This window comes from Peromyscus californicus, unplaced genomic scaffold, assembly GCF_007827085.1.
Source record: "Peromyscus californicus insignis strain IS unplaced genomic scaffold, ASM782708v3 Scaffold_10__1_contigs__length_136768540, whole genome shotgun sequence".
NCBI classification, from domain to species: domain Eukaryota; kingdom Metazoa; phylum Chordata; class Mammalia; order Rodentia; family Cricetidae; genus Peromyscus; species Peromyscus californicus.
The window spans coordinates 88,443,424-88,587,602 of record NW_026294391.1 but is presented as its reverse complement, the minus strand read 5'-3'; the positions used below and the strand labels follow the sequence as shown (position 1 = coordinate 88,587,602).

The 144,179-nt window shown below is 36.3% G+C and overlaps 1 protein-coding gene and 1 pseudogene across 1 annotated transcript; one reads left to right on the top strand and one right to left on the bottom strand.

Annotated features, from left to right (window-relative positions):
* Nucleotides 1-17,120: 17,120 nt before the first annotated feature.
* LOC128117199 (galactose-1-phosphate uridylyltransferase-like) lies at nt 17,121-18,031 on the top strand (annotated as a pseudogene).
* A 7,684-nt stretch (nt 18,032-25,715) lies between these two features.
* On the bottom strand, nt 25,716-130,049 carry Nrk (Nik related kinase). Its single transcript, XM_052749190.1, has 28 exons — nt 129,993-130,049; nt 122,869-122,934; nt 82,416-82,472; nt 81,100-81,171; nt 77,293-77,418; nt 75,637-75,747; nt 74,096-74,186; nt 71,732-71,862; nt 68,892-68,946; nt 67,305-67,383; nt 66,119-66,294; nt 64,287-64,350; nt 62,714-63,866; nt 60,133-60,231; nt 56,697-56,764; nt 54,150-54,244; nt 51,747-51,844; nt 50,130-50,491; nt 48,674-48,974; nt 46,654-46,834; nt 45,778-45,849; nt 43,717-43,860; nt 39,948-40,106; nt 37,079-37,179; nt 35,053-35,202; nt 31,962-32,097; nt 28,857-28,996; nt 25,716-25,811 (listed from the first exon to the last, which is right to left on the bottom strand). The coding sequence occupies exons 1-28, from the start codon at nt 130,047-130,049 to the stop codon at nt 25,716-25,718; spliced, it is 4,440 nt and encodes a 1,479-aa protein (XP_052605150.1).
* Between the last annotated feature and the right edge of the window lie 14,130 nt (nt 130,050-144,179).

Below are 144,179 nucleotides of genomic sequence, written 5' to 3'. Positions count from 1 at the left end.
ATCCCATTGGCTTCAACCTCCTCCAGTCTCTTTCCCCCTCCTTCTCTCTCTCTCTCTCTCTCTCTCTCTCTCTCTCTCTCTCTCTCTCTCTCTCTCTCTCCCTCCCTCTCTCTCTCTCTCTCTCTCTCTCTCTCTCTCTCTCTCTCTCTCTCTCTCCCTCTCTCCCTTCCCTCCTTCCATCCTTCCCACCCCCTCTCTTTTTGAGGGTGTCCTAGCCAACTTTTTGATTTTTTACTTTTATTTAAAATTTTATGTGGTACATTTTAATCATATTCTTTATCCTCCCCCAACTTATTCCACATCCTCCCTGACTCTCTACCCACCCAACTTTATATTCATTCTCTTAAAAAAATCCCACAAAATAGGAACAACAACAATAACCTCCCCCCCAAAAAATCAAAACAGACAAATGAAAGAAAGGGAAAAACCAATAAAACAAAACAAGAAAGAAAAAGAAAATGCATCAAAAACTTCTGAAGTCTCTTTTGTGTTGGCCAACTACTCCTGGGGATGGGGCCTGCCTGGGAGTGTGGCTGACATTCCCACTACCACTGCTTTGGAGAAAACTGATTCCCCCCCTTTTCCAGTAGGTATCAACTGCAAATAGCTTCTTGGTTAGGCATGGGACTTGGTGTCTGCTGGGATTTTGACTGGTTTGAGCCTGTACAGGTCTTGCATGTGCTGTCGTCACAGGCTTTGGAAGTTCCCATGTGTATCAGTCCAGTTGTGTCTGGAAGATGCTGTTTTCTTGGGACCGTCCACTACCTCTAGCTCTTCAAATCTTTCCACCTCCCCTTCTGCATTCTGTTCTGTAGTCTGCCACTTGACTGGAATGACAGTGTACTTTGCTGTTTAAAAAATAATAGTCCATATATGTAAGCAGAGAGAAGTGGAAGATATTTAAATTGGTGGAAAAAAAGAACAACAAAGGACTTAAAATTGTGTAACCATAAAATGAAATTCAAGAAAAGCTCAGCCTGTTGGTACAGGTCTATATTCCTAGTTACTTAGAGGCTGAGGCAGGAAGGTTGCAAATTCAAAGCCTGTTGAGGCTACAGAGTGAAATCACTGTTGCCTGGGAACCTTAATGAAATCCTGTCTTAAATAAGCTAAAAGAAGCTATGGCTTAGCTCAGGTATGGTGCTTGTCTATCATGGGCTAAGGCTTCAGTCAATCTCAAATATCACAAAATAAAGTAAAATACAAAGACAAAACAAAAAACGGAAGAATTCCTTTTCAGGCATTTTTTACTCAAAGACAGTGGTTCTCAACCTGTAAGTCGCAACCCCTTTGTGGGTCAAATGACTCTTTCACAGGGGTCACCTAAGATCATCAGAAAATATAGCTATTTACATTGCAATTCACAACAGTAACACAATTACAGTTATGAAGTAGCAAGGAAAGCAATTTTATGGTTGGGGGTCACCACAACATGAGGAACTGTATTAAAGGGTCGCAGCATTAGGAAGGTTGAGAACCACTGCTCAAAGAACATAAAGATTTTTTTTTAGGGAGAAGGGACTCTATAAGTAAAAAAAAAAATATGGTTTCATATAGAAACAGAAGAATTCCAGAAGAAAAGATACAGATGAAGGCAAAAGAAAACCCTGTATTTTCCTTAATTGCTCTAAAAGGCACAAGACTGATTAAAGTAATAAAGACAGCACTGTATTACAGATTTGGAGCATATGGGGATGGGAAATGAATGGTACAAGTGCCAGGAAGGCCAGGCCTGAAGAATTTGATACCTCTTTTCAAAGTTATGTGTGATGCATAAGAAGTGGGAAAGTGTTATTTGAAGGCAGGTTTAGGCTAATTAAGATGCCTATTGAAACTTAAGGTTATTTAAGGTAACTTAAGAAGTTTAAAAATGAATGAAATGTAAGCTCAAGTAAAACCAGAAAAGGCTAAAAAGAGCAAGTGCAATGAATGGAAGATAAACATGGAAGTTACTATTACTAATCGAAATGTACTAATTGTGATAAAGGACATAGCCTGAATACATCAATTAAAACACATGAAGTCAATGTAAAACAGGTCCTGTGTACCATATTGTCTATACAAACTTAGTTTATTGAGCAGGTTTTCACTATGTTGCTTGGACTGGTCACAAACTTCTAGACTCCAGTGATCCTCTGATCTCAGCACCCTGAGTAGCTGAGACTATGGGGCTCATTATCACCCCTAGCTAACAAACCAAACTTAAATAAGAAGACAGCTAAATTGAAAGATAAGGGATGACAAAGATATATGTGAATAAAAAGAAAACTGGACTTTTTTTTATTAATTTCAGTAATGCAAATTTCAGAATCAGGATGATTACAGACAAAAACAGGCATTACAGATAATAAATGTGACAGGTATCCAGACATAATAATCCTTAAATTGCATTCACTTAGCAATAAAACATCAAAGTAGGAGACACAAAACTGCTAACCCTACAAATAGCAATAGATAAATCCACCTCTATATTGGGAGATGTCATAAAACTGTCAGTAGTCAATAGATTAAGCGTCCAGAAGCTTGGTAAGGATTCAGTAAATCGGAAAAGCACTAGTAAAATCAACTTGAAGGAATTGACATTAATGAAATATTGAAGTATCTCACATTATAGGCCACAAAGTGCACCTTGAACTAGTCCTCGGCAAACAAAAGACGGCTGGGAAATTGTCGAATCTAAGGAGATTGAACAGTATACTTATAAATGAAACATGGATCAAAGAGCTCCCAAGGGAAATCTAAAAACAGCTTGAATTACATCAACATGAAAATAAAGCTAGACATTTTGTTCAGCTTCCAGACCAATGTTTGAGTAGCATTATATAGAAACATATTGTATGAACTGATATCTAAGGATGGCAGGTTGGGGAGAGCCAGCCTAAATGAAAAGGTGTATAAAAATGCACTATGTTGTAAGCTAATTTTAAAACACAATTTTGTTGGGTATTGTAGTACATGTCTTGCATGTCAGTACTTGGAAGTTAGAAGCAGGCAGAATCTGGGAGTTCGAGGCCAACCTGGTCTCCATAGCAATTTCCAGGACAGCCAGGGCTACACAGTGAGGCCCTGTCGTAAAACAAAAAAACAAACAAATGAAAAACCAAAACCCCAAATAACAACAACAAAAATAAAACAACCAGCAAAAATAAAACTAATTATGTTTGTATAGACAACATGGTACTCAGGACCTGTTTTACATTGACTTTATGTGTTTTAATTGATGTATTCAAAATAAAAATAAAATTTTTAAATGGAGCTTCAATGGAGGTACTCTGCATAGGTGTGTAATGTCAACCCCAGAAGCCATCACAGACTCACTAGGCTTTCTGCATAGCTACAACCCCATCTAAGAATACTGACTTGGCTGATTGCAACTAAGGGTTGGTGCTATGTTTTGGATATTCATGTTGAAACTTAATGTTCAGTATTAAGAAGCCAATATCAGACTCCAGACGGATAGAGCAGCTTCTAACCTAACTTTTCTCAATTAAGCTACTTCTCAGTTACATATGTGTGTAAGCAGTTAGTCGTTTTCTGTCTCTCCCTCCCGCCTTCCTTTCCTCTCTAGATACGGTAACTTTTATGGGAAAGAGAATATGAACTAAGATGGCAGTTAAAAGCACAGACATGATTCCATCTGATTTCGTTATTACTTTAAAACTGTTCTATACAGTATAATAGTATAATCTAGTAATATTCGAGGAAAAAGCAATTAAAGGTCTGGGATGTAGCTCAAGGTTCCTTGTAAGTCCGTGAATGTAATGGTCAGCACCACAAAAAGGAAAACAGCCCCTGAAATTGAATAGGGGTAGTGGCCCAAGCTTTTATTCCTAGCTCTTGGGAGGCAGAGGCAAGTGGATCTCTGAGTTCGAGGCCAGTCTGGTTTACAAAGTGAGTTCTAGGACAGCCAGGGATACACAGAGAAATCCTGTCTCACAAACAAAAACAAAAACAAAATAGACTTCAGAATTAAATTTGATGCTTCTGATCAAGTTATTTTACTTTCCCAAACTTTATTTTGCTCTGTATGAAGCTGGAGTAACCAAATAAACTACAGAGATTAGTTTGCTGTAATTTGGTCACAGCAATGTATATAAATTAGCACATTTAACTAATTTCAATAAACAAAAAATTCTCTATTATATGTATGCACAGTTATTCACATATACATGTGCTCATATGCAGTGCTTTAGAGGGAAGAGATTCAACATTTCTGTAGCATAGTGCATAATTTTTCAGAACATTTGGGTTTCTAGAGAGGCATTAATATCAGGAAAATTGATTTAAAATTAATTGCCTTTGGACATTTCTATTAATATCTTTTCTTCACCTTGAACATATTTTGGAGCAAGATCTATGCTGTCCAGCCTGGCTTTCAATTCTTACCATGTCTGTATACTGTAATTTAATAATTACAGCAGTTATGAAATAGACAAATCTTATTAACTTTCTGAGTAGCTGGGATGATACATGTATGTGATTCACTGGCTGAAAACAAAATCAAGCTTGTTTGTAATCACAGATCCTGTGTCAAGAAGCACCATCCTCACCCCAAAGCTTCTTTTTATTCTCTGTACTTTTCATTTTTATCAGTCAGGTATATATCCTATAATGATCATTGTATAATATTGTATAATGTCTTCCTGCCACATCCTCCCATCCTCCTTCTTTTCTTACCCCTCCTCATCCTACTTTTCTCATGCCTCGCCATTCCATTTGTGCTCATTTTCCCCCACGATAATTTCATTTCTATTTTTGCTTAATATATTCATACATGATTTTAGATTACTATATGAAATCTACAAATGATGTATGAGAGAAAATATGATGGTTGTCTTTCTGAGATTGGCTTAATTCACTTATTCTCTTTTCATTCTTCCCCATTTCCATTGTATACATACATACATACATACATAAGTACATATGTACATACGTACATATGTGTGTATGTTTGTGTGTGTGTGTGTATGCATGTGGATGTGTACTTGTGTCTGTGTGTGTCTATGTGTATGAGTCAGAACTTTACATTGGAGAGGCCAGAGATAGATGTCCCTATGTCTTCCTCAATAACTCTTCCATTTCTTTTTTGAGACAAAGACTCTCACTGGACCTGGAACTCATTGGTCCAGCTAGAGTGGGTGGCCAGCAAGCTCTAGAGATTGTCCTGTTTGCCTTCCCTGATGCTGTGATGAATTTAGGAATTGAGGCTTCTGCAGAAAGCAAGAAATTTGCCAACTGCACCATCTCCCCAGCCCTCTTCTACTCTTATTTACTTCCCTTCCAAGTATCCTTCTCTCCGTTGGTTCTACCCCTTGAATGACAATGCACCACCTTCACCCACTTGTGGCAACCATATGGTCTTTGGATTATGCCAGTTGTCCCAAGAGCAAAATGCCTGTGAGACAATGCCTCTCTTTATCATCACTAACTACTCTAGATAATAAGATATTGAGAAATTAGATAAAAAGTAGAGCTTTCAATTATACATTTGAGATAGTTAACAAAGATTTGGTAAATATAGTATACATTCCAGGCATTTATCTTTTCAAGTCTTCTAGTACATCAAGTTTTTACATATGTTTTCAATACTCATAGAGCATAGGAAAATTAAATGCAGGGAGAATGGAATTTTGAATAAAAAGATGATATTCTCTGGTGTTGCAATTGTATTACAATCTTGTAGTTGTTATAAATAATGTGGTATGCAATGGGATAATGAAATGAAATGCTCCTTGTGTCTTTCACCCCTAGTCCTTCTGCATGGTCATACCTACCACTCTCAAGCCTCAGCTTCTGAGTGCTCATTTCAAACAAGATGGTGAAACTTTGGGTGGATAAAATAGCCTATAGATTTTTGCTATACTTAAAGAATCCTGAGTATCATTATATGTAACAAAATAACTGAACTCAGGCTGGATGGTTCTCAAACATGTGCTTATAGCACCACTTAGTGGTTTACATAGTTCATAGACACAGGTCTAAGAATTATTTGAAGAGGTTCAAGTGGTCCTAATACTAAAGGCTGCTTCTACCTTCTACATTTGATCTAACACTTACTTAAAACAGGCTACAGTAGAACCATGAAATCCAAATAATAAATAGCTGTCCCAAGAGAGCTCAGGTAAGTGCCATGTTTGCCCTTTTCTGCTCTAGGTTAGGCAACTCCTCTGTATCACCCTATACTATTCCATTCCAAGAACTGGACTTAAATCAGTAGGGGAGTTAGAGAAAGGAGCAGTGAATATTCAGATGAAGAAGCTTTGAGTAAAGAGACAATATTCAACCATGCCATGTAGAATACAGAAGCAGGACTTTCTCAGGAGAGAGGACTTTCCCAGTATTTTATAGTTAAAATAATATCTAGGTTTTGAAAATAATTTGGAAAATTAAAAAATAAGCAAAATGGTTTTATCCCATGTGTATAGGTATTCTAAAAGTACAAAGGGGCTGGACAATGAAAAGTAGGTATTTTACTCACCCAGGTAGCATTTCTCACCTTAGAGGAACATTATTAATGTTCAAAGAGTCTATGCAATATAATCCACTATATATTTTTTGCACCTTGCATTAACACTGCTTGTGCTGAGTGGTCATGTGCAGTTGCCCAACTAGAGAGGGCATGATCCTGATATCCTTTGGCTCTTGTTAGCCCAAGTAGTAGAAACCAACCCTATTGTGTTTGTGTGTGTGTCCATGTCTGTGTGTGTGTGTGTGTGTGTGTGTGTGTGTGTGTGTGTGTGTGTGTGTGTGTGTGAATATATGGTAGCTCCTCTGGTAGGGCCCTAGTTTTAACATCTAGATACCACTGAGGGGCCTTGATCAGGTTTGTTTTCTCTGCCAGTTAAAAACTTAAAAGACAGGACAACTTGTGGTGATGTTGTGTTCCCCCAAAACATTGTGTACCCTAATAAACTTATCTGGGGTCAGAGAACAGAACAGCCACTAGATACAGAGGCTAGAAAATGGTGGCACTCACATCTTTAATCCTAGCCTTCTGGAGGCATGGATCTCTGTGAGTTCAAGGCCACACTGGAAACAGCCAGGCATGGTGAGTCATGTCTTTAATCCCAGGAAGTGATGTCAGAAAGCAGAAAGGTATATAAGGTGTGAAGACTAGAAACTAGAAGCTTTTGGACTGGTTAAGCTTTTAGGCTTCTGAGCAACAGTTCAGCTGAGAGGCATCCAGTCTGAGGAAACAGGATCAGCTGCGGAATCGACAAGGTGAGGTAGCTGTGGCTTGTTCTGCTTCTCTGATCTTCCAGCATTCACCCCAATACCTGGCCATGGGTTTGATTTTGTTAATAAGACTCTTTAGCCGGGCGGTGGTGGCGCACGCCTTTAATCCCAGCACTCGGGAGGCAGAGCCAGGCGGATCTCTGTGAGTTCTAGGCCAGCCTGGGCTACCAAGTGAGTCCCAGGAAAGGCTCAAAGCTACACAGAGAAACCCTGTCTCGAAAAACCAAAAAAAAAAAAAATAAGACTCTTTAAGATTGATGCTACAACAACTCTTAAGCACAACAGGTAGCAGCAGGGAAAAATCTCAGGTAGCAGACAGAAACAGTTGATGAAGAAAGATAATTCATTAAAGGTGAGGAAACAACACATACACACACACAGATACTCAGAGGGGAAAGGGAGGAGGCAGGAAGGGAAGAAGTAGAGGGAGAGACAGAGGTGGAGACACAGAAACAGACAGAAACCAAAACAGAGACAGAGAGATACACACAGAGAGAAAGATCCTCAGCAAAGAAGAATGGAGACTTTAGAAGCTGAAATCAGGCTTTTACTCCAGGGATGGGGGATTAACCATCTCTGAGGCACCTTTTCTCCCTAATTTAGAGTTGATTACTTTGAACAAAGACAGGGAGGCTGATAAGCCCACAACTTTCATGTGAACATGTTCTGATGTGGTCCTTTTAAGACTGGCCTGTAAACAGACGGTTCTCTCCCACCTGCCAGTTCCCAAATAACCACTTAGAGGCTTAACATTACTTATAAATGCTTGGCTGGTAGCTCAGGCTTATTATTAACTTCCTTTACACTTAAATTAACCCATAATTCTTATCTATGTTTAGCCAAATGGCTTGGTACCTCTTCTCAGTATGGCATTCTTATCTTGCTTACTCTTTGTCTGGCTGTCGACTCCTGACTTTGCTCTTCCTTTTCCCAGCATTCTTAGTTTGGTTGCCCCACCAATACTTCCTGCCTGGCTACTGGTTTTATGAAACCAACTTGAGTGACAAATCTTCACAGTGGATATGAGGATTATTCCACAGCATTGGCCCACCTAAGGACAAAAAGCCTTCCGGTAACTTTAGACCTTTGTTTCAGGAGTGTGAATAAATCAGAAGTTTGTCATCTTTGTTATCTTTTTATGTTCTCTCTCCCTGTATAGCCCATCAGTGATCTTTCTCTCACAAACAACACGACAATGAAGAAGCAGGATGGATGGCTTACAGACCATTATAGTGAACTACAGAATTAGGTAAAATAGTGTTCCTCATCCATGTTGCTGGACCCCACATTGCTCTTTTGAGGAAACAATAAAAGGAAGCAGTGAAAACATTTTTGGACCTTGATCACATGTTTTAAATGCCCTTAGCTAATAAAGTCTAAGACCAATTGACACTTGCTGGAATATATAGTTGTTGGCCTTTTCAGATTCTGCCCACTTTCTATAACGGTGCTTCATTATATAAAGCTAAGCTCTGGGTGTTCCACATGTTTAGAAAAGCATATGAAATGTGTGCAAGCACACCTAAGCAAGTGATGATGGGCAATCAATTCTTGCAAAGTGGAATGGCAGGTACAGATTTTAAATTCTTGGGAATGTTATGGTTGGGTGAGGTACAGATGATAAGTAACAAAATACCTGAGGAAAAATCCTAGAAAAGGTTTTGCCTATAAACATTATGATAATTGTTAGAATTTTGAAAGAAGGTGCTTTGAGTAGATGGCTAAAGCTTCCCTCTGAAACCATAAGGTTAGCACATGAAAATCTCAGTGCCAATGGTAGACTACTTCTGTGGGAGTTCCCAGGTAGGAAAGCCTCTAAAACCATATCCTAATAGTCTGTTGTTGGTTGTATGACAGAACTAGATGGTAAATCATATTGTTGTAGACATGAAGATGGGATCTCTGGTTGAAAGACATAAAGAAATCTAATTTGGACTGAAGAGGAAGTTTGCTTTCAGCTGGTTAGCATTCTCACTATTGGAGGTACTATGTATGCTACTAGGGAAGAATTGCCACAAACTACAGACACAGAATGTTAAATCCATCAGCATGTCAAAATGTGCTCAGTGTTTCAATGATGGTAAAGATGTTATGGATATAGCCAATTTTTTCAAGTTGAATTTATGGCACACTCCAGAGGAGGGGCTCTGTATTTGGTATTGCAAGTCAAACAACCTCTGGCTTAGAAGATCATATACCCCAGAGAAGCTACTACTCATCTTTTGTTAAATGTTATAATGTGCCTGTCAAATTGCATTTTGAACATGTCTGTATATAATCATCAATTATTGCTGCCGTTTCTTGTTCAGTTAAGCTTTTTGTAGTGGACAGTAGTTATTGTAGAGACTGATAACCAATCATACTTCTGATTAGAATAATTGAGTATTGCTCTGTCATGCTAGCCCAATGACCAACCCTAAATGTGAGAAAACAATCAAGCATCTGTATCATCCCCATCAAGGCTGAGAGATCATTTGTGAAGGAGGAGTGAGAAAAAGTGTAAGAGCTGAAAGAATGGGTGAAATGTGGAATATTTTTCCAGATGACACATGGGTGTTTTACCACCATGAAGTGAGATCAGCTGTGAGTACTCACAGGAAACTCCTCACAAGATTGGACCCATTAGTGCTTCCTTTTTTTATTTTTTATTTTTGATTAGGCTAGTTTCATTCCAGAGATGCTGATTTGGTACAATATGTACAAGTCTATAAATACAAAATAGCACAAACTTTATCCTCTTAATAAAAGCAGAAAGGGTGTTTGAAAAAGTGCAGCATCTATTCACTACAAAAGTTTTGAAGAAACTGGAATAGAAAGATCATACATCAACATTATTAAAATTACAAATGACAGACCTTTATCCATCCAACATTATAAATGATGGGAGAAAACTGAAAACATTTTCCGAAAATCAGTAATGCCTTTTGAGCAATCAATGGTGAATATTGGATATCTATATGCAGAAGGCTGGACCTATGTCCTTATCTCTTAGTCATCATAATAGCCAACCAAAATAGACTTAAAGGCATCAAAGTAAAACCCAAATCTTCAAATCTATGAGAAGAAGCATGAAGAAAACACCCTATGACCTAGGGATAATCAAAAATTGTCTGAATAAGAACTATGGTTATAAAATCTACAGTTTTAATGGAATTTTATCATATAAGTTTTCCTTTGTAGATAATATTTTCACATGCATGTAAATAAGCTTATAATCAATGAAGGTATACAAAGCCACAAATTACATTATGTCATAAATACTCATATTCAATCTATAACAAATGCTACAAAAGTCTAGAGCTGTTTCTGTCATAGTGCAAGTTTTTAAATGAAGGCAGTTCGTTCCTGGTTTGTGATACAAGACTTATACAGTATGTTCCCAGAATTGTTACTAGATGACAAACCAGGGATTCACTTATAGTCCTTGGGTCTTGAGAACTCTAAATGTAGGTTGAGCACCCTTCCTATGAAAACATAAAGTATTAAATAATCTCTCTGCACAGATTTGTCCATGTGAGCTCTATGCATACACACCAGTGAGTGGTTCCCTGTATTCCCCTCACTGTGTTTTTGCCTATTTTCTGTTCTGTGTTATACAGATATTGCTTGTAATGGCAAAATGCTTGTAAATACACGTAGATGTACCATTGATAAGAGTAAAGAAAACATTTATGTTTATAACACAGAAGTTACTAGTGTGATTTGACTGTGGTTTACAATATGTCTTGCAGAAAAATATGGTGTTATAATTACCTCCACATATGCCAAACAGAAACAGACAAATACATTGTTGTATGCTGAAAGTAAGAAGGTATAATTAATAGAACATTCAAAAGTCCTTGCATATACATAAACACATTTTCATGTTGTGCTGATAGAATGAGTCCCACATAACAATGATCCCTGAGGCCACAATGAAGAAGACAAAAAACAAACAAACAAACAAACAAAAAACCCAGAAAATTGACACACTGAATGAAAATTGAAATCTTACTCAACAGACAGACTTTTAGCTACTTAAGATAGTGGATTCATGTTTAAGATTTCTGTACTATAAAACATCTATCGATTACAAAGTATCTCAGTTATTGGCAAATTCTGGGTCATCATTTAAGATAGCCTTTGATACCAGAACAATGGTTCTGGGGTTATTGCCAGAAAGAAGTTGACAAGAGTTTAGGGATAACTCTTATAAGAATTAAGGGTAAGGGCAGACTAATGGTGCTGGTATGTGCCAATGTGGCAGGCATAAATAAATCTAAACGTGGCAAAATCAAACATTTGCATCATTACTCTTTTAAAACAGTAAACATATCCATAGATCATGCAGGACTTCCTTCCCCTTGAGTTTCACAAACATTTGTGGTAGGGAAGGTGCACTGAAAGATTCCTATACTATTCTCTTCTTTTTTGATGCGCTTGGGTTCATCCTCCTGAATTCTCACCAACATATTGTTTCTCCAGTGTCTTTTCTCCTTAGTGTTACTTCACTAACTCAGCAAAGTGATCAAGGTTTCCTTAGGTCAAGTACAGTAAACACTAAGTCTCTTTTGAGTTCCTACCATGTATTTTAAATTCCTGTAAGACTTCACACACACACCTTTTCTAATTTTCTCTCCAACATATAGCACAGGAGATGTCATAAACTAAATGGTACATCATCCTTAGCTGTCCAAAGCTACTATCGTACCTACATGTTTATATCGCAAAAGTGGGCATTTAATTCCAAGACCATAGGAAGGTTGAAGAATACAGTGATACTAGATATCAATATTTTGGTTATTTCTAATATTTATGGGAAACTACATTATTGTCCATCTACTGTTTCATATTGCCCAAACAGAACAGCAAAGACTGCTGGATAATTCTATTGATTAGGAAGATGAGTGGAGTTGAGCATGTTTGAGTAAATTTGGAAAGACAGAGAACAATCTGCAAGAAAAGGGAGAGGATAGTCAGAGAATGAGTGTCCTGCTAATTATGGACAGTGCAAATTTCCAACTGTGTTAGCCATTCAGATCTCAGTTTTTTCTATATATTTTTAGAGCTTTATGTTGGAACAGATTTAGTGTATGTCATATTATTTTCTCCCTGGAAAAATAAATTAAGTGGATACAGCAACATTGAAAGTGATTGCAATAAAGTAAATAAAACCCGTAATGAAGATTAGTCCAATAGAACATTCAGTAAATGAAAACAAAGGGACCAAGTCATTACATGAGAGGTGTTAAGGTCAACCATAGTGCCCTAGTGAGGGCAGCAAGAATGCACAATTAGAAATAAAATTATGATCTATAATACATTATGCTTTATGATTTTTTGAAGAAAAACAAATTCCAAGGAATACTGAATTTTCACATTTAGAATGAAGTTAAAAAATATCAAGAGGGGCAGAGGATAAGGCTTCGCTGGTAAAGTGTTTACCTTGGATGCAGGAAGCCCTGGGTTCAATCCCTATTACTGCATAAAAGCCAGGTGTACTGGGACAATCCTGCAATTCTAACACTTAGCAGGTGAAGGAAGGAGAATCACATGTTCAAGATCAACACAGTCCACATTGTAAGTTTGAGGCCAGCCTGGGATACATGCCATCCTGTCTCAAAACAAAAACCAGAAAAGAATTGAGGATTCAATTTTGACTCTTCTGACACAGTGTTTATGTTAGTTCTAGACAGAAGCTTTGCTTATCCTCCAGCTGTTGTATAAAAGAGGTCATCATTGTTAATTTAAAGTGCTTTTTCCATTTTTCTTTAGTAAGAAATTTTCTACTCACTCTACATACAATCCACAGATCCCACCTCTTCCCTCCTCCCACCCCCCAGGCCACTCTCCCAAACCACCCCACATCCCCACATCTCCCAAATCAAGGTCTCCCATGGGGAGTCAGCAGAGTCCAGCACACTGAGCCTAGGCAGGTCCAAGCCCCTTCCCAATGCACCAAGGCTGCACAAGGCATCACACCACAGGCACCAGATTCCCAAAAGTCTGCCCATGCATCAGGGATGGATCTGGATCCCCCTGCCTGGGTGCCCCGAAACAGTTCGAGCCAAACAATCATGTTCCATATCCAGAGGGCCTAGTCCAGTCCCATGGGGGCTCCACAGCCACTAGTCTACAGTTCATGGGCTTCCTCTACTGTGGCCGGTCATCTCTGCACGTCTTCCCATCATGATCTCGACGTCCACCGCCTCCTCTCTCTCATTGATTGGATTCCTGGAGCTCAGTCTGGTGCCTGGCCATGTATCTCTGCATCTGCCTCCATCTGTCACTGGACAAAGGCTCTATGATGACAGCTAGGTTATTTGCTAGACTGGTCACCAGAGTAGACCAGTCCTGGCACCCTCTGGACCACTGCCAGCAGTCCAAGGTGGGGTCATCCTTGTGGATTCCTGAGAGCCTCCCCAGCACCCTGCTTCTTCCTATTCCCATGATGTCTTCATCTATTCTGGTATCTCCCTCCCTGCCCTCCCACTCTGTCCCTGTTTCAGCTCGACCCTCCCATTTCCCTGTGTTCTCATCCCCCACTCCTCGCCCTCTGCCACTCCCCCACACCCAGTCTGCTCATGTAGATCTTACCCACTTCTCCTTCGCTGGGTTATCCATGTGTCCCTCCTAGGGTCTTTCCCTGTTAGCTAGCCTCTCTGGAGTTGTGGGTTGTAGTCTGGCCATCCTTTCCCTTACATCTAGTATCCACTTATGAGTGAGTACATACTATGTTTGTCCTTCTGAGTCTGGGTTACCTCACTCAGGATGATATTTTCTAGTTCCATCCACTTGCCTGCAAATTTCATGATATCATTTTTTTTTTTACTGCTGAGTAGTACTCCATTGTGTAGATGTGCCATATTTTCTTTATCCATTCTTCAGTTGAAAGGCATCTAGGTTGTTTCCAGGCTCTGGCTATTATAAATAATGCTACTATGAACTTAGTTGAGCAATCATACCTTGTGGTAGGATTGAGCATTCCTTGGGTATATGTCCAAGAGTGGTATAACTGGGACTTGAGGAAGACTTATTCCCTATTTTCTGAGAAACCGCCATACTGATTTCCAGAGTGGCTGTACAAGTTTGCATTCCCACCAACAGTGGAAGAGTGTTACCCTTTCTCCACATCCTCTCCAACATAAGCTGTCTTCAGTGTTATTGATCTTAGCCATTCTGACAGGTGTAAGATGATATCTCAGAGTTGTTTTGATTTGCATTTCCCTGATGACTAAGGATGTTGAGCAATTCCTTAAATGCCTTTCAGCCATTTGAGATTCTTCTTTTGAGAATTCTCTGTTAAGCTCTGTAGACCATTTTTTATTGGATTGTTCAGCATTTTGATGTCTAGCTTTTTGAGTTCTTTATATATTTTGGAGATCAGCCCTCTGTCAAACTTGGGGTTGGTGAAGATCTTTTCCCATTCTGTAGGCTGTCGTTTGGTCTTATTGACCATGTCCTTTGCTCTACAAATCCTAAGTTTCAGGAGGTCCCATTTATTAATTGTTGCTCTCAGTGTCTGTGCTACTGGTGTTCTATTTAGGAAGTGGTCTCCTGTGCCAATTCATTCCAGACTACTTCCTCCTTTCTCTTCTATTAAGTTCAGTGTAACTGGATTTATGTTGAGGTCTTTGATCTACTCGGACTTGAGTTTTGTGCATGGTGACAGATATGGATCTATTTGCAATCTTCTGCATGTTGACCTCCAGTTATGCCAGCACCATTTGTTGAAGATGCTTTCTTTTCTCCAATGTACAGTTTTGGCTTCTTTGTCAAAAATCATATGTTCATAGGTGTGTGAATTAATGTCAGGGTCTTCAATTCGATTCCATTGGTCCACATGTCAGTTTTTATGCCAGTACCAAGCTGTTTTCATTACTATAGCTCTATAGTAGAGCTTGAGATCAGGGATCATGATGCCTCCAAAGGTTGCTTTATTATACAGGATTCTTTTAGCTAACCTAGGTTTTTTGTCTTTCCATGTAAAGTTAAGGATTGTTCTTTCCAAGTCTGTGAAGAATTGTGTTGGTATTTTGATGGATATTGCATTGAACCTGTATATTGCTTTTGTAAGATTGCCATTTTTACTATGTTGATTCTACCTATCCATGAGCATGATAGATCTTTCCATTTTCTGATATCTTCTTCGATTTCCTTCTTCAGAAACTTAAAGTTCTTATCATACAGGTCTTTCACTTGCTTAATTAGAGTTACCCCAAGGTATTTTATATTATTTGTCACTATTGTAAAGGGTGATGTTTCTCTGATTTCTTTCTCAGCCCCTTTTTCATTTGTATATAGGAGGGCTACTGATTTTTTTGAGTTAATCTTGTATCCTGACACCTTACTGAAGGAGTTTATCAGCTGTAGGAGTTCCCTGGTAGAATTTTTGGGGTCACTTATGTATCCTATCATATCGTCTGCAAATTATGAAAGTTTGACTTCTTCCTTTCCAATTTGTATCCCCTTGATCTCCTTTTGTTGTCTTATTGCTTTAGCTAGAACTTCAAGTACTATATTTGAATAAGTATGGGGAGAGTGGACAGCCTTGTCTTGTTCCTGATTTTAGTGGAATCGCTTTGAGTTTCTCTCCATTTAATTTGATGTTGGCTGTTGGCTTGCTGTAAATTGCCTTTATTATGTTTAGGTATGTTCCTTGTATTCCTGATCTCTCTAGAACTTTTATCATGAAGGGGTATTGGATTTTGTCAAAGGCTTTTTCAGCATCCAAGGAGATGATCATGGGGTTTTTTTTCTTTCAGTTTGTTTACATTGACAGATTTTCGTATGTTGAACCATCCTTGCATCCCTGGTATGAAGCCTACTTGGTCATGGTGAATAATTTTTTGGATGTGTTCCTGCATTTGGTTAGCCAGAATTTTATTGAGTATTTTTGCATCAATGTTCATGAGGGAGACTGGTCTGTAATTCTCTTTCTTTGTTGCATCTTTGTGTGGTTTGGGTATCAGGGTAACTGTAGCCACATAAAAATAATTTGGTAATGTTCCTTCTGTTTCAATAGTGTAGAACAATTTGAAGAGTATTGGTATTAGCTCTTCTTTGAAAATCTGGTAGAATTCTGTGCTGAAACCATCTGGTCCTGGACTATTTTTGGTTGGGAGATTTTTAATGACTGTTTCCATTTCCTTAGGGGTTATTGGTATATTTAAATAGTTTATCTGGTCTTGATTTAACTTAGGTATGGGGTACCTATCTAGAAAATCGTCCATTTCTTTCAGATTTTCCAATTTTGTGGAGGACAGGTTTTTGAAGTATGACCTAATGATTCTCTGGATTTCCTCATTGTTTGTTGTTATGTCCCCTTTTCACTTCTGATTTTGTTAATTTGATGCTCTCTCTCTGCTTTTTGGTTAATTTGGATAAGGGCTTATCTCTCTTGTTGATTTTCTTCAAGAACCAACTCTTTGTTTCATTGGTTCTTTGTATTTTTCTCTTTGTTTCTATTTTATTGATTTCAGCCCTCAATTTGATTATTTCCTGGTGTCTGTTTCTCCTGGGTGAGTTTGCGTCTTCTTGTTCTAGATCTTTCAGTTGTGCTGTTAAGTCAGTAGTTTGAGATTTCTCCAACTTCTTTATGTGGGCATTTAGAGATATGAATTTTCCTCTTAACACTGCTTTCATGGTATCCCATAAGTTTGGGTATGTTGTACATTCGTTTTCATTGAATTCTAGGAAATCTTTTACTTCTTTCTTTATTTCTTCCTTGACCCATTGGTGATTCAATTAGGCATTATTCACTTTCCATGAGATTGTAGGCTTTCTGTTATTTTTGTTGTTGTTGAAGTCTAACTTTAATCCATGGTGGTCCAATAAGATACAGGAGGTTGGGGCCTGGCCCAGAGGACATTGCTGACTGAACTCAGATCAATTCGCGGGGCCTCATGTCGCAAAACGGAGCTGATCCTGAGCAGCACCAACAGGCGTCGGAGGCAGACGCCATGGCAGTGACCTTCCGGGCGAGTGAACACCAGCATATTCGCTACAATCCGCTCCAGGATGAGTGGGTGTTAGTGTCGGCCCATCGCATGAAGCGACCCTGGCAAGGACAAGTAGAGCCCCAGCTTCTGAAGACAGTGCCCCGCCATGACCCACTCAACCCTCTGTGTCCTGGGGCCACACGAGCCAATGGGGAGTAGGTGAATCCGTACTATGAAGGCACCTTCCTGTTTGACAATGACTTCCCAGCTCTGCAGCCAGATGCTCCGGATCCAGGACCCAGTGATCATCCTCTTTTCCAAGCAGAGGCCGCCAGAGGAGTTTGTAAGGTCATGTGCTTCCACCCCTGGTCGGATGTGATGCTGCCACTCATGTCAGTCCCTGAGATCCGAGCTGTCATTGATGCCTGGGCCTCAGTCACAGAGGAGCTGGGTGCCCAGTACCCTTGGATGCAGATCTTTGAAAACAAAGGAGCCATGATGGGCTGTTCTAGCCCCCACCCCCACTGCCAGGTTTGGGCCAGCAGTTTCCTGCCTGATATTGTCCATCGTGAAGAACGGTCTCAGCAGAGCTATCACAGCCAGCATGAAGAGCCTCTATTATTGGAATATGGCCGCCAAGAGCTCCTCAGGAAGGAATGTCTGGTCCTATCCAGTGAGCACTGGCTAGTCCTGGTCCCCTTCTGGGCAATGTGGCCTTTCCAGACACTACTGCTGCCCCGGCGGGCGACATGTGCGGCAGCTACCTGAGCTGACCCCTGCTGAACGTGATGATCTAGGTAGGCTCCATCATGAAGAAGCTCTTGACCAAGTATGACAACCTAATTGAGACATCTTTCCCATACTCCATGGTATAGCTAGAGTTTTCCTGCCTGGCCCACAGTCAGGACAAATCTTTGTCACCTGCCAGTCCCACAGTCACTCAGACCCGACCAAGTAAACACAGAGACTTATATTGGTTACAAACTGTATGGCCATGGCAGGCTTCTTGCTAACTGTTCTTACAGCTTAAATTAATCCATTTCCATTAATCTATACCTTGCCTAGCCAATGGCCAATCAGTGTTTTATTTATTGACTAATTAGCAACACATTTGACATACAGAACATCCCACAGCACTTCCCCCCCCCCTTTTTTTTCAAAAAGGAAGGTTTTAACCTTAACAAAGTAAAATTACATATAATTTGGGAATTTGGGCATGGCTTCTCTTACTACTTCCTGCTGGAGGGGGGCGCTGTATCTTATGGGGACACAAGGAAAATTTTAGGATTATGGAATAGTCCATGAGGCTGTATTGTCTGAGCCAGTTGCCTTGAAACCATTCTGGATGTTGGATCATCTGGGTCATGGTGTCATCGGAGACCTTTCAGGTGGTCTTGGCTGGTCAAACCTGATGTATCTTAATCTGGAACAAATCCATAGCCTCTGGCTTTCTGTAGGAACAAAAGCAGAGTCTCCTTTCCAAAGCAACATATCTTTATATCCAAAGTTTGAAGTCAAGGTACCTTTAAAATATACATTTTGGCATAACTCAACAGCTTTTACAATCAAATGTTTTTCTGCAGTTAAAAATCCCAAAGACAACACAATCCAGATTCTCTGTGTAATATTCATCTTCACGTGGCTTATTTTTTATATTAACTTTACTGTCTCTTTAAAGACTTTATTTTTTAAAAGTATGTATTTGTTTCTATAACTGTATATATCACCTTTTTTGTCTCTTTCAAGCCTATGTATATTTTACAGACATTGTAAACTATTACATCTGAATCTGTCTTATTGTGAATCTATTGCTTTAAACTGCAGCAGCTGTGGCTGCTGGCTGCGCCCACCTCAGCTTCCCAACATGGCGGTGGTATGCTTACCGCCAGCTCTGGGAGCCATCGTGGGTCTATGCTTTTATCCAAGCAGCGTGTAGCCCAGAAACCTCTCTTTTTGTTTTGTACTAGCAAAAGCTAAATCCACCATGCAGCTTTATGTGCCACTTGCAGAGGCCTCATTCCCGCCATACTGTAGGTCGAGTGCGCATGCTAGGAACCCACCAGTAGCTCAAACCGGCAGCTGCCGCTCATTTGAGAGACACAATTAGGAACTGTTTTTAGCTCCGTTTTAGAATCTTTTCTCAGGATTTTAGGTGGAAACTCTTGCCACCACGTTGGGCGCCATTTGTAGCTAGAGTTTTCATACCTGGCCCACAGTCAGGGCAAATCTCTCTCACCTGCCAGTCCCACAGCAGCTTAAACCCGACCAAGTAAACACAGAGACTTGTATTGGTTACAAACTGTATGGCCGTGGCAGGCTTCTTGCTAACTGTTCTTACAGCTTAAATTAATCCATTTCCATTAATCTATACCTTGCCACATGGCTCGTGGCTTACTGGCATCTTCCATGCTGTTTGTCATCATGGCGGCTGGCAGTGTCTCTCTTACTCAGCCTTCCACTTGCCAGCTTTATTCTCCTCCTTGTCCCGCCTACACTTCCTGCCTAGCCAATGGCCAATCAGTGTTTTATTTATTGACTAATCAGCAACACATTTGCCATACAGAACATCACACAGCAGTTGATAAATAAAGCTGCATTGGCCTATGGCAGCTTAGAGGCAGATGGGAAATCCAAGCAGGTATATGGAGAGAAGAAAGGAGAGGAGAGAGAAAGACACCAGCCCGGCACTCAGGGAGCAACATGCCAGCAGACTGGCAATGCTACAGCCATGTGGCAAAACATAGATTAGTAGAAATGGGTTAATTTAAGATGATAGAGCTAGCTAGCAAGAATCTCAAGCCATTTACCATACAGTTTGTAATTAATATAAGCCTCTGAGTGATTATTTTATAAGCATTTGCAGGACCGTGAGGCTGGGTGGGACTGCAGAAACCTTCTGGCTACAGCCAATGATTCACCAAGCTGTACTTGGGTGTAATCATTCCCATGATCTGTCACTGAGGTCCTATATGGAATGGATATATGTTTATTCATTTTTCCCTAGGCTAAGTAACACAACACAGCTCATGGAGAGTTACCTAAAAATCTTAAAGGGGTTATTAGTGGAACATGAATGAAACTAATTTTAAAAGTCTAAGTTTGTTGGCATGTCTATATTAGGTCATTCTTAAAAGTGAATGGAAAGAGGTAATTGATTATACATGGGAGGGGATGGGGTACAGACAGAATTAAAGGGTTTATTGGAGAAAGCTTCATTGGGAGTGGGATAGGATAAGAGGAACCACAGTTTGCAAAGCAGCAGTAATCCATATGTTCACACTACCCAGGGAGGAGGTAGGCCATTTTAATGTTATCCAAGGTGTTTGGGCACCTAGCCCAAAGACTCTCATGGATCCTCATGCCCAGGAAATCCCAAAGCCACTTCAAGGAATCAAGTATTTATTTGAATGAGTGTAGACAACAGACTAGTGGAGCAGTATCAAATGTAGCCCATGTTTTCCCAGCTTGTCATATAATTTTAACTTTACCTATGGAAAAGAACTTTACATTTTGGTAATTCAATCAGTTTTGAACTCCAATATGTTGATTGCTATTTCAACTTGAGAGACTCATCTTTCTGGTATGGAATGCTTGTTTTGTTGGCTTCCTCCCTAAAAAAATTTACCTTCAATGAATACATGGATTTTATTTGTTTATAGTAACATAACATTTGTGGATGAAGACATATTCAAAATCATATTGAAAACTTTTCAAGACATTTAAACACATCTCAGGATGATACAATAAAATTTATAAAAAAAAGAACCACACACAAATGTTTGCATAAAACCAGAAAGTAAATGTCTTATTTTTGTGATGTTTGATGTAACTAAGAAAACTTTGTCATTGCCTACGAACCTTGAACTATATAAAGGTCACAATGGCCTTCTTTGTGTTTCTTTTCAAGGTAAATAATTACAAAGATTATTTTGTTGACTTATCTTTAAATTGCAAGTTTGTGAGATCTTTTGAAATGAACCAAAATGAGCCATATTCATGCAACCACCAGATCAGATTATACTTGGAATAAACAGCAAATGAATTTCTGAATTTCAAGTGGTTGCAAATAAAATAGCATGCAGAATAAGCTCAGCCTCCCACTGCCGAAGCCCCTAATTTTCCTTTATTTCATGCATTTATTGAACATTTCCCCTGTGACCAAATGAGGAACTTTAGCATATGGGTGGTAAAGCCATAAGACAGCTCCAAATCTGGTTTTTCATTTATCTACAGTATTGACCAGCTTCTGAAAACATAAATCAAGAATTCATTTTATTTCTTTTGGAACTATTATTTTGAATCAGGTTGATATGTTTCTGACTATAAATAACATGTGACAATGCCATGTTTATGCTCTCTTCTATTTTCTGTTATCAGCTTCTACAACCCCCTTTTTCATTGCTAATAATCTATAAATATGTACTCTCCTCTTTGGATAAGGTTCCTACTTTTTATTCTCCACCAGACATGAAGATACTGGGGTAGGATATGAAGGAAGGTAGTATTGACATTTGCTTGGGTTTACCCATACTGAATGACTCGGAGATACCTATGTATCCACCACAGTGTTCCATGTGTACCCAAAATGTGTCATACTCTATCTTATTTGATTCTATGTCTATATGTTCTGCATATCTAGAGGAAACATTATTAGCTTCTATTTTCACAGGTATAGCCTCAGAGCAATTTTGCTAGATACTGTGTGTGCATGTGTATGTTTCCTATATATGTTCATGTACACTTGGAGGGCATAGATAATCATTGGACATCTTCCTCAGTTGCTTGCCACCTTATTTTTTGTCTTATTGAATCGGAAGCTCTGATTTGGCTACAGTGGCTGGCCAGCAAGCTCCAGGAACCCACTTGTCACCCCCTCCCCCAGTGCTGAGTTTACAACAGTTTTACCATTGCTTCAGGACTCCACATTGACACTTCCGTGTTTCAATGACAAAGTCTTTACTGGCTCATATCCCCAGTCTATAGAAAGAGCTCTTAGTAGATAAATACAGCTTTCCTTGACCAGAACCATACAACAGAGAGACCATCGAATATCCTCTAATAGGTAGATTCTTATCTATTTTAAAGATATTATTCCTTTAATGAGCCCAAATTCCAAGACACCATGCTTGTGTATTTCAATAATGATACAAATCAATAACTGCAAATTTTTATTTAAGAAGCCAAACAATGATACATCACAGAGTTTTTGATCAAACAATTAGTTTCAAAGATTAACTCCATACAAGTTGAATGTAAGTGATTCAAACAGGCACATAACTTGAAACAAATCAAAAAGTACTTAAAAGATCCCACTGAGAATGTGTGGCATTATTCCTTATCTTAAGGAGACTGTCTCAGATGAATGAATTGTGTTTTGTGTGTGTTTGTACATGTGTGTGCCTGTGTATGTATGTGTATGTGTGTGCTTGTGTATATGTGTGTGATGGAAAGGGAGACAGAGAGAAGTAAGGAGGGAGGGGAGGAGGGAGGGAAGGGGAGGAGGAAAGGAGGGAGGGAGAAGAAAAGAGGAGAGGGAGGAGGGGAGGGAGGGAGGAAGGAAGGGAGGGAGGGAGAAAGAGAGGGAGGGAGGGAGGGAGAGAGAGAGAGAGAGAGAGAGAGAGAGAGAGAGAGAGAGAGAGAGAGAGAGAGAGAGAGAGAGAGAACGAGAACAGAGGATAACATCCAGTGTCATCCTCAGGAATGCCATCCACCTGTTTGGAGACAGGGTCTCTCATTGGCCAGTTAGTTTTGACTAGCTGGCAAGCAAGCTCCAGAGGTCTACTTGTCTACCCTTCTTCAGCACGGGGACTGGAATTTTTATGTGATTTCTGGGGACTGAATTTAGAGCCAGAGGGCATGGGCTTTACTGACCTAGCTATCTGTCCAGCCCTCCAATAAATGAATCATGGCAGAAAACATGACTTAGGTCTTGGTTTATCTCAGAAACAATTTAATCTTCTGCATTCTGTTTGGGTGAAGGGATGGTGGTGTATGGGAAATAGTGCTTTGCTTATTGTAGTTCTTTGATGATTTTTACCTCTTGCTCTTTGCATCTTTCTTTGTTTAAACTAATTCATTTATTGAGAAGTTTTGTTATCAGCCCTATCCTTTTTAGCGTTTTTCTAGTTTTCAAACATTTCACATTATATCTTTTATTGGTAATAAAAAAAACCCTAAATCACCATGAAATCAAACCATAATTTCACCAGTGCTGCTCATAACCTGCCAAAACGTTTATGCTTCAAACCATACTTCTAGTTTCACTGGCGTTCAGGGGTGCCTCTCCACACATCTGTGATGTGCTGGGCCTTCTAGGTACTGTTACAAGGTGTAGTACATATGTCATTTCTCCTATTACAAAGTATAATGACTATGAAATGACATTGTTCCACTTTTCCTGATTCACCTGCCAAAGGCTATATTATAGATCCCACACAGATTTATGCCTAAGTTGGAAATATTCATTGGTGACATTTATTACCAATGAACTACTTCAAATATTTCATTCTTTCATACTTGGCCACCCAATGCTTGAAGCTTCTTTTTCCTTGCTAGGTGCCAAATGTCTTTTCTTCATTACCACACTAGCCTTCAAAGCACAGCAACGCATTGGTAATCTTTCCTGTGTGCTTGCTTTGGGGTAACTTTGTAGACTCTGTTTGCTATTTTCCTAAGCTTGCTGCAATAACTGCCACAGAGAATAATGGGAGTTGAGCTGCTCAAACAGATTTTTTAAATGTATTACTGCCTTAAACATATGATTTTAAGATAAAACTTATTAGAAGCTTAATTTTGAGTAAATATTAAGAAAAAAATCTTAAAAGGCTTTTCCTACATACTACTTTAAATGAGAAAAATTTCTGAAATTCAAACATAGCAAGCTCCATTTGCTCAGCGATGAGGTACTTGCACCAATTTCCCCATGGCCTTTGGTGTACAAATTTTTTTTTAAAGAAAACTACTTCTAACGTATTGATTTGACATTAAAGTTTGTTTATTTAAAGTAACTACTGAGCTTTAAAAAAGTAATTTGAATTGTAAACACTCAAGGATAAGCCAGTTTTAGGATCACATTATTGTGTCACAGTAACAGAAATGTGAATCACATTTAACTTGTGGATTCAGGTTCTCCTGTAAGCTGAACACTGAGCTCCTACACTCTTGAGAGAAGTCACAAGGAAAATTCAAATCTTCATTTCTGGCACAAAGGTTCCAGGAAATGATATACTGTCAGGAAATCACACACAGTCAGCTGCTTTCTGTTTTGGTTAACCAGGTAGTTTAAAAATTATTATCCCACTAGCAAAGTCTTCAGATTTTAGAAGCAGAACTAGAGGACTTATTGAGGTATACTTTGTGGTAGGTTCTGGAGTTTTTTCTCTTGCCCCAGAACTAACCATGGCATTGAGGATGGATAGGTATAAATCACGTTTTCTTACCAGGTAGCAGTTACCATAGGTGAGAAAATATCACCTATTTTTGGCGTCTATAAAATATTTGGGTATGGACTGGCATGAATTTCACTACATTTTGCAGACTTTAGTATACAATGAATGTTATTTTTTTTAAAGTCTACAACAAATGACTAAATTTGAGATTATCACTTAATTAATTTCTCAGTTTGCAGTGATAAAAATGTGAAAATGTAAGTATTAGCTATCAATGTTCTTTTCATTTTGTAACACTGCTTTGTATAATAACTGGAAGGGCATTTTATATAGTTTAATGTAGGACTGGCAAAATATTCAATGCTCTCTGATGGTCACAGTATTGGCTAGATAATAGAATTCAGAACTCACCCAATCATGGGGACAGAATTTGACGCCGACTTTGAAGTATATAAAAAAAAACTCTCTACAGTACATGTGTATTGGAGTTCAGTCCTGTATTCAAACTAGTAAATGTATTGTTTGGTTGATTAGATTGTCGAGATTGTAAAAACAGCTATTGCATATATTTGGAGCTTCAGGAAGGGGGAACCAAACATCTGAGGCTTTCTTTTCTTCTTATACAGAGAAAACCAGTTTAACAAGGGGCAGAAAAATCACAATTGCTCTCCAACTGTGGATTCATTGTGAAAAAGAATCAGGCAGCATATCCCCCTTGATCACTGGAATTTTCCTTGTGCATGCAGGTTGTTCAACCTTAGTCTGGGCTATAAAACTCATTGTTTTTGTTTCTTAATCTAACCTTCACTTTTTTTCTTTTGAAGAAGCTTATTTAGGGCCAATTCATTTGAAAGTAAATTGTAGTTTATAACAGGTTTCTTTACTCCACGCTGTAAATCTGAATACAGATACTGTCCAAACTGTCCTAAGAGTGATGTTTGAATTCACAGTAACAAAAGTTACAAAGTTCGTGCAAAAGATATTGTACACCATTGGAGTACATAGAGCTTGCTATAGTTAATTTTATTTATAAAGCTGCATTTCTCATTGAAACTATTATGTGCTACGTTAAAAGCCTGATTAAAGTGTTTCTAATGGTAAAACTGAAATGTTAAGATGCAATGGCATGTATGTGATGGATGTAAATGTTGTAGTAAATCACTGGAACCGTTTAAGCAGCATAGTGTTTGTGGAGCTCTTCAAGTTTTCCAAGGGTCATAAAGTAAACCCGGCTGTGGTGATTGCTCAGTGTAGAAGTGAAGAACAGCTTTAAAAAAAATAAGAGAAAAACATCATCAGTGAGTTTCTAATCCATTTTAGCTAGATAATTAATAAACAAACAGTTATGTACCAGTTTATAACTACAATTTGATGTAATTAAAATATTAAACCATCTTATTTTGAATAACTTTTCCTTATTTTAAGGAACATAAATTTGATTAGTTTGGAATTTAAATTATGTATTTCAAAGTAACCTTTTCACCATAGTCTATAGAATTATAATTCATATAGTTTATTATTTGGCTTTGTTTTCACTTTTAAAATTTATTCTTTGAGACTTGCATACACTGCACAATCAATTATGATCACGTGATCACTTTTTCAGCCCCCCCAACCCTTTCAACATGTTTCCTCCCATATTCTCTTTTTAAAATTTATAACCCACTGGGTTCAATCAGTGCTGACCATATGTGCAAAGGAATGAGGCCATCCACAGATCATGGGAACTTACCAGTGCCCTCCCCAAAGAATAATGATTCTCCTTTCCTTAGCAGCTACCAACTGCCATATAATATTTACTATAGGTGGTCTTCATGGGCTGAAGTTCCTTATTAGTTTTAGTTAACAACACTTTCCTTTAGCTGAGCAAGGATGACACCAATGGACATGCCAAATTGGACTGGGGAAATCCCACAAGACCTCCACTCTACATAAAGAACTACAGGCAACTGAGGGAAGCTGGGAGCTGGGAAGTGGGAGAGGTGTTTTTCTCCAGGGAAGAGGACACCAATCAGTTGTCCAGTGCCAAAAGATCAACCCTCAATACATACACACAAGTAACATTATGTGAACTGAATAGGTTATATTTTGGAATACATATGCATATACATATATGCACGCAATAAAAATTAGTGAAAAAAGGGACTATGAATTTGAATGATAGGGAGGAGTATACCGGAGAGTTTGAAGGGAAGAAAGAGAATTGAATCCTCCACTCATTTCAGTTCATTTCACTGAAATAGAAAATCATAAAAAAGTAGAAAATTTCTATAACTTCTTAAATATAAGCAGAAGTGGTAAGTGACAGAAAAAACAATTTTTCCCTTGTATTAAAAGGGAAGACAATTTGAATTAGAATGAATTTGTTTTTATTTTTTGAGATTATAATTGAATTGCAACATTTTTCCTTTCCCTAGTATAATGAGTTAAACCCAGTGGGACAGAGAGGAACATGTTGTGTAAACGTGGTTTCTTCCATAATAAAGAAAATTGAAACAGAACACAGACATAAGTGTCAAATGGAAGACAAAGCTTTCTTATATCATGAAAAGTTAAACTTAGCAGGGCATGATGATGATGATGATGAACGTAATATAAACCAGTTACCTTTAACACATTTCATGTGCCAAATACTCTGTAAGATGCTTACTATATACCTATTATGTAAGAGTTTCACCTTTGTTCCCCAAACAGTTATTAGTAGTTTCATCTTAGAGATAAAGGAATTAAGTTTTTAAAAGGTAAAACAACGGTTGGTGAAATGGCCCAATGGTACAGAGTTTGTGTAGCATGTGTGAGGTCCTGGGTTCTATGCCCAGCATTCTCCCACCCCCTGAAAAAAGACACCTAGGAAAGATCAATTCAGATTCTCTGGTTATCACATCTTGTTAGGTGACAGGGCCAGAACTGCAACCCCAAACTCTCTGATCTCAAACCCTGGTTCTTAGCATTACATTCCAAACTGGGCACCTTTCCTTGACATGCAGGGATTTTGCCCTGCTTTCTCTTCTATTAATTTGAAGTCTGTGTAATCCTTGGTAATGATTCTTAATCCTTTTAAAATTATTTTTTCAAAGTATTACTTTTTAAAATATTAACTTAGGTGATGAACTTTCTCATCTAGCTATTTTTAGTAGTTAACATGGATCAAATTTCACAGACAATTTCCAAGTCTCAATTTTAGTTTTCTTTCCTGTAAAACAGTCATCATTATACCTACTTGTGAAGATAAATTCAGACAGCTTTTAAAATAGCAAGCATAAAGCCTAACATATAATTATATATTCAACAAACGTAAGTTCTTTTTCCTTCTTTTATTCTTGGAATATGCTGAAAGCTAGAAATAAAAGATTTTCAAAAAGCAAAGAAATGCTGGTCATGAGATGGCAAAAGAGGATTTCATACACACTGTTGGTAGGAGTGCACTATTATAGCCATCGCGGAAAATAGTATGAAAGATCCACAAAAACCAACCAACCAAACAAACAAACAAAAAAGACAACAACAAAAAACCAACCCTAATAAACTTGCCATGTTCTCTGGCTCTCATATCTTGGTATGTATCCACAGGATTTGGGTACCAACCTACCAGAGATATTTATATCCATGGTGATTGGAGCACAATCCACAATAACTTTTGAGTAAATCTAGGTACCCATCAACCAATGAATAGACAAAAACCAAGAAAACAAAAACCCCCAAAGACGAAATCATCCATTTGCAGCAAAATACATAGAACTAGAGAACTTATGCTAATTGAAATAAGCTAAAAACAAAATATTAATGTTTTCTTTCATCTATCAAAGCTAAATCTATCTATCTAGAGATTAGGAATGATGCTGGGACTAAGGTAGATAAAGGGAGATCTGATTAGTGCACATGAAGGGTATGTACTGAAATAGCACAATGAATGTCAGTGATATGTGCAATTAAATTATGGTAATTAAAACCAAAATATTTAAATCATCCTATGAAGGCAGATTCACTCTCATATTTTTCTGAAATTTCTTTGTATGAAAATGAAAATGACTATGGATCAAAACTAATGAAAGTTCATGCCAAATAAAATATCAAAGTTTAATTAGGAGATTACTAGAGATTTTTACTTCAAAAATAGGGTTCTTTTGAAACAAAAATTACATTATTTGTCAAATCTATTTCTTCTGCAAAAGAGAATTGTTTTTATTAATAAAAAATTAAAGTTTTAAATTGCCAATTGAAAAAATATATATTCCTAAATATTATGAGCACAAAGTCTAATTACTGTCAATGCCTGGTTTCGTTTTGCTTTACTGAAGGCTGTAAACTATACCTTGTCACCACGGGTACACAGGAATCGCAGTTTCTTGATTGACCTGCGCTTCAGCTCATTCTCGAGAATAGTGGACTGCAGGGACCGCGCTTCAATAGCCTTTTGGTCCCACCCGGTGATTCTCTGTGTACACTCAAAAGCTACAACACAAATGGAAAAAGAACTTTTCATTTTTGTAGCAGTGAGATAAAAATCTTAACTACAGTTAACTATTAAGAAGTTAACAGTTACAGGTAAGGTTAAACCCATCTGGTTTTGACCTTATTCTGAAGTCTGCCATTTTGGATGTTTTGCTGCTTAGGGCTGGTACTCAGAGTAGTTATCTATAGATTCCCACAGCGATCAACATTGACTTGCTAGATCTTTGTTCATCTTTGTATTCATATACTGTAAGACCACAGTCTAATACAAGGGTTAACGACGTTGTAAACATTCAAATCAACCCACGGCTTAAAAAAGCATTAACAGTGTAGGTAAAGTACAGTGGACCCAATAAAGAACTGTATTGTAACACATATGGAAAACTGATTCATAAACAAACTAAAACAAGGGGTACAGATTTAGTTCAGTGGTAGAGTGCAAGGCTCTTGGTTCAGTTCTCAGCCCTGAAAAGATTTAAAACTAATAATTATTACTAAATAAAATCTTATTCAAATAATGACTTTAATAACTAATTTAATTGAATAAAAATTCCTGCTATAAGCAGAACTGAGGGTAATTTTATACATCTAAGGCTTTTTCTTGTAGAGGAAAATTATATTACATTTTAAACTTTTTAGGCCTATTTTATAATCCTTTTTTCATCATTTATGAAAATACTATCTGAAAGAATGCTTATTATGAAAAATCCACATACTTCATTGATTCTGTGAAGTATTTTATGGCTGAAGAAGTAATGTTAGTAAATATCTGACTTTCAAGTTACTATTCTTTATGAAATTTATGGGGAAGAAAATTTCCACACATCAATTACATTGTAACATTTAAAATGACACAAAATTTAACTGCAGTTAAAACACAAAATGTAGCACTTGGATGACTGAAAGCAAAATTCTTAATCTGACTGTTTTCCTTTATTTTGAAGGGAGAAACTGGCATTAGTATAGCTATGTCTTTTCATAAGAAAAATTTCCCATTTTCATCAAATGCTCTCGGGTACTCCTGTTTAAACCGAAATTTACCTGCTGTATTCAACATTAAAGTTACATCAAATAACTTATGGCAGACTAGGTAAACTATGAAAGTAACTAGCAAATGCGTACTGTGAGGAATGTAGCTTCTCTCAAAGAAAAGTGCCAAGCATATATTATCCCAGGTTTATTATAATGCAAACTACTTACCTGTGTGATTTTGATATCAAAATTGTCACTAAATTACTATCATATTTTGACTATGAAAATTAGCTGTCTTGAAATAACTTTATTAGTGTAATTTCAAGCCCTAACTAAATTTGTCACAGAAGGTATAAAGAACCAATGGCCTGGCTTACAGTAACTAGTAACTTATTTAGCATATATGAATTTTAATTTTTTACTCACATGACTACTATATTAAAATAGTATTGCTCTAAACAGCCACACAGAGAAAAACTGTCTAATTTAACATAGCCTGTCTACTGAGTCCACCACCCAGTTTTAGATCATCACAGATCCACTTAACCTAGATACTTACTGAACTAGCTTGGTTTCTGAATCTGGAAGTAGAGATTTGGTAAAACTTTCTACAATTCTTAAACTTCTGTACAATTATTTGGGAATAAAGAACATTGTCCTTGTTATTGAAAACATCATAGTTTCAAGAACTGTAAAATGTAGTTTAGGAAACTCTGGATTTAAGCTAGTTGTAAACAGCAAGTTGTTTTCAGTTAGAAAACAGATTGAATAATTTCCTTGACATCAGTGTTATATTGTAATATATTCTCATTATGCACCAAACAAACACTAATATCATGTATTTGTAGTGCTATAATTTGTTTTATATATACGTGTCTTTCAATTTTTACCATAACTTTTTGATCTAGGTTAGAAATTTTCTTGCCCGGGGACAAAGATATTGTAGACATTGAAAATCCCTTTTACTATTACGATCATCTAGTGGCTTGAATATCAGGGTTATTCTCAGGTTCCTATTTTGACTTGGCTACCTGATTTTCATTTCTGGTTCATATACTTTTTGAGGTTCTGGGGATGCATTCTTTCCCTAGGCTGCATCACTAGTTTCTACTTGACATATTATTCCTGAAAGTATCACTATAAAAGATATAACATGACTCATCGCTTTTACTTTCTTTTGCCCTAGATCCATCAATTTGTACCATAAGCATTTAGTGTCTGTCATTTATAACGGTTTTAAACCCTTTGTGAATTCTTACCTGTTTGAAGAAATTAGAGCAGGTTTCCAGGAGAATCCTTAACATTGACTATGTATAAAAAAATTAAGATTCTGCAGATGCAATGCAAAAAACTATCTCCCCATAGAAAATTGTCCAAAAATGAGTTCTTTCAAATTGGTCATTAAAATACTGTGGGTGTCACTTTTCTACCCACTGTAGACATTTTGGGGGATTCTGGCCTCTGGATAGACAGCTTTTCCTTCTCTTTCCAACTGTCTCTTCAAACACACAAAGACACAGACACAGACACAGACACACAGACACATAGTCACACAGACAGGATAGGAGGAGAGAGCTGTCGTTCATCTTATCATTCTACCCTTTACCCTTTCTAACATTTTAACTGTGTGTATTTTGTTCTCTGGTCACTAAACATTGGAAACGGACAAAAGAATCTCAAATTATTTTAATTTCCCAAACCAGCAGCCCTAGGCAGAAAAAATGGAATTCTCTATGTTGTCACATGGGTGGCAACAAATAGGTATCCCAGAAAGTTCTGTCTTTTTATATAAGTGATTTCATACAAACACCACTCTATAAACAGAACATTGATGACTAGACAAAATAGAAGTACTTTTGTATATGTAATCATTTAAATTACCCTTCAGTGCTTTAAGAAAAAAAAGCAGTTCTGGAAACCTTATTTAGTACACATTTTCATTCTCTGAAAGCTTCTCCGGATCATCTGAGAGAAAAAGGAATTTGGTACATACCTACAGAAGATGGTATGTCTTTCCAGACTTCAAGGATCTTCTTGAAGAGTTGTTCATTGGCTTCCTCAGAGACACCTTCAGCGTTGAAGGTGAGCATCACGCCAATTCCCAAGCAATTAGGTAAAATGATGATATTCTGCGATATAATGATTTCCAGGTACCGGGATTATGTTTTATAAAGATTTTTGTGTCCAGAATTTTATCACTATTATGTTAATTGAAGTAACAATTACTTTAACTGAAGACCAAAAGATGCTCAGCATGCAGGGAGGAAGGTAACCTCTGTTTCTCAATTCAATAGAATGAATTTGAAAAGAGCTAAACATTTGAGAAGAGCTGGTTTCCATTAAGTCATCAGTTTTAATATTCTCTATTTTTTTGTTTAGGATAATAATTTGGAAAAAAAGTAGAGCTATATTTCCAACATAGAGAAATTTCTTGAAATGCCATAAAAGTATTGTACATTGTAATAGGAAAAATAACACAGTCCTGAATTTAAGATTCATTTCCGAAATTAAGCAATATTTTCATAATGAATGTGTGAGCTAAGTATCAAATCATATATATAATTCTTGGTCATCAGCAAATTCATGGAAAAAAGGAAAATAAACCTTAAAGAGCTTAAGCTTAAAATGTTTTAAGGGACAACTTTTAATACTGTTCCTGGCTTGTTTTATTATATTTGTCCCATATTCAAGAAAATGCAGAATATCTCATTCAAGTCACATAATGTTAATATAGGTTCTATATGCAAATTCAGAAGTATTGGTTGGCAGAATAAGGAAATACTAAGAGATAACTAAGCATTTGTAAATTCTCAGATTCATAAATGGGACAGAAATCTGTTTAGAGCACAGATATTATGCCACTGACAGTATTTCTCTGATAAATTTTTTAAAAATTGTGTTTTGCTATTTTTCCAAATTAGCAAGTTACAGGGGTGGGGAAGGTCAGAAACTATACTTGCCAAAGCCAGCGTACTCAGGCCAAGTGCTTGAGGCCATGTCTCAGCAACAACAATCCTCAAAACTAAAATAGGAATCCAGAGGCAAAACGCAATTTTAATACGTTCCCTGGGTACTTGCATGAGCAGTTGAATCAGAAAAAAGATAAGAAAGAATGAAAGAAAATGCAAGAAATAAGGTTGTTTCAAGAAAAATCTATTTGTAATAAAATGGGACTGCTGCAAATCCAGACAGCCTCCAAGGTAATTTCCTTGCTTCTAAGGTGCTTGCTGAAGCAACCGGATATTCTTAGCATGTGTGGCTCCCCGCACCATTAGAGTCTCTGTAATCTAGCACTTGGGAGAAAATATTATTTTTAGGACATTCTCTTTCAGAAGACACCTCCTTTCATATTAGAGTCCTTTCTATTTTAGTGGGTCAAGACACTAGGGAATTTGTCTAAAAATATGTTTGCATATATATGAGGTATCCTAATTAGGTCAGAAAATGATTTGTAAAATCCCTACATTTTCATTCTCATTTCTATAGTTAATTAACTGATTTTCTAGAGCAAATAATTTCCCTGCTTATTATTTAGATTTAAACTTTTTCAGTAATTTTAGTTTTCAAGCCAGTAACTAGTGTATCCCAGGCTGGCCTCAAATTTGCTAAATAGCCAATGCTGGGCATAATATTCCCAAACTTCCCGCCTATACTTCCAAAGTTATGGGATTATATGTGTGTATTAATATGCCTGGTTGGGCTTTTCAATAAATGTAGACTTAAACCAACACTCAAATATTCCTTATTGCACTGGCTTCTGAATAAAGGCTATCTATTATGATGAGAAATATAAGATGCAGGAAGCTACAGAGATATGTTAAATGAAGAATAACATAGTTATATCAAAATCACTTTGTGGTTTGGGCTGAGATTGTGTTTAATATTTTCACAGTACAAATGGTAAATTGTCTATGTAGGCAACTACTAGGTTACTAACTAATGATTGTTAGTTTCACCAAAATACCTTTAAAAATGTCTTCATCAATGTTCTGCTGATTGTTTTTATGTAATTGTTTTAATTGCATTATTAGAGACATAGGCTGTATTCTTAAAAATGTTCAAAATAGCACACAAATTGAGTGGTTTAAAGTATATAAATGTCTTGTCCAAGGATTTTATGTAATGATAAGCTGCTGAAATTTTAATATTCAACAAACTGAATATTGATAAAGGATGAAGAGAAAAACAATTGCTGGTAAAGACAGCAGTTTTAAATATAACTCTCAACAAGGAAAAATCAATTCTACCATCAATATTTTGTATGATGAATTTGGTGTGGTATGATGTTATTGTCAAGCTCTTTCTATTAATAATGAGTGTTTGTACAGCCATTCACAGTTTAGATCTTGGGCTTTATTTACATGTTGAAAATTGTGGTGTATTTACTTTAAAAATACTGAATCTTGTCATCAGAAATTTCCAAATATAATGAATATCATAAATGAATTTTGAAGTAATTTGCTATAGTCTACAGATAATTCAATAAAGAAGGGAGTGCACATAATTATGTAATTGTGCTATTGATTTCTTAACAAAGTATATTAGTATATTACAGGGTATAGAAATACTAAAGCCAACTGCAAAGCATCCTAGGGCTAATTAGTATAAATGCACAAAGATGAATGGATAGTGAATGTAGAACACAAAGCCATTAAAAGGAGGCAGCCCTCAATTAGTTCCACTTGATAATGGCCAGATGGTGGTGTGGGCTTGAGATTATCAGTTCTGGTTAATCAATGTAACTCTGGATTTTAAAGGTTACATGTATTCATTATTAACAAAATCATTATGTTCAAACAAAATCTGTCTGCAGACTGCACTTAAATATCTGAAATATGAAACCATTAGTGATTTTTATTTATGTAGCAACACTTTCTGGCATGCTAAACTTACCTGTTAGATCTCTATACCCTCAGACATACATGTACATGCAGGCAAAACATACATGAAGTAAAAATAAATATCACTTTTAGAAAGTAAAAGAAATAAAGGAAAATTATACTTTAAACCTTTGAGAATCTTGATAACTGGAAAAATTCAAAGTGTTTACAATAAGTTCTATGGAACTGAAGGTATTATCTTACGTTATTTGGCAAGGTCACATCAGACATAACTTCAGATTCTGCATCAATGATGTGATATCCATTAGCTGAGCTGAAGAAAATCTTCAGTGTTTTCTCGGAACCAATAGCCAGATCAACTGTCACTGGCTTAAGATCAAGAGTTGGAAACACCTGAAAATATAAAAGCAAATATGGCCCAAAGGCCAAAATGACTTTCTGACTATGCAAAAATTTCCCTATTCTTTTGCCATATTTATGAGTTTATAAAACTCAGGTGGCTGTTTATGATTGGTTGATTGACTGATTTATGATCCTGGGGATTGAATCTAGGGCTTCCTACAACCTACAATGACCAAGTGGTTAAGACCTTCAGAACCGCATATGGCCTTGTTCTCTCATTAGCTGTCCTTAAATTCCTTGCCTTGAGCTTCAGCAAATGAAGGAGCTCATCTGGTCTCTTAAACCGGTTCGCTGGATCAGCTGCCTGTATTTTTGCCAATATTCGTATATAGGCTTCATAGGACATGTAGTCTCCTTCGGAGTCTGCTGACTGATCAATGCATACTTGGTAAGGAATGAAAAAGGCCATACACATTAACCTATGGTAGACAGATTATCCTCTAAGACTCCTATGGTGTACAGTCCAAGGAAACTAAAGGACAAACAGGATTCATTGCTAAGATTAGATTATGTAAAGGACTGAGCATCACAGGATTCACAATAATGTAGTCATGAGGTGGGCATCAAGAATGGAAATGAGGACTCGGACAGGAACCAGCTAGACATATTGTTAGTACTTATCTCTTTGTTTTCCAGTTCCATACCAGGTAGCGCTGACAAGTCAGCAGACACCCAAGAATTAACTCATATCCAAATGTTGACAGCTGAGCCAAGACCCAATTTAGGCAGATCAGATCAGGGATGCTCTATCTGTCATGGTAGACCAATTGTCTATATAGTAGCCTATTCTATCTAGAAAAGAGATACTCTGCAAACAGTGAAAATAGTTCTTGAGGAGTATTCATATGTGTTTTACAATGATCAATGTATATATGTGATGTGTTGTCCTAAAAATTAGAACATATAAATAGATCCTGACCTAAGATACAAATGCATTTCAAGAATACCTTGAAGACTATCAAGATGTGCTCCTATCAGTCCTTTTTGAAACCTGTACGTGGCCAAGTAGTTCAGTATCATTGAGAACATTTGTTAAAATCAGATTCTCAGGCCCCACTGCAGACTCATTAATTCAGCCTGGGGTTGGGTCTGAGATCTAAATATTTAACAAATGCTCCCACTGATTCTGATGCCTATAATAAGCAAGACAAAATAGCTACTTGGCTTTTCTAAAAAAAAAATCTATCCTACTTAAATAGAACTCAATTTATGGGAAAGGAAAAAAAATCAGCAGCAGTTTGTTTGGGCCATTAGATGGCTAGTTTCCATAGCTGATCCATACAAGTTCAGTTAAATAGTAAGATGTAACGCATACCGTGCCTACTCACTATGTCCCAGAACACTACTACAGAGAAGTGTGTTTCAGACCAGAAGAAATACAGACGCCCCTTCCTTCCCCCACCCATGTATTGTTGTAAGGATAGTTGGAGCAAAGCCTTTCTCTCCCCACTTCCAATGTGGCTTCCTTAGCATCTCCACATCTTATCTTACCTTCCCTCTGCTCTCCACCCCCCACTAAGAGACAACAGGGACTTTCCCAGCTTCAAGTCATTGGGGTGGCACCTGAAGCCTGTGTTTGGGCTTCTAGAAGAGAAGATCTTCATGTTGACTACAGGAAATGGGAGTGAGGAGCTGGTGGGGATGTCCTGTAAGGGGAGGGGTTGGGGACTTCCCTCAAACTCTCCCTTGCTGTGGCGCCTGTGGATTGTCTAAAAAAGGGTTAAATAATAATTATTGACATGATATATTCAAATTGCAATAACTGTAGCCGAATGGTATATATTTCCACATCTACATTCCAAACTATTTTGTTTATAATTTCTTCTTTAGAGAAAAACAGTATGATGCAAATGAAATGGTCACTCACTTTAATAGCAGTGCTTTCATCAAAGGATTTTGGTGCCCATGCAAAAAGGTGAATTGATGATTTCAAAGCAACTGCGATATATGTTGTTTCTTCATGTTGAACTATAATGGCAACATACAAAAAAGTCATACCTCAGAATTAACAAGAACACTCAGGAATTTATATTTATTATCACAAATGAAATAACCACAGTGTTAAAAGCAAAACTGCATATTTTTAGAATAGCTACTTTGCTGGAGTTGTATTCTCTTCATTCAATATTAATATCACCGAATAATTCCATGGATTGTATTTATCAGCATTCAAGTGCATTTTATTCTTATTATACACTATAGCAAAATAAGAGAATAAAAATAAAGAAAGTAGTAAGGTTGGGTGACATAACTGTTATTTTATCACTTTGGGAGGCTCAGGAAGGAAGATTCTGTGTTTGAGGCCATCCTGGGGCTACATACCAAGCGCCTATCTCAAAAATCCAAGGGTTGTGAGTGTAGATTAGTAATAAAGTGTTCTGGTAGTATGTGCAAAGCTCAGAGTTTCATTCTTAACAGAGAATAAGATATTACAGAAAGTCAAAATAAATGGAAAAACTTTCCATATTCATGGATAGGTAGATTTTCTTAAAATGTAATTATCTAAAATAATCTTTACAGATTAAATTCAATCCATGTTGAAATCTCAATGATCTATTCTGTAGAAATAAAGAGGCCATTCCTAAATGTCACACATAATCTTATAAATGTTCTGACTCTTCAGAAAAGTCTTCCCAAAAGCCCAAAGTTGAAGTACACCCATTTTCTGATTTCAATATTTACTATAAATTATATTAGTAGCACTTAATTCAGTCATAAGAAAGAATGAGATTATATCATTTTCGGAAGTAGATATATCTAGAGATTATTATATTAAGTTAAACAAACCAGACTCAAGGAGACAAGTAGCATACATCTTTTTCTTACATATGTAAATTGTATTGAAGAAAAAGTAAAGGGGCTGGTGAGATGGCCCAATGATTAAGACAGCAAACTGCTTTTGCACAGGATCCAAGATCAGTGCCTGGCACCCTACTTGGACATCTTAAAACTCTCTGTTACTCTAGGACCTACAGTCTAGACAAATGGAATCTTGGCTGACCTTGTTGGACACCAGACACACATGGTGTACAGACATACATACAGGCAAAACAGTCATATGAATCAAATATTTTTTAAACGAAGGGAATACAGACAAACTGAATTCAATTGAGATTCACTAAGTGAAAGAAATCTGTTACAGAAGACCACATAATACATGGATATTTTTCTGTTAGCTTCTGTGATAAGGCAAATACATAGAGAAAAAATAGGTTATTCTTTATCTAGTACTTCACAAAATGTGGGAAAGGGGCCGGGCAGTGGTGGTGCAAAGAGTGAGTTCCAGCACAGCCAAGGCTACAAAGAGAAACCGTGTCTTTAAAAACAAACAAAATAAGTGGGAAGACGGGAAGGAAATACTGTAATGGAATACTGGTTTCCTTGGAGAGAAAAATCTGAACTTTTATGTAAGTTAAGATCATAGTAATGGTTATTGAGTTGTTCACTTTAAAAATACATTTCATAACATGTAAATAATTTCAATAACACTATTGATAAAGTAAAAGTTATACAAAGTGTATGCTTGTTTTATGGAATATCCCTCTTCCTTTGCTAGAATACTGCTTTTGTTCTGATTCTCACCAATATTCTGTCTCTTGACCATATTTTCTTCCACCTCTTTTATTTTATCTCTTCTTCCATTCTACTTGTCAATGGAAGAAATGACTTTTGGTTGTCCTGGGTAGTAGTACCAGTGATTGGAATGGACTCAGGAAAATGGACTTCATTTGTCCATTTACCTTGAGTACAGATTTCCAAGATTACCTTTGTAAAGATCTGTCATTGAGATAAAAATTGTCAACTTAGTAAGAGGTAGTTGTACAATATAAACTCTTGGATTAGCATCTTGGAATATCTTTCACCTTTAGGGCTATCATATTTATATAATATGATTGCAGGCAGTGGTGTTATCTGAAGCTATAATAAAGGATTTATCCTATACTTTAGCTTTCTAGATACAAATTCTTTCATTTAATGTTATATGTGTATATATGTGCACACAAGTGAAAGCAAAAAGTCAGTTATGATATAATTTTTCTCTTGCAATTTATATAATGTGATTTCAGCAGTCGTTCACTTACACTACCAATTCTGCTCTAAGGGTCAATCGCTTCAGAGTAAAAGGAAACTAAGAATAGAGGGGATTTGATTCAGACATGGAATAGACCGGGATAACATTATTTCATAGTTGTCAAAGGCTCAGAACAGTATTCTGAGGCCCAAAGGGGTTATTACTCTATTTTACAGAGATATTTATAAAGAGAAACATGATATGAAAACATTCTATAATGAAACATATAGTATTAGGAGCAACAGTCAACAGATCACAGAAAAACTTTCAGATTCACTATGAAGTTTCCTGGTATTAAAGTATTAAATGGGATCATATTTTATTGCCATTCAAAGGAAAGGAAATATCACATACATCTCTGCAAGTTGCTAAAGCTATATCAAGAATAGTTATAGTAAGGAAAATATTACTTTCATATATTAAGTGTGACTAGGAAAGGAAGAAAGAAGAAATAAACAACTTTAACTCCGAGCTATTTCAGCCAATAGGTATGTACAAAGGTATACAGAAAACGCCTAGGAAATGCCTCGATGACATTCACTCATATTTTCGTTCAAAATTGTAAATTCTTTCCTTTCTTTGTCTTGTCTTTTGCAATTATGGACCTCTCCACATAAACGGAAGCATAAACTCTATAGCAATAGTAAATGTGAAATGGACGTACGGACACTGAAGTGTTCACAGCCAGTCAGCTTATCAATAGCTTTACAAGCTTCCTCTTTCTTCAGCATTTCCTTCTGCCTTTTCTTACTTTCGGGATCATTATTCAGAATCTTGTTCCTCAGCCAAGTCAAATGATACACGCGAAGTCTGTTCTTGCGGCCTGGTAGGAAAACATGATGTTGTTTCAATTCTCTCCCTCTTTTTACATTCTAGAAATACAAAGAAGTAGGGCTGTGCTGCTCTTTAAACCAAATTTTCGTTAAACTAAAAGTCACTTTTTAAAACTAACATGATATTCGTGTCTTCTGTTGGGCTCTACTAGTTGCCTCTGTGCCTATCTGAAGTGGATTCCACCAGGATAGGTTAAGATTGTCTCTAGGCAGCCAACCCAACCCAGTGACTATCCATTCATTTGAACTTTCCTAAGTCTTGGCTCCTCTACAGTTCCCAGACCTAGAGGTGGTTCCTGGTAATATGAATAGATAAGAAGATGTCTGAATGCCAACTGGGCTTTTGCGGCCAGGAAATTGGATTTCCTTGAGTTCTGTCAACCTAGCATGTTTATAAATGAATTGGACACATTTATTTGTTTCTTTAATTCTTTTATCTTCTTAATTTTTATTTGTATTTAAGGCTTTTATTTTATTTTTTATTTTTTTATTTTTTTATTTTTTTGGTTTTTCGAGACAGGGTTTCTCTGTGTAGCTTTGTGCCTTTCCTGGGACTCACTTGGTAGCCCAGGCTGGCCTCGAACTCACAGAGATCCGCCTGGCTCTGCCTCCCGAGTGCTGGGATTAAAGGCGTGCGCCACCACCGCCCGGCCTTATTTTTATATACTTATGATGTATAAGGTGGTATTTTTATTAATGCAGACGTTGGTGCTGTGGGATGGTCTTTCTGTATGCTGTAAATATGTGTTGCTATGATTGGTTAATAAAGAAGCTGCTCTGGCCTATGGTGAGTCAGGTTATAGCCAGGCAGGAAATCCAAGAGAGAGAGAGAGAGAGAGAGAGAGAGAGAGAGAGAGAGAGAGAGAGAGAGAGAGAGAGAGAGAAGAAAGGCAGAGGCAGGAGAGATGCCAAATTGCCATCCTAGGAGCAACATGTAATGGGATGCAGGTAAAGTGACAGAACACGTGGCAATACATAGATGAATAGTTATGGGTTGAGTTAAATTATAAAGGCTAGCTAGCAAGAGGCCTGCCGTAGGCCATCCAGTTTGTAAATAGTATTAAGCCTCTGAATGATTATTTTATAGGCAACTGTGGGACTGTGGGACCAGGCATGACCAGAGAAACCTTCCGGCTACACATTGGGAAATAATCATACTCATTAACTTAATTTTAAAAAGTTATTTATGGTGAGTACATTCAAATTCTTCTCTTCTAACTATTTTGAGACACATAATGTGTTATTTTCCTTACATTCACCTATTGTTATAGAACAACAAAATGTAGTACTCTTATTTAAATTTTACCCACTATGTACCTGTTACTTTATATCACCTTTCATCCCCCTTTCCATTCAGTCCAGCTGCTGGCAACCACCAGTCTACCCTCAGCCTCTTTGAGGTAATGCTTGAATTATTTATTTTAGTTTTTGAGATTCTAATATAATAACATCATTTCCTCCTTCCAAGCCCTCTCATATGACACTCCTTTCTCTCTTTCAAATCCATGGCCTCTATTGTCATTAATTGTTGTTACACACGTATATGTATATACATGGATAGTCATAAATATATAAATATAACCTTTGGAGATAATTTTTATATTCTACTCATTAGTAATTTCCTAATTACTAATCCTATCAAGTTTTTATAATTTATTTGAGCACTAAAGGCCCTATATGATGACTTTATTCATTTTTCTTTGTTATTTTTAATATTGTTATAAAAGTCCCAATAATAAGAATCTTTTTTTGAGATCACACTGGCCTCAAACTTGGAGATCCACTTTCCTCCTGAGTGCTGAGATTAAAAGCATGTGCCTCCAAGCTCAGCCTACCACTAAAATTCTTAATGTGATTAATTTTACTGTGTTTTTATAGGGAAATTTTAAAGAGGTGTTAGGATTCAGAAAATTACACTTGTCATTTTATACTTAACAGTTAGAATAAGCTACTGAATAACTTCACATTGCATCCTTGTAAATTCTTTTCAGAGTAGCCTTTGAGGATCTTTATCTGAGGATGACTTTTTTATAGTATTTGTCACAAAAATAATTTATAGGCTGAGGAATCCTTGATTACCATGCAAAAAGCCTTAGTTTTAAAACCCAGTGCCAAACAAAAACAAATTACAATTGGGTTAAGCTTAAGGATTGTAAAAAGATATCTGGGTTTGAGAAAATCAGATGAAAAAAAAATTTCTCATCCAGATGTGTATAATCTCCAAGCTACCCAGATGTTTTCAAAACTAAATATTGCTTCAGTGTACCTGAAACCATTACGAATGATTGGTCATGAAATATGATTAAAATATTATGAAGTCTGAGTTTATCTCTAAAGAGTTTTGCCTTTAATCAAACCTTGAAGCAGAATGAATCTTATCCAATCACAGCAATTTGCACACTAATATATATTCTACATGTATCTTATATGTTATGAAGTACAAAAATTCATATAAATATCAGTGGTTGATAGGGTTTTATTTGGTGGCCAAATCTTAGGTTAACCACTCCCATTAATTCATTAGTTGTCTTTTGATTTTCTGATACTAATCCCTGTTTAGTGTTAGGTCTCAGGACAAAAGGCTAACTAAGGTGCTTATTAACAAATCAAAGCAGAAACTGGCTGCCAGCTTCTCCCAGCATCCCTCAGTCTCTACCTGTTACAGGGTCCTTCTGGCTGGCATATCCTACCCCCTACCCTGAAGTCTCCAGCTCAAGGGCTGGGCTGCCCTTCTCCCATATACACACATTCTCCCATCTTATATATTCTCTTCCATATATAACTCAGCCATTTGGCTACACCGGTCCTTTTACTCTTTTGCCTTTTGGCCTCTTGGCCTCTCAGCTGCCACTCCAGGCTCCCCTTTCTCCCCTCCCCTCTTTCCTCATATGGCCCTGTTCAGTCTGCAGGTCATGTCCACACTGGACTCTCTCAGATGCCTCTGGCTGTGTTCTCCCTCATATCTACAATAAACCTTCTCCTCCTCCACACCTAGGAGCAGTCATGTCCTCATTTTATTTATTTATTTTTCGTTCATTTAATAGTCACAATTAATTTAACACCAACTTACTTGCTTTTTCACAGTCAAAGTTTCAGGTTCTGATTATGAAAATTATGAAAGATTAAGAAAATTAACTACTGTTTGGGAAAGGTGTAGATGTTTTTAGGGAATCCATTCTTGTAACTAATCTTGTCTGTTTGCCCATGTAATATTAGGCAGAGACAGGGACATGTCTTTCTTTTACCCAATTACTCATCGACTTGTGTTTTGGACACATCAAAAGCTAGATGGTGGATATTGGTGTAGTTCATTGTGAGTGAGATTACAGCTCTGAAGTTTTGGAAACAACTCTGAAAAGAAATTCAAGGATGCAAATGTAGTTTTCTTGATCTCCAACTTAGGTTAAGTGCATCAAGATCAAAGGGAGTTTGTTTAAAGTCTAAATGGATAAGAAAACACAAGTAGGAGATTCTGCTGTCCCAATTAGTTATATTTAAAGTGTTTTCCTATGAACACCTTCACCCAAGAAAGCCTTTAACCTAGTTTGCAGTTCAATTACTCGGCATAATTACTCAGTTAATTTTAGAACTTAAACAAACCAGAGATGGTAATCAGCAAATTGAGTGGCTCCACGACTTGAATCTGGCGGAATGGTCTTCGCTTTATAAGTTTAATGATGTCTGCCTTTCCACTTCTGTCCATCAGGTACAGATTAGATCGGGTGCCCAGCAACAAATTGACTCCTGTTTAGATACAGAAAGTGCTGTATTAGCTGATTATTTCTATTAGTGTGTATTAATTCTACAGAAAGGGTTTTCACTATGATGTTTTTATACTTATCTATCACATAATTTAATCGAAATCACTCTCATTACCCTTTCTTATTTTAACTTCTCCCCTCCTTCTGGGTACGCTTCCATTTCCCTAACAGTCTCCACTCTATGCTTAGGACCTTAAGAAAAATGAAACTAGATCTTGCATGTGAGGGGAAATGTGATTTTTGTCTTTATGCATTTGGCTTACTTCAATATCCAGTTATAACCTATTTTCGTACAAATATGATTCTACTCTTTCTCATAGCTGAATCATACTGTACTACGCATATGTGTATTCCACATTTCTTTACTCTTACTGATTTTCTAACTAAATATATATGTATAACTGCTTTGGTTATTCCAGTTTGCTAGTCTATATAAGATGACTTTTATAATTTCAGGCTAATATTAGCCTTGTTCACCTCATACTATTCAACTATGTATACTCCTAACAGAGTGTGTTTCATTAAAATGTGTAAATAGATGTCCATACATACTAGCAATATTCTACTGCTTGCTGTCTATTGTGCTGACATACAGAATATTATGTATACCATAGCGCTATATTTTAATTGTCACAAACATTTCCAGAATCAATCAGTGTGGTGACATTGTATCTGTATACCCCAATAAAGTTTATCTGAGGATCAGAGGAAAAAACCAGCTACAATTGTATACAAAGAGGTCAGGCAATGGTAGCACATGCCTTTAATCCTATCATTTGGGAGGCAGAGATCCGTCTGAATCTCTGTGAATTCAAGGCCACACTGGGAACAGAGCCAGGAGTGGTGGAACATGCCTTAAATTCCAACACTAGTTAACCATAAAGGTCTGGAGGTCTGTACAGATGGACAGGAAGTGATGTAGCTGGGCAGAGAGAGGAAATGAGATGGCCGAACAGAAAGGCATATAGTGTGGATATACAGGAAGTAGGTCTCTTTGGAGATTGAGGTGTTGGTGACGTGAGGTTGTCTGTGGCTTGTCTTATTCTCTCTGATCTCTCAGTTTTTCACCCCAATATCTGGCTCTGGGTTTTTATTAATAAGACCATTTAGCAATTCATCTACAAATCAGACCTTCTGAATATTACTTTTAAGCAAATTTAATCTCTCTCTATATAGTTAATTTTGGTTCATTTTCTAGACATCAACTACATTTTTGGGTACTTGGAAGACTCAAGTGCTCATGCATTATTTATTGCCTGAGCCACTAAATTAGAAAATCATTGAGGATGACCATTTTCTTCTAAGGGCTCAGTCCCTATTAAATTTAAATTTCCTACTTCTTTGTATTTTTCTTTTAAAATCCGTTTTCTGTTCAATCACACATAGGCAAAAATCTATGAAATGTTAAGTTAGAAGTTGATGTTTACTTTGGACCTTGGTTGTACTAAGTTATTTTATAGCAATGTACTATGTAGACCAGTTTGGGACAATGTATATATAATCTCAGCTCTATTGCTATGGTCATAATTTTCAAAAACAAAGAGTTGAAAAAGTCTGTCAAATTTAAGATCTTATAGAGAGAGCTTATGCATTCTCTATACTTAAAAATTGCAAGATCCTGAAGAAATCTTTCTTTTAATAAGTATGTACTAACTTAGAAAACATTGAACTCAAATTGTCAAATGACCATAGTGAAGCCTAATTTTGTATTTTCCTCCAGGTAACTCAAGTTAAAAAGCAAAAAGTGGAAGACATTAATTTAACAAGCCAGAGCAGCCCTGAAGCAATTCCTATCAATTCATTTGTAATCGACTGGCAATGGTAAAATGTTTTACTTCTATAAGCTTCACGAGTTCTCTACATGAACATGGATCTAAAACAAAACCAAACTCAAACTCACCCCACAAAGAGCCACAGCAGATCTCAGATGAGAACTCCTTTTCATACACATGGATTAGTGGTTTGTTATATGCTGGGGAGACACAGAGTGGGTTAACATTTACTTCAAATGCTGGCTGAGGAGGTTTTTCAGGCACCTCAACAAATCCAGCTTATACTACAAATGGAAAGGCATTAGGACAAATCACTGATCTATATACTAAATGTGCCAAGTATTTCCATAACGGAGATGGCCCTCAAAGTTTGGTTTCCTTATTGTATTTCATCTTTTATGTAAGTTTTAGTAAATTCTTAACTCATTAGAAAATGCAAATCGTGGTGGTTAAAATACACTGCTGAGTATGGATGTGATTTGTGGCTTTGATTATATTGCAAAACCAATAATTGAATGAAGGATTCAAGTTCTTAATTGCGGGTCAAATCTATTCATCATAAAGATTCAGTGATAGCTGGGTATGATAGCAAGGGCCTGTGATCCCAGGAAGATGAGGAAGTCAGTGTCAATAACAGTTATAGAATGAGCTCAATGCCATCTGGGTTACATGAGACTCCCAAAAATGTAAGGAAAAAGAAAAGATTTCACTGAGGAGTAATTTAAAAAACTTATGTATGATTTACTTATTTAAGTACATATGTTGTGGTTGGTTTTCTCCTTCTACCATGTCGGTCTAGGGGAATAAACTTGTTAGGCTTGATAGCAAATATTTTTACCTTACAACTCATCTTGCCAGCCTGAGGAATAATTTTTTAAAGGCATTCATCAATCTCATCTTATAGCAAATCAATATTCAAATTCTTTGATTTACCACACACCATGAATTACTGTACGAGCAAGTATAAGCATTCAGCATGGGAAGATCATACCAGAAATACTTACAGGTGTCACTCGCAATGTCGGTATCAGAAGCAGAAGCAGACTCTCTGGAAGATGAGTGGACGATAGGAAAACCCACTGTTGCTGCTGACTCTGATATATCATTGGGATTTTCACCATCAAGTGTGAGGGATGCGTTATCCAAGACAATTGAGTCTGAGGTCTCAGTTCCAACATCTGATTCCTGTAAGGAGACCAAAGGCCATTTTAATCTATTTGGTTAATATCAGGAAAACATGCTATGGGTGACTTGAAAATTTGAATGCAAAATCTGTAATATATTCATCCTTAAAACTCCATATTTGCTAAAATATATTCAGCAGTGTCATCAGAGAAGTAAGCTATTATTGGGATACTGTGAAGGGAGAAATAGAAGGAGCATTAAGTTGCCAAATGTACAATTTCAGATCTAATATTTGTGGAAATCTACCAGGTTCTATGCTAGTACCCTTATTTATCTATCTCCATGAACATTTACCACAACATAAAAAAATAAATACCATTGTCTCTGATTCTGCTATAAGGAAAAAAACTTAGAGAAATTAAAAGTTTTCTGGATCAGAGAGCTGGTATGTAGGGGCTCTAAAGTTTGAAAGGAATCCAATTCCAAAATGTATATGCCAAATAACCACTTTGAAAAAAGAGCACACCATGAGGGTATCTCATCCATTAATTTAAGATGTCTACAGAGCTGGGTCTGGAGGCACATGCATATATTACTGGCATGTGCAAGGCTGTTATCATGAGTCTTAGGCCAGCCTGGGCTAAATAATAAGTTCCAGATTTAGCATGGGCCTACAGAGCTAGATCCTGGTCCTAAAACTGTAAAAAATTAAAACAAAACAATACAAAACAAAAAATGAGAACACAACAAAACAACAAAAAAAAAGATGGCTTAAGAGAACTGATAGTAAGAAGAACCATGAGGGGCATGTGGTTCAAATGATCAAAAAAAAGATATAAAAAAATCAACTTATAACAATCCTAGAGTAAACATATTTCATGCTTCCATTGATGGAGTAGACACTCAAGGAGAAAAGCCTCCAAGTGTTATGATTCTATATTCAATATGTGAAAAAATTATCAACTCTCTGTTGAGGTTATTGAAGGTCAGGGGAAGAACTAGGAGTTAATCATTTGTGAAGATTAAAAATCTACCAGCCTAGATGTCTAACTGATTAATTGGAAAACAAAAATGTGGTATGTATTCATACACAATGGGATTTTATTCAGCCACAAAGAAAATGAAGTCATGAAAATTTCAAAATAATGGATGGGTGTGGAAATTATTATATTAAGGGTTATAATTCTACTCAGAGGAAAACATACTTCCAGTTCTTTATGATAGACACACAGATGCTAGATTTTAGTGTGTGCGTGCGTGCGTGCGTGTGCGTGTGTGTGTATGTAGTATAGATGTGTGTGTATGTAGTATAGAACCAGAAGAGATTGTCAGTGAGAGGGAGAGAGATTTTAAGGAAGAGTAATGGGGGAAATGGGTCAACAGAATACATGCAACCTAAGAGTTGAATGGAGGGAAAATGTATAGTTGAGGGGGGATGAAAGGAAGAGGTGGACCAAAAATAACTAAGTATTAGGGAAATGCCATAATGAAATCCATCACTTTACGTGCTACAAAATATTAATAAATAGTTAATGCTAATGGCTGCACACTATTGTATGTGTCTAAAATGTTATCGATTTGAATACTTGGAAAGTTTCAGTTAGTGTATTGTACAGCTATGAATAATATTACCAGTACCTTGAAATATTTCCCCAAGTGTATGATCTAACTTAAAATGACAAAATAAAACAGTGTTTTTTGTTCTTGAAAAGTATATAGGAACCATCAAATTGTATGTAGTGAAGATCCCATGCACTTACAATTTAATTGTATTATTTTAGTTATTTCAGGATCTGGGATACAAGAATATAATCAATGTCGAACAGCTGCAATGTTATATAACATGTGCTGATATACTTTTAAAAGAGAAGTAATTCTTGCCTTCAAATGCGTCATTACCTCCTGTACATGTTCAAAATCCTGAAATATATGTTGATCCAGTCCTGCACCATCCCTCTGTGAGTGAATTTCTTCGTCAAATCCAAATGCTCCATGCTCTTCACTGCTTCCATTGGCTCCTCTATATCTGTTTCCTCCATGGGCTCCATGTCCATCCTGGCTTCTAAAGGCTGCACTCGCTTCCCCAGCAGAGTCGCCACGGTAACTTTTGGCTCCATTGTTTCTATAGGGTCTGAAAGCCCCCTGTTGTACATTACCTCTACCAGTGTGCTTCAATATTCCCCCTCTGCGATAGCTTGCTCTGTTACAAGGACATATTAATGAAAGAAGGCCATTCAATAAAAACACAAATCAAAGCCAGAAAATGAAAGAGAAATCAGATTTTACACACACACACACACACACACACACACACACACACACACACACACTCACATTATGCTCAGGAATGTTTTTGCTATATGATGTGAATGCTTTGGTCTTATATACACACGTGAAAAATTCCTCAATTCCTTGCCAATATTAAATACTGAATTAACATGATAGCCACTGTCAATTCTTTGTCATCATTGTGGTGACAGAAAAAAATGAACTGCACTTTGTTATTAGGTACACGTGACTGGTTAGTGCAGGAAATACTCATTTTCTTAAATAATTGAATAGTTTATCAATAACTTACCATCATCTTAGTGATCACAGTGATATTAGAATATTTTTCAGCATTCTAGACTATGTTAATTTTAACATATGCTTTCACTTAGTTACATATATACCAAGAGCTCTGCTATGGACCCTGGTCAATACTCTCACCAGAAAGTTCAAGTGATATAGGCTTCATATGTTAGAGGATGAGTAAGATAATCACATAATCAGGGTTTATAAATGTTAAGTCTTTTAAATGACCAATATAATTCATTTTGCATGGAAGACAATATTAAACATATTTACCTATGGTGATTATAAAAGAAAATCTGTATGAAAATGGAATTCTTTTTAGATTTTATATCTGGGGAAAATATACAAAAGGACTTTTGGTAACTTCATCAATTAAACGAATGAAGACCATCCTAAATTGCTTAGATACATGACAAAAATCTCAACTCTCTGGGAAATGCTTAGCAATTCTTTCAAATAGAAGTAGAACACTTCATTTTTACCCCATTTCTCATTGTGATTTTTATAGGGAGGGAGATTTAGTGGCATTAATTTAAAGAGAAACACTGAGACAATCCCAGTTATCAAGAAACTAATAAATAATTGAATTTAAATTGTATATAAATAGTTCAGTTACATGTTCTACACCAGAAAAATTTAAATTACAATACCGAACACTTACCAATATGTAAGTACAATTAATTAATTCTCTTAATATTATGTTACATTTAAAAATAAATCAAATATGCCAATAGTTCTGAACTTATAGGCATCTATGGTATAATAACAGAGACAAACGAACCTTGGCCCATTGGTAGCAGCATCAAAATTATCATCTATGCCACGAACAGACCCAGCATCACAGCCAGCACCACGGGCTTTACAGACATTTGCCTGATCAACCTGGTTATTCAAGTCATCACGGCCATTGAAATGGTCATAGGTATCTTCATAAGCATCATTAGAAGCTTCCTCATCACCATCAGTATTAGCACCAGCATCATAGAGTTCAACATAATCACCATCTTCTTCAGGTGGCTGAACGACAGGTGCAGGAATTAACCAGTCATCCCAGAAGATTTCAGAGTGTGCATTACAGCCTACCCATTCATTTGTCAAGTATACAGGGGGTGATATTTTCCCCACTTTAAATCCATCTGGAACCTGTGTGCACAAGAAAGGTTAAGGTAGTCTCTAATAGCTTCTCATTGTTTTTTAGATATTGGAAGTTTCCAAAATGACAACATTTTAAAACATGTTAAAATTATATTCTTTACTGAAACAAAGATGTCCACCCAATACACAGAGCAAATATTTTAGTGAAGATGAGTTGCCCAAATCCAAACATTAGTAATTAGTAGTGGACTTTGTAGATCACACAGCAAATTTACTCACTGTTTATTAACCCTATTGCCTGCTGAGGAGTAGACAGCAGGACAGTATGATGCTGGACAGTATGCTCTACACAAAATCTGTTTTTTCTTTTGGTTTATCCTAACACTGAGATTAAAGTATCACTCTTGAAATAGGTTATTTTCCCAGTTTTGTCTATATATGCCATATAGTATCTTAAATTATTTCTATTGCCTCCAAAAAGCTAAAGAAAACAAGTGTAATTCTTATGTTAGGCATAAACATGTATATGATAGAGCGTTATGAAAATAAAACAATATGATCTGAAAGCACACTGAAAAAGTTTAGGGAGGCCTTTTACTTATACAATCAGAAGACACTACTTTTCCACTAATATTTTGTCTCCTTATCTAAGGAACACTATTAAACAACAGTTGAAAATGTAACTTATATCTCTTGGTCATAGCTTAGTTTTTGGAAGTATGTTTGTCAATCTTCTTTCCTATATATTCTATCTCTGTTTTGTGTGGTACTGGGATTGAACCTAGAGACTTGAGTATGCTACGCAAGCATTCTACCACCAGACTATATCCTCAGCACCTCTCATCAACACATTCTAACAAAAATGTGAAAATACAATATTGTTTAATCAGATAAGTGCTTTTTCCCATTTCAATTTTAAATTCAAAATTTTATATTCTGAGTACTTGCCTAACAATATGATCTTTAAAAATAAAGATTATAAGACACATTTAAACTCCTTTACATTTCCATTTAAAAATACTTTATGTGTATAAGTGTTTGTCTGTGTGCATGTATGTGTACCTTGTACGTGCCTGGTGTACACAAAGGCCAGAATAGGGTGTTAAATCTTCTGGAACTGGAATTGTAGATATTTTGAGTCACTGTATTTACTCTGGAAAACAAACCCTAATCTTCTGAAAAAAAAAAGTGCTGAGTCGAGCCTTTTGTCCATGCCTAGCCTCCATGTTTTAAGGGCAGAAAGAATAGGCCAAACCAAACTGATACTAAAAGTAGGTATAAATGCATCATGAGATAAACCTACATGGATATCAATCAGTAACTTCTGATCAATAGTAGAGTAAGGCGGCGATGACTGGGACTTCCTCCTAGTCACAGGACTCTCCTCCTCAGAAGATGACTCTATGGAGTGCCAAAAGAAGTACATTAGTAACAACAGCGATTTCACAACTGCTTCAGTGTGTAGTGGATCAATTAAACACATTACTGCTATTCTTTCAGCTATTGTCATTCTGTTATGGAAATACCACCTCATATTAAAACCTACTGTGGCTGTTATTCTGAGTTCTGCTTTCAAGGGTACTAGCAGGCTCAAGTTTTGTTCACGCTGTAAACTTACAAGGCATTTTTGTCTTCAATATTTAGTGTATATTTGATAAATCTATTAACCTTCCCGGTTTTAACCAAGTTGTGACTTCCCAAGTATATATATATATATATATATTTGTTTTTCGAGACAGGGTTTCTCTATGTAGCTTTGTGCCTTTCCTGGAACTCACTTTGTAGCCCAGGCTGGCCTCAAACTCACAGAGATCTGCCTGCCTCTGCCTCCTGAGTGCTGGGATTAAAGGTGTGCGCCACCACCACCTGGCCTCCAAATATTTCAATAAAGATGAAGAGTGAGATAACGAAAATTATAAAACTTAACTATGTACCACACATAATTTGTGAAACAACTTTCTCTGGTGTTGGAAACATTCTGTGACTGTTTGGCTAATGGACATTTGAGAGTACTGAATATTAACCACTAGACCACCAGGGGAGCTACTGAGCATCTGAAACATAGCCAGTGCACCTAAGAAACAGGCTGTTCAAATGTTTATTTCAGTTTTGGTTTAGTTTTCATTTTAATAATGCCATGTGGTGTGGCTATTTACTGTCACATTGGACAGCACAATTCCATTATGATAATATTTCTATTTAAAATACAAGTTCTTCCAGTTTGTCAATATAGGTTTTGAAAACTGTGATGAGGTAAATAATAAGTTGCATTAAAAATCCAGTGAGAATATTTAATAGGCTCAGAAATCAGTGGCGTCTAGGTGAACATACTTATTATAAAAAGTTTTCCCAAAGGAATACTGGATCCATGTTTATTTCTAGGGATATTAACTATAAATATTACTGCCCTTCCTTTATCTGCAAACTAACTATATATACTCAAAGTCTAAACACTACAAATTAAAACCCATGCATTTGTAATGCTGCTATCTTTTTAGAATGTCATACTCCATATCTTAGAATGTGCAGTTTTGCTGTTTATTATTTTTTTCAGGAAGTAATTCTTTCAAGTCTTTTAGAGCAGAAGGAGACCGACTGTAAAGGTGGAGTGTCTGATGATTTCTCTGGCACATTGACAGTGAGGTGACTTCCTCTCTGAGGAAGCCTAATCTGCTGGGAATCTCAGATGCTCTGTGTCATACACACAAGTGTCTCAGCCCTGAAAGGTTTAGCTCTTATTTGCAGACATAGTACTGCTTCCTTCTCCTATGTTGATGGATTATTTTATTTCAGAAAGGCAAGTGAGTGAACTGTAAAATTGATGTGTTTGCCATAGATTAGCAAATTTATACCTGACCAAACTAGAAGGAAAACATTCCTAGTATTTTGCCTTATCTTTTCAGAACATCTTTCTATGTGAGAATACAGTATGAAAAGAACTCTTTCATCATATTACTCTCCTAAGCTGGAATAGGGTTTTAAAATTCAGAAATTTGAATATTTGGTATTCTATATCCCTTATGATATAAACATTTAGCAAAAATCTGTATGCTGCAATTTTTATAAATAATGTGAAGGCTTGGTCAGGAAATGCCCTCTAATTAAACTTATCTTGCATGCTTAAAACTGGAAAATGTCAGATTTTTATGACTTAATGCACAACTTTTTGATTTCTCATACTGTCTAAAAATGTATAATAAATTTCAAGTCTATTAAATGCACATCATCAATAAAATATTTGATTGAAATTGATACCAAAATTTGAGAAGCACTCTTGGTATTACTTGATTATTATTTTTTCATGTATTTTGAATAAAGCCATCGCTTTGTATCATGTAAGAAATATTTATGTGATATTGTCTATCATATTTTGGAGAGGTGAAATAAAATGACAAGTAAAGCTTATTCTCACAATTATTCTATTATATTGTAAATGTAGGCTAATAAATTTTGGCTAGTTGAATAGTCTTTCAAGTTCTTTAACATATTATCTCATGTTGTATAGGAACTAAATGAAATGATCACTTTTCATTTCTCAGAGGTCACCACTAACCACTCATATACTGAATCAAACCAACTGCTTGTCTTAATACTGCTTGATCTCCTTAATATTTTTCATTCACTCTTTCTGGAAATTCTTCTTTACTTCTGAAACATAAGCTGTTAAATATTAGGCCTATGTATTTAACTTTGAGTTCTGAATCACCTGATGCTGCTTGGTAATTCTGAGGATATAGGGAACTCCTCTGTCTGACGTCCATGGGCTGCTGAACTTCTTCGAAAAGAGGATGCTGAGAGACACTAAAATGATGAATAGACCAAAGGTTTAACGAAGATGTGTTTATAATGATGATAAGCATATTATGATGTTTTACCTTCATCTCTTAAAAAGAAAAGAAAGACAGGAAGGGATGTGCCACATTCTAAAATGCTCAAGAGCACATATAACTCAACACAGAAAGATTTTCTTAAAATTATATATCACACTGAAAAAAGGTAGAGCTTGGATATTATATTCAAATTGTAATTTCTGAAACCTAGTTTATCTATGATAGAGAAACAGTTTCCATGTGTGGAAACAAATAAAAGAAAGCACCTTTCAATATAGTATACATTTTTTTCACATAGAATATACTTTCTGTAAGTGTTCATAGCAATATTCATATAAAATTACCCAGATAACATCAGCAAACAAAATCTTCTAGTGCATAATAGAGTTTATTTATTTATTTATTTATTTTTGGTTTTTCGAGACAGGGTTTCTCTGTGTAGCTTTGTGCCTTTCCTGGAACTTGCTTTGGAGACCAGGCTGGCCTCGAACTCACAGAGATCCGCCTGCCTCTGCTTTAAGATTTATTTATTTATTACAGTGTTCTGCCTGTATGTGTCCCTGCAGGCCATAAGAGGGCACCAAATCTCATTACAAATGGTTGTGAGCTGCCATGTGGGTACTGGGAATTGAACTCAGCACCTCTGGAAGAGCAGCCAGGGCTCTTAACCTCCGAGCCATCTCTCCAGTCCACATAATAGAGTTTTAATATGGCAAGTACAAAGAGTTTTTTTAATTACAGATATCCCACTGTTAGCCTGTTTTTATTTTCCCATAATTCATGTTTTAACTATATTGTTCCTGGTTGAATAGGTAAAAGTTTGGATACATAAACACATCCATTTTTACTATTAAATTCAAGTGCCAGGGTAGATACTTTTATTTGCTTTCAGTTTTCTATCTAGGACGAATTTCCTTTGTTAATTAATTTTATAACAGACAAAAGACATTAGTATGGCACATCTCTTCAGAAAAAAATTCAAGACTCATTTACAGTAATTTTATAAACTTATTTTTGTTTGTGAGTTCATTATAGTTTTATGCTTTTTATAAATTTAAACATACTTAAAGGAAACACATTTGTTAATAATAAATTAATCTGTTTGTAAACTTACCAATCACTCTCAAATTAACATTAAGTTTAAGTTGTATATACGGAATTGTATTAAAATTATGTTTGATGGCACTAACAATCTATTAAAAATAACCTGATTTTTTTCTCTTTGAGGTCAGAAGTATCATGGTAACTCAGGTTTTGAATGTAGAGAAAAAGAGTTCCCAATATTAATTTCTAATTTTTAAAAGTTTCTCCCTCAGGTTTCATGTGAAGATATAAAGTCAAAAGCTTTAAAAATAATGTTGTATGGCTGTGCTTATTATATATGAATTCTCTGTCATCTGCCCATACTGTGCAGTATCTTTAATTTTAATTTTATTTCATTTGTATTTTTTCTTGAACATTTTACTGTATTATGTGGCGAGTATATAATTAATAAAATCCAAATTAATTTACTTAGGGGCAAAATGTTTGGAACACTGATTATGACATACTTTTTTCAGTGTGTGTGTGCGTGTGCACACACCTGGAAGTACAAACATGTCATGCCACATATGTGGAAATCATAAGGACAACTTGTGGAAGCTGGTTCTCTCCTTTGACTGTATGGGTTGTGGGAACTGAACTCAGGCCATTAAGTTTGATACAATGTGCTTTTACTCACCAAGCCACCTCACTGGCCCTGTCTAAAATCTTTAATATAAGGAATGCTCAATAAATATTTACTGAATGACTGACTGAATGAACCTAGGCTAAGGTCTCTTCATGTGAGTTTGGTCCATCTTAAAAATTGTCTTTCACATATAATGCATTGCACAGAACACCTGACTTATGGAACATAATCTTTAAAAATTACTGGATCCAACAATACTACAAAGATTAAAACTGCAATGAACAGTTTCTATGTTGCACATTTCATCTTATTTATAGGACAACGATTCACATATTTGATTTTGACCTCAGAACATTTTCAGGCTTTCTGGTTCTGTGGCATTAGCTTCTGAACATATGGATAATTTGTTTTAATATGTTGTACACATAAGAAAACTTACCTGGCATTTATTAAATCCTACTGCTAAATGAATAGTATCAAATAAGTTGTTGTGATTACTTCTTTTACTATATTTTCAAAATCGTTAGGTAATTATTGAACTGAGTCACATGGACTAGACTATGAAAGCTGTTACTGGAAGATATTCTTATTGGATCACTGCAGTTAGGTTTTTAAATGTAAGCCAATTTTAGCAAATTGTCATGATGTGAGTGATAATTTAGTTTTGACTGCACATGGAAATTAATTTCAAAGAAACAAAATTTTGTTTTTTACCTACAGTTACCACAAGCAATTTAAAAACAGAAACACATACCTTGAAGAAAATTTCACACGGTGTGTACGATTCCGGTTGCAAGGAATAGAAGCAGATCTCTCTTGGACCTTAGAGATGCAACAAAATCAATAGTTTGATGAAGTTCTTGACCATAAATTCTTTTGTGTTATTAATTTATTAGGTAATTAATTTCTTCACATATATTTTCCCCAAATCTAACTTAAAAACACAATTTTTTAAGCCGAATTATTTTTTATAACTATAACCTTAGAACTTATAGACCAAAATTTCTGATGTTTTCTTTGAACATTAGCATAGGTGCAGACTCTGGAAACAATATAATCAAAACTTTTCATTTTAGCTGGGCAGTGGTGGTGTACACCTTTAATCCCAGCACTCCGGAGGCAGAGGCAGGCAGATCTCTGTGAGTTCGAGGCCAGCCTGGGCTACAGAGTGAGTTCCAGGACAGGCTCCAAAGCTACACAGAGAAACCCTGTCTCAAAAAAACAAAACAAAATAACCACAAAAAAACCTTTTCATTTTATTATTGAGTCGTCATTAACCTAGAAAAAGATAATGACATTTCTAAAAATTTACAGGTCAAAATAAAAATCTAAAACCAGTTTACTTTTCAACCAAAAATTAAGAATTTAAGTTCAAACTCATGCCTGTCTAAACTAACTCTAAATTTTCACAAATAAAATTTGTTATAGTTTCTTTGAGAAAGTATGTCATAATAAGTGTTCCAAATACTTTTTGCCTCTAAGTAAATTATTTCGGTTTTTTATAACCATACACTCATTTACTATAATAAAATACTCAAGAAAGAGCACATACAATGTTGGCTTACATCAATGGAGTAGATTTTCTTTCTGTTAACAATAGCAGGCAGATCCGTAGTCTGTTGCCTTGTCTCATTTAGGTTTAAATCACTAAGTTTTACCCCCAGTAATTTTCTGCTATGCCCCCCAATAGGCCATTCTAACATGCAATAAAAAAGTCACTGGACTCTTTAAAGAGGAAATTACATCATGTTTCACTTAACAAAAACTAGCATATTGTAAAAAAAAAAAATCCTCTAATTCCTAGAACTGTACTTAGCCTTCATACATTAGTGTGCCCTATGAAGTGATTTATCAAAGTTGTCCTTGTACTTCAACAGATAGATTGGTGAGAAATCAAAAACACTGTAGGTATTTCATGTTTGGCTAACAAGCAATTCCAAATGTAACCAGATGTTTTGCAGTATGCATGATGAACATCTTCCTGAATAACTTTTTCTTATTTCAGTTTAGACAATTGGTATTATCCTGATCAACTCTATGTCTTTCATGAAGTTGATCTCAGGAACTTTCTATTTTATTCAAATATTTTAATTTTTATTGTATACTGGGTCTCCCTATGTTTCCCAGGCTGTCCTAAAATTTCCGAGCTCAAATGATCCTCCTGTCTCTGCCTCTCCCAATAGCTGAGACTACGGATACGTAATGTCACCACAGCAGTGTCAAGAAACTAAGTGACACTTATTAAATGAATGTCAAAAATCACTAAATGTGTATAATAGCAAAAAATGAAAAGGCAAGGCTTAATATGACTTGACGTTCTTTGTTATTAAAAATGGGAGACAGAAAGTAATTAGTGTGAATTGCATATATTAAGACAAAACATGTTCCAAACCAAACAATGCTCATTCATTGCATGTCTTGCTCAGTGTCAATAACTACCATCTGGGAATACAAGCAAAGCCATGTGTTAAGGCAGCAAGGGAGATATTATTGACTGTTCTCACTAACTGACACAATCCCACTTATCTTCCTTCTGTAAATATTTAGTACTTATAAAACAATAATCTTGCCAGGCAGTGGTGGCACACACCTTTAATCCCAGCACTCGGGAGGCAAAGGCTGGCAGATCTCTGTGAGTTCGAGGCCAGCCTGGGCTATAGTGTGAGTTCTAGGAAAGGCACCAAAGTTACACAGAGAAACCCTCTCTCGAAAAACCAACCAATCAACCAACCAAACAAACCAAAAAAACTCCCCCAATAATATTAACTAGTCAACCAAGACTTAGTATCTAAGAAACTATATTTCAAAAGTCTTGACAAATTTCATAGTAGACTCTTGTGAAGTATCTGTGCTGATCGTTAACAATGTGACTCCTAAACTACCGTCACCAGAGGAATGTTAGTATTATTTATTCATGTACTAAATAATCTCAGTCACCAAAAATAATTTGGGATGTTGGCTGTTAGGAATGCAAGTCATGAGAATGCTACCATATCTAAATAACAAGTGAATTCACATCCTCAGTCTCACAAATATGTGTTATGAATACTGTATTATTTGATGTGGTCATCAAAACAGAAGTAACTGTGACATGTAATCATTTAATTTTTGTGTGTGTGAGAAAATGAATCATAGATTAACTGACCCAGATTTGTAACTAATAATGCACCAAGAACAGACACTATCAAGATAAAGGATGACATTTGGTTATCTTACACTTTGAACTACTCACATTTTGATATGAAATACTGTATTTTTAAAAAACACTGAAAAGCATTCTTACTTGAACTATGTGCATATGCTAGATATTTTAAATGAAATAAGTTTGCAAACTTAAGAAAAATCAAAGTGATGCCATTTGCCAGCAATGATAAAAACATGAGCTTTCAAGGTAAAATTGTAAATTAGTATCTGTTACTGAGTACTTGACAGCTTATGAATACTCAATTACATTTCTGGTAAAATTGGTAGTGCTGTTTTGATATTGTAAAATGGAATGTAAACATTTGGGAGAATCTGTGAACTAATATTTTCTACTTGATGAATACATGAATTTAGAAATCATGTATAAGTGAAATATCTATTCATAGTACAAGATATTGGAATGGATTTTAATATACAAATTAATTACATTGATACAAATTAATTAGTTATACAAAATTTTATGAATATGATTTTAGATTCCATTTGTCTAGTTTGGGGATGTTACCAAAGAATATGCACAAGTATCTGAAGGAAAAATCTACAACAGTCACAATTATCTGAAAATTTTATACAAAATTCCCCTTTCTAGCAATCTATAAGTAACAAGCCAGCTCTTACACATATATTTCAAGCAAAACACCATATGGCCACAGATTGAATTATGAAGTAGATATGAATATCCAGCTGTTTTCTATTAAGCAAGGCAGATTAAAAGGATTTGAAAATATGAGACAATGACACCCCTATAATAATATTTTAGACAAGATAAATATTTTTCATTTATATTTATTTACCATGTTAAATGTATTTGTACCTTTTTATTTTTATTTTAATTTTCAGTAAGTTAGGTAGTTAATGACATAATGAAAAAGCTTTATAGAATTCTCAATATTTAAGATTATAAAGTGATCCTGAGAGCATTAAGTTTAAGAGGCACTTTTCTAGGTACTTATTAATGTCATAACATCTCATATTGAGAAATTTACCTCATTTCCTGTAGGATTTGGAACGTATGGTTCTATTTGGACTTCAGCCTGAATTGAATGAAACACTTCATCATTGTCTGATGAGTCATCTTCTTTATCCTTTGAAACAAAAATCATATAAATATTTAAATGACTGTGAGAGTGCAAGTGATAGGAACAACAGAATCATCATCTTAATTTGTGATGAATAATTTCCAAATGAATTATTTAAACAAGTAGCTTCTAACAGTTTTTGGTTAAGGATCCCTTTTCAAGCTGAGAAAGGGTACCGAATGCTCACAAAAAACTGCAAATAGTCACACACGTTTGCATAGATTTGCAGGCGAACTGTTAGGTTCCTGAAGCTTATCTAGGGGTTCTAAATTAGGAATCTGATTTACCACTTGATTAGCACATAATCACAACCTAACTTTCTCATTTGGTGAGTTGTTATAAGTCTAACATTTGGTCCTGAGTAGAGGAAGATCTGTGATACAGAGGTGCAAATATTCCTCCTTAAATTAAGCTCTGAGTTAAGAAATTGTTCAATCAAATGAATCAACCACCATTATCTAGTCCAATTATAAGGAAAAATGTATTCATTTTCCTTACTAGTATGGCAAAGCGCTCAGACATGTCTCTAAATTCTAATTAAATTTCATGTATTTCATATTCATGTATTTCAAAAGAACTATGTCTTTAGTATGAAGAATTTTATTTCTTTTAAGTTATTTTTAAGGAATACATATAAAGATATGTATATGAGAACCTAGGCTCATAGGATGGTAGCAATTGTTCACTGACTTATTTACATTTTGAAATAGCTTCTCATACATACATACACACACACATATATACATATATATATATATATATATATATATATATATATCTCCAAAACAATGACAATAAGTATGCTCTCTTCTGCTAATATTAAGCATATTTCCAGAATAAATACAAGTCTTGTTCACTGATGCAAATCCCATTAGCTCTAATTGGTTAAGAGAGCTCATTGAGAACAGTCATTAGCTGTTAGATGCCTTTATTCATGTTACATACCACCATTTCAGACTCATGTCTCCTCTTCTGCATATGATTTCTATCTCTTTATATTCTGGGAGTGATGCATCCATTTCTCCTTTTGAGTCATTTTTTTCTGGTTTTTAAAATCTTGTCTCATGTAAATGTGCCAGGGAATTATCATTTGTTTAATAGATTTAATGTGCACACACCTAAATAATTACTTATCTAGATACTCAGGCAAGGTTCAGTTGTAATCACTACATCAGTTATTATTTAAGTGGATGTGGTTAATTGTTTAATCATCATATAATAATTCCTTTTATACAAATAATAGTAAAAAATTATTAGAAAACAACTATTCTCCTGTTTCCTGACCTTACTAATTTGCTTATCAAATCTACAGATTATTCAATATCAGATTAATATTGCCAGATAAAATTCAACAAAGCCTGTCAAATTTTATTCACCTACATATGGGAGTTTTGAAGAAGTGAAGTTTTATTGATTGATCCTAAATGAGAAGTTAAATTCTACTTGTTTTCTGGTCTGTGCAGTCACATCATTGAATAATTGCATAAAAGCATGGGTGCATTAAGAAGATAAGTAATAAATATGACAACTACTACAGAGCATTTTGGAAATTAGTTTTGTTCTAATTTTTAAAAAGATTTATTTATTTTTATTTTAATTTATTTGTATATGTATTTTTGCCAACATGTATGTGCATAGTGTTTGTGGAGACCAGAAGGTAGTATGAGATTTTCTCTGAAACTGAAGTTATCGATCACTGTTAGATGCCATGTGGTACTGGGAACTGAACCTGAGTCCTCTGAATGAGCAAGTGCTCTTAATCTCTGAGTCATCTCTCTAGTCCTGACTTGTTGTTTTTATTTAATCTCAATTTAAATGTCTCAAAGTACAAATAAATGCAATTCACACATGTAGTGCAGTCCAGCATTCAATTGCAAGAAATAACAAATAAGCAACTTCAAATTAAAAGAAAATTTATTTTTATTTATGTGTATGTGTCTACTTTAATTCATTTGCACCATATGTGTGTAGAAGCTCATGGAAGACAGAAGGTTTCAGGCAGTTATGAGCTGTTATGTGGGGTTCTGGGAATTGAACTTATGTCCTCTGCAGGAGCAGTAAATTCTCTTGTCTGAGGGGCTGTATTCTAGTCCCAGAAAGTTACATATTGAGGAATAAAAATGGAGGCAACTTTGGAATTTTAAATTAGGAATGTTTCAAGAGTCAAAATAATTATTTTAAGTGTTTGTATGCTGTCCCATTACTGGTTTAAGGAGTAATTGGTAAAACAAAACAAACCCCTAATAATTAAGGCAAAACTCCTATAGAGATACATTCAAACCATTACTTGTATTATTAAAGCAATTTTTCCTTTTTTGATCACAACTATCTGGAGATTTCAGACTGATTCATTTGAAGTGCAAATTAGTAAATCTTTGGTAGAGCATGGAGTATTTATTTCATTGTGCTTCAGGGAGGAAAATTGTAGGCACTAACTAGCACATTTTCTTAATAGTTTTCACTCAGGAAAAATATCAAAATCTCTTACATTTTCAACCTGTCTCAATTCCTCTTCATGCTGATTGAAGATGTCCTCCCATCTACGCTGGCGCCGTCTCCTGCTGGCTTCTACATCTGAAAGTTCAAATTCCTCAATTCTCCATAAGGACTTTGCCCTGAACCTCTTGGGTGATAATCTTTTCACCAGTGCTTGCTTTAGACTAGCAACTTTGGATTTTTTCTTCCGTGTCTGTTCTGGTTGAGTGTAAAACGCATCTGAAGACAAATTTTCCAGCAAGATTTGCAGTGGACCCAGTGGTTTTGAGATAAATGCATTTGGTGCTTGAAGCAAGTCCCTTGACAGTCCCTCTATCAGTGCTTGAACTGCACCAATAGCCTGTGAGGCCTCTAGAGCCCAGGCCTGTGCCGGAGGTGACTCTTCATTTTGTTCCCCCACCGGAATTAGCACTTGGGTGTCCAAGTGAAGAGGCAAGAGCACATGATGGTTCTGTGACAATAAAGGCAGGAACACCTGGGCATGTACTTGGAGTACCTCAGGTTCCTTTTCCTCAATCTCAGCTTGGGGAGGCTCAACAGCCTGTTCTTGCACCTCTGGCTGCTCAGGTGCCCTATTCTGCTCCGGATTCTGCTCAGGAAGTGGATCCTGCCTCTGCTGTTGTTCAGCAGCCTGGCCCTGCCTCTGCTGTTCAGGTGCTCTATCTTGCCCCGGAAATTCTTCTGGCACCTGGTCCAAATCTTTAAGCTGTCCTGCTTCTAAGGCCTCAGACTGCTGTTCATTGGGTACAGGAGCCTGCATCTCTGGTTCTTTATCCTCAGTAGGGAGTGGCATGAGCACCCGGGCTGCTTTCTTTAGTCGGGGAGGTGCTTGAATCCGCTTGAATACTGGTGGGGATGCCTTAGCTTTAACCTGAGCCTGTAATGGCCTGAACACCTGAGCTGCCACATGTAGGAGGCGCTGCGGTGCCTGAGCCTGCTTCTGTAAAGGCCTGGGTGTATTGTCCTCAGCACGGAGAGGCAGGAACCCCCTGGCTGCCCCCTGCAGCTGCTGAAGTGCTTGGAACCGTGGCTCTTCTTCATCAGGTAACCACCTTGGCTGAGGGGGTTCTCCATGCGGGATTCTAAGTGGTCTGCATCTGCTGCTATTTGGCATTCTCAGGAGTTCATGAGTGCAAGAAGGTCCTCTAAAATAAACACACAGATGACTGTCATATAATAAGAGAGTTCAGTGGAACTAGGTCATGCATGAGAATTGATTTAACTTTTAAAAGATAGAGCCCCCCTCCACAAAGATAACAATTCCTGCAAAGTCTGAAATAGTCTCCAGGTAATATGTGTAACGTTAATGGATTAAATCCTTAATGTAGGTTGGTATTGCACATGATCATTCTATTGATATGTAGGAAGTCATTTTGGAATAGTAACAAAAATTCTCTAATATTTTCATACAATATCTCGTATAAACAGAAGTATACTGGTTTTGTTGTTTATTTGTTTTATACCAGAAAGGATTAAGTTGTCTTGAGCAGAAGGCAATAGCATTAAACCTATTTTCTTAGGTAACATGCTGCTATCTAATTATACATTCAGTTTTCCCAACACACCTGAATCTCCTTGTGGCGTACTGTTCCTCAATAGCTGCTTCTCTTTCGAAGACCAGAGGTATGTCTTAAAATGAAACAGAGAAAAGGATGCGTAAACAGTGTGGGATTCTCCTTAGTCGCTTAGCAGCTTCTAAGGCTCAGGATGTAGAGTGCATTCATACAGGTAAGACAGTAACAAATAAGACAGCTCTTCAAACATACTTTGCTGGTGGTGTCAACTCTCAAGCTATACTTTTGAAACACAGTAGAGATACCTCAGGCAGATTAGTTTCTCTGGACATAAGAAAGAAATTTTCTGGCAGTTTGATTGCTGCAGTTCTAAAGAGATAAAAGGCAGAATAGAATAAAAGGGTGGGGAGGGACAAGAACAACTTTATGGTGTGGGTTTGACCTGTAGAGCCTTGAACATTTGGGCTACCCCATATGGTCATTGATGCTCCCGAGTTTGCGCCAGAAGAGGCTTAATTACTTGCAAGATCCCAAGCCTGTAGTGGCATAAACACCTTGGCTGTCCATGAAGTTGTTTAAGTGCTTTTCACTTAGGTAACCACCTTGACTGAGGGAGTTCTTCATGCAAGGCTCTAAGTAGTCTGCCTTTGCTTGTTTTATATTTAACATATAGCATTCATCTTTCCTATCAGCTGCGCTGTTACTACTGAAATGTGGAATCTTACAAATGGAAGAGTTTTCTTTCAGTTCCCTGTTTTAAATTGTTTAGGACAGCTATAATTACATTTATGGAGTAATCTCCAAATAAAAGGAACTTTACTGTAGGTAATATTTTTTTTTGAAATCTTGTAACTCTAGATTTCAGTAAATTATGGCTGATGTTCCTGTAGCAATTTGCGATGGCTGACCTGTATGATGCTGGTCCCAATAACTTCATTATCAGATGATCATAAAGTGCCCTGCAGTTCCCCATTTGGAAACAGGACACATAATTTTGTAGATGGGACAAGCAATACTGCAGTCACTGCCACAGCTGATTAGATCTTAGCATGCTTTCTATCCTTTTCAAGTTCCCTCTTCTTCACTCCATAGTTACTCTGGACCCTGTCTATAGTCCCTGAAATCAAATGCAGAAAATTCTAGAAAATATGAAATTGGAGCTTCCTGAGTATTTTCTCGTACATTGAGTAAATTAATCTTGTCACTTTTGGCATCAATAAGTGCAACCTTACCTTTGTGTACATAAATTAGCTTCTTTAATTATATCTCAGAGTTTGTAATTAGTACATAAATTTAACTTCACATGATATATACAAATTATTTCAAAACTAAGTCATTAAATGTGCAATTATAAACACATTTATTTCCTAAAAAGTTGATTAAATTTCTTTACTTAGAAGTTTACTTAAAATAATATAGCCACAATACAAAATTCTATTTGAATCTAAGGCTTAAGTTTTGTAAATATGAATACTTGATAGGTATAATAGAAAAAGGTGAATAACTTCATAGATAAATGCTCACAAAAGAGATAATCATGTGAATTAGTGACATATAGCACTGAAAATATAAATGTCAAAAGACTCTGTGTTTTTAACTTTCAGATTGTTTTTAAGTGTGTGTGTGTGTGTGTGTGTGTGTGTGTATAAGTTCATGTGAGTGTGAGTGCTTACAGAGGCCAGATGTGTCAGATCTACTTGGGATGGAGTTGAAATCAGTTATGAGCCATCTGACAGGGGTGCTGGGAACTGAACTCAGGACCTGCCTTTTCCCTGCTGAACCATCTTCTCAGGCCCCATCAATTAAATTCTTAAACAAATATGAAACTAAAAACCACAAATTAAGTCTTTTATCTGAATGATACAAAACTTTGTTGTCTCTACCTTTCTTCTGTCTCTTTTTAATGATTCCAGTAAGATGTTTTGTCAATGACTCCACAGTGTGCCGTTCATTTTTAATATTCTCAACAAATGGGTGATGAAGCATATTTCCAGATGTAGGACGAAATAGGAAATTTTTTATCATGCACTTTTCCATGAAATTGTGGAACTTACGGGACCTGAAATAAATGAAGCATACAGATGAAAGACATTGTCACCTGCTGCACTGTTCCTATCCTACTACTGTGCTACTTTCAAGGTCAAATATTCTGAAAGACATGTTCGATTTATATTTGTCTTTCAATTAGCAAACATCCAGCGTTGTAACAATATACATTATACAATGAGGTCATTTAAACTTCAGAAACAGAAGTCAAGTCAACAGACTTTTCTACTCTGCAATAGAAATTTCAATGAATTTGGCATCATGTACATGGTAAAGCTCATGTAATAAGATGCAATTAAAAGATTAATGTGGCATATGTTGTCAGGGAATGTGGACTGGTCATATGCTGTAACAGGCATCCTCTGGAGTCAGAATGTTTTACTTCAAACAATTACTACCACAGAGGCTTCACTATGATTCCAAAAGAAGGTATCGATAACCAAGACAAACTAAGCTTGTAAAATGGCACATGAAAAGCGATACAGTCCAAAAGTTTGAATCTATGTAAAGAGTTAAGTTCAGAAAAAGTGCCAACAATGAAATAACAATTCTCATCTCTTACTAATATTTTTATTAAGCAAGAGTTTAACTGGATTAACCAGCTTCATAGAACAGAATTCTCATGGTTGCCTGGGCTGTAGCAATTCAGAGGGAGTTCTTCAAGTCTATGGATGTTTAAAATAATGGGCTAACCAATAGGACTGCATATCTGAATTACTGACTGCATGTCTAGACACCATGAAAAATATCACTTATAGGTGCCATTGCTTTACCTCATTGCTATAGAAGCAGCTGAAAATGTCTATGTCTATTAATGAAAAGACTGTAATATCCTCATCATGTATTATAGAGGATACTACTTATTTCTAGCTAATCACGTATATCTTGATGAAAACTAGCTATTTAGACATCCATGTTAAGATACTGGAATACAGGACAAAAATGTTGAAACAAGAATGGCCAAATTAATGAAAACTTTGTTATAAAATACTAAATCAATATATTTAAGAAATTCATGTTTACCATCCACTGGATTTGACTGTGGGAGCAGATTCCCGTAGAATAATGAAAAGGGCTTCCAGGGGTTGAAGATTACACAGAGCTGTTAAGGGAAACAGATGAATTCAGAAAGAAAGTAAAGGGCAACTGCAGAGCCTACTGCTCATTCCATAGGCTCAGGGTTCACTCACATATCCTGTTAAATAGACACTAAGAGATGAACAGTTATAAATAAATGTACAACAACTAAGAGGAAAATTTGTTTGAATAAAAACCTTACATTAAGTCAGTGTCTCCATTACTAGGTTTAACAAATCAATTAAAAATGGCTATTAGAAAAATGGTCAATAGTATTAAAATGCTTTATACAATGTCCGGGAGAATGCAAAACTAGGGAAATATATGGTCCAGATGAAAGTAAACTGGCCTGGTATACAGGAGGAATTTTTGTCCATATTCTGCTCACCATCAAGCAGAAGATTCACACTGTCACAAAAAAAGGGAGAGGCTTAGAAGCACATCTCTTCAACTTGTGGCCTGTGGTGTTATGGTGTTTGAATGCTACTACAAATCTTTCAGCCTCAGTGGAAAAGCCTCATGTGCTTAAGTCCCCACATATAACCTGAGAACTAAAAACGGTTCTGTTTTCTATTGGTAAAGCACCCTTTCCCTACTAAGTTTTTCTTCTTCGTTTTCTCTGTTTCTCTGGGAGATCCTGATGTACAAAAGATCAAAGGATGATAATTTTCTTACCTAAATCTTGGAAGACACCATCTGATAATTGTGGTTTTGGAAAACTATCCCCTCTGAGATGATAATTATCATAACCTAGAAGATTGCTACAGTTAAACTGACGAGTATCGTTTTCATGCAGAGTAAATACTCCAGGCAATAAAGGATAGTAGTGAAAGAGAAATTTTTGATAGGGAGGCTATCTAAAGTTGCTCATGATTAAAGCACTTTTCATTAATTTTCTAGGCAGATGGCCTATCTCCTTGTGAGTTCAGAATCTCCTGGTCCTCACTCAACTTTCTAAAGAAGCTTGCCATTTTCAATTTCTATGCAAAACTCTTCTGCCCTCCTATGAGTTTGCTCTTCCGTCCCTTTTGGTTCTGTTACTTAAAACCTTAAAATAGAATTAATGCCAACTATCACATTCCAAATGTGAAGAGATGGACAGAAAGTAGATATCAAAGGATAAGGTGTAAGAAACAAAAAATAATAAGATATATATCATATATTTACACATGGTGATTTTTTTTGGTTTTTTTTCGAGACAGGGTTTCTCTGTGTAGCTTTGTGCCTTTCCTAGAACTCACTTGGTAGCCCAGGCTGGCCTCGAACTCACAGAGATCCACCTGGCTCTGCCTCCCGAGTGCTGGGATTAAAGGCGTGCGCCACCACCGCCCGGCCACATGGTGATTTTTATCAAAAGCATTTGTTCATCATTGAAAACATGACCATTTATGGTTTGGTACATGATATGTCACATGTGTAGCTAAATAAAAGCTGACTGTCCCAAGTGTGAGCATCATTTTAGAGAGACAGATTTGTAAAATATACTTGCACAGTCTTTGAACTCGATCAACTATATCAAACATTTGTACTTACGAGGAGCCCCTTCAGCCATTTCAATAGCAGTGATTCCCACAGACCACACATCACTCTAAAAATGACAGCAAGAAAGCAACTATTAAAATGGGAAATTAGTATTAAGAATCTCAAAACCATTTTGGCTGGGATGAGATATCCATGTGAGCCATGTCATCGGTTTTCTATAATAAAGCTTTTTTTTTTTTTTTTTTTTTTTTGGTTTTTCAAGACCGAGTTTCTCTGTGTAGTTTTGGTGCCTGTCCTGGAACTTGCTTTGGAGACCAGGTTGGCCTCGAACTCCCAGAGATCCGCCTGCCTCTGCCTCCCAAGTGCTGGGATTAAAGGTGTGTGCCACCACTGCCCGGCATAATAAAGCTTCTTTAGAGACTGAAGTTACAGAAAGGCTTTATCTGAGTTTGTGACCAGCCAGCACCTCACTATACCATAGGTTCATAAGGGATGATATTCAGTGAAAGGAAAGTTCATCCTGGCTGCAGTTCTACTATTGCTGCACTTTAAATACAAAAAGTAACTTTTTATAAAGAAGTCTTAATATGGAGAACCATAGCGTGTGATTTTGAGTAACTGATTTAATTCTTTTTTCTTTTTTTTTTTTTTTTTTTAGTTTGGTTTTTCAAGACATAGTTTCTCTGTGTAGTCCTGGCTGTCTTGGAACTAACTCTGTTGACCAGGCTAGCCTCGAACTTATGGAGATCTGCCTGCCTCTACTTCCTGAGTGCTGGGATTAAAGGCGTGCACCGCCACTGTCCAGCAATTTAATTCTGTGTATCTCAATTTCATTTATTGTAGAATGCTTTTTTTTTGGTTGTGAGCCTAGCCTTTAACGGCGGAGCCATCTCTCCAGCCCGTAGAATGCTTTTTAATTGCACCCATTTCATAGGATTGTTATGCATGCACATGTACACATATATGGGTATATGTACATGTAGCATATATGTATATTTAATAAACATGTAGATATATTTAATAGTTTATTAAACATTAATATACAAATTATGCTACATATAAACCATATTTGCTGATATATTTTATATAAATCATTGGATACATATTTCATTAGCTCTTGGAATATAATCAATTCAACCTAGAGTCATTATGAAGCTCTGATAAATTATCTCCACCATTGTCAACTGTACTTGGTTTTTCAAAGTATGAACAGGGTGATGGTGAGACGGTTTGGTGGGTAAAGACATTTGCTGCCAAGCCTGCTAACTTGAGTTCAATCATCAGGATCCACAGGTTGAAACGAGAGAACTGACTTCTACAAGTTTCCCTTTGAACTCTACTCATGTGCCTTTTCGTGCACACAGCATGCAGGTGAACGAGCACAGATGCCATACTTAAATAAAATGGAGCTTTAGGAAAGCGTAAAGGGCACCATATTAGAGGCATACTGGCTGTCCCTTAAAATAGTTGACTATTTGTGGAGCCTCGGTTTATAGATACCTTACACTTTGCTTTTTAAGATATTGCAATCTTAAGTTTTCTTTTGATTATTTTGAGATTAAATAATAGAAACAAGTTAAATTACTTGAAAGTCTGTAAAATTGATACAGATATAAGTAATGCAGTAAATGAGTTAAAGAGATTTATTTCTACAGTCTTCACAGCTCCCACTGTACTGCAGAAAGTGCAATAACTTCTCAGCAAATAATTACTTTACAGAACAAGCAAAGGGCATTGGAGGAAATGGCAGAGATGAAATGTAAATTGATTGATTTCAAGTATGGAGTCCTAAGTTCTGTAAAAAGAGGTCATAGTGAATTGTTTGGAAGACTTATGTATGATGTGGCAAGTGAGAGAAGTTTCTCTAGTTTCTAGCAAATGGGGACTTTTGTTCCTTTCCATATTGACTTTTTGGAACATATGTTTGTATATATATAAGTAGACATGTGCATTTCAATTTGAGATTTCAGTAGAAATGTTCATTTGTCTATTCCACTGATTTTCTGTGGTTCTGGAAATGAGCCAAATGCCAAAGATTTTCTCCAGTACACCAAGTAATTAAATTATTATTTTTATTTTTGAACTTACAAGGATTAATTTTGCCTTACATTTATTCTTTACATGTGGAACTGGTGATTAAACATAGGGCTTCATGAATGTTAGACCTACTGGCCAGTATCATCAACCATATTTTTCACTCTTAATTTTGACACAAAGCTGACCTTAAACTCACTTTGTAGCTCAAGCAGGCCTAATACTCCTGCTTTAACCGCCCAAGTAGTTGGGATTACAGTCTTGAGACCCCAGTCCTGGCTTCATTTTATTGAGTTTAGAAATGCCTCTGTTCTTGGAAGTTAAATTTCCAAATAAAGCCATCTAATATATTTTTATAAAGAAGTTGCCAACAACTTGAGCTAGATATTCCCTCCTGAGTCTGAAAGAGTGCTAATGTTCTACTTTGTCTTCATTATTAGAAAATATTATTCTTATGTATACTATGAAACCACATACAGGGATAGAGACTACTATTTTTGAGTAGAGGTTATTTAAAAGGAAGATCTACTTTTTATCCTCTTATCATTAAAATAGACATAGTTGGGGCTAAAGAGATGGTTCAGTGGTTAAAATCACTTGCTGCTTAATCATGAGGACCTGGATTCAGATCCCAGCACTCATGGTTACCTGACTGACAACTAATTGTAATTCCAGCTACAGGGCATTCCATGCTATTTTCTGTCCTCTATGGACACCTGCACACAAATGTGTGTATACACTCACAGAGACACATAGATACACATAAGTAAAATAAATCTTAAAAAAATAAAATAAGATAAATGTAGTCAACGTTTTTTTCAAATCTGAATCCTCACTGTCTGAAGTATGATACTCACTCTGTAATCATAGGAGCGTCTTGGGTCCTCATCACAATTAATCACCTCAGGGGCCATCCAGTATGGTGTACCAATGAAGCTATTTCTCCTTCCATTTGTTCTGCTCACTTGGGCACTCACTCCAAAATCCACTACATATGTCAAAATAATTAATCAGGAACACAAATCTCAATAAGTTATTGCTTTAACTTGGAAAGGCAATACAAAAGCCGCAATGGATAACAAATTTTCTTTCTGGCCCAGAAAACTTTACCAAGAAGTCTTCTCCAGGAATACTGGGAAATGAGCTTTAGCTGCTATTTATGTTGGAATGAGACCCAACAGCACTGTTATAAATTTAACGTAGGTTTGGATAAATGTTTATCATGAATATTAAAAATAAAGTTCCACTGATTACCAAAATGTGGCATATGGCATATGTAGAACTTGGAACTGCCACCAAGCTGGAGGATAAATAGCACTACAAGCCACATCTTAGTAATGTAAGTACTGTTAACAGTTAGGAAGGAAGTCTCATGCCTGACATCTGAAACTCCAATTCCACTGATAAGGAAAAGTGAGCTTCCTGATGTAAGTTAAATAAGTATACAGGTCTTCTGAATCAGGTACAAAATTATCCGGACTGTCTATATCTTAGTTTTGTGTTATAAAAGTTCAGTTTCTTATTCATCTGTGGGATACATTGTAAGAAAATATTTAGTATGGTATCCTGAGAAACAGACAGAAAAGGGCTGAAGTAGACTGGAGTTATTAATTCCAAAAACAATAGACAGGGATGAAATATGAAGTAGATTTTCAAATTTATAATGGTTTCTGGGAATCTGGAAGATGGTGAACAAAATAACTGAAAAGCAGCTTGAATAATTTAGTGGAATCAAAGAAAAATGAAACAAAATTAATAGTTTAAGGCAGTCTTTCAGAGAGTATCTAACAAGAGGGAGGAATATTCCAAATATTTTTGAAGATCTTTGGTCTCTATCTAAACTTTAAAAAAGTATTTCTTTACATAATAGCTCAACCTCCCTACTCTCTCTAATAGCCAACTTTAAAGCCAATAAATACCTAGGAAGACCATAAACTGATATATCCCATATATGCAGGGAAAGCAAGTGGGTAAAATCTAGAAGAAATAATGGAAAATATGAGCTTTTAAAAGGAAAAGAAAATTATGATAAAATGTAGAGTTGAAAACTCAACATTGAAGCTGGGTGCGGTGGCGCACAATTTTAATCCTAGCACTCAGGAGACAGAGGCCAGAGGAGCTGTGAGTTCAAGGCTAACCTAGTCGGCAGAGTGAGTTCCAGGATAGCCAGAGCTACACAGAGAGACTCTGTCTCAAAATAATAGCAACAGCAGCAACAGCAAGAACAAAAGCAAAATAAAATTCAACAATAGAATAATTTGTATTTTCTTTAATGATACAAGGAATATATTATGGATATTATTATCACTTTACAATGTCTTCCCTGCTGTCAATTCTGTGGCTATCGTTACGTTCATATGTATTGCTTAAAACAAAGTTATCTGAAAAATCGAAATCAAAGTGTTTAAGGATTTGTCTCATGAATAAAGTACATCTACATTAGTGAATAGACTTTGAAACAGATATTTAAGACACTTTGTTCGTGCAATTTCTGTTTCATGTTAAGACTGTTTGCGTTACCAGCAACTTGACCCAAGCATGTGAATATAGGGTACATATAGCTTGACAGTGCAGTATCCAATCTTGTATATTCGAATGTGTATTTCAGTGCAGTTGATATTGCCAGTTTTGTAGCTTATGCAAATGAAACATGGTACGTTTTCTCAAAACTACTGTTATTTCAAGAACACACAATTACTATCTCATTTATTCCACAAATATTCAATAAAATATTCTTAATGACCAAAATCTCTCCTCTGGTTCTGTTTATTTAGCAAGAAAATGGGAAATTCAGAATTTGGTTTCCATATTACTGCAACCTCACTTCTGTTCAATATATTTTCAAGGAAAAAATGCAAATAAGCAATTTATGTCTAAACAACTGAAAGCTATTTATAGTCTTCAAAATACGGCTCTATTATGGGCAAGAATATTTTTTAAATGTTTAACACCTACTATGATTCAATCACTGTAATAAGTATGAAAGTTATCTCTAACATAGTTTAAAGCAATAAATGACCAAAAAGTACGACTCATATTATATTTAAAGATAGTTTATCTGCAGTTTCAAAGAAATCATTAGGCATATCCTTTTTACTTTAATGCCAATTTCCTGCCAAACAAAGTTTCGATAAAGCCCAAATAATATATTGGCACTGATATGATCAAAGTCATTCTTCTTCACTTTCTACCTCATCTAACCCTTGCCAGAGTGAACTTACCTAATTTTACTTCAGCATTATGAGTCAGCAGCACATTTTGGCCTTTGATGTCCCGGTGAATTACTCGGTGTGCGTGAAGGTGAGCTAAGCCCTGTACATACATACACATTTTAAAAGTCAGGTAAGTATATAGATACGTATTTTTTTTTTCAGTTTTCTAGTAGTGCTTTTAAGTGCTTTTGGAGAAAAAAAGCTTTTGTTAAGAAAAATGGTCCACATTTGGTTTTTCAAACAAAATTCTTTCTTTAGGCTGGAATGACTACAACCAGTTCCCAGAAATACTACTTTTGGCTATAAGGAAAGGAAAATAAATCAGAATACTCATGAAAGAAAAAGAACACCAAAAAGTAATATTTATATAGATTGGGAAACTCTATCCTCCTTTATAGCCTCTATATTTCTGACTAGCCATGACAGTAAAGACATGGACATCTTAACTATGAACTGTTTTGTTCTGTTTCTTATCCAAACATTTGTTTAGTCTAAACTATTTTCTGGTGAGGTCTGTAGGCCTAGAATTTGAGGGAATATGGAAATTCATTTTAAAGTGTGTACAATTTTTGTTGGCTTACCATGTTGGCTGCAGCCCATTCACCACGGAAAGAACCCCATGACCTGGCTAGACCATGCCATGGTATGCAGTGTTGCACTTCAGTGAGATCATGTCACATACTAGTTGGGCATTAATAATACATTTATTGAGATTTTATTCTGTGCCAGACATTGTGCTAAATGTTTAGATGGAGTCATTGCTAAGTTATCCTAGAATCCCTTTGGAAAATGTGCTATCCTCCTATGTTATGGGTAAGGAAAATGAGACCGGGGGAAATCAAGAAATTGATTAAAGATCACACACAACTGATATGTGATGAACTGAAATCCCAACTTGGTATATGGTTTGCACTCTTAATACATTTGTATTGTTATTGCAAATAAATTCAGACAAAATGGGAAGAATGGCATTCTAAAAGTGTTGAGGGTAATCTTAATTTTATTAATACCCCTTTCTGGTGACCCTTAATGACTTAAGCACTGAACACCGATTAAAGTTGGCTGACCAAGAAGCTCATTGCTTTCATCCAATTTAATGTGAGAAGTAAGGAGAAATGTGGGGCTATTTTCAAATTGATATATGCCCTTTTAAAAGGCTGCAGATGGTTTGGGGCCACACTGTAGAACACTAACTTTTCCTGATTAGACCTCATCTTAATCTATGATGATAGTACTATGCTTAAAAAATAATTAAGCCGTAATGTCAGTCCCATGATTTGATGAACATAGTAGCATGAATTTCACAGAGAGCCATTCGAGACTATGATTTGAGCTTTTGGGTCTTTGAGGATTCCTTATCCACAGGTTATGTCTAAAATTCTTAGTCAGGTGTATAGTATAAATACACACACACACACACACACACACACACACACACACACACACACACACACTCTCGTGTGTGCATGTGCCCGCGCATTTGTGTGTGTGTATGTGTTTTAGAGCCAGGTTCTTTTAAGATCAGGGGCAAGGATTATTTGAATACTCACCTGAAGAATTTCTCGACAGATATAAGCAATCCAGTCTTCTTTTAAACTCTGATTTCTTGTCATCCTCACCACATCAGTGACTGAGCCTGCTGCACATAACTCCATCACAATCTGCAGAGGATCCATAAAAACATAAAATATTTTTAAAATTACAACAGTGGAATGAGAATTTGTGAAATTAGGTAAACCAGGAGGCACATTTGATGTTTCATTAGCAGGTGGGATTTGGACTAATCCATGGCATGTAGGTTTTGTAGGTTGCAGTTTGAGATAATTAGAAGGAAGATAATTTATGTTTATATATATAAAAGAACAAATACCCTTGACCTTAAAAAGAAGTTGGTGAGGAGAAGAAGCCTGACTGTTGACTGGAGTGGAAAATAAAATAAGGAATATTTGAGAGACTAGTTTGCCTGGATGTGGAAAATCTTCAAAGAATCTACAGCTCATTGTTAAGATTAGATTTATTTTCATTTCTTAATGGGCTAGAATGACTGAATGAACAGAGTACTAATGTATCTGATAACGTGTTAATATTTCTAATAACTTTACATATTGTGTGAAAGTTAAATTTGTAATATTTTATGAAAAATATAATACGCACAGAAATATTAAATATAGTAACCATGGAGTTGTGGAACATTATTTAATAAAATTTCAACTATGATTATCAGAGAATAGATACTTCAAGTTCCCTGAACATCTGTGAAAAACAGGGTTAATTTGAACATCTCTAAATTTGGTGGTTCTAAGAATGCTGTTATTAAACTAGAAGCATCACTATCATCTATGGACTTACTAGAAAGTCCACACTTCACACATATTCCAGAATTACTCAATTTAAAAGTCTGTGAAGGTGGACCAGCATTCTGTGTTATAGAAAGTTCTCCAGAAGTTCCTGATTCATGCTAAAATTTGAATTTCATTGTAATGTGTTGTTGTAAGCATTTCTCCATCGTCAATTGTCCAAATTCCCAAAATCCTTTATGTAGAATGTAGTAGGACTTTTTATTGACACTAGAAGATCCTGAAAACTTTTTATAATTGTTAAAAAAAGTTATTCCAGTTTATGTCCCAAATACTCTGTTTTTAAAGATATCATTGACTAAAACTCATTATCTAAGATAGTAGAGTACAGGAAAAATTCTAGTAACTGTGGACTAGTTAGACTAGGTTCCAGTAAGTTACTGAAATTTCTATTTTTTGATCTGGAATTTATAATAGTCCAACCATGATGACAAATCAATGAACCATTTAGCTATATTTATGCATAAGTGCACATATGTCAAAACACCTAACATGTAGCTATCTGTTCATGTCAATTGCTAATTCAAATTTATCCTCATCTGTTTATTATTTCTAGCCCATCAAGCCACCTGGATACCAGCAAAAAGGAAAAAGAGCAAAGCTATAATTTACAATTTGAATTTTAAATTAACAGTGTTTGTTTTGGTCCTCCTCCATCCAATCGAAAAGCTCTTAGACGGGCATTTAAGTTACCCTTTCCATTTCTTATTATGTTGTCTAAAGGAGTCAGAATACATTTTGCCATACTGTCTTGAACAGTTGAGGGCTTAAGTTTTCTAGTAGGAAAGCAAATATCACATTGCGCTGGACTTTTCTTATGGAAAAAGACAAAGGCAAAGAAAAACATACCCAAAGTTGATGTCTATAGCCAGGGGGACTCAGCTTGAAAAACGCACCATAGAAGGACACAATGTTTTTGTGGAAAGAGTACTTCCTCAGCAGATTGAGCTCGGTCCTGAGATCCTCTTCTTCATCCTAAACAGTAAAAGCAGACAACAAAGCTTTAAGCTATGTAAATTGGTGGCAGTTAGTCTCAAAAGTATAATATACTTATAAAGGAAAATACTACAGTAACAGTATATTCTATAGTGATTCAAAATAAGACCTCAAGAATTAACAGTGCATGGAAATCTCTGAAAAATTATAATTTGGGAGTAAAAAAGAAAGAATGAACTAAAGATCTCATAGTCCATAAGTTCTTAAAATGTGATCTTAGAACAGCATCACTACACCTCAAGAAAGTATTCAATAAATGGTGTCAATATTTTTCTAAATTTATTGAGATACAATTCACATATTATAGACTTTGGTCACTTAAAATGTAACACTCAATTTTTTAGTAACTTAGATATATATTAATATCATCACAGCAATCAGAGAATATTTTTTTCCTCTATAATGAAACTCCACAAACTTTGGTTCATAGCCTACCTCCAATTCTACCACACTCATCTTAGTTCTGAGAGACCACTAATTTACATTCTATCCAAAGTGCATAAATGAAATTTTATATGTAATCTCTTCAGATCAGCTATTTCTGAGGTTTATACATGACATATCCACTCATAAAGTATTAGTATTTCATTTATTTTGGTTTACAGTCAATCAAATTATGGGTACATTTGTTATTTCTACCTTCTGGGTACTATGAATAATGTTTCTATGAGCACTCATGTGAAATTTCTTAATGTACATGCTTTCATTTCATTCTGATGATTCTAGTATAGTTAATATTATGATGAAATGCCAAACTCATATTCAACAGCAACTGCATCACGTTGTCTTAACAACATAACATATATAGGAAGTTCTGATTGTTCCACACTCACCAATAATAGTTGTTATATCTGTTCTTTGAAAGTGAAATGATAGTATTGTGTGGTTTAATTTATAATACCCTGATAAAAAGTAGTTTCAAATTATCTTATCAATTTCTTATTGGCTAGTGTGTGTGTGTGTGTGTGTGTGTGTGTGTGTGTGTGTGTGTGTGTGTGTGTATGTGTATTGCAAAACACTGAAATAAAAAATTCTTTGCACATTTAAATGTTGGGTTGTTTTTTCATTATATAAATGTAAGGTTTCTTTTTTAGATATTATAGATACAAATTATTTACTAGATAGTGGGTTTAAAAGTATCTTCACCCATTTTCTGAGTTGCCTTACACTTTCATGTTTTCTTTGGAGCACACACATTTTTACTTTTGATAAAGTCCAACGTATTATCATTTTATTGTTAGTACTTTTGGTTTCATATCTAAAGATTCATCAAATCAAAATCAGAAGTATTTACTTTTATGTTATTTTCTAATGTTATGGTTTGTAAAGCATTTTATAGCTCTTGTGTTAAGGTATTTGATCTAATTTCAGTCAGATTTTTTTCTCATACATTTATAGAGCTAGTAGAAAAAGTTGTGATTAGCCTTTAATACATTTTAAAGGTATGGGTTCACTTGATGTTAATCTTGTAAAGTAAGCTTATAAAAATTTTGTTTTCCTAATCATCATGTCTGTAAAACATGTAATGATCCAATCTCACTGATTATTTTCATAGATTCTTGTTAAAAGGTTGCAGTACACATTCTGTCAGAGTTGTGCATGCTAGTAAAGTAGCTAGAGACTGAAGTGATAAATACACAAGGCATATATGTAATATATGATACATACACACAATAGCTACAGAGATGCATATGTGGAATTCGTTTTAATTTAAACAACTGCGTTTTTTCTTTCAAAATTTTTATCAATACATAAAACACATCATCTATCAATAGCAATGAATCCTTATATATCCTTTGGTGGGCAGCATGCAATTATAAAGAATGGTGATATCGTTCTTGTGCTTAGGGGATGTTGACGTACTTCTTTTAAGAATTATCAATTTATTTATAACTGAATCCACCTGATTAGGTGAGATCATTGAGGTGAAAAGCACAGTTTCAAAAGACAACTCTATCAAAAGATAAGTTGATCTTAGAAAAGAGCAAGTACTCAGAGTATTAGTAATACTTTTCTTTTTACCATTGATTTTCCATAGTAGAAAACCCACTTATTCTTCCCAAGGTTCCATTTACTTAAAAAAATACAGTAGAAGACACAAACATTTTTCTGTCTTCATAGGAGATCTATGTATGTGCAACTAACACACTTTTTAGCCAAAGTAATCAAGCTGATTTAGAGATGCTAACTGATTAGCTAGCAACGATGTTCCTTTACTAAAACATAATCACAGAATTCAAAATACATGACTTAAAAAAAATAAAACTTCCAAGAGTGGGTTTCCCACATAAATGTAAACTCTCCCAAAACAAATAAATGAAGATCAGATATGTTTGGAAAGCATTAGTGTGTTTGCCACTCTCAATTAACGGGAAGTTGAGCTTGTAAGAAACACACAAGTACATAATATCCATCAGGCCAAGTGGGTAATTTAAAACTCTCACACATCTCCCAGTAATATGATGCTCCAGTGTTTCCTGGCTCTGTGCCAGTTGATCCCAGACTAGTCTGAATACCCTGCTTTTTGTCAGAAGGCAGCTCAAGGATGCCAGAATTCCCTTTGTAAATTTACCAATGCTACAATTAAAATCCCCTTTTTATATGGAAAGAATACCAGAAAGGTCTTGGAGATTTTAAAATGTTTTTATTAATATAAACTTTTGAGGAAAACAGAATTGACCAAATAATTTCTAGTTTTCTTTTGTTTAGTGGGTTTTTGATCTACTAAAGCCAGTTATAACTGCTTCCTGTTATGATACATTATAAACAAAAAAGTCTGTTGTGTAACAGATAAATCATGAAGGTATTTGGTAATGGGTTTTTTCATATACCTAGAAAGACTCTAAATGAGTTTGTTTGTGTTATTAGAAAGACTTATTTTTAATGTACATGACACTATATTTATTAAGGCATAAAGGCTGAAAAATATCTGAACCTTATTTATTTGACTGTAGGAGAGAAAATTAGAAAAAATAATCAATGATTTATATTGATATGTACAATAATTTTGGTTTTAGGCTCATATAATATTTTTATAGAAAACAATGTCTTTTGAAAACTATAATTCTGTATGCTTGAACTTATTCTAAAGCCAGTCATCATTGGGATAAGGGAGATCTCAAAACTTCTGCAAGGAGAAAGTGTTTCATAGTCCCTCCTGTGTTCAAGTATTTTGGACAAATATCTGAAGATTGTTAGGATAGGGACCATGTTGGCTTTCTACTATTAGTTTTGCAATATAAAGAGTAAGCATAATTTGGCTCATATGCAATATGTCTGTGATCAAAATAGTTGGACAACAGAAATTAATTCTAAAGAAGGTGTGTAACATGTAAAAATGACTTTGTTAAGGTCACTTTTAGGAAAAAGTCGTTCTTGGTAAAGTCAGCTCTTCCTCTGTTGCTTGCCAATGAGAAGGTTCTATACTCTGTAGACACACTCTAATTTTCCCCTGCAGCCAATAATTTACTACACCTTCTTTTTTGACAGATGTTAGTGTTCAACTATGATTAGTGAATCTATATGCGTAGTAGAAGATACACACTTTATCATTTCCAGCAGGAGCATATTAGAGGGAGCCCATGTAGAGATAACGATGAGCTGAAACCTAAAATTCAAGTCAAGACTATGGAGGTGCTAATGAAGACATTTAGTACTCACACTGTATCTCCATCCAACAGACTTTTGATATTTATTCACTCTCACCCGCCTTCCTATTTCAGGCAAAGGAGTCTGGAAAACAACCAAGAAAATATTATTAGACGTACTAGTAGGATTTTACAATCATTTATGCCAAAATACTTTGTGCCGCTTTAGCACTAAATTGTAGATCAATAAAACTTCATTCCTTTTTTGCTTTCCAATAATAGTATTAATCTAAAAATTTAGTTTCTTATGACATGTGTAAACTGGTCACTAAACTCATGTTAATGGATGTAACTGACACATTAATGGTAATTTTATAATAGTAAAGTGTTATTTTCCTCTTACAAATGCAGGCAATAAATATTAAGCATCTATATTCTTAATTTTTAAATATTTCAACAAAGATTTAATGTGGTTCTAGAACTCCTAAGCTAAAACAAGGAATTAAGTATTTTACAGAGTCTTACTAAAAAAAATGGTGGGTTATTTGGAAACTATGGTTTATAAATCTGCAAAACCTCCAAATCCCTTGACTCGCACATTGGTCTGCAACACTTGACATTTACTGGCAAAAGAAAAGTACTTGACTTTTTCTTCACTAATTTCAAAGTAACGTGTCATTGTAGCATACAGCAGTTCCATTAAACTACACAGTCTTTCAAATATTTTTCCTTTAGGATAGAATGCAATAAGAATTTCTTAACTTCTGTTATGTTCATGTTAATATTATTTTGAGAAAGTGAATTACTCAAGCTAAAGAAAGAGGGCAGAAATCAGTCCTTTGCAAGTTCTTTGACAATAAATTATGAACTGTGCCACAATTTTATGAATGTTAGCAGGAACAGTGCCAATTAAATTGTCTCTCTTGCTTATATGTCAGAAAATATATGAAAAATGTGCATCTCTGACAACTTCTTCTCTTCTACCTGTCATTGGGGATCTAATGGCCTCAATTCTCAAAAGAAATTATTGGAGAAAAAATATGACAGAGCAGAACAGTATTAATACAATACTAAAGAAAATATCTTCTTTGCTATCCTCAACAATTGATAATCAACTGAAAATAGAGGGGAAGATAGGTATTTCCCCAACTGGCTTATAATATCAAATATTTGGAATTTATGGTGTGAGGGAATTATTTTTAATGCGGAAATAAAACTAAACCAGTAAGTGTAATACATTATTAACTGTGATTACATAACTGTAGTTATTCCACATTAACTCACTAATATATAAAACCATGACTTCAAAACAATACTTTTGGAGTTGTTTATCCCATGTACACAGTGTATTAAGCATGCAGAATACAGAGAGGACACAGTATTGATTACCTTCCGAGCATTCATTACTTTAACAGCCGTTAACGAACCGGTCTTTTCATGGAGTCCCTGAAAGAAGGGTTAGTGATAAATGTCAAATGTTTGTTATTTACTCAGCTATCAAGAAACTAATAAAGTGAAATATATTATAATTAAACAAAGTCAAGATCATAGCATGTTAATAAATAGGTATATGTATTTGTAGTGAACATAGCTGTTATCAACATTTACATAAATCCAAAGCACTTCACTGAAAATGAAGCAAGTTTATTAGGTAGCTTAGATGTTTGTGCATATATTAATCTGTGGACACAATTGATCATGTAAAATTATTATTTATTTAATATAAGTAATAGTCTTGATTTGTGTTTCACCAAAGAATCCATATGAAAAGTACAAATCTTCAATTGAAGATAACAACAAAAAGAAGACATTTTACTCTATACTTTTTGACCTACATGTATATGTACTGTGCAGAGATATCTTCCTATTAGTATTTCTTGACACACACAATTTCTTCCATAATGTCCACTGGTAAGAGTGACACATTCATGAAATATGTTCTGAAAGATTTTTTTCTTATTGGAATCACAATGATTTCTAACAATACAGTCTTAGCCTAAATGCAAATCATAGATTTATAATAGTGTTAATGTGAACATATAGATTTTTTTAGTTAGAGCTTATTTTGTGGCTGCTGATTTTTTAAAAAAATATTTCATTCTGTGGTAATAGAAGAATTCCAATCCAGTGTTACTATGAGTAAGTTAAGTGGGATGCCTTATATGATACTTTTCTAGCAGAAAATTATTCTTGGACTATATACTAGGTTGAACAGTATTCTTACAAATTCCAAGTTCACCTTGTACTTCAGATTGTGACCTTATTTGGTTATACCTGCATTTCTCCGAAGGCACATTGAATTACAACTTTCCTTTCTTTGATTCTAAGAGGTTATTCATGGGTCAAACTGCTATTCTGTTCATACTACTATTCTGTGAAATATAAAGCATTTGGCATACTAGCAAAGATATTAATCATATATCATCTTCTCTGATTGAGAGTAAAATTTAAAACCTTGCAAAATTTGAACTCCATCACCACCATACTTGTAAACACACATTAGTGAGGTACTTGAATGTCAGTGAGTGCTAGTACTCATGGTCTAAAGAATCAGTTTGTTAACAGCCTCTTGATCTGTGATTGATGCTCATTTTATAATTACACACAATTATTTTGTAGTACAATTATACACTAAAGTGGAGTTTCAAGAATTTATTTGCTATTCCTGAAGGGAAACTAGCTAGACCCTAGGTCTTGAAATCATTTATTAGGTTAAGAAACAACCATTACAAGCTTCCATAGATGTCTAGTATATTCAAAAATACATAATTATAAATTGTTGCTATTAAGGTAACCTTTCAGAGTTCTCCCTTGTACACTGATTTTATTTAAACATTTACTATGAAATAATTTCAAACTCAGAGATTAGTTTAAAAATGCAGAATTCCTATGTATTCTTTTTCAGCTTTCTATAATGCTAGTATATTACACTGACCATAGTATAATAATTAAAAGTCAATATTGGCAAGATACTCCTTTAAACTATATTACGGTTTATTTGTGATTTTTTTGGTCAACCATTTTGGATAATGTACCTCAGCTTTAGTTTATCTGATGCTTTCTTGTGATTATTCTGAGGTTGCACACTTGGGGTGAAGAACAAATAAATGAAGTGTCCCTTTTATCACATGTGTAGTAGAATATTGTTTGAAGGTGTGTTACTTTTGTTTATGTTGCATTTGTTTAACTCTGGGAAGTCGTGTTGCTGTGCCTGTGTAAAACACCTGATGGTTTAATAAAGAACTGGCCAGTAGCAAGGCAGGAGAAAGGATAGGCGGGGCTGGCAGGCAGAGTGTATATATAGAAGGAGAAAACTGGAGAAAGGGGGAGATCTAGGAGCCAGAGAAGGGGAGGACATCAGGGGTCAGCCACCCAGCCACCCAGCTACACAGCAAGCCACAGATAAAAAGTAAGATTTTCAGAAGTAAGAGAACAGGAAAAGCCCAGAGGCCATAGGTGGTAGATGGGATAATTTAAGATAAGGAAAGCTGGCTAGAAACTAAGCCAAGCTAAGGCTGGGCATTCGTAATTAAGAATAAGCCTCCATGTGTGATCTATTTGGGAGCTGGGTGTCAGGCCCCCCCAAAAGAGCAAAGAGCCAAAACAAACAACAATACACATGTATCAGCGTAATGAGTATTACAACATAACAATTATGTTTTGACTTTGATCACTTAATGTAAGACCTGTGAAGTTTCTCCACGATCGAGTCACTGTTCTCCATGTCATACTGTAATTCACTGGAAGTGACTGACATTAGTTTTGAAGGAGGCTGTTATTCTTGACCAGCCATTTACAGAATCTAGAAGCACCTTTCTGAAATAAACTAATTGTTCAGTAGTGCCATCTTGTGGTTTGCTGATTATGTGGAAGCTGTTTGCTGATAAGAGCTGAAAGCTATGCCCTAGTGAGAGGAGTGCAGCATTTGTAATGTGGGGTTCAGTGTGGCCTTTACTTTCTCAGGTATAATTTGTGTTCTATTTATGTGAAATTTTCTGTAAATATATGTAGAAAGTGCTAAGAAATCAGATAGGCTTTGTACTCTAAAATATGAAGAATTTTCCTCAGCTCTACTGAGTATTGAAAAGCCCAAATATAAATTGGATTTTGTTGTCCACTTTACCTATGGAAATATCAATAATATACAGAAATTACTAGTTGTACTGGAATAATAATTCTTCTTAAAATATAAAACACTCAAAAATACTAGAAAGATAAACTGTCTGAAGTCACAATTTTTAAAATGTATATGCCTATAACAGAGAAAAGAAAATTCAGAGACTTGATACTTGTATATGTCTTGAATCCATAATAGACTCTGTTAAAGGGTTCAAGACAATGAATACAGGCTACCATAAAAATAGACATAAATAAGGTCCCAAGTAACTGTCCTAAACAAATTATAATGCCTTCACAACTAAACCTGTATTCTCTTCACAGATCTATTTGAAATAACTCAGGAGAGAACATAAATCCTTCAATGTGCTAATTTCAACTTGGCAAAGATTTGTGTTTTTAATTAATTTAAGAAATCAAATAAATAGCATTATTTAGTTTGCTTCCTCTGGGAAAAGCAGTGTTCATTATTATACTGTTGGTTTTCAATGGCTTGAAAATTAGTACCAGCATTCTTAACATATCTTATTAATAGAAAATGCTACATACCCATAAATTTAAGGCAGTGATCACATACAAACATCTGTATATATACTGTATATGTATATAAGTATATATATTATTTCTCTCATTGAAGACTACCCCTTGATATTCATAAAATTTAAGGGGCAATCATGAACACAATGGTGAGGGTTACAAGAAAAGTTGCACTACTATTTCGTGGTCAGACTCCTTCAATTGCTACACTAAAGAATAATTACAATTTGGGAAGGTTTTTGAAAATAATAAAGTAAGGCTAATTTAAACACTAAGGTTCCAAAAGCAAGTTTTACCTGAACTTATAAGTACAGAATAAATATATGAATTCTCAGTGTCTTCATCACCTGACACTTAGCCTTCCCAGCTTCTATTTGACCAGTAAGTCAACCACCTTTCCAAGCCCTTATTTCCTTTCTGCTGGCACAGATCTTTTCCATAAGCTTTTCTTCCTCTATATTTTAAATTCTTCCCTTTGCCTTTGGGGCTGTTTAGGTGAAGAGGAATGTTTCTTCCAGTTGTTTGCTGATTTCCAGTAGAATAGTTGGAAAACCTTCATGGAAGTGGTACAACTACAAATGGCGCCCAACGTGTTGGCAAGAGTTTCCACCTAAAACCTGAGTAAAAAGATTCTAAAACGGAGCTAAAACAGTTCCTAGTTGTCTCTTTCAAGTTAGCGGCAGTCTGCATGTTTGAGCTACTATGGGGGGTTCCTGGCATGTGTGCTCGACCTGCAGTATGGTGGGAATGAGGCCTCTACAAGTGGCACATTAAGCTGCCTGGTGGATTTAGCCTTTGCTAATACAAAACAAAAAACGAGGTTTCTGGGATACACACTGCTTTGATAGAAGCATAGACCCACTATTTCTGAGGGTTGATGGCTCCCAGAACTGGCAAAAAATGTACCACTGCCATGTTGGGAAGCTGAGGTGGGTGGAGTCAGCGGCCACAGTGCCGTTTCAGTCTTAGAAGGCTGCAGTTTAAAGCAATAGGTCCAAGATAATATAAAAAATAAGCCACGTAAAGATGGCTATCACACAGAGAATCTGGATTATGTTGACTTTGATATTTGTAACTGAAGAAAAACATTTGATTGTAAAAGCTGTTGAATTATGCCAAAACGTATATTTTAAAGTTACCTTGACTATAAAATTTGGATGTAAGGATATGTTGCTTTGGAAAGGAGGCTCTGCTTTTGTTTCCACAGAAAGCCAGAGGCTATGGATTTGTTCCAGATTAAGCTACATCAGGTTTGACCAGCCAAGACCCCCTGAAAGGTCTCCGATGACACCATGGCCCAGATGATCCAACATCCAGAATGGTTTGAAGGCAAATGGCTCAGACAATACAGCCTCATAGACTATTCCATAATCCTAAAATTTTCTTTGTGTCCCCATAAGATACAGCGCCCCCCTCCAGCAGGAAGTAGTAAGAGAAGCTATGCCCAAATTCCCAAATATACCAAGCTGGCTTTGGAGATGTGTAAAAGTTAAAACCTTCCTTTTAAAAAAAAAAAAAAAAAAAGAAAAGGGGAAGTGCTGTGAGATGGTCTGTATGTCAGATGTGTTGCTCTGATTGGTCAATAAATAAAACACTGATTGGCCAGTGGCCAGGCAGGAAGTATAGGCGGGACTAACAGAGAGGAGAATTGAGAGAACAGGAAGGCAGAGGGAGATACTGCCAGCCGCTGCCATGACAAGCAGCACGTGAAGATGCCGGTAAGCCACGAGCCATGTGGCAAGGTATAGATTTATAGAAATGGGTTAATTTAAGATATAAGAACAGTCAGCAAGAAGCCTGCTACAGCCATACAGTTTGTAAGCAATATAAGTCTCTGTATTTACTTGGTTGGGTCTGAGCAGCTGTGGAACTGGCGGGTAGGAGAGATTTGTCCTGACTGTGGGCCAGCCAGGAAAACTATATCTACAGAATATGGCACATCATTTGAAAAAATTGGGGATTAAATTGTGGTCTCAAGTGGATAGAAATTCTTAAGCAAATACTATCAGGCAATGCTGAGTAGGAACACTCAACCTACTAAACACAAAAAAATATTAGGAAATGGGGGAATGACCATACAGCAGAAAAATGAAAATGGAATGTCAGAGCACACCTGCTTTAGTCATATCAGAAATGTCAGTGGAAAAAAATAGAATCTGGCTGAAAGGGAGAGAGAAGACATCACTGATAAAATAAGCCATTAGTTGTGTACTTTATGACTGGCTTTTGTTAGTTAATAGTCTGATGCAAGCCTCAAAATTGGTAAGGCACTGAAAAATCAGCACTGAATTGCAGTAATGATCAATTTCTTGGGGATTATACATTTTAAACCATAACAAATGATTTAAAATAGCAGTTGTGACAGCTGTGTTGGTAAAATCCATCATTCTGCAACAGTTAATTACTATGTTTTCCCCTAGAAAGAATATAGGATAGTTCTTGATGGCCTTGTAATTTTCATTAGACAATTTTTATATTATGTAGTTAAATAAATTGTTGTGGAAAAACTTCCTTCTCTTCAGTCATTCATTCAGAGTTCCTCCAGTTATTTGTTTTGCTTTCAGTTGGCAAAGTGAAACCACACAATCTCCATGGCATTCTTTCTTTTCAGTTGGGGTTGTGGTGGAGAAAGACTACTCATGTCCATTCTATAACTGTGTGACTTGTTTTTCCTTTACATAGTTTTATCCTTCATCATCTGTTTTGATCCCTAGGAAAACACCCAACTGATCCTTGAAGGCCACCACCAGGGCAGCCATAAGCAGTATCTTGGAGTGCTTGTTGAGATAACATGGTTAATAGAATAGTTTCTATCAACAGATCTATGCAGAAATATAAGAGCATGTGGTTGGTTGAGGGTTTTCAAAGGTTACCAAGTCATATTCTTGCTTCTAAGCATATCCTCCCAGTAACTATCACGTCAGACTGGTAATAAAGGTACTGTTTCTTACATGGATATCTTCTCATTTTGTTTTCCTTTTTATCCTTCCATCATAAAAAGTAGCTCAAGAAGCCCAAATTGGCAGATGTGTTCAGAGTAATCAGTGCTTGGAGCTGTGATTAAAATCAGCAAAGATATCATGAAGACAGAGGGTGAGAACTGAGGCGTGATTAAAATCAGAAAAGATATGGTGAAGACAGAGGGTGAGAATTGAGGTGTGATTAAAATCAGCAAAGATATATTGAAGAAAGAGGGTGAAAACTGAGGCCATACATGAAATATCAATCACTCTCCACGAAGGAGCTGTAGTATATTTTAGAAGAAAAATGAATTTTATGGGCTTCAAATTTAGATTTTTTTAAATATGTTTTAAGGGACTCAAATACGCAGGTATTAGATAAGTGATAATTACTAAATGACAAAATTATCAAGACTCATCCATTTTCATTCCCACAAAGCCTAGTATACTGAAAGAACACACATGGTGATTATTACATTAAACTGAATGGCTGTCAGAGAACATTATGTAGAATATGTTATTCAATATTTGCATGAACATCTCATTGGTACAAAGGTTTTGTCAGAGCATGTGTATCAAAATTGGAAAAGTCTTCCTAGGTGTGATCCCTGCCCACCTTAAAGAAAACTCAGAGTAGGCAAATGATTGTGGCTAGAAGCAGATGGAGCCTGAAACTGAATAAATACTATGGAAGCCTTAGGATGTAAGACTTCTACAATCAAACTACTACAACTTTCATGGCAAGCACTGCAAGTTAAAGGGTGAGGTTAAAAAGGAGTCATTTTCTCTTAAGAATTCTAACGAAGAAATTATTTTAAAGCATTATAAATATTACTTATTATAAATATTACTTATGAAACAGTTATTTACAGGCCACTACAAAGCTATGTCATATCTTTGCATAAATGATAAAATAAATATGTAAACTTAAATTATATAATGACTTGATACTTTATGTGTCTGAGATCTCATACATTCCTTTTACCTAAAGAATCATTTACCTATCCATCTACTACTAGATGACAGATGTCTAAGGGCAATTTTAATTTTTATGTAATTTTAGGGTCATAGGCATTCAGCAAATGTGTATTGGGCTAAACCAACTTAATTGCAATATGACTCTAAAAAGGAAGGGAATGGGCTAAGTGGTGAGTGTAGACATGTGAGTGGTGGTGGGGCTATAGATAACTTTTTTATGCCATACAAATTAGGAGAAAATTTAGAGAGACAGTAGTGCCTAATAATCACAATGATACACTGAAATTTCCAGACACAGCCTGTTAAATGCTGCAGTGTTGCACGGTACTCCAGGAATCCAAAGGCCATTGATTATCAGTAGGTGAATTTCCTTTCTTCAACCCTATAATCTTCTCTGTGGTTCCACTGTGAGGCCACTAAAAGTTCCAAGCAATTTTCTTAAGTTAGAAAGCCTCAGGGCTTGGAAAGATACATGCTAGTCCATGTCAAAGGGCAGGGACCTATTAAAAGTAAGCAGAGCCAAGGCTCTTGCCAAACCCACACAAGGTTGGTCAGGTAGTATTTCCTAATCCTCATCTGTGCTACTATACTGAAACCTTCATTAACTATCTGCATTATATAGTATATAATATATATATATAACATATAATATACTATATAGATTTTAGACTATAATATGTATATTATATGTGTTGAGATACACACATTATATATATACACACATTATATATACATGATATATATGTATGTATATACATATCTATATACATACACACACATTTTTTATATATATATATATATATATATATATATATATATATATATATATATAAAATCAAGTCTAGCAGCCTGAAGTGGTGAGAGCGCCCAAGTACTTCACCTCTTTCTCTCATAGCAAACCATTCAATTACACAAACCTTGGCTAGCTGTAGTAAATGGATTCATACAGAATCAGACTTTGTAAGCAAAAAGCTACAGAAGCACCAGAATAACCAGACAGATTAATATTTTTCCTCTTCCAGAAATCTGGGACAGTCATGGTCATGCTCACTAGAACTGTGAAACAGTCGGAAGAGGGCCTTTGCGGTTCCAGTGGCTTTGTAGCTTAGGATCTGCCCTGTAATTTGAGGCAGTTATGTGTGCTTATACAGCAGCTTCAAGTGACTTTTATTACCCTTGTTATTACTCCTGCAGGGAAAAATAGGTCAAAATATGTAGTAACATCATTTGCAAATGGAGCTGCTCTCTCTGACAGTATAGCACTCAAACATCAAATTGCACAAAATGAACAATAAAGTTCAATACACTTGGCTAAAATTGTGTGTGTGTGTGTGTGTGTGTGTGTGTGTGTGTGTGTGTGTGTGTGTGTGTGTACTAGAAATATGTGAATAGTGGCTAGTAGGTAACTTAAGAGATGCCCTCAATACATGATAAGCCAGGTCTAAAGGTGACAAAAATACAAAATCACTGAAGTTCATTCTTACAAGTAGGTGGCATCATAAAGCCTTCAATGCTGGCCATTAACACAAATTCTAAGTGACAGCCCACAGGGATGAAAAGTTGGCTCAGAGGCTAAGAACATTAGCTGCTCTGTCAGAGGACCTGAGCTTGGTTTCTAGCATCCCCATCAGGTGGCTGACAATCACTTGTAACTCTAGCTCCAGGGGATCCAACTCCAACACCATCTTTTGGTCCCTACTGGCAGCTGCATATACATGGCATGTTTATGAACACATAAACATGAGGGGGGTCTTTTAAAATGACAAGTCTACAATCTAGATATTTTTATGATAAGAAAACTATGACATGGATGACTCTAGGGCCCACACTATCTCAAATCCACTGATTACACTTCTGAGCATCATTATTCATTAAAATATAGTGAGAACATGATGAAGTAAAAGAGAACTACATAGCTATCTGTGTATATGCTTTTAAGCCTACAACAATGATTTTCCCCTCAGAAGTACCATACATTACAAAAATAAGAGGGGATTTGGATACCAGAAGCCACTTGATTTTTCACTTTCCTTCCCCTCCCTCCACTGTTACTATTTTTCTCACTGTCACAGAGTTGTTACTTTTTTTTTAACTAATATTTCTGGGCTTAACCATGAGACATTGTGTCAGGGCACGTGCAAGGGCAAAGAAACAAATTCCTTATAAGCACAGGTTCTAGCACAGAATGGATAATGCCTTATCACAGTGTCACAATGTTTGAACATAAACTGCTTTCTTTATGCAGTGTATGGATCAGTTAACACTCACACAGAATGTATTCCATGTGTTCTGACAGATGTGAGGTGCAGTGTCTCCAGTTCTATCAAGCAGCCCAACTAGTGAAAGAAAAGCATTGAAACAGCTGGGTGATGGGTGAGGAGAGGGTACAACAACCAAAAGCAACAGCTCTGCCTTACAATCTACCCACTCAAAAGCAGAGCCTTAACTCTCCCAGGTCTGCATATAGAGGGTTAAACACAACAACCCTGAGTATGTCAAAAGTGGAGAGGGTGTCTATGACTTCAAGAAAAAAAATTTTACGTGGGGGTGGAACAGATTTATTTAAGAAAATCACTGAGGAAGGTGGTCCTATTTAATAAGGCAATCTTGAAACGCAAGGTACTATAAAGGGATTAAGACAATCACCCAAAAGAAACACACATTTATGCGAAAATATTCTCAGATTTGGAATAAAGGAAGAAAGATATAAAATATCATGGGAGCATGTAGAGTACAACTTTGCCTTGTTCAAAATTTTGAGATTTTTCTTTCCCAATTCAAATTGTGTCATAATTTTTTTTTACTATTTTCTCCACTACTAATCCCCAAATTTTTAATCTACACAATCAGTGACAGGATGAACAACAGATCTAAGACACAGTCTGAATCATGTCCTATTCTGGTGTTGTTTTTTATTTTTTCATGCTGTCTCTGTAGTTTTTAAAAATTATTGCATATCCCCCCTTAAACCAGATATGTTATATATAATCTAATGGTGCCAAAGAATTTGAACAAAGCTCTTTTCACAAGGAGATTAAATAATCTCCCTACAAGTAAGTCAATTATACTAATATATTTAGCAATATTTCATCCAGGCCTTCAGCAAATATTTATGAGTTATGATGTGAATTTATTATTACTTGATATGCACTATCACAAACAAAAGACACTCTTGGATTAGATAAGTATCTGAGAGAACAAGCTTTTGAGTTTATAGCAAAGTAGTAATTTGCCTCCAAATTATAGACACATGCTACAGACACAGGCATGTGTCCCATTTCTGAATGCATCATAAAGATTTTTAGTGCATTTTGAAATTGCTTTCTAAATTTTATTGAATTTAGCTAGAATATGTTCTGTAGGATATTGATTCTCTGAAATGTAATATTTTCTTTATATTTAAGCATATAGTTGTTTTTTTAAAATGTCCCATATATGCATGTAAAGAATGGTTATTCTCTACCTGTTGGTAGCAGAATTCATCATAGTTCAAAGAGATCAAACATCCTAATTGTATTCTTATCAATTTTTGCCATCTTGATCTATAAAAATTGAGACAGAGGTCAAAGACTTCCATTGTAATTTTGCATGTACTGTATTAATATCTCCTTGTAATTTTACTAATTCTATCTCACTTATTTTAGGACATATTTTCTATTACTTTGCCTAAAAGTTCTTATACTTTAATATTAGAAAAATAAACCTTAGTGTTTAACTATGTATTAAACCCCTTATTGATTATAAAAGTCAATGTAAACCAAGAAAGCAAATCCATTTGAGACTTCACAAAGAGAGGTAAAATACTCTCATCAAAGTATCTTCAGAATTTGTTTCCTTTTAAAAAAACATGTCTAACTTTTATTGTTAGAAAGCTGTACCACCTAGAATACTCACAAAGTGAGGAATTCCTTGAGCCTATTTTTTTTTTGAGGAAAATAAGACTGAAGTGTATTTTCCCCTCAAGGTCCGCCCCCCAAGAATGCCAGTCAATATTGGCAAGATATAAATGAAGGGAAGATTCTGCCATGTATTTTGCCACAGGCGTGTTGATAAGGCTGCAAGACTAATTACTTTCTTCCTAAACAAGTCTTCTTCAGATACAGAAATAGAGCTAGAGTCTTACAAAGAAAGGTGGCAAAGTAGAATGGTTTATTTTACTTCAGCACTCTGATTTTGTATATTAATATACCAAATCCCATTAAGTTCCAGGCCAAATTACAGCTTTTCCATAAACTGCAATGCATCAGGCTTTGCCACTTGTATGGGCCTAAGCATTTGTTACATACCCTAAGAGCTACTGGAACATACTGCTATATTTCTACTTCAACAGGGCAATTAAAAAAACAACTCACTAAGTCTACTTCTGGGATTTAACACAAAAGTATTTTGTCTCTAAGGGTCTTTGCTAGTATTAGAGTCATGAGTCACTGTCAGCATTGTAGTTCAGAGGTTGTTCTTATTGTCGTGTATTGTATACTTTTATTTAATTGTAAACTATGACAAGTTGAAGAATATCTACAGCCTTCATGGGGCTGAAAGACTGAGCTCAAGGCCTCCTTAATGACTCTGTTTTCTGGCAAAAATCAATATTCTCTCCTCAGAATGTACTTCCACTGCTTCCGAATTCACTATTCTCATCCTACAATCACAAGTAATGACTTAGATGCATTGTTTTATTATTACATTGCTTTAGTAGAATCCTTGCGAAATGTTTCTTTATGCAGCTGCAAAGGAATACAATAAGCAATTTCCAAACAGGAGATGGGAAGATGGGCAGGAAACATCTCACAAGGATGAAGGGAAGCACTGTTATACAGGAGAGTAAAAGGGGACAGCTCTATACTCTGACTGGGTAACTTAGGACTGTTTAAGTGTTGAGTATTCATAAGCTGCCTTCCTGACACAAGAGTTGGGAGAAAGGGAACCAGAGGGGAAGAAAAGGAATAAAGAAGAGAGGAGAAAGGAGGGTATGCTTTGTTCTTGTGAAAGAGACAAAATCAGGCAGAGTTGTGGTTTTTATGTTAACTGATATTTGATGACTATTAGGAGACTGAGTAATGTGTAGAGCCAAGTAACTCATGTAACTGGCTCTTTTTGTTTTGAATTTATGAAATGTCTCTACTATTTTAGCAAAATCTAGGTTCCCTAAATGACTTAGTTTTATCCTACTAAATTAATTCTGTCCTGACCAAGTGTTCCCTTACAGAAAGTCCATCAGAAACTAGTATTATTTTGACAAGTTTAACCATCAAATTGAAACAGTGAAAACTATTCAACTACTGAGATATATAAATATACATGTATGAGTATGCATTTCACTTTTTATGTATATATTCATTTAACTTTGCACACAAAGACAGAAACAATTGTCTTTGCTACTAGTTAAAACAAATGATGATTTCTATGAGCCTTTGATTTCTTTCTATGATTACACTTGATGGTTTCAGATATTGTGTTAATATTTTATTTCTTTTAACTTTAAAGGATCTAGAAACTTGATATTAAAACACCTGAGAACTTTACTAATAAACAGATTGGCTTGATTTGCAAAACTGCCAAGTCATAACTGGACTTTGGCCTGTAGAAATCTCGAGATCTCCTCTATGTTTATGAGGTAACTAAATATACTATGCAGTATTATATGCTAAATAATGTTTTCGTGTTTCACTTAGATCTCTGATTATTAACTGTCACTGAGAACTGTAGGATCTTTCATATTGTATTGATAATTGTATGGTCTATCCTTTAATGAAGAAATTGAATTCACAGTATCTCTAAAGTATATAATCTAAATAAAATAGTAATAATATAGAAAAACCTTAAGGTCCAAATTTAAATCTCTACACTAATGATAAGTATGTTCATGCCACAGAATGTCCTTGTATGGAGAAAACCTTAGAAGATCATTCTCTTGCAAAAATTGACTCAAGCATTCAAGACCAAATTGACTTCTATAGTAAAAGTGTCTAGGAAATGCTTCGATATAAGCCTTGCTTATATAATTCTTATAAATCACTATGAGGGGTGGTGAAAGATGGCACTGTGAAAAATATTCAGGTTGAAAAGAAAAGTCACTTAGATACAATTCTGAGATTGCGAGGCTCCTTCCTTCATCTGAGAAATTACAGAAAGTGAGACTTTCCTGAATATACTTGACTTTAATCAATTTGAATATTATCATCATTAAAAGTGAAGAATGATATGCTGGCTGATATTACTGAATTGATAGTCTTTCTAAGGAAGTTTGCAGGTACTAGTGCTGTTACACTGCAAGGAGAAAATGTCCAATGCTAACTTGAAGATTGTCTTCAAGTATATAGAAGGTCTTGAATGCTGCTATAACTATAGCAAACTGATAAAAAAGGAGACAGGTTTACCGAAAGTACGAAATATTTTGACTAAACATCAGTAAGAAGTTATTGAAAATGACAATTTTGCATATATTTATGTTTGCTCAACTAACCTAATAGACTGATATGTGGTCAGTCTGAATAGTGGGTGTTGCAACTGGGCTCTTTTCCTCAATAGTATTCAACAACGAAACTGCCCCTTTAACTTTTGCAACTTTAGCATCCTTAAAATCATCCCTGGTGTCCTCACAGTAACTTTTTTTCATGATATTTAGCAAATGTGATTAATGTGATGCAATGACTTGGGTTGGGGTTTCATAAAATTCATATATTATACCATTCCACAAAGTACCTACTTTTCCTTGTCTATCATCTATACAATACAATTTCCCACCCCCAGGCCAATCCAAATAATGAATGGGATATAATATTTCTTGCTACATTTTATCTTTCTAATGATTAACATCTTTACTTTCAAACCAACCATTTATCATACAGAACGTTTGAAAAAAAAGTATGAGCTTGCTATGTACTATGTAGTGCTACTCTGCCACAAATATATTGCCTACTAGAAATAAGTTCAGCAAATTTGCTGAGAAGTGTTAAAGATGGAGTAAATACAACCATCCCTATACTGGGTCTAACATCTGTCACTAATTGTGTTCATCACAAATGTTGACTTAGGAAAGTTAAAGCCACAAATACATTCATTTTGGAGCCAACTTTTTCTCTATATAGTTTGTTTGTACATCAAATGATCCATATCCTGGTACCAAAATATTCTGTCACCCATCGCTATCCTTTGAAACACATCTCTGGATAATCTCAGTCAAAGGAAAATCATGAGGAAGAAAGTATGACTGAGACTTTAAAATACATTTTTCTTCCTTTTAGACATGGGTGATGACTTTCCTGTGATTCTTGTTTTATGAAATGTCTTATGATTAGGTTTAATTAGTACAGGATAATTATCTGGCTTCCTTTTCTTTTCCTGTTTGAAGTTTTAGTGGCTAATCAGTGAGGAATTCTTGGATTTTACAGACGGCACCAATGACAACACTTAAAGATTTTTTTTCTCCAAACTAGCTCCCGACTAAATTCAAATTCAAGGTTAAACTACTGTAGAGAAAATTGATTTATTACTCAACTACATTTTCTTTCTGGTTCTTTCATGGTTTTGTTTTTATTTATTTATTTATTTATTTATTTATTTATTTTTGCTTGCTTATTTTGAGACAGAGTTTCACCTTATGGCCCAACATAGCATGAAAGTAACTCTGTTAGCCAGGCATGCTTCATTCTGATAGCAATACTGCATTGGTCTTCAAAGTAGTAGTATTGCAAGTGTGAATGACCACTTCTGGCCATATTACATTCAGTGTTAAAAGCCACTATTCTTTCATGAATATGAAATTATTTCAAAGCAAGAAAGCCCACTTTGTATGTTACTATCTCATTTTTATGGAGGCAACATGTCTAAACCAACTCCACAGCAAGCGTAATTAACAGCACAGATAATTACACAAAATAAGTTAAAATATTTATATTTATAGTGTGTTGGGTTTTGTTGACAAGAACAGCAGCACAAGCCAATGGAAATTGTTGAATTCTTTTAACAAATAATACTAAAACCATGTTTTTAAAAAGTTCTTCTTTCTACTCTATATAGACAGTATCTCCAAATGCATGAACTAACTAAATACAAAAGATAAAACTAAAAATAGTAGAAGGAAACTTATTTCTTCTTAACTATGACCCCCAAAGCCCAAAGAAGTAAGGTAAACATAGATAAACTGAACTTATAAAAAGTAAACTATAAGGCTGGGGAGGCAGAGGCAAGAGGATCATAAGTTCAATTATACCCCTGGCTACATAGTATGTATGAAGCCTACCTGGACTACATGAGACCCTGTCTCGAAAACTGAAATATAAAGACAATTCATGGAATAGGAGAAGATAATTATGTAGCTTCTCATGGACTTGTATTGATAAAATATTTAAATATATTATTCAAGAAAGATACACAAGAAATAAATATGCTCATAGCAAGGTACTCAAAAGTATTGGTTATAGGAAATGCAAATTTCTTCATTTCCTCCTGATTACAAGTTGCCTCATCTGTGAAATAGGAGTAACTTTTCCACAGAGGTTTGTCTTAGAAATTAGAAAGAAAAAGATAATTTCAAAAAGTATCATAGTGCTTGTCCCATAGATAGTAAGCACTAAACCATGACAAATCAAATAGAACTACTACATTCAATGCAAGTTCTGGCTTGAGCTTCAAAATAAAATTCAGGACTCCATTCAAGATCAAGTAGTATTTCAAAATTACCACCAACCAGTTTTGTATTCTTTCTAAACTTTCTGCCTGAAAATGAATCCCCAACTATTTCTTTTCCACTCAAAAGTTAAATATATTGTGCTACATGCCCACAGAAATACTATAGAATGTGGTAAAATGATTTTGCTTGTGTGTCTTTAAGTGAACATAATACAGCAGGGGATACCTGAGGCACTTGAAAATCCATGGATCAGCTTTGGAAAATGATTTCTAAAGTCATTGAAATAAGTGTACTCATCACTGGAAAAGCTTTCTAGGAGAATATACCAGAGAATGTACTTTGCCTTGGTTCTTATTATTTCCTTTTCAAAATCATCATTTTTATCACAGTTTTTATTTTGTGTTATGCTTAGGAAAGTAAATCCAGTTCTGTAAAACATAACTAAAAAAATACATAAATGCATTAATCATTCAAATTTCACACGGATGCAGTCAGTGACACGGGTTTTTCTCCTTTCCTTATATGAAAGAGAGCTGTTTGAGCAAGCCAATGGAGCAAAGCAAGAAAGTAAAAGATTCAGATTCAGAATACAGTGCTTACTCAGCTTAGCTACAATCTATTCTTTTGAGCACAATCCTCAAAATGATAGTGACTTTTCATCAATTCGACTTTTTTCTTCCATACTAGCATGGGAACAAAACCTCAGAAATTAAAGTAAAACAATCTTTAAAACTATAAAACTGGTAAGTCTTTCCCCTCCCGCCCCCACACTGCCCAAAATGTCCTGTGTCAACCAGATTCTGATTTTTGTAACCTGATACATCATTTCAACCAGGTGGCTCCATCTTGACCCAGGCACTGTTATAGGCAAACAGATGTTTCTCAAATTTCGCATGACATTATCCATTCCACCTGTTTTTCTGACAGATGATTTACTTTCTGATACTTAAACAATTCTATTCCCCCATCACCCTGCAAATCAGGTCACTTCAACAGAGAACCGCCTTAGCTTAATGAGATTCTAATCAAGCCCCTTCAGTTTATACACACATAAACAAACTACAGAAAATGAAAGTAACCTAATGGTGTCACTTGGAGGAAGTATGTTACTGGCTAAGCATGAAATTATGCCTGTGGGACCTCAATCTCAATTCTTTCACATGTCAAATTTTATCTCTTATTTTTATGGGATGGGGTCTTGCTATTTTGTCTAAGCTGGCCTCAAACTCCTGGGCAAAAGCAATCCTTCCCAGCCTTCTTATTTGTTACCTGAGAAAATTCATCTACACATCTGTCTCATGTCTTCATTTTTTCTTTATTTTTAAGCAGTTCATATATGAGTACTGTATTGATATCATTTCCCCCTCCAACTCCTTGAGTGTTTTCACACATCCCTCTAAAATTCATGGCCTCTTGTTCTTTAATTATAATTGTTACGTGTGTGTGTGTGTGTGTGTTTATAATTACAGCCAGTTGAATCCCTTTAATGTTGTTGTATGTACATGTGTTTAGGGATGACCACTGTAACTGGATAGGCTATACAGGGGGCATATCTCTGAAGAAGACTGATTCTCCCTCTCCCTCTCTCAGTAGCCATAAATTGCCTATAGCTTATGGTGATATTTTATTTGTATTAAAATGTTATTTGTATGTTAATAAATAAAGTTGCCCGGGGGTCAGAGCTATTAGCAAGCCATAGGAAACCAGGGCAGTGGTAGCGTACGCTTGTAATTCCAGCACTTGATAGGCAGAGCTGGGTAAGTCTCTGTGTGTTCAGGGATACAGCCATTATTGGATACACATGCCTTTAATCTTAATACCAATCATGGAAAACCTGGAGGCCTATACAGACAGGCCGTGAGGAGGCGGTCATGTGGTTGGGTTTACAACCAATGAGAAGGCAGGACAGGAACTCTATATAAAGACTTTAACACAGGGGTAGCTCTGGTTCGGAGAGGTAGGACCACCGCAGGAGGAAGGGTAAGGTTTTAGCTCTTAGCTCTGACCTCTTGGCTTTCTTCTTTGCATTGGTTCTGTGTTTCTTATTTAATAAGAAGGTTGGATACATCTACAATAGCTCTTCATGGAGGAGTGGGGCATTGTAGGATTTCCCCCATCTATATTGATACGTCAAATTGGTATTATATTTCAAGTTAAGTTTAGGCAACTGTATTGTGAGATTTCACGGATACAACTCCCCTGTCATATATAGAAGATACTATCTTGCAGAAAATCTCCTGGTTATTTGACTCTTCTCCAGGGTCTTCTGTAACCTAGGCTGTCCTTAAACCCCTGATCTTCCTGCCTTTAATTCCCAAGTACTGGGATTAAAGGGATATGTAACATTCCTTGCTCCATGGTGCACAATTATTGGATAGGTTTACTGGGTTATAATTGGGATATGTTTACTGAAGGATAATTTACATCCATACATTTTAGTGTGTATATTTATGAGTTCTAAGAAATACATGTAATCATGTAACTACTACCATATATTATATATATACATATATATACATATAGTATGTTTTACTATACTACAGTTCTGATAATTGATTTATCAGTTAATTGAATTTTCTATTTTACTAAATCTTTAGCTTAATGGACGGACCACCAAAAACATTTTATTATCCTGTGTTTGTTGAATGTTTTCTAATATGTCAGAGTTCATTTGCTGGTGAGGAGAGGAACGAGGAGTGAGAGAGAGAGGAGTCAAAGAGTCTCATCAATAAAGAGAGCAATGGAGACAAACAAAAAAGACAGAGGAGGAAGAAAGGGACAGAGAAGAGGCATAGAAGCAATAGAAGTGGCACCATGAATGTTCCTTGTTTACATATTTTGAAATGCCAGTCTTGACTATTCATTACAGACATAGAGGTTATGAGAAGTGCAGCTGAATTGGTGCCCACCTATCCACAAATACCTGCAAATAGTTTTTTAAATTTGTTTTGCTGTCGTTCTACTTGTTTTGTAAGTTATTTATGTAATAAAACACCTGTGCCCAGACAATGAGTCCTTCTGACTGGGCTTAACCAATTAAGATTTGATCACAAAACAATTAGCTGTTTTTCTATGAAGAAATACCAGTTCTCTGTAAATTGATATAAATGTCATCAAAGAGTTTTAATCTGCTTCATAATGATGCCTCTGCCGAGGTTGGATGGTATATATGAAGTGGGCCCCATGAAATTATAATGTATATGTATAGCAGTGTTCTAACATGTAAGACATTCACTAAGGGCCTTTCTCTCAGACTGTATCACCATCATTAAGTGATGCCTGATTTATTCTTAAAATTATTCTATTCTATTCTATTCTATTCTATCTATTCTATTCATCTCATTATTATGTTAGATTCTTGGAATAATTTCCTTTATTTTTGTTTCTCATCCCTCACCTTGACATTGCACATATTAATATTATAAATCACTTCCAGTCCTTTGACAAACAGCAGGGTTGGATTTCTAAGCTGTTTACATGCAGCTGCTTGATAGCTGGCTATGAAGAGCATTGTGAAACACAGACAGGATCTGTATTAAGCTTCTGCTTCTTAACCAGCTGCCTGTATTTTTAGAGGATTAAGATACCAACCAAAGATAGAGCAATACTGTTTTCCTTTTTATTACCAGTTTAAGTTAGTATACAAAGTAATTGGTTTCATTATAGCAGTTTCATACATACTTTTGTCTTATTTTTACACCTCCCTCACTACCACCCGGCTCTCCTGTTGCTGGTCTTTTTCTCTCTTTAATAGTCCCTCTCTACATTCATTGAACATATATTCCATTACCCTATCTTCTTTTCTCTTCCCTTATTAAAAAATCTGTTGTCCAAAGAGCAGAATAGAGCAATAAAATAATAACTGCTTTAGAAAGGAAATAAACACTTGATGTTCCTTTAGTATGTTTAATATGATATTGTATTGTCCTAGATTTGTACAATGTCAAACAGTCATTAGATTCAATTAACATCAATAACAAAACTTCTGATGGCTTAGTACATAACATGTTAGTTCTAAAAGATGCTACAAAAATAAACTTAGTTAAATCTCATGACTACTTGATAGGCCAAGTGATATCATTATACCCACTTTGCAGATGAGGAAAGTAAAGTCACTTAAGTGACAGAGCCAATATATAGATCCAAAACATCTGACTCCATATCTCAAGTTTTCAATCATTATGTAACATTTCCTTCCACCATATGGTTAATGAATTATATTTGTTAAGGTTCTTGACTAATCTCAAATGTATCTTATTCTGTGTCTAAGAAAATCGGACCTTTTTATCACTGTAAGTGGTCCCTAGTTCCTTACTCTTTTTCTTAATCAGACAGTAGTACTGTGGTAATTAAATCATAGTCTGGTCTATTTTATTCCCTTTTACCAAAATTAGAATGGCTTGTAGTATAGTGAACATTTATATTCTTTCATTATTTTTTTTCCGAGACAGGGTTTCTCTTGTGCCTTTCCTGGATCTCACTCTGTAGAGCAGACTGGCCTCGAACTCACAAAGATCTTCCTGCCTCTGCCTCCCGAGTGCTGGGATTAAAGGTGTATGCCACCACCGCCTGGCTCTTTCATTATTTTTGATTCCATGAATATTCTTCAACAACTAGCATGTGCATCACAATATAAATCCAAAGCTATTATGTGCAAATATTGTCAAACATCCATATTTTTGGAATCTGATATTTTCCTATAATTACTGAAAGCCAATCTCCGAGAGAACTTAAGAACCTTTATCACATGGCATACCCATTTAAGATATTATATACCAGAATATAGTGAGTTTGGATTCAGTCAACTTGGGTAAAGGTTTGGAGAAACATAGGTGACATATTCAAGAGTTATAAAGGTTGCTGCTTTCTGTGACTAAAATGAGTATGTTTCATCTGAAGTTCATTAACTATATATAATATTATATTCATGTGGCTTACAGATGTTAATATTGCCTCAGTTTCTTAACAGGAATATATAAAACTTCAGCAGTAGCTTGAGGCTATGTGTCTTGAATGATATATTCAGCCAGTGTAAGCTAACCAAGAATTAATTTAGTCAAACACGTGGTTTGACAAACAGTCTTTCTCTCTTATTCCTTTATTTACTCAAATGGATTCACAAAGTTGACTGGAACAATAGATGAATATATTTGACAAGAAAATAACAAAAGTCTTCAAATCATCTCCAAATTATCTCTTTGTAAATCTTACCATGAGAGCTTACAACTTTTTCTATCACTACTGTCAACTTCTGCCCTTTCTAAAAAAATCCTGCCCAGGTTTCCAGATCTGAAAGCTCTGCAGAAACATTTAGTACATTCTAAGCCATCATCACAGAGAAATTTACTGCAGAATGCTGTTACACTACTCCAAACCAGTGCATTAAGCTGCCATCACTAACTTGCCAAGAAAGAACTTTGTGAAGACTGTCCCAAAATGCTACTCGACTGTGTATTAAGATGTAAGGAACAAATTGCTTAAGTTTCCAATTCACTAACAGAATACATATGCCAAGCAGAGAAAAGTAACTAATTCTATAATCAAAACCAGGGCCACATGTATTTCTAAACTTTTAGGGATTTGTGGGAGCAGGAGAGTCAGGGTGTTTGCTTTTATCCATGCCCAAAGACATACTTTCATGGCTTACAATTTATTTTTATTGTGAAGGAGAGTCTTACACTTCTTCATTAAATCTATATGTTGTAAGATCTTAACCTGGAGAATTTTATGCCTAGTTCATCTTTTTTCTTCAGATTTTCCAAGTGGAAAGAAGACAATTCACTTTCCCTTTCATGGAATGTTGAAATTTTTAAATAATGATAAACATTTTTGTTTTCTAACCTGCATCTTTGTGTGTGTGTGTGTGTGTGTGTGTGTGTGTGTGTGTGTGTGTGTGTGTGTGTGTGTGTGTGTTGTGAATGTGTGTTTGAGTTTGTGTGTCTTGCATAGTCATGAGATTAGGAGGGAGTTTAAGTAAGTTTTGCCAAATGATATTGAAACTCCAAGAAAAATGTGTTTTCCTCTGTTGAGTAGCTGATTCTAACTGAAGGTTATATGTACCATGAGAGGAAAAATGTCAGCTTCAAGGGTGGACTACGACTAAGAAATGCTTTTCATCAGTGACATCATTTGTTAAATCAAGGTGCCTGCTTTACCCAGTTGGCACTCCCAACTCTGTTTGTTTCAATATTACTGGAATGGACCAAATCTTCTGCATTTCTAACAAGTTTTGGGGTGATACTGATGCTGTTGGTGATCCAGTAGCCTGACTTTGAAAATGACAACATAAAAGGAATTAACATATGCAAGTAGAATCTGCTAATTAACCACTTCACCGGTCATAACTGAAAAACTAAAAGGATGACCACGATGGGGCAATGAATGTTACAGGCTTGGCCAGAAGAGAAGGGAAAGAAACACATGTAAATACCCACTTCTGTAATTCCATTAGTTGGGTGATAGATGTCCAAAGGATGTAATGGGGTATTCAAAAATTTTTGAAAGACACTGCATTCCTCCTTCCTTTACCATCAGGACTGTTAACGTCTTGGGGCTTCATAGAAGTTTCAGCAGATTTCCAGTAAATCCAAAGTGAATAGATTTTAATTTTGTCTTATTATCTGCCAAGACTTTAGAACTGGCTTCTGGGCTTCCCTTAAGAAACTAGTCCACATGCCACTTAAACTGGCTTCCTTAATTGAAAACATTGGTGATGCTTTAGGGAATAGATGTCTAACATCGGAAGGGAGGAGTAAGTCCATGAGTCTGGCTTGGTTTAAATCCTGCTGCTTAGATTTGATATGTGCTTTAATCCTCCTTTTACATGGCCAAATATGAAAAGGAAAAAATATTAAAGTCCAAGGCTCAAGTTAACTGACCAAAAAGAAACTGGATGATCCAAGAATGGATTAATCAAAACCACATTTGAAAGGGAACATAGTCTCTGAACTATATGTACTCTGAAGACATCTAGAAAAACAGGCTTTATTGATAACTGGAGAGAGATTTAAAAGGTGATAGTAAAAGTTATGGTTACCAATGTCAAAGTCTCCAAATTCCATTTATACCCACAAACAGAACTTCAGCATTTCTCTCCTCAGCAGTTAATTTAAAACAACCTAATCTACATGGCCATGTCCCCATTTTCTACATCCTTCAGTTTAAATCCTTAGCTTTTGACCACTTCAAAATTTTCACCGTATCGAAAAGGTCTCACAGTATCTGACCCAATGGTCAATTTCCCTTTCCACAAGAGAATGAAAAGGCCTCATAACTCTAAAATGAGGTTCAGGTAAGTAAATAAAATACTGTGCGCAAAGAGATTGAGAAAGTTGTTTCTCCATTGGCTTAATGTAGTCTATTTTTCTGAAATGACAAATAAATTCGAACAGTTGCTTTGAATATACAGTGTGTGTTGTCTCTTCTCTGAATTGGTCAGATAAATCAGCTGTTTAATACTCTGTAATTTAAGGGCTAGGATTAAGTCCTTCAGTCTCTCTTTTGGTTGTTTTGCATTTAAATGAACTAGGGTCAGTGGAGGGTCACTCTAAGCAAAAGAGACTTGAGCCTGTAGGAGTGAGAGAACCAGGCTCCTTCCTCAAGGGCAATTGGATAACCTCTGGCAAAGTGTACTTTGCCTTCATCCCCCACCCCTCCCACATAGCCCTTAAGGCTCTTTCCTTTTACAGAGGTGCTACATCTGGCTTTGCTTTTCTTGGGAGCAACTCTCCTTGTTACGAAATTCTCCCTCTTAATTCTCACACAGCCATCAGAAATAATTTACCTGCCATGGACCTCATTTCCCTTGGGATTAAGGTGAGAACTAATCTCACGCACTAAGCTGTTAATCAGTGGCTTAATGCAGTTCTTAATTTATAAGATGCATGTGAAAAGGTGATTTCTGGCAAGAAGACCTAGTGTATGACTGTCCAATGATGGGAATTTGGAGAAATCCAGCAAGTTGTTCTGTGGGAAATGATTTTGGTCTATCTTTCCAGCAAATCCTACTACATTGAGTCAAATCTCTACGTTCTCAAAACTTATTATGCTTAAGGTTCCTAGCTTCTGAATAAATCAATAAGCCCTCTCCGAGACTTCTAGTTCACATCTGAAGTTTAGCTTAGCAGTAGTTCCCAATGGAAATATTTTCATGCAGACCTTGAACATGTGTTTGTGCAACAGATTCCTCCAAGGGATTTTGGTGTGCACTCCAATTTAAGAGCTTGTGCAGTACAAAAATAAGGAGATTATATTCCATTGGAGGGATGCAAGTCCAGGCCTGCTACTGACTCTGCTTACAATGTTGCTGAAACAGTTACTTAGTTCATATCAAATTGTGGATGACTCTGGAAAGAATGAAGTACTAAAGTTTAGTCCATTTTGTATCTTTCATTCTCCCTCTATTACTGCCTTATAGTCCTACTAGCTAGGACAAATTACCTAAGATTTGACATAATAATACATAACATATGGATATAAACGTGGTGGAAAGAGGCTATAGAAAGCTAGGAACGAATTTTCTTCCCATATTTTTCAGATTCTTTCCAGAAAAGTCTGAAGAAATTCATGGCAGTCGAAGTTTTTCACTGCACTAAGCAGTATTAGTATGTAGAGAGAAAAGACTGAGGAGAGAAGATACAAAACAAAAGAACTTATCCAGAGAAAGATGCATGCCATGGGAATAATGTGTGCCAAAGATGGAAAATTCTTTTTTTTTCCTTGTTGAATTTTGGTGACTATCAACGAAACTTCTTTACATAAATTGATTAATATTGTTTACTTGTGGCTATCATTCAAAAGATATCAGAGAAACATTTGAATCACATCTAATTTCCAAAGAATTATATTCCCCTGGTAGAGTAATAAAAGCTAGTACTATCAGCCTGTGCTAGTGTTTTAATGATTGACAATCTGGTACAGAAGCAGGGGAGAAGTGAGATATTTCACCTTCAGCTCTCTGGAAAGAGGCAAGATATGTAGATCACAGCTGCCTGCACATTCGAGTATTAATAACTGAGTGTAAGTAAAGAATAGGAACATGAATTTTCTATAAAGTATGAGGTTTTATATACTTATTTGACCTTTAGCATGTAATTTCCCTGTTGAGGGGCTTGGGTTTTTTATTTGTAAATAAATGGTGAACCTATAGTGTCTAAGGAGTTCTTCCCACTCTGACCTGCAGTAGAGTTTGATTCTTCCCAATCTACTTCAGCTTTCACAGCAGTACTTTTTATTTTATTTTTGAGATTATAATACAATTACATCATTTCTCCTTTCTCTTTCCTCCCTCCAACCCTTCCCATATAGCCCTGCTTTTGCTCCCTCCAATTCATGACCTCTTTTTTTCATTAATTGTTGTTATATACATATATGTTCCTACACATAACCTGCTCAGTCTGCATACTGTTACTTGTATGTATTTTTTTGAGGCTGACCTTTGGTATTAAACAACCATTTGTAGTAGTCTTCCCTGGGGAAGACAAAGTTTTCCATTCTGAGCATTCCTTAGTTGCCTGTAGCTCTATCATTTCCCCCATTCTCAATGATAATAATATTTTATTATACAATTTCTAGTATTGGAGAAAAGTTTTTACAAGTTTTTTCAGGGATAATAACAACTACATTACATAATGAATTTCCCTGTTCCTATTGTTTTGTAAAACTCAGCTTAAAGGAGGTTAAATGACCCACCCTCTAGCCATTCTACTCAAGAAACCACTTAACTCATAAAAAGTTAAATTCAGACCAGTGTGATACCAAAGCATGTGCTTCCACTGTAGCATGGGAACTAGAATAAATCTGATTACATAAAGGTGAGTCAAAATAAGTTCTTACATTAACTTTTGTTAGTGACATGGAATTTAATTCATGAAACAGTTATCTTCCTGGGTAGAACTCTTATCAAGAACATTAGTCTCTTAAGTAGTACATATATTTACTGTCTAATTATTTGGAAGAAAGCTTTTCCCTTTGAAACGGTGCTGTACAATATCAACAGCATATCTAATTTATTTCTGTTCTGGATAGTTTCAAAACACATTGTGCACTGGAAAATTTGCTGTTGAATTGTTTTACATAAAATTTATTCTTTTAAAAAAAAGCTTGTTCTTTGTGACAAAATTTAATGCCTAAACATTGACCATTCAGAATAAGCATGTCATAAATGGCTACATAATTTCTCACATAGCTCCCCATATCCTCAATAAAATATACCAGGTAATTTGACTTCATCAAGTACCAAAAAGTTAATTCTCTAATTCTTCATCTTTGTTTGACAGGCCCAAATCTTTGAGACTTACTAAAATTAAAAAAAATAATAAGTCTATAGAGATCAGGAGACTTGCATACACTCGAGCCTCATCATGCCTTCCACATGGCCATGGTGGCCCAACTTTTGTGTTGTCCCTGACCTGTCAAGGAGTAAGAGGCTCCATTTTTTGTTTCAAATCTGACTTAGCAACTTGCTGCATGACTTTAGGTAACTTATTTCACTTCACAACCCTTCAGTTTTATAGATCAAATAAGAATAGCATATATAGGGCTAGAAAGCAATGGGTAACAATGCTTGCTGCCAAGCCTAAAGACCCACATTCAATCCCCACATGTCAGAGGATGAGGGCCTACTCCAGCAGGCAGTCCTCTGACCTCCACATGCGCGTGACACACACACACACAAAAAGAAAGAAAACAGACAACACGCATAAAACTACTTGATAGGGTTGGTATGAGAAAGTAAATTATTTAAATCCCACAAAGTGTATAGAAAATCTGATATAAAGTAAGCAATTAAAGTTACTGTGTATTTTTATTACCTAGAAATCAAAACTTATTAATTGTATCTACATATCACCTTGATAAACTCTCTCTACTTTTAAATTGAGAACTATTTTTTATGAACCACTAGAAAGAGAACTAATGGTGGTAGAAGGCCCAACAAATGTACCTGGGATGGTGACACTGCTCAGGGTTCTTTTCTCTTTCCATTGGGACTCACCAAATACCCACACGGAATAACTAGCAATGTCACATCAACTAGAGACCTCCTTGTGGATTTTTCCTAAAATTCACAGGTATGCTATTCTTTTGGAGACTGTCAGTTGTACTTGAGGGAGCATCTCTGGACCATGCTGATATATTTGAAAGGGGTGATGTAATGGCTAGATTTAAACAGCATTGCTACTAGTCTACCTCCATTCTGTGTTATATACAAACTAATGGCATCTTATGTACATTTCCTTAAGTTAAAGGTCCTAGTACCACATGTAGAAAAAGTGATTTATCACAACTCAACAAAATGGACTGTATTTAATTGAGTCTTAAACAACACTAGTCATTGGTGGCCAGTCTACCTGATCTCTGTAATAGTATATATGGTCTTTCAGCAGAAGAAAAATCAACATTATTGATCTATATTTGTTGCAATCATACTAAGTGATTGGACCCATATCAGGTGCAATTAAGCTAGACAAATACTAATGAGTTCACCAGTCCAGATCCCGTCTACATGTACAGTAAGAAAAAGAAAAACACAGAGTAATTTAGACTAACTTTGATTGTCTTCTCTAGCCTAGTAGAGTGAGCAGGCAAATGTTCTCCTTGGTATGCCAAGGTGAAAACTCTCCTTTGCTTGACTCAGCCCTTCAGTGAGGAAAGAATTACTCACCTGGACTTAGTGCTCCCTACAGCTGCCAGCAAAGCAGCTTTGCTATGGAGCTCCAAATGAAGCACAAGACAACATTTGGTAGAATCAGGGAGGAGCAGCAGCTGTTTGGGGACTAGGAGACCAACCCTCCCCACCCCTTGGCAGCAGTTTTAGTTAAGCTGATTCAGCATTCCTTGTCATACCATAGCAGGTGGGTAAGACAGGGCCCCCCTTACTTCTTAATATAGAGCTAGCAAACAATAAATTTGTGACCGGGTAAAGCTAGTTCTGTATAAAGCTGGTAGGTAAAATAGAGAACTTGCCCAGCTAAATTCTAGTTTCAGATGGACAGCTGTCCATTTAGTATAAGTATACACCTTTGAGGCATACTTGCACTTAAAATTATTCTCTACTCAATAAGATTCAAATTTAACTTGAATACTCTGCATTTGGGGGCCAAATTGGCAACTCTAATTCTAAAGACTCTTAAATTCTTCTTTTTCTGTCCTTTTACCAACATGCTTTATTTTTTACTCCCTACCTGATCATCAAATCATTAAAATATAATATTTAAATAAAGAAAAATAGAAACTATACAATTGACCAACAGATTGTTTTGGCTTCTGTAGAGAAGATTAAGGAAATGATACATGTTATCAAGCCCTTGTCCTCATGGCTGTTTTCCAATGAAAGTCTCAATTAGGAATCAGTGAAGGCATTTAGCTTACCTCTCATTCTGCATGTTTTAAGGCAAATAGACAGGAAGTCCTATAAACCTAGAGATACACACTCAGGAAATGAATCTTTATTGCTATAACTCATGCACTTGAATTGTACTCTCCATCAAGTGAGTAGCTGTCTCGACAAACTAACTTAAAAGATAACTCAACAGAATCCTGAAGCCACTAGTATTTGCAAAGTTGAACATGACTACATAAAAACTGGTGCAAAAAAGCAGGTCCTTTCCTTCCTCTAATAATTAAAACACACATACAAGTAACATTATACAGACTGAGCAAATTATCTTTTGGAATACATATGTACATATTTATACATATATGCATGTAACAACAGTAATGAAAAAAGAGGCCACGAATTTGAAAAAGAGCAAGGAGGTTATATGAGAGTGTTTGAAAGGAGGAAAGGAAAGGGAGAATTGTTGCTAAAATTATAATAAATAATTATAAAATTAAGAAAGTTAAAAAATACAAATTGTCCTATTTTATAGCATCTGAAAGGCCTTACAACAGTTTTAACAGAATAATGGGTGTATTTAGTTTATTATTTTTTTCTGAACATTATCTTGCATAGGTTAAGTAGCCATGTTTCAAAGGATTCCTGTAAACTCTCCTGACTTCACATACTCGCACATGTCACTGGTACTTTCAAATGCGTGGAGGGGACTGGGGATGGTTTATCTGGAAATTTCTGACCTCATATCAGAGCATCCCATCTGAAGGGCCTCGGGGAAGGAAGCTGACAGGAAGTAATTGTTCTGGAATCTCCTTATCTTGAATCTAGGCATTCAGATGTGCCTGAGAAGTACCCAAAACCTTTTTGGGTGCATATAAAACATCTATGTTCCATTTTAGTAAGGCTATAGGTGTATATAACAACAAAAAGCAGACCCTTTCCTTCTTTTAATACTTAAAACATACATACAAGTAACATTATACAGACTGAGCAGATTATCTCTTCAAATGTCATTTAATTCTATTTGTGTATTTTCAGGGGTGTTAGTGCGTTGTTGAAGAAATCAGTTGAACTGATTCTACACTGCACTGGTTGGAGTAAACACGGACTCTGCACTCTACCAATATCATTACTCTATTTTACACTTCAACTAATTTGCACCCTTTTGTTCATGATTATTTCTGCTGCTAGTGCAGTTCAGGAGTGGATATTTTAATACCAAGTACAATATATTTAAAAGTATGAAAGAGTCATAAATCAAGCATACATAAACACACACACACACACACACACACACACACACACACACACACACACACACAGAGAGAGAGAGAGAGAGAGAGAGAGAGAGAGAGAGAGAGAGAGAGAGAGAGAGAGAGAGAGAGAGACTGACTGACTGACTAATAATAGCCTCCCAGGACCTTATGGCTGGAAAAGTAACCAGTAAACCAAGACAAGTTTGTTATCAATAGAGAGAGAGGGAGCAGGAAAGAGAGTGAAAGAGAGGGAGAGGGAACGAAAGAGACCAAAACAGAGTGGGGGAGGGAGGGAGGAGAGCAGCTAAAAAAATATACACTACTAAATCTTTTAGAGTTTAATATTTTGGGCCATTTAATTTCTTTTAAAGCATAATAAAATTTAAGATAGTTAAAAAAACTGGCCAGCATGGGTAGAAGGTGAAGGGAAGCAAGGACGTTTGTGTGTTCTTATTTATATGTGTTTTTCTTTCTAATGGCTGCCAATTTTCCAAGTCAGGAAATATTTGTACATGTTCTAGACATCTTCCTGAAGGTATGAAGCTCTCTTGAAACCATCTTATTTGGCCATGCCAACAACACTACAGCAAACTACAGTATCCTGAGAAAAAATATACTCTTTCAAGCTTCCTAAATGACTCATTCAGGAGAGAGTAATAAAAAGTAGGGCTAATATTTCCATCCTTTGGAAATATTTATCTCTACACAGTACCGCCTTTTAAAAAAGTCAGAATAGAGAGTTACTTAGGTGGTATAATTTGAAAGGCTAGGCAGGGTGTCACTAGTTCTTTCCATTGAGGTACATCTGCAGAGAGCTCCCAATAAAGGCCCATTTGAGAGGAAGTCACTTCTGTACACATCCTTCGAGTTCCAACAGAAAACGCACTAAGCACCATGTGTGTAAGGTGCCACGCTTGTTCCAAAGAGATCGCAAAAGTGGTTAAAACTGATTTTCTGGATGCACCCTTTTTAAATTATAATCTCTTTGCTAAGTGATAGTTCTTAAGATAAAATGCAAACATAAATATGGACAATAGAAAATAGACCAGGAAATTTTCCCTTGTTATTTATTCCTGCTGTGCCCCCTGCCCCGCAACATGTGTCATTCACTTTATTAGGCACTCCAGGAGTACAGTCAAAATAACAAAAAATACACCTGGAGTCCTGCTCGCTATAGAAATTGCATAGCACTTTTAAAGACTACTTAATCTTCAGACATCCATTTGAAGCCTTCTAGCTGGTTTTATACTGTCATTGCAACACTATTTTGTGACAAGGTGGGAAGAATTTGGCTGATTACAACTCTTGTAGAGGTTAACCACTAGGGAAACCTCAAGCAGTAAGTTCTGTTGAAACCTGCATCCCCATCTGAAGGGAACAATATAAGGGAAATCTCAAAAGGGCACACCCGAGTCTCATCTGCACATCTGCAATGCCGAAGCCTTACTCTCTATGGCCACTTGTTCACCTCTCATCCTCTGCTACAGTCTAACCTTCCAAGCGATAGCCACGTAACCCCTATGTGCAATTTTTCCTGTATTTCCTGGGAGAATTTATGTCCTTAAGCAGATAAAAGGGTCTCTAAGTTTTCTACAGCCTAATCTTTATACACGTGACTAGAAGTACATCAATAGATATATTTAATATACACACTTAAAAGTATTAATTTTATTTTTATCAGTTCTTTGAGAATCCCATTTAATGTGTTTTGATCATATTTGAGCCCTACCCCAACTCCTTCCATACCCATTACTCATCATTATGCCCCTCTTCTAAAAACCCATCAAGTCAAATTTGTGTTGCCCATATTTTCTTAGATATGTGCACTTCCACTGGAACATGACCAGTCTACCAGAGGCTACACTCTTAGAGGAAACTGACTCTCCCTCTCTCAGGAGCTATCAATTGCTAATGGCTCTCTAGCTCGGGATGGGACTTCATGGTCACGTCCTCTGAATTTTCTTGTTGGAATTTCCCATCAATTACAAACCAATTATCCACAAGGCCCTAACTTTATGACTCTTTACTGCTTTCCTTTCTCCTGGAGGTGACCAATAGGAACAGTAACTGAGGAAAAATGTTCGTGGCCTCAGAAGTATGACTTTGAGCACTAGAAAATAGGAAGTGGCGACAACAACCGCTTTTCAACTATCCCATGATTTCTAAGAGTCCGAGGAGGAATGCAGTCACAAACTTGAGTGCCCTTGAAAGTCTACCTGTTTGTGCTCATCCAGTTCTGAAATTTTATTGAGTTCCAGAAAAAGCCCAAAGACTGACTGTCTTAGAGCTCCTCAGGAAGGTAACAAAGTATGTTCCAGGGATACATCCTTAATGGTCTTCATTGTGACCTGAGCTCTGTGTTTTGTAAACATGTGTGTTTTTGCATTTGGGGCAAATATCTATTTTTACCTAATGTCTGATAGAATGATTTTATTCTAAGTGGTACATGCTAATATATATATATAATATCAGATATATATTATATATGTTATATACATCATATAATATAGTAGGCTTAAGAGCACACACCTAGGGATTGGGGAAATTCGGAGTTTACTTTGCCATTTCTAATTTACTACTTTTGTCAGTTTGTTCATTATCTCTTCCATCTTATGTTTCCTAATGTGTGAATGGACAAGGTACTCATATCACAGTGCTCTTAGGAGATTTAAAGGTAATAATGAAAAGTAAGAGACAATGTCAGAACTAAGGATAAATGTGCTGATTAGACCTTCATGTCTCTAAAAGTGGGTATTTAAATCATATTACAGTATTTTTCTCAAAGTCAAGAAAATCTGCCCTTCTCTGAGTACTCTAAGACCTGTGCTTTTTGATCATGGTGGTGCGTTTTTTTCTGCTTTTTGCTCTTCAGAGTTAATGATTTATACAAAATGCCACTGGCAGTGCTTAGAATATAATCAGTCTTTTCTCCCTCAGGGGACTCTGAACAATCCAACCTTCTTTTCCTATTCATAAAGGGGCTCTGCCTAAAAAAGACAACCTTATAGATGCTTTCTTATTTTGTAATAAAAATGACGCATAAGCCACCACCATGATGCCATTATGTCTCTTATTTAAATAGCACAACAATTCATATCTCATTTCCCCTCCTTTCTCATGTTTTGGTAGAGGAGCAATTTATTATAACATAGGTGTAGATAAGCAGGGGAAAATAAAACTGTAGCATAAAGACCTGTTTGTATATTTTGGTTGTCCTTTATATTTTTCATTTAGTTTTGCTGATAGGCTTCTTTGTAAGTTTTTACCACTGCAGTAACTGAGCAAAATAAATTTCTGAGAGCTTCTCCTTTTCTTTTTACAACCCTCAGAGAATGACAATGACACAATTTCTAAAGGCAGAGTTGGCACCACTCACAACAGTACCTTAGACATGGGTACACAAATATGATAGACTTTTGAGAAGCCTGAAAACCAATTGGGGCTCATTCTTATTTCATTGCATTATTTCAATAATGCAAGTGTTACCTTACAAACTGTTATTTATTTAAGAAGATGTGATGGTAACCAAGTAGGAAAATACTAATGGCTAAAACAAAACCAAAGGAACGGAATTTGCTCTGTGAATATGCGCGTGATTTATACATATGCTTAAAACTTGCTCTTCCATATATTATATTGAGTACATTAATGATATCTTAGAGGCAGAAATTCATACATGACTTGTTCTGTAATACTAACAGCTTCTTCCTTCTTCAAGACTGAGATACAGAAGTTTTGATAAAACAGGAAAACAAGGCAAACCTAAAATTCAGAGGCCTAGATCCTTTCCCACAGTTTGAGAGATGCCATTGCCAAGAGAGAAACACATCCTTTTCTCCAAGGCCTTTTAGACTCAGTACTTTCCATTAATTTGTTCCCGAGTCTGAATTTATTTGGCATATGCTGGCCCTGTTCACCATGACACTACAAATATTCAATCTCTGTTCTCTTTTTTTTTCTTTTTTCTTTTTCGAGACAGGGTTTCTCTGTGCAGCTTTGCGCCTTTCCTGGAACTCACTTGGTAGCCCAGGCTGGCCTCAGACTCACACAGATCCGCCTGTCTCTGCCTCCCGAGTGCTGGGATTAAAGGCGTGCACCACCACCGCCCGGCTCTCTGTTCTCTTATTGAAGATAAAAAAAAAAAAAAAAAAAAAAAAACTCTTCTTGGAATCTCACTGACCAAAAGCTTCACTATACTCTCTACAACCAGTAAAAAATAATCAACAACATTCCTATTTTATCCTTTCATTTGCCCACTCTAATTAATCTCTCTTTTTTTTCTTCCTCTTATAATTATTCCTTCATTGAATGTGAGGTCTCAGTTAAGTAAACCAAGAAAAATGTCTGCCAATAGGTTTCTGATTATCTTATTACATTCTACTCAACACAGTATATGAGACATAGCATGTATTCAATAATATTTTGGAAATTTCTATCATGAACGTTTTAAACATTCAAAACAATGTCTTTTTTGTAATAGATAATTTAACATTTCTTATGCTAGATCACTCTGATGTTACTTGAGAAAGACGAATCCTTACATCTGAGGCATATTATCAAAAAGGAGCAACATCACAGAAAGGAGGTGGAACCAAGGTACTGCTCTGGAACTGGGATATTGTATTAAGAAGACACAACAGCTTGATAGGCCTATGGCTTCAATTAAGCTTCAGCTTCAGCTCCTGCTACAGAGGCTTGCAATGTATGATAAAATACCCAGTGTTGTGTTCTTTGTGGGCACTCAAGTCATATTTGTTGGCTGACTTAATTGAGCTATATTTGCAAAATGGCAAGGATGTGAGGAAACTTTCCTACCTAAAAAGAAAGCATTCACAGTGCTAGACATTTGGTAGGCAAATAAACAGTATAATTTCAGCCTAAAAGGAAAAATATTCACTCTCCCATCCAATAGACCTAGTGGCTAGGCAACTCAAATGTCAGCATCATATTTCTGGAAATTAATTTTAAATATCATAAATTGTATGTCATCAACTTTGAAGACATTTCTTTCCTCCCTTTCTTTTCCCATTCCTTGCTCCAAATTCAAATGCAGAAAATGTAACTAATAAAGCTCAATCTCACCTGTTTGGTAAGGTTTGCAAATACAAGCAATGTGTCTAGCAATATGTACAAAAAATTAAAATTTAAGAGCCACGCATTGGATGGTGTTTTTAAACAAGATGTTCACAATTAGTGGTTGCATTTTCCGAGCAAAAACAAGTCAGGAATTTGCTCATGACTATAATGCCACACTATTATTTACCTGAATTAACCTCCTAACTACCAAGTGGCAGAATTCCCCACTAAGTTCTTCTAAGGATCAACGTGCAAGGTAAGCCTCAGTTTCAGAACCATCTATATAAATTTTTACTATATTTCAGATGAATTCTCCTTTGCTTGAAATGGTTGCCTTGAATCATTTAGCTCCTTTTATTGTCTTCATCACATCTAAATGGTAATGTAGGAACAAGTTTCAGATGTTAGCAGTTCAGTTGAGATCTCATGAAGGTCAAGGTCATTTTATTCACTCTGAAAGTCCTGTTGACTGTTTCACTAATATTACATACCAATGCATCTTTGCATTCTTTGTATTCCTACTGCCAACTTTTACCTGTGCAATGGATAATAATTACTCAGCTCATTATCAAGCCTATCATGTGGTGAAATAGAGGAGGAAACAGAAAAATAGGCTGAAGAATATTTTCTTTGGTGGACTAAAACATGGAACTACTCCAATGAATCACCATCAGCCAATAATCAACTTCTAGTATGTAGGAAGGTAAAGGGACTACAAGATTATTGTCATTATATTGATGATAGTCAGACTTGCTTACATTATATGTGGTGTCAGGCACTATGTGAAGTGCCACAAGGAATTCTGACAATTATCATGTCTAGAACATTTATGTTATTGTTGAATAAATACACAGAAAATTCAAGTGACATGCTTAGTGTAAGTTAAGATGGTCAGGTTGCCAGTTTCCACCCTTCCTCCCTAAAGGGTCTTGGTGTCTTGCTTAGTATTTCATAAAATTACTACGGCACCTCTGTATACATTGCACCTTGAGAAATTTGAATTGTATCCTGCCTCACTGAAGAATGAGTTGCAACCGATTTTTACCCTCTCTGGAGGAGTGGGAGGCATCACTCATGTGCCATAGGCACATACGAAGATTGGAGAACACCTTTGTAGATTGGATTCTCTCCTACCTTCTTAAGTAAGGGCTCTGGGGACTGAACTCAGGTCATCAGGCTTACAGTACAAGTGCCTTTACCCACTTAGCCATCTTACCAGGCCATAACCGATTTTCTTTTTTGCAGCTATATCCTTCCATCGCCAAATATCAAATATTCTTCCAATTGAAATTACTAATAAGAAGCTATGAGACTAGTAGTTAAAGGTAGAGAGAAAATACCATATCTAACCCCACTTGGGGAAAAGGGGAAGAGCAGTACTTTTCTCTCTCTCTTAAAATGAAGAAGGAAAAGGAAACCCACATTTTCTAGTGAAGCTTGTATTGGTGGGAAGAGGGACAGGGTGGGAAGACAGGTGTCTAATTAGAAGAAGGAAGGGAAAAGAGTTACTAGGTAGAGTTGAGTGAAACTTGGTCTTCATTTCTATGTGCACAGACCTCAGCAGACAGCTGGAAACCTGCCAGAGAAGGAGGCCTTGGAAACAAGCTGGAAGACATTGGAGAGACTTTAACCAAAACAAACAACAGCAGGGGATGTGGTTGGCAGTACTGAAAGAACAGAGGACTCTGTGAGTCACTCTTACATTAACTTTGAATGGTATCGTATCTCCATTTCGTTGTATAGATTAGTTGTTTAACAGCTGGTAATGTCTAATATATAATAGATGTATATATCTATGTAAAATATAGACACATGTTTTTACCTCAACTATGTAATATTATAGACAGAAAAGACAATCTAGCAAAAATATGACTAGAAAAATTATCCAATATCTTATTAATCTAACAGTTTTATTCAATATTTCTCATCTGCATATTTAAGACATAAGTATAATAATGACTATGTTACTTAGCTACTTAGTTACTTAGTAAGTATTCTTCTGTCATTTTACTAAATACTGTTTTACAGAACAGTGAAATACTAAATATAAGGTAATTCCTTTCCATTAATTTTTTTTTTTATTATTTACAGTGTCACTGAATTTTTCTTTGTGGAAATAATAGCAACAATAATGGCAGTAATAGCCATCTTAACAGATCTACCATGTGTCAAACATTCTCTAAATACTGCTTCTAAGTTTCATTCAAGTTTGCAAGGTAAGTAGGATGAACTGTGTCTTATAAACAGAAGGAAACGTGTAATCAGAGGTTAAATGACCGATTCCCTGTCATAGCTCTAAGCGTTGAATTAATTAGATCTGCCTGGTTCAAAGGAGCTGTCTTCACCACAATGTGCCAACTCTCCGCTGCAGGGAGCATCTTTATTCTTCTAATTTGGAGTATTTTATTAAAAACTTCTAAAAGTAGAACTATTAGTGTAAAGAGGATAATCACTTTAAAACTGATGACTACTTACTCCATGTTGTTTTCTATGAGGGTAATATTAATGTATCTTTTTACAGAAAGAAATTAATTTGAGATACAATGAAAAATAGTAAAGTCACGTGTGAGTGACAGAAAGAAATCTTTATGTTGTAAATAGAGCTTTAATCATCAACATCCCGAAACTGGGTTCTGCTTAGAAAATTGGAGAGTGGAAAGTATTTTTTTTTAACCTCTGGATCTAAATAGTTCACATAAAATTCTTAGAAGTTGATGTGTTCTACCATACAACTAATGACTGCATCATGAGCATTCATTTAAAAGAAATTTAGATAGACTTCTCTGCTGTGGGGTGTTCTGTATGGCAAATGTGTTGCTAATTAGTCAATAAATAAAACACTGATTGGCCATTGGCTAGGCAGGAAGTGTAGGCGGGACAAGGAGGAGAATAAAGCTGGGAAGTGGGAGGCTGAGTCAGAGAGACACTGCCAGCCACCACAATGACAAACAGCATGTGAAGATGCCGGTAAGCCACAAGCCATGTGGCAAGGTATAGATGAATGGAAATGGATTAATTTAAGCTGTAAGAACAGTTAGCAAGAAGCCTGCCACGGCCATACAGTTTGTAACCAATATAAGTCTCTGTGTTTACTTGGTCGGGTTTGAGTGGCTGTGGGACTGGCAGGTGATAGAGATTTGTCCTGACTGTGGGCCAGGCAGGAAAATTTAAGCTACACTTCTCACTTTGGATGAGGATACGAAATCCAGAGAGAACCATTCCTAGCCTAACATCAAGAAAAAAAAATCTACCTACAAAATCATACTTTTTGAATCTAGAGAGAAGTTTCAAAGCAATCAACAAGCCTTAAGTCTGAAGAAAGGTATGGGCTCACCTATGGCTGCAGGGGGAACAGAAATACAGACAAGCAGACATGAAGAAATCACGTATTTTTTAAGTGAATTACTAAGCACCAAGCATGAATTTGCAAAAGTTTTGGAAAGTGAGATACAGGATGAAATTTGAAATTACAGACATACAGGCATCTGTGTGGATTTATGGCACAGACAAAATAAAGGACAGGGCAAGAAAATGAGAGAGGACATCTCTGAATCACACAGACATGGACACACACACACACATACACACACACACCACTTCAGAAACTATGGAAACCAGATGGAAATGGAGTGACATGTTTATATTGCTGAGAGAAAATGTCATTCGGGCTCCTATGCCTGTAAATATCTTCCAGAAGTAAAGAAGTCATGTATTTCATTAGTAGAAACCTCAAACTATAAGGAACATTCAGGTCTTCAATCTTAAGCTCTTCATACCAGATATAAAATTGGATTTTCAAAAAAGAAATGAAAATTCTAGAAATGGTTAAACTAAATGTTGATATAAAGGCATTATTTGTATTTTGTCTAAGAAGTTGACCACCCAACATCCCCCCCAAAATCCCAGTAAGTATGGAAACAATGAGTATATTCAATATAAATAAACTTATAGCACAATTATAGGTTTTTATTATATGTAAAAACAAAATTCATAATAATCATAATCATTGCAAATCATCTGGTATACCACACAATTAAGTGTAAAGGGATTCCTTGGCTTACATTAACATTAGATCTATACTTAAATGTTCATTGTGGTGATACCTATATGATTATAAATATTTGCTTAACTCATGAGTGAATTTTATTAATTATATACTAGACACAGAGTTTTTCAAAAAAATAAAAATTTCATGCATAACCTTTTTACCTTTTTGACTGCTCTTCTGGTGAGGACATCACAGCTCTGATGAATGTTTAATTCTTACCTTATTTCCAACATTTGGTGATGAAGAAGGCTGTATACTTCTTAGAAGAATTACAAACACACACACACACATATATATATACATATATATACATACACATACATATATATATTAACCCACCTCAGGAATTGAAATATTTTTATAATATGCATATTATAAATGTGTCTGTCATAAAAAGGTATTTTACTACCCATGTATTTGGTGTTTTATCACTGTATCAGGAGGTAAAACTGAGAATGTTACCAAGCATGAAAGGAAACATGGCATAAGCAATATATACTTGGCTCTGTGCCATTATTACTGTCTGTAGATAATCAGTTCAGTTTATGTGTAAGATCAAAACTATTTGAAGAAAAGGAAACTTTTGTCCTTTTTATTGTCACTCTCTCAGTTCCCTGTACTTGCCAAGCTTCTTTCTATACTTTGGACCTGCCTACATTGCTCTTGCTACTATGTGGAATGTGCTTTGGTGAATTTTTTTAAAAAGCATCTCTCACTCCAATGTAGGCAGACAAATTAGAGAAGAAGTCTCACTGGGAAGATGCTGCTCCAGACATGTCCTTATAGAGGGTACCCGTGTTTTGATGGAAAGATGTTTACTTTAGGTCTATATCAGGGCATTGCTACACAATCCATATAAATATGATCTGAATTCAGTGGGCAGTAAGGTTAGCCTAGGGACAGTAATATTGGTTTCAAGGGAAAGGCCTTGGAGAAAAGAATGCTTCCCTATACAGAACCTTATATTTTATAACATTACAAGACAGAGACAATAGAAGTTTACCATATTTTAAAGTACAAGAAGCAGGCCTGACTAAGGTGACAAGGCTACTTGCAAGTCCTTACTACTGTCCTACCCCCTGGAATGTCTTAATGTCCACCTCAACAACACCTCATTTTTATCCTCCTGATATCAGTTTTTAACCTCTCAGGAAGTAGGTCAACATTGATCCTCCAATCTAAATGAATTTCCATGTTTTATACATCTATATTGCTATAAACTTCCTAACAGTTAATACATGACAATTAAAATTACATAGCTGTGTGTTTACTTACATATCATACGTGGGTGTTTTAAACAAGCCTCTATACATATGCACACTTAATGATATGTTTCAATATTGTAAGCCTCAGAAGAGTAGGAACTACACTTGTTTTATTTATTACTTCATCCCAAGAGATTATCATAGTTCCTAGGGGAATACTTAGTGTATAATATATAATTATTAAATAAGTGTAGCTTTTCTTGAGAAATTCTTTAGCAAACTTTATCTACATATTTGCAGACTCATGTGCACTAATATAGAAAATTAATGAACTTTGCCTATCAATAATAAAACATTCAATTTAAAGTTGAATATAGATAACTAAAAGCCATTGATATAGGTTATAAAACAAGTAATATAATTATTTTGGTACATTCTATTTGATTTCCCCCTTTCAATCAAAGAGTTTCAGTTTATTAATTTTACGTCTTATGTTCATTGGTTCAGCATAGTTTTTCCAATCCATTTTTGCATTAATAAACAATAAATTTTAAAATCTCAATGATATATTCAAGTTGTTTCACCTCTCAGATTTATGCACTATATTTTAGCAGTATTTTATTTGCATTGTTGGGGTTTGACTCACAATTACTGTTATTAAAAAAAATTAAGCATGAATAAATAACCTAGTTCCACTTACCAAATAGATTCTCCCGTAAGTACCAAGACCAATGGCTTTATCTAGTGAGAATATTCCAGTTGGGTCCTACAAAAAGTAGAACAAAAATGGTCAGCTTTCTTAAAAACGATTCCAATCTGCATTGTTCCTTTGGAATTTACAAAATCCTGAAACATGTTCTTTCAAGACCCCATTTCCCCAAAGAATAGGTAACAATGTCCTTAGATTGACTATAGTCATTTATAAAAAAGAACACTAAGAACTCATGCAACCATACTGTAAAATATATACAAGTAAGTAATTCTGAGTAAATTACATAGGTAAGTAAGATAGAAATAAGTTCATGCACTTGCTGAAGAAGTATTCACTCATTACCTATTTTTGAGTTCTAACTAGATAGATTAAGAAGTTTAACATTCATGAATGAGAGGTAGATATTGGATGCAAAGTCTAATGAACTCATTTATTACCCTTATAACTACTATCTCTATATACACATAACAAAGCAAAAGTCAAGGCATTAGAAGTTTTGAACTAAAAACAGCAGCTAGTGTTGGTTTTGCTTCTTACATTCACATTTATATCAACTGAGTGTCTTTTTCATGGCACAAATTGATCAATAGTTTCTTGACTCTTCACATCTAAGAAAATGTATTTTTGGATACAGTTCTGAATCTTCCATACGCATCCTCAAGGATTATGCCCTTACCTTGTAATGTGAGTATTGTTTTTCTATTCACCAAAAACATGGTTCCATACATTTTACTTGTTTTTTAATCAACAGTAGAGATTTTAGAAAATTTTGTATGAACCATGAGTAGAGATCAACTTATACAAGAATGGTAGAGAAATTAACAAATACTTGGAAATCCAGAAAGTATATAGAACATAAATATTTAATGATGTTATAAAATAATTTTATCACTGTGAAAAATGTAATATAAAAAAGAATAAACGAAAAGCACCTTAGTGAAAGGAACATATGTGAAGAAAGTCATAGATTTCTTAAGATTAGTGTGATATTTATGTGATCTAGCAAAACTGTCATAGGCAAATGACAACTCTGAATTCATCTTAATCAACAAGTATCCAAATGGATGGAGAATCAGGAGAACTGAGTTTTAGCTCCAGAGCTGTTTTTATTAACTATATAACTCTGGAAAACTTCTTTATTCTCTCAGGTTCCATTAGCACACATGGAAAACAAAGGCGTTATATTTAATGTTGTCTGAGTTGTAATATTTTATAGGAAAAATATCAGATTATTTCATCCTAAAATCCAAATGTTTCCACAGGATTGACAAAAACATTGTCAGGGTAGCAACCCAGAATTATACTTTCTTAAAACATTCATTAAAATTAATAACACAATAACGTCATGATTAGAAGCAAATAGATCAAGGTACATCCACCTACTGAAAGTAAAAAAAATGTTTAAATGACAGCTTTTATTATTTGATAAGCAAAGCATATTTAATATCTAGTATATAACTTTTGCTATGACTCTCTTGGATATGTATGTGGAAGAGGTAAGCAACAAAGGAGTTACTAAGAACCAGGTTTTAGGGACTACTGCTTTAGCACATTTCTTTCAAAGATATCATTGAGAAGTTTATTTACACCATTAGCAATTTAAGAGAAACAACAACTGCTCACTTTTTAAAAATGCATTTATTTATTTGTGTATTTTATTCATTCTGTACTGTGTGTGGGCACATTCACACATGCCATAAATGCACATGTGGAGGTCAGAGGACAATTTGTGGGAGTCCATTCTTTCACCTTGTGGGTTCCGGGGATTGAACTCCAGTCTTCAGACTTTGGGGCAAGCACCTTTACCTGCTGAGCCATCTTGCAGGGCCGGGTTACTTCTTAAAACAATTAAACAAATTAGCTAACTCTTATTGATAAGCTATTATTTTTATAAGTATGTTTGTGTTTAACATGATAAAGATACCATGTTAGGGCACTCTCATATCGTCTGTTGATATAGCTGGTATCTCTGAATCTTCAGAAAAAGTTAGAAATTTATCTTATCCTCTTTCTGCCCTTCAACAACAATCTTATAGTAAGATTTTAAGTCAAGTATCTAAGTACTCAAAAGAGAAAATGAGGAACTGTACTGTGCAAATCACAGAAATCTTATTTTAGCTTCATGAATGTTGGCAGATATCTTTTTGTTCTCTAGTCACAAATAATGACACCATCTTAATTACCCTACTGCTCACCTTAAATCAAATAACACATTTTTTTAAATTTCAAGTTTAAAAGCATGTCAAACTTAGTATTCTTATGTTTTAAGGCTATTGTTTTCATTCATTTTGTGTGATGTTGTTAATCTGTCTCATCTCTGTTTTACAACTAAATGCTTACTAAATTCAGATAGAAAGAGGGAAGACCTATGCTGATTTACAAATTAATACACAATCTTTATATCTCATTTTCCATTTCAGTCAGCCCACGTTTATTCGGGACTATAAAATAAGAAACCCAAATTCCTAGATCTTCTCTTAAAAAGTGAGATTAAGAAAAAAAAAGTCAATTTACTTCTAAGCCAGAAACGATTAGGCAATTTAAAAAAAATATTTTTTACATATTTCTATATATCCAAATTATCTCTAGCAAATTAAAATTCCTAATTGAGTTGCCCTTGAAAGCTGGAGCTTGAGAGTTGTTTCTTCTGAGGGCAGGAAGAGAAGGAAAGGCTGAGCACCCCAGTGGCCAATTTCTTAAGGGTACAGAAGAAGGAAGCAAAAAAACCACTAGAAGGCAGTGTTTCCTGGTCAAGGAAGACACAGTCGTAGCCTGATCAATAAAGCTGAATGCGCCTATACAAAGGAGGAGAGAAAAGGGGCACATGGTCAACACAGGTAGCAAGAAGTTTCAAATGTACTTACATTCACGTAAAGGTTAGGGAACATGTTCCACCGGTGACACAGCAAGGGGAGTGGGATAAACACTTGAGTATACAGAGAGAGACAGCAGAGGATTTTCTTCCATCATGGAAAGAACTTGTGGCTAGAGTTCCTAAAACGTTGGTTCTAATGAGATAAGTACTAGAATGAAACTCAGAGATAGTGGCAGGGATGAGCTTCACAATAGAATCAGAGTCTTTATAGATGACTACTTCATAAATATTCTCTCCACATGACTCATTTAGAAATCCTCTTTAAAAATAAAGAATCCTTAGGGCTAGTATGGAATGACGAAGTCAGAATTCCCTTGGGTGACTCTCTTAAGATACCTAGATGATTATCAACTCACGTACTCTGTCTCTGTGCACGAACCTCTGGAAAAAAACACTGTCCTAGAGACAGGGGACGTGGCTTAGAAAACGGATTGAATTGCAACATCAAGCTGAGGCAGTATTCTACGTGCAATGGATGGTATGCAGGATATGTCAAACCTTGCACCCTTGAAGGCAAAATGGCTTCCACAAAGCAGCTAAGGGATTTGGTGAAGTGGGAAGCTTCTCATGACTGAAAGCGGAACTCATGTTTTTGCCTTCTTAGTGAAGACTGGGAAAACTGGAAGTTATATTTAAATATAAGCCTAATGTATTTCAAATATAGTGTTTGGATCATGTACTATTTCAGATCACCTCTGCCACTACTGTCCTCAAAGCCTGTCTAATCCTGACCCCAATATAGATTAAGAGTACACAGGGGAGTGTCAAATACCAAGGCCAAAGCCACAAGGAATGTCATTACCATACTGGGCAGAGAAGGCTTGGGGGACAATCGCAGTGAAAGACTAGCTAGATTTGGAGATGAAGAAGATTGAGTTATGGAGGCTTACTAATTATACATACATATATAATAAATTATAAATTAATACAAATTTAATATATAATAATTTAAACACATGCAACATTGCAACTCTCTTTGCAAAGAAAGGAAGCATAAACCACAAACCTCTGTACTTTTCTTCTCCTATAGGAAATATATATTCAGTTAAAAATTGGGAAACGTTAGAGCAGGTCATTAACAAGTATGATTATGTGGTGACCCATCTTTACTACTAGCACTTAGAAAAGAAAGGCAGAAACACCAGGAGCTCAAGGCCAGTGTCAGCTATATAAATAGTTGGAAGCCAGCCAGGGCTACATGAAACCCTATCTTAAAAACAAAGAGTAAATATGATTAAATTGACCTATTCCTTGATATTTAATGGCTTTCTTATTTTATGTGTCTAAGGCCCTAAACAAAAGGCTTTATAATTACATGAAAATAACATTTACAAATGTGAAATTTATGTAATTTTCTCCTCTACTTTCACTATTGCTTAATGTTTTAGGCATAAAATATTATCTAATTAAAAATACCGAATAATTTATATCACTTTTTTGTTGTTTTGTGCTATAGAGAGGGTCTTTTTGGAAGCTCAGGCTATTCTGGAACTCCCTATGTAGCCTGCACTAGCCCCAAAGTCATGGTCCTTCCGCTTCCATGACTCAAATCCTATCCCTTTCTTTAAATTCTGATTTGTACTCTTGCCCAAGCTTGTACTCTCCAGGGCTTCTGGTTTATGTTCATTTAATTGACCAATCACAAAGAGTACGTAATATATAAATCCAAAACCTATATTTAATTGTACTCTTATACTCTGAAAGATTTGCATATACGTTTATGTGTGCCTGTGTAATATGGGAACTGGACCCAGGACCTGTGCGTGCTAGACATGCACTCTACAGCTCAGCCAGTCTATATCCAGGCCTCCAAGATTCTTTTTGATCAATTTGACACGTCATGGTTTGAATATCTCCTCATTATCTAGCTGTTTCCAAACTGTTACACTTAGCAGGGACATATGCCAATATTCTGTCCTTCATATGTGTCCTATTGAAAATAACTATTGCAAGGGACACTGCCCTATGCTGTTTTCTTTGCTTGATCATGTCTCTCTGCATCAAAATGCAAATGTCTATCTAACTTACCAGTTCATCTATTCATTTACTTCAAAGTCTTCAGGATATAAGTTAAATGTAAAACAAAACAAAGAACTACACCTCGGTGACTGAAGAAACAATGACTTTAAATCTCTACACATTTGATATAAAGAAAATATTGAAGAGCATGCTGCTCTTCAGCTCTATTTCTTTTCTTGGAATTTGGATCTAGGGAGAGGGGAGAATTACCCATGATTTGTTCAGATGATACAGAAAATTACCCTAAAATAAAATTCTGAAATATAAGAATTTTCCTAAATTGAACCTTCCATGATGATTTAAAATGAGGGAAAATATAATTTGTACCCTACGTTTTTGTCTTTTCCATGTTCCCCAACATTACAAACCAATCTCATGTTTGTCTCCTATATCCATGGCCACCCTCAATCTAATCTTGAGAACACTAATGTTCTAGTGAATTGTAATATAAAGATTTCAGCCTTTTGGCTTCTCTTATGGACTCTCGTCATGATCTGTATGTCCCAAAGCCATGACCAGGTTAGTTAATCCAGGGACTCTCTCGCTGACGTTTGTGGTTAGGCACCTTTACTTTCTGTTGTCTGTGTTCTTTGGGTTTGGAACTCCCTGTGTTATCATTTCTATAAGGTCTTTTCCATCCCCCAATCTAACCATTTTTAGAAAGTAGTTTATTTCAGCTTGTTTATGTGTGCTTACACACACACACACACACACACACACACACACACACACACACACACACACACACACACACAGAGCCTGAGAATGTTGAGGAGGTGAGCAGGTCACCCACTGACTTTACAGTCTTATTTAGGACCAAATCAATCTTAGTCTGAATAGGAAAATTCTGCTCAGAAGGCAATCCGCCAATTGAAGCCTCCATAATCCAGAAATCTCATGTATACATCCTGGAAAAGAAATGATTTCAGGTGTATGTGGGATGAAAAATGGTTTAATATTTTTTAATTCTTTGGTCTTATTTTATGAAGTTGCAACAATAACAATTCTACCAGCTGCCATTCAACAGTTTTGTATTGAAGTACGTCCTTTAATGACTGAAATAGTTTGCTAAAATATTACCCAAGTAGATCACCTCCCCTTACCACATACCATACCACATCTGCAAAATTATAAAAGGAGGCCTTGGGAATGTCCCATTTTTAGGGAGGCAGGTATCTGCCATCATTAACAACAGGTATCTTTAAATGCCAAACTTCCACAAAATTAATTAAGGCAAGATGACTTTGAATAGTCCTATAACTGCACGGTTAATATTTAGCTTTTCTCAAGGCACGGAGGCCAATGCCCTGAACAACACATGCTTGGCGATCCTTCCAGCACAGTGCCTGCATCGTTCTCCTTTGGAGAGTCCAGGGGCCCTTTGCATTCAAGAGAGGGTGCAAGTGAAATGCCAATCTAAAAAGGGAACTTGAAAAATGGATTTGGGTGGGATCCAGTATCAGCCAGAAACCAGATGCCAATGAAATAAACGGTGTTGTTACAGTAGTAAGTCTGCTGTTTATGATGACTTTAATAGCTCACCAATCAATTTCAACTGGACATGGAGCAAAAAAAACCCTGTACACGATAACAACGAACAAAGAATTATATTTCGTCATCTAAGGGACATAATATACATTGTTCTAAATATTAAAAGGCATGTACAGAATTCAGTTCTTATCCAGGCGGCGTCGAGTTCTTTTCGCTCCAGCAATACTAAATCGAGAACATTCTCCTGGTGAGAATCAAGTTTTAGAAACCGCTACTACAAAGTGAGAGCAGTGTGACTCCAATGCTTCAATTTTCTAGTGCTCATTACTTTTTTTTTAAAAGGGGTCACCCATAGGTAGAGATCTCCGCTGGCAAAAGAAGCAAAGGGGGTGGGTGGTCAGCCACTTGTCCTCTCCAGGAACGCTGCTATTACAAGTACCCAGGCGCTGCTAGACAAAGCGGGCTCTATTTAGAAAGGGCCCCACCCTTTAGGACCCACTTCTTTCTCCCCAACCTCACCCTGTCCCTTTGCTTTTTTGTGGCCTTCACCTCAACCAGGAGCCCAGGAACGCTGATTGTGCATAGGCGCTTCCCTGGCCCATCCTGAGCCACAGCCCGTCGAAGTCCTGGCCTAGGCTGCTGGAGGGTGTGGGCTTTCTTCCCCAGGCTTCCAAAGCCTCGGAAAGAAGCGCACTAGGAGGGCGATGGCCCGGAGTCCTTTACTTACCGGTAAGTGGCCCAGATCTGTCACCTCCTTGTCCCTCCAACCCCCAGGTCCTGCCATGACTTCGAGAAGAACCGGAGCAGGAGACCGAGCCCAGCAGGCGCGCTGGGACTGAGTCTTTGAGGTGAAGGAGGAAGAAGAGTTTGGGGGGGGGGGGGGGTCCCGGGGAGGGAGGAGGGGATGGGAGAGAGGAGAGGGGAGGTGGGTTTGTGGCGTGGGAGAGGAGAGGGAAATGGAGTGGAAAAGAGCGAGCTGACGGGAGGAGGAGAGAGAAGCTAAGAGTTTTCCAGAGGCGGGAAAGTAAGTTTGGCTAAGGGCAAGGGAAGAGCTCCAGCGTCCGTCCGTCCAGAGACGAAGAAGCCAGAAGGGTGCTCCGCGGCGAGAGCGCAGGGCGGTCCGGTCAGGGTGCGCCTTTCAGGGTGAGGAGGGGGGCGGTGCAAGGCGAAGGGGCCCGGAGGAGCTCGAAGGGGATTGGTGGAGCGTCACGTCGCCAGGTGGGCAGCCGCGCAGCGGGGAGGCGAGCCAGGGGGCCCCGGGGCCGAGCGAGGCTCTCTAACGGTCTTCGGGCCAGCCCCTAGCCGCCTGCACTCCGCCCCCGGGTCCTGGGCTGCGCCTGCCGCCCCCGCCCCCGCCCCCGCCGGCCACTGTTCCACAGGAAACTTTTGCTAGGCAGCTGCCAGCCCCGGAAAACCGGTCCCTCTCAGCGCCGCTCCCAGTCTGGGCCCCACAGCTCTGCCACAGTCCAAACAACCCGCACCGTCATCTCCCCCAAAGAAACATTGTAACTTTCCTAGTGGTCTGGGTTCTCTTTCTCGTTCCCCTCTAATGTAATTGCTCCCTTGGTTAAAAAAAAAAAAAGAAAAAAAGAAAAAAAGGAAATCGAGAAGGAAAGGATTCGCCCATTCGATTAGGGATCAGATTTGGGTATCCCCTACTGTGAAGGGAGAAACGGAGTCCCCAGGGCTGCCACAATTTGATCTTTAAAGCCCCTCGCAGCTCAAGGAAGTACAGAAAGGACAGCCAAAGTTCCTTCGACCCCCCTGGAGACATCTGCATCTCCTCTAGCCCAGGGGCTAACAGGCGTCTGGCTGACGCTGCTTAGTCAAAACCACACCTATGAACAGGTGTTTGGGTTAAGGGACACAGACCCAAGTGTCAGCAGCCCTGGCTGTCCTGGGTCCTAAGTTTGCAGGCTTTGAGCTCGCAGTGAGCCCAGGAAGTTTCTGCTTGCTTTCCAGCCTTCAGCTTTTCGGTCAGGTTTCATTCATTCACTCATTCATTGCAAAACTTCTTAAGGGCTCCGGAGCTGTGCGCCCCTGTTCCCCCACAAAGCGCAAGGAGGCTGACACTTGGTTCCTACAAGACAAACGTGATTTAGCCTTAAGTGAGTTGCCTCTTGAAGCATTTACAGAAAAGGGAGCCAGTGCATAAAACTAACCGCATTCTAAGCTCTTGCGCACTACAAAGAACACTTTAGAAAATGTCCTGAAGTTGCTTGCATTCCCCGGAGCTAGCTTACTGTGCTTTGAGTACCCGAACACTAAGTCGCAATGCTATTAGGAATTTGTTTCCTATTTCTTTCTTTCTTTTTTTAATGAACAAATTTTGTTACCTATCCTAAGAAGATTTATACGAATAATTCCTCCCACTGGCTTCGAGTTTATCATTTTTGACCCAGCTTCCGAACTTTTGTAATTATTCTTCTTATATGTTAGTGGATTTTGTTTATTTTTCTATCCGTTTCAACGCTAGAGTTTGACTTCTTTACGATCCTTTATCTCAGAGTCTCCCTGAGCTCTGTAATGGCTACAGCTTGTCCAAGGAACCCGGTCTCGCTACTTAAAGATTCTCTGTTAACGGCAACAGAATAAATCAACCACCACCTCCTCCAAAATAACAAGCCTGGGTGTCCTGAATCGAATCTTCTCAAACCAAGTTACATGTGTGTGTGTGTGTGTGTGTGTGTGTGTGTGTGTGTGTGTGTGTGTGTATTCACAGAAATTACACATTGAAAGAACTCAAATCTTGACAACTCTGCCACACAAAACACTATTCCTTTACAACAATTTAAGATTTCCTCAATGACCAGTAAAATGCTTCTGCGTTTCCCTAAGTGTAAGCTGGAAAAATAACATTTCATAACTTTAAAAGGGAAGATTTGCAGTTCATAGAAAATTACAATTTTGTATGTATGTACTATTTTAAAAAATAAAGCCAGGAAAATCAAGAAATACAATTAGAGGAACTCTGAAGATTATCCTAAGACAATCTTTCTTTGTTAAAGGGAAGACATGTTCACAAGTTGACATTTTTACCTCCGATGTTGTTTGCTGAATGTGGGGGGTGGGGAAATGCTCCCGTGGCCAACTGTTTCAGCCTAGCAAAGCAAATTGGGACCAAGCAAGAGAATTCAGACTAGATCTTTGTGCTTTCTAGTCGCATATTGGAAGCTGCAGGAACTTCTTGACTCTACAGGTCTAGTTCAAGTGTCTGGATGGACTCCTGTGGGTGGGGAGAGCTGAACCTAGATGTTAAACCAGAACTCCACAGAGAAACCTTGACTTTTTTTGTTGTTGTTGTCCTTGTTATAATTTTCAAGGAAAAAGAAGGCAAGGATGAATGTGAACACTTAGCCTATTAAGGTAGCATTATGGGGATTTTTGAGGCTCACTTGAAGAAAGTCAACTTGACTACTGCACAAGCAGATACAAATAGCACCCGAACAGGAGGCTCAGCTCAGACCACAGTCTTGAAACAGAGCACCTGTTTTCCAACTTGAGGACTTCTCTTCCCCTCACCCCACAATCCGCAGTTTCCCTATCCTCTTCCCACATGTTTCTCCACCCTCCCTCTCCTTCCTTCCCTTCCTCCTTCCCTCCCTCCTGACCTCAACTGCCATAAAAGTAATCCTACTTTGTCCAGGGTCCAGGAATTTGTCAGATTGTGTTTTACCCAGAAATGATCTCTCTGCCCACATTTTAGGTCCCATATTTTTCCACACTTTCTTCCTCTAACCCATTATGTTTTCTTAAGATCCTGGGCCCTTTTAAACTTTTGGTTGTTGATGTATTTTATCACTAAATTTTTAAAAATGTTTACCATATGCGCCACACTAATAGCTTTGCATGTATTATCTCCTTAATTTTGCCAACATTTTTCTAATGTATTCATTATAGTTCTCATTGTTTAGTTTGGTAAATTGAGGCAGAGAGAGAAGAACTGACTTGCTTAAAGCCTCACAGGTAGTCATTAGATGATCCTGGCTTCCAACTCAGGCCCTCCGCCTCCAGAGACCACTTGTCAATGGCTGTGGAAGGGCTGGTGCATATTTTGAGACTGTGTGAAGAGGAGCCAGATTCAAGGAAGCCCAAGGGTAAGTGAGATCAGATGACACTAGCTAGGCCCCCGAGCTATCCAGTTCCCCTTCCCCTATTTAGCCCTTGGACTTCATAAAAAGAAATGGAACATAGGCATTGCCCAAGCGAAGCCTAGAAGCACCAGGAGGGGAGTACCTAATAGGGAAATGTCATGAATTTGAAGCTGAATGTGTGTCCAGAAAATTCGCAAGCACCCTTCAGTGCCCTAAAAATCCCCCACTGGAAGACTTGCAGTGGCTTCTGAGTTGAAATTCCACCACAGATGGGGTGGGGCTTCATGAGCCCCGTAGGAGACAAGCTATTAGCAGTTGTTGGTTGCTGGGGGAGGGTGAGCCAGTTCTTTTTTTTCCCTGGATATGGCTCCTGGTAAGTTGTCCAAGATCTAGTGGAGGCCCTACACTTATACACACAAGGGCAGCACTAATTTGACTCAGTGGATCATAAAGAAAAGAGTGTAGGCAGTTTATAGGGGGACATGGTGGAAGGGATATTGGAGGAATTGAAGAAGAGAATCCACATAATAAAAATACATTGTATACATGTGTGAAATTCTCAAAGAATAATTAAAAATATTTTTGAAATTCATTAACATTTCTCTCAGAGAGATTTGGGGCTGGGAATGAACTGTATTCAGTGAGGGCTTGAAAGGAGGCTGTGTTTGTGAGAAGCCCTCCTTAACAGATGTGCCACACTAAATGCAAAGTAACAGCTAACTAGTTAGTCACTTGAAAAGAACACTGTAAAATGATGTGAAGAATGGTTTTGATCCCCCAGGGGCCCAGTGTGAATCTCTGTCTTCCTTGGTCTTGATAACATCTCCTTTCTCACAAGTCAATGTGTCTTTTAATAGAAAATCAAATTCCAAATCTGTAATTCCATCTTTGTGAAAGGAACTACACATTCATTTTCTTCATAGACTTGGCTAATTACAATAGTCGTGAACGATAATACTAAAAACACAGACATATTTCATTAAAAGTAGTTTCTAAAGAGGTTCCAGATCTCTCTAGAAGCAGAGGCAAGATGATCTTTAAAAAAAAGGGATTTACAATTGTTGTTCCTTTTCTTTCATTTATGTGTTTACTATCATGAATATATGCCAATAGATATATAATGTTACTTTAAAATTTTTGATTATAAAATTCTTTATTAAAAATTTTAAGTACAATACCTCCTCATTTGTCTTTAGAGAATATGTTCCAAGACCCCCAGTAGGTGTCAGAACTCACGGCAATTATTGAACTCTATACACACTTATTATTCTTTTCCTATACTTGATACCTATTCTTGTTCTGTACTTGATACCTATTATAAGGTTGAATTGACAAATTATGAACAAGAAATTAACAACAACTAATGACAGAACAAAACAATTATAAATAACATCCTTCAATGAAAGTAATCGGAAACTTATAAATCCGTTATTTCTGGGATTTTCCAGTTGATCCTTTGGAACTATAGCTCACTGTGGTTAAGTGAAGCCATGGAAAGCTACTGAGGATTAAGAGTGACTACTGTAAATAAAACGTCTGTCAGTTATTGGGTTTTCTCTAGGAAGTCACTTCTAAAAATGAATTAATGTCTTAAAAACTTCTATTAGCGTAAGTTTATTGTGTACAGCACAGGGTCCTAAGAAGGAATAGCGAAGCAAGGGTATATAACACTCCTCTTGAAAAGAAGATCCATACATATGCAATTCAAAACACTACTGGTCCATTATCTTCGAATTAACATGGGGCAGCCTATCTATCTGAAAGTCTCAAGAAGTCCTAGTAAGGGGAGGAAAACTTTGGGAAATGCTGGGCTAAAGACTTGATGAGATTTTGCTTGTGGAGACATCTTTGCAATGCTCCAGTTTCTGCAACAGTTCCGAACAATCTTGCTACCATGCTTTTTTATATTTCCTATGTGCTCTTCCTCTGGGGATAAAGCAACAATCCACACACTAGCTGTCAGGCTAAAGGTCATGAAATGTTCCTTCGGACCATAGTTTGCAGAGCTTCTGGTGCTTGTCATGGAATACTCTTAACCTCAGCCTGGTCTGATATGCTTGTTTCTAAAATGGGGCCCTGGAAACCTGATCCTGGATGAACATGATTTCATTGCTATTGAAAACTGGAATGCTACTCTTAAAATTAAAGTCAATTGTTTCATAAGAGAATTAGAGCAGGGACACCAAAACCAATAGCCAGATTTCTGACAGTCACCGCCAAGCTTCCTTTTCTTCCTAGTCTTTTCTTGTTTTAGAAGATACACCTCAAATCCCTAGCCTAGTAACTTCAGGATACACATTTGCTGTTGCTTGATACAGATACACAAAGGAACATGTTAATGTGAACCACTAACGAATGGTGAGCTTTAGTGACTATTGCTTAAGGTTTTAGGATAGTCTAGTAATACTGTATTGATATTGTTATATTCCCACTTTAAGTGAGTTCCCTAAATTCTGAAAGTTTCAGACCTAATAATTTGGATTTGGCTGAGAGAGCAGTACATATTGACAACACAGGAAATTTGAAATTTACGAGTATCTAAAAATCTCCAATAATACCAGTCAGGATTTAAAAAAAAATGAATTAAAGTTAGCAGTGCAAAGCTAGAAAACACATATTTTTGAAAAAAGAAAAGCCCACAGAATTTTAGCACTTAACTTCAAGAAATTATCTGTCTATGTGGAAAAGGAATTTATCCTAAAAGCAGGATGGATAGCATTAGTCTGGAGATAAAGGATACAGGAAACACATAACATTGTTGTTGGGGCTACACTACAGACTGATAGAAGGACCTAGCTGGACAGGATGTTCCTAATTCCAGATCCTTGCACTGTGTGGGAGAAGCAGTAATTATACTATGCACACACACAACAAAAAATCAATTTTTAAGAACAAGGATATTTTTTGTTCAAAATCAGAATTTATTTATGCATATACGTAGATACCAATAAATTGCCCTCTGCAGATACACTTTAAGAAAACGTGATCCAAGAGTGATGGAAAAAACAAATTACTGTAAATTCTTCATCTGTTACATACTTACAATACACATGCATGTATTCATATATATTTTCATCAGATAAACAAAAGTATGTCAAGTTTCTTAAAAACATTTAAATGCTATAAGCAGACAGTTGTGTAGCTTGATCTGCTTAAGGTCCCCCTGGCAGTAGGATCAGGATCCATCCCTGTTGCATGAGCTGGCTTTTTGGAGCCCACTACCTATGATGGGTAACCTTGCTCACCCTTTGGGCGGGCGGGGGAGGGGGAGCTTTGACCTGCCTCTTCTGAATGAGTATACCAGGCTCTGCTGACTCCCCATGGGAGGCCTTACCTTGTTGGAGGAGGAAATGGAGGGTGGGTTGGAGAGGGAAGTCTGGAGGTGTGGGAGGAGGGAAGAGAGGGGGATCTGTGGTTGGTATGTAAAAGGAATGAAAAATTCCTAATAAAAAAAACCAAAATAATATTTAAATAATTTAAATATATTAAATGCTGGCAAAATAACACAATTTCTGTGTGTGTGTGTGTGTGTGTGTGTGTGTGTGTGTGTGTGTGTACATGCCTGCTTTGTGTAAAAAAGAACTATGAAGAAGAATCACATACTTTGGGGGAGCTGAGCTTATGGTAGAGTGATAATGATCCCATGGATTAGACAAGGCAGCATAATTCCCTATGTACTATTTTGTATCATTGAAGTAACATTTCAGTTTTAAATAATCAGCCAAACATAATTAAGAGGATTTAAAGCTCAATTTCTGAATGAATACTTACTGAACCAAAAAATATAGTGACATAGTTTTATACAGAAGTTGAAGAGGAAACAAAATTGGTAGGGGCATGTGTGTGTGTGTGTGTGTGTGTGTGTGTGTGTGTGTGTTTAAGAACAAATCTCTAGGCTCAGAAAATAAAATATAATTACAATAAAAAAACAACAAAAACTATGGTTTTGATAGTTATGCTCTTTGAAGCATAATAGAAGGGGCACAAGTCTAGAAATAGGCAAAATTCAAAATTTACAACAGGATAAAAAGATGGATTCCAGAAAGTATAGAATAATACATTTGATGTTGATTCTGGGAGGCATTCTCACAGAATACTATAAGAATGGCTCCTAAGAGATGCTCCCTAGGAGAAAGCAAAAGTTTTCCTATAATGGGCTATGACAAACAAACTAGTTCCTTTCTTGTTTTGAATGGTGTAATTGCTAGTCTTCAGTGCAGCTCCTAATAAATTACACATCTGTATTCACTTTGTGTAATCTCCTCCCACATTATCTAATATCTGACCTTGTAGGGTCAGTAGAATATGGAGATCATGCTCACGTATGACTTGTAAAATCAGGCCACAAAGATGTCTAAAATTTCCAGATTGTACAATATGATGGAAGCCATTTTCTAAACCTCAAGGACATTGAAATTTACCTTATGGTGAAATCTATGGCCAAGAGCTGCCACCAAGTTGGCAGCCATGTACCACTTTGCGAGTAGATTCTAAGTTACCAATGAAGCCAATATAATAACCAATATCCAAATGCAACATGACAAACCTTAAGAATACATTCTCAAATTTCTGACATATAGGAAACATGAGAGAGAAAAAAATATTTTTTAAGCAATTAACTTTAGGGATAACGTATTATGAAGCACCAAATAACTAGTTGACTGGGTTACATATCAAGTGAACCATTACACACATACACACACACACACACACACACACACACACACACACACACACACACACTCTCTCTCTCTCTCTCACACACACACTACACATATATTACATATCCATATGATTTCATGATCTATTATTGAATGAAATAGAATAATAGAATCAAAGCAATAATGAGCATATTAAATGCTTCTTAACAAAAGAAAGCAGTTTAACAGAAGGAAATGAATCAATGTAAAATAAAGTGAACTTAGAATATTGATACAAAAATGCAAGAAGGACTGGAAAAATGGCTCAGTGGTCAAGAACAGGTAGTATTGCTCTTCTAGTGGATCTGAATTTGGTTCCCAGCACCCACATCAGGTACCTCACACCTGCCTATAATTCTAGCTCCAGGGTCATCTGATGTCCTCTTTTGGTCTTACTGGTAATCTGCATGTATAAGGTATACACTTACACAGATGCAATCATACACAGAAATAAAAATAAAAATAAATGTTTAAGCCGGGCAGTGGTGGCACATGTCTTTAATCCCAGCACTCGGGAGGCAGAAGCAGGCAGATCCCTGTGAGTTCGAGGCCAGCCTGGTTTACAGAGCGAGATCCAGGACAGGCACCAAAACTACATGGAGAAACCCTGTCTCGAAAAGCCAAAATAAATAAATAAACGTTTAAAAAGATTATTCTTAGAATAATCAAACATTTTAGAATAGCATTGTTCAAAAGAACTTTTGTATAATTGAAAATACTCTGTATCTATATTATACAGCTATGATAGCTCGTAAAAGCATGTGACCAAGTGCTTAGAATGTGAGACTTAATTGAATTAAAATTCAAAGTATTTCATATTAAGATAAAATTAAATCTATATAGACCCATAGAGATAGTGGTCTTAAGATATTAGATCACTAAACTTCAGAAAATGGGAAGTAGACTCTAAAGCAGAGCTATTCTAAAAGGAATGTGAAACAGATTTTGTATTCTTGGCTCATGGTTCAACTTATTCATTGATGTTTTCGGTGGGAACATGAAAGGCATGGATATAACTTTTCTTGATGAACCCAAAGTTGGCAGAACTACTCATTTACAGATTTATGTATTTTTCTGACTATGGTCAGAAAAAGAAGGGAGTAAAGCTAGAGAAGTGATTTGGCTGAGTCATGAAGTAGTCTTTAGGGTTAGTTCAAACGAAAGGGTCCCAAGGCCAAAACAGGTTAGAGGAGAGAAGCAATAAATTGGACCTAGGTTTGGGAGGCAGTGAAGCAGAAAAGCTGAGAAGATAAAACTAGAGATGAGACCAGGGCTGACAGGAAACTGGAATGATGAATTAGCAAGGGGTTAGGAAAGGGAGACAGGGAGGCAGGGAGCGAATTGAAATGGAGCAAGGAATAAGCAGAGATGAAGGGCAGTTTGTGCTGGCTTTTGTTTCCTTGTTCCTCCCACTTTTCCTCTCCCGCATGGTTTGCATTTTCTCTGGGCTTTAGCTGGAACATTAAAACTGCAGCTCCATTTTGAAGAAAATCACACTGTTCAAGAGCCTAGAATTATTGGCTTACACCAACCAAATTATATTTAACAGAGATATAAGTAAAACTCTTGTAGCTGAGCTGAGAAAAAAAGTCCACAAAGATGGAATCTCAGAAACCCACTCTAAAGAGGTAGTATTAATCTGGTGTTACAGTGATAACACAGGCCAATAAAACACCCAGATCTAGGGCAATTGTCTAAATTGCTTGCTGAACTGTGTAAAGAACCCTTAGGAGGAGTAACTGTACCCGAGAGTTGCATTTTTTAAAAAGGAGAGCTGTCACTTGACTAAGAAAAGGAAGATGTTGCATAATGGGGAGGGGGCTCAGAAGCCATCTTTGGATGCTTTTAATGGGAAGTCATAAAGAAAAAGAATTATCAGACAGATGTTATCAAACGAAAGTTCTGATTATTGTCACTGTAAATAGCTGTTTTCTAAAGGAGACATTTCTCTAAAACTGGAATTATTTCAAGCTGAAGCTGGATAACTATCTGCCTTGAACTTGCACTTGAAAATAAGGTGGGTTACAAGATAAACCAGACTAAAGAAACCGACTTTTCTAATTGTTTGAAGCTATGGTATTATTGTTCTCTTTTTGGACTGCACACTGTGGTCTTGAGCTGTTTATCCAGAGGACACTGCACTTCTATTTCTAAAGCAAGGGCATGTACTATCCTTAAGTCACACCCAGGAGACTACATTTTATGTAGGGTCACAGAACAAATGCTACATGGGCTAGAATGAAGAGGCATAGCTGGCTATTTATACATATGGGTGCAAGCACCAAGCAATGCAGACATCGCCACCACTCCTTCCCTCTCTCCTTAACCCCCACCATGCCAAGGCATCACCATACTAAGAGCACTCTTATCACAGTCTGCAAATATCTACTGCTTCAGTCTTCTCTGTTTTACTTTTTGGAGTGTTGCAACACTAAGGGGAGTCTTCAAGGTCTGCTAGTGCATATCTGAAAGAGGTGGGTGGTGATTCACCTTTGGAAATGTGTCTAAATGATTGTGCTACATGTCCAACCATATGTTAGAGGACATACCTAGTTGATTCTTTATCTTTGAGTGCTTCCAAGTTCAGAGATCGGTGCTTGCCCCACATCATATGCATTTTCCCCCAAGGATGCTGAAAGCATAGTGGTGCTCTTTCAGACATTTCCACTTACACTTTTCATGGTCATACATACTTTTATTGATTTTGTAACATGTCAAGTCATACAAGGAAGTGTGAAGAAAATGCCAGTTTCCCCTTGCCCTCATCTTATTCAACTGAGATAATAAAGATTAATAGTTTAGGGTTTTCATTTCCATAACTTTTTTTTTGATCACACTAATATATGCAACCATACACAAAGATAGTTTGCTATCCTGTATTTTGTAAGATTAGGAGGATATGAACATACTGTATTTGTTATCATTGATTTATCTTATTTCATATAAATTACTGACATCGGTTTTTTTAAAAAATGCAAGAAAAGATTTACAGTTTTTCTTACAGAAGAGAGGAGAGGGATTGTAGGAGCCAGAGGGGTTAAGCACACACAAGAAAAACCACAAAATCAACTAACCTGGGCTCATAGGGGCTCACAGAGACTGAACTGACAACTAGGGAGCCTTCATGGGACTGATCTAGACCTCCTGTACCTAGGTGACACTTGTGTAGCTTGGTCTTCTTGTGAGGCTCTTAACAGTGGGAGCAGGGGCTGTCTCTGACTTTGTTACTTGCTTTTGGGACTCTTTCCTCTTCCGACGTTGCCTAGTCCAGCCTTAATAGGCAAGGAGGTGCCTACTCTTATTGAAACTTGATATGTCATGGCTGGTTGATAACCATGGAGGCATGCCATTTTCTGGAGAGAAATGGAGGAGTGGATGGGGGTTGAGAAGTGGGAAGGTGGAGGAGAGGGACTGGAAGGAGGCAGGAGAAATTGCTGTAGGGCTGTAAAAATTAATTAGTTCAAATAAATAATATATCTAAACGATTAGTTTTGATTATATTGAAAACTAAAGTACTGAGTATACATCAAAAAATTCTACAGTACATATGACCAATCATTAATATCCTCAATAGACAAGAACATTTACAAAATAAGAGAGAAAATAATCTGCTCAATGGAAATTGGATAAAACTACAACATTCAGTGTGTAGATTTGTAAACTGACAATACATAAGTGAGAAACCACTCAACTTCATTAGTAGCCATGGAAATACAAAGAAAAAGCCAATTTTCTAAAAATTAAAAAAAAATAGTAAAACCTCATTTCGAAACACACTAAAGTAAAACTGTATAGAGGGATAGATAAACAACAACAACAACAAAATTTTAGCCTAATCTTTACACTGATATTCCCACTCTCTGTAAACTAGGAATACCAGTTAACTTAAAATTTACTGTGCACTTAAAAACACATATAAACTCTTATCAGTGGTTATTTTCAATAAAGATCATACCTGTGTAACTTTACTGGCTTTTTTCTTCATTTAAAAATTTTATGGGCATTTTGTTAGTCAATCTGCCAAAATCCAGATCATTTTTTTTTATTAAAACTGCATTATATTCTGCAAAACCTACTGACTCCATGTGTGTTGTTTATATGTACATGGTTTCAGGTATTACAACTTTGTATTAGATAAACAATTATGGGGCTCATCACAGGAGAGACTCATTTTCCTTCTCTAAGAACTCATTAGCTGCTTGCAGTGCTTTGTGTAGGGACAGGACCCCATGAGATTTTCATCCTTTTGCATTAGCATGTCTGTCTTGGTCATTGTTCTATTGCTGCAAAGAGACACCATGATCAAGGCAACTCTTATAAAAGAGAGTATTATATTGGGCGCTTGTTTACAGTTTCAGAGAGTTAGTTCATTATTGTCATGGCAAAGAGGGTAAGAGCATGGCGGCATATATGGTAGCACATGTGGCACTGGAGCAGTAGTTGAGAGTGCATCTTGATCTGCAAGCAGAGAGAGAGAGAGAGAGAGAGAGAGAGAGAGAGAGAGAGAGAGAGAGAGAGAGAGAGAGAGAGGCCTTATATGATCTTTTTGAGAACTCCAAGCCCACCTCCAGTGACACACTTTGTCTAAAAAGGTCACACCTCCTAATCCTTCACAAATAGTGCCACTCCCTGGTGACTAAGAATTCAAATATATGAGCCTATTGGGGCAATTCTTATTCAAACCACAAAGCATGTCTATTGACATTGTCATTTTTCAGGTATTGTTTATGGAGTCCTGTTTACTAGGCATGAAGTCCATTTAGATAGCTGTTGGTTGCCACCAACATGTTAGTGCCGCTATTGACCTTTGTGGATATCTTACCATATTGGTCATTTTTATGGTTCATAGATGTCCCAGTTTAATAGGAGTGTTAATTTCTTCCTTCTCTTGGTAGCTTGAATAGTACTTTCTGGTACTACAGAATCTAGACTGTAGGAAGGAGGCTTTTCTGTTATAGTCATGTTGAACAATCCAAGTCCCATTTTCTATGTGTGCTGCATTTTCAGCAATAGGGGCTTACCTTCAACTTCTAAGTGGCATTCAAGCACAACAGCAATAGCCTATATTGTTTTTGGAGTCATTTGGAGTACCCTGAGCAAAAACTTGAAAGGAAGTTTCTTGTGACTGGTATAGGAAATTTTGTTAGTCTATGGTACATGTGAGGAGTTGTCAGCCTAAGTGACATAAAGTGTGTATATGTATTACAGTATAATTTTAGGTAAATATAATTATTTATGACTCCTGAGGCCTTATCAAAGAACCTTGATGTTATTTACACTTCCTCCCTCCTATTCCTTCTATATTGACCTCCCTCCCATTCCCCAGTTAGAGGCCCCTTCCCCATCTTTCCATTTCCTGTTTCATATCACTGATGTCCTGCTATTTCCCTATTCCCTTCTCAAGGTCTCTCTCTTCCCACTTAGTTTCTGTGATTACTCCTCTATTTGTCTTTCTAGGTCTGGGCTACCTCACTCAATGTAATATTTTCTTGGTCCATCCATTGACCTGAAATTTTCATTTCAATTTTCTTTACAGATAATATTCTGCTGTGGATATCCTTCTGTATGCTGTGAATGTGTTGCTTTGATTGGTTAATAAATAAAGTGATGATTGGCCAGTAGCCAGGCAGGAAGTACAGGCGGGACAAAAAGAGAGGAGAATTCTGGGAACAGGAAGGTTGAGTCAGGAGTCGTCAGCCAGACACAGAAGAAGCAAGATGTAAAAGTACCAGTAAGCCACAAGCCACATGGCAATTTATAGATTAATAGAAATGGGTTAATTTAAGATATAAGAACTAGATAGCAAGAAGCCTGCCACAGTGGCCATACAGTTTATAAGTAATATAAGTCTCTGTGTGTTTACTTGGATCTGAGCAGCTGCAGGAGCCGGGTGGACACAGGAAAACTCCAGCTACAATATTCCACATTTTTATATCCATTAATCAGTTGAAGGCCATTTATGTTGTTTCCATTTCCTAGCTATGATGAATAAGACAGCAATGAATATGATGGAGCAAGTATCTGTGAGTAGGATGTTGAGTCCTTTAGACATATGCCAAGGAGTGATATAGCTGGGTCACCTGACAGGTTTACTTTTAGTATTTTGAGAATTCTCCAAAG

Coding starts and splice junctions, on each gene's coding strand:
- Nrk (XM_052749190.1), bottom strand. CDS start 130,049: ATGGCAGGACCTGGGGGTTGGAGGGACAAGGAGGTGACAGATCTGGGC. Junction 56,765..60,132: donor CAAATCCTACAGGAAATGAG/GTAAATTTCTCA, acceptor TGCATCTCTAAG/GTCCAAGAGAGATCTGCTTC. Junction 40,107..43,716: donor TTTGCTGATTACCATCTCTG/GTTTGTTTAAGT, acceptor TTTTCCTACCAG/GCCGCAAGAACAGACTTCGC.